The sequence below is a fragment of the Dasypus novemcinctus genome, chromosome 13, assembly GCF_030445035.2.
Source record: "Dasypus novemcinctus isolate mDasNov1 chromosome 13, mDasNov1.1.hap2, whole genome shotgun sequence".
Classification (NCBI taxonomy): Eukaryota; Metazoa; Chordata; class Mammalia; order Cingulata; family Dasypodidae; genus Dasypus; species Dasypus novemcinctus.
Genome location: NC_080685.1, coordinates 45,287,998 through 45,410,583, shown reverse-complemented (window position 1 = coordinate 45,410,583; position 122,586 = coordinate 45,287,998). Strand labels below are relative to the sequence as shown.

The 122,586-nt window shown below is 46.8% G+C and overlaps 2 protein-coding genes and 1 long non-coding RNA gene across 4 annotated transcripts; all 3 read left to right on the top strand.

Annotated features, from left to right (window-relative positions):
- Positions 1–5,502: 5,502 nt before the first annotated feature.
- On the top strand, positions 5,503–9,641 carry LOC139436287 (uncharacterized). Its single transcript, XR_011645481.1, has 2 exons — positions 5,503–5,775; positions 8,945–9,641. It is a non-coding gene; the product is annotated as an uncharacterized lncRNA (long non-coding RNA).
- Positions 9,642–16,978: 7,337 nt separating this feature from the next.
- On the top strand, positions 16,979–23,137 carry CREG1 (cellular repressor of E1A stimulated genes 1). The gene is made up of 3 exons (XM_023590585.3): positions 16,979–17,367; positions 21,751–21,870; positions 22,949–23,137. The coding sequence occupies exons 1-3, from the start codon at positions 17,014–17,016 to the stop codon at positions 23,135–23,137; spliced, it is 663 nt and encodes a 220-aa protein (XP_023446353.1). The 5' UTR covers positions 16,979–17,013.
- A 24,646-nt stretch (positions 23,138–47,783) lies between these two features.
- CD247 (CD247 molecule) lies at positions 47,784–121,792 on the top strand. 2 transcript variants are annotated; one of them, XM_004464712.4, is made up of 8 exons: positions 47,784–47,990; positions 114,429–114,532; positions 115,569–115,625; positions 116,272–116,352; positions 117,453–117,485; positions 118,318–118,374; positions 119,319–119,360; positions 120,603–121,792. In XM_004464712.4, exons 1-8 carry the CDS (start codon positions 47,924–47,926, stop codon positions 120,666–120,668), a joined length of 507 nt encoding a protein of 168 aa, XP_004464769.2. In that variant the 5' UTR covers positions 47,784–47,923; the 3' UTR covers positions 120,669–121,792. The 2 variants fall into 2 exon arrangements, with proteins under 2 accessions (XP_004464769.2, XP_004464768.2); XM_004464711.4 differs by having other exon boundaries at positions 117,450–117,485.
- The last annotated feature ends 794 nt before the right edge of the window (positions 121,793–122,586 follow it).

The window sequence follows — 122,586 nt, the reverse complement described above, 5'->3', positions numbered from 1 at the left end:
AAACACTACTGAGAGCATTGATAGATTCTGGGGCGGAGGCCACATTAGTTTATGGAAACCCCAAGATGGGAAAGGGGAGACCGGTGACTTTTACAGGATTAGATAGAAAAGAAATCAAGTTGGTACAAGCTAAATTGAATATGAAAATTGGCCAGTTACCTAAGAAAACATACACAGTGTTAATAGTGCCTATTCCAGAGTACATAATTGGGATAGACATATTAAAAGGAATGACCTTAAGTTTAGAAGATGGAAAATATCAATTTGGGGTTCATATGACCAAAATAGTAACCCCCATTGTTGTAAGCAAGTTGCTCATGCCCCCAGTACAAATTCCAGCCGGGACTTATGTAATAAGAGAAACATTATCGAATCCCCGGGGGCATGAGGAAATTACCTCTACCATACGACATTATGTTGATGCAGGAGTATTAATACAAACCACTTCAGATGAAATAACCCAATTTGGTCGGTAAAGAAGTCTGATGGAATTTGGTGGATGACAGTGGATTATAGGGAATTACATAAAGCTGCTCCATCATTAATGGCTGCAGTCCCTGGTACAATAACACTAATAGAGAGAATACAGCCGCATCCCGGAGAATGGTATGCTCTAATTGATTTGGCCAATGCATTCTTTACTTTTCCAATACCACCTGAAACGTGGGGACAGTTTGCCTTTATGTGGCAGGGCCGACGAGTCACCTTTACTCGATTACTGCAGGGATATTTCATAGTCCAGCTATTTGCCACACACTAGTTGCAGAGCACATTGAGCAATGGCCACTTCCCTGAGTACAGACTGTATATTACATAGATGACATTTTATATGAGGGGAAGAGGAAAGTCACATTCGGTGTGCCCTGACTAAATTGATTGGATATTTAAAAAGTAAAGGATGGAAAATTAACCCTTCCAAAATTCAGGGACCAGCCAAAATTGTAAAGTTTCTCGGGATAATATGGAATAGGGGACAGTCAGAGAGCCTCCCCAAAGCTAAACAGCACAATCAAGCACAAAAGTTTATTGGATTATTTGGGTATTTGTGGAGACATATTCCACATTAAGGACAAATATTGAGCACTTTGTACAGGATGACTAGAAAAAAATATGAATTGAACTGGTGAGAAGAACAGGAGAAAAGTTTTAGTTACACCAAAAGTGCTTTTCAAATGGCCATGAACTTGTGACCTCTCAGAGGTCCTGTAGAATTACAAGTCACTGTTAACTTAAATTATGCCAACTGGGTTTGTGGGAAAATCAGGATGGAAAAAGAGTCCCACTTCTATTTTTGGGGAGAAAACTACCTGAAGCTGGATAGTCATATACTCCATTCGAGAAACAATAATTGGCCTGTTATTGGTAGATAATGAGCTGCTTACTATAGGACACTCTGTCTTGCTGCGACCAGAAATTCCCATTATAAATTGGGTAAATAGTTCCCCCAAGGCTCATTACATTGGATATGCACAAAAGGCTAGCATTATTAAATGGAAATGGTACATTCACGACAGGGCTTAAGTAGGAAAAAAGGGGATTCATATGTTGCATGAACAAGTAATGAGTCTACCCAATATTGAATTAGAAATAGTGAAAGAATGAAAACCTAATACACAAGAATCTCCTGTTAAATGGGGAGTTCCATATGATGAATTAAAAGATGAGGAAAAAAATGCATGCCTGATTTACCGATGGTGCTGCTAAATATATAGGGGCAGTTGGGCCTTGGAAAGCTGTAGCATATAATCCCAAAAGAAATATTACATTGGCCACCTCAGGAGAAGGGAAAAGCCGCCAACATGCCTAGCTATGTGCTGTTTTCCATGCAATTGAACAAGAAGATTTCAAACAGTGTCATATATATACTGACTTGTATAGTCTGTGGCTAATGGTCTGGCCACGTGGATTGTGGATTCCAGAGTGGGCACATGAACAATGGTTAATTGCTGGATGAGAAATTTGGGGTAAATCTATGTGGCAAGATATTTGGGAACTCACTGAATGAAGAACTGTTACTGTTTTTCATATTGATGCTCACTGTTCACCTATTTCTGCAGACAAGAAATTCAACCAAGGAGGGGGAGGGGAGAGAAATAAATTTGAAAAAAAAAAAAAGAAAGAAATTCAACCAAATAGCTGACCAGTTAGCAAAAATCGCCACTGTCACCATAGAAGATAAAGAAGGACTGGTAGGATTGGCAGCATGAGCCCATCAAAAGGCAGGACATTTAGGTGAGCAAGCCACCTACAGGTGGGCACAAGATAGAGAAATTAATATTACCTTAGAACTTATTAAAGAAGCATTATTGAAATGCCATGTATGTCAACATCTGCAGCAGAGACCCATTCTTCAATGTTGGACTGGGCAATTGACTCGGGGAAAGCTTCCTGGGCAAATTTGGCAGACTGATTATGTAGGTCTGTTACCGAAATCTTGAAATTGTCTCTACCTGTGTATGGTGGTAGATACCTACCTGGGATATTTAGTGGCTTGCCCGTATGCCCATGCCACCCAACAGAACACTATAAAAACCTTAGGAATTCTTAGTTTGTATTATGGTGCCCCTTTGTAAATTCAAAGTGATAATGGAACTCACTTTAAAGGTAAATTGATAAAAGAATATGCTCAAGTAAAAAATATGGAAGGGCTATATCATATCCCTTATTATCCTCAAGCATCCATGTTAATTGAACGGATGGACTATTAAAACAACAGTAATGGAAATTAGGGCAATAGTCATAACTGGATGATTTATTCCCTGCTTTAAAGGTATTGAACAATCATCCACTAGGGGGGTCCAGCATGCCTCTAATGAGAATGTTGACCCCAAATTTACAGATAGTTATTGCCAAATTGGCAAGAATGATCCTCTGTTAACTTATTGGAAAATGTATCCCTATGCTATGGGACCATTTGTAGCTACTTCTGAATCTGTTGGATTAGATTTGTATTCTATAATTGAATGCATAATTGATTGTGGACAACAAGCCATAATTTCGACAGGACTTGGCGTTCAATTGCCTTCTGGATATTTTGGATTAATTGTAGGAAAATCTGGGTTGGCTAATAAAGGAATGCAAATGTTGGGGGGAGTTACTCACCATGATTATCAAGGGGAAATCAAAGTGATTCTAAAGAATAGTGGCACCCAAAATATCTTTATACAAAAGAAAGATCAGATTGCTCAAATGCTGGTATTGCCATATTTATTTTATTTTATTTTTTATTTTTAAAATTTATTTTATTTATTTTATTTTATTTTATTATTTCTCTCTCCTCTCCCCACCCCCCACCCCCAGTTGTCTGCTCTCTGTGTCCATTCATCTGTGTTTCTTTTTGTTGCATCATCTTGTTGTGTCAGCTCTCCATGTGTGCGGTGCCATTCTTGGGTAGGCTGCACTTTCTTTCGCACTGGGTGGCTCTCCTTACGGGGCGCACTCCTTGTGCGTGGGGCTCCCCTACGCGGGGACACCTCTGCGTGGCAGGGCACCCCTTGCACACATCAGCACTGTGCATGGGTCAGCTCCACATGGGTCAAGGAGGCCCGGAGTTTGAACTGCAGACCTCTCATGTGGTAGGTGGATGCCCTATCCACTGGGCCCAGTCCACTTCCCGCTGTATTTAAAATTGGACATATGAGTGGGTTAGGCACCTCAATTAATCACTCCAAAAGGTGGAGCTGATTTTGGCTCCTCCAATGACTTAATTCCAGGTGCTAAAATATGGGTTAAACGGCTACCTGCTAATATGCCTCAACCAGCTGAAATTGTGGCACAAGGACAAAACAGCATAATTTTAATTATGTACTCTGGTGATGAAAAAATGTATCATGTTCCTGGTAATGACTGTTACTTACGTGAATCTTAGAATCTGTTTTTAGCCTCCCATGGTCGGTTGGTAGTTTTCCTTTGATACTGTCGATGAACACTTCCTCCAATGGGCATCTGCCACTACCTATGCCCATAAAAGAATGCGATGCTAGGTGTGCACTGAGCTCCCTTCCTCTGGAGCCTGAGGATTGCCGTGGACGTTAGCCCCTGCAAACCGGATGACTTGGAATGTGAGGTTGCCCTGGTAGACCATTAGCTCGGGTGCAACAAAATGGACAGACTTATTCCCTAATAACTCCACTCAAATCTCTTTGTCCTTATATAGTGACACTAGACATTAGTGTATGAACAAATTAATAAAAGTAAACCTACTTTAGGGGTATCGTGTTCGATGGATTAGGGTGGTTTACAGCTGACTCCTTAGTCTTACCGCATCATGCCCCATTGTGTGTGGAAAGGACATTCAGAACCCAAGATATGGGATGAATCCCTCTAGAACTATGTAACCATACTTATCAGCTTACAAATAACAGCTTCTTTCAGCAGTAAAATGCTGCTTTAACAGCAGGAGCTTATCCATCCCCCAAAGAATAGATATAGTTCTGTGGCGTGAATGCATGGCCAGACCTCCCCGAGAATTGGACTGGGAGATGCACTTTGGGTCAACCATACATACTTGCTACTCTGTAGGATCATTTGCTTTATACCCCTCCAAGTGGAATATTATCAAAGCCAGATATCGAGTAAAACAAACTCCTTGGTGGTTTTATCCATTAGCTATCTTTTTACCAGGAGGAGCCATTATTATCACTGAAAATCATGTTGCAGCCTTTAGCTAATCACACTGCACAGTCCTTAAATGACACCAACTGGGCCATTTCTTTACTTAATGAAGAAACCTCTCAATTATGCAAAACGGTCCTACAAAATAGAATGGCCTTAACTTTTCTAACAGCTGCCCAAGGGGGAATCTGTCCCTTAATTAATGTCTAGTGTTGTGTGTATGTCCCAGGCCATTCCAAGAACGTTGCTCAAGCCCTATGTCACATGGCCCATCAGGTAGATCATAGTAGCAGCCTTGCTGCCGACCCATTATCGGATTCGTTCTCTTCACTGTCCTGGCCCTGGAAGCAAGCTCTCGTAGGAATTGCTGCCAGTAAGGTGTCTTTCAGTATTAGGATGTTGTCTGACTAATTGTTATTCATGCCCTATACAAGGCCTTTCTGAAGTTAAAGTGAGAATTGTTCAAAATGGATATTATGTCTCTTAATTTTGCTGTGTAGGACATTTGGAAAAACTGTTGAATTATGTCTCTTTATTTATTTATTTTCTCTTTTGTTTGTTCCCAATCCTTGGGACTGAATGATACATGTATATCATAATTACCCTCCAGAAGGATTGTGAACAAGAAATTAAACAGGTGGACATGCCTGGAGGTAATTGCTCCAGGCACAAAGGAATGACGTGAACATGTGAACGTGCTTGGAGACGGTGGCTCCGCGCACACAGGGTCTGTTAATGTGAAACGTGCTTGAGAGGTATTGACGTCAGGCACGTAGCCCCTTACCCATTATTCCTGTTACTAAGTAACCTAGTTCCTTATCTTGCCATATATAACTTCTTTATCCCTGTTTAACGTTCCATGAAGGATTTAGAAGAGGATGTCTTTGGGACCGAGGGCCTCTCCTGGGGGGAGCTGGCCACTTCCCCGGGCCGGGGCACTTCTGTTTTGGAATGCGCTCATCCTTCTCGAGCTGCTCCACTGGCATGAGATCTGAGGTTTCAGACCTCCTTCAAAGGGGCAGTCCCTCGGCGTCCGGTCGAAGTCTCACCCAGGAGAGGACGCTCTGCCTGGGACCACGATTCTGATCGGGACCCTGGGCAACTGCTGAATGGGACTTCCCAGCCTCTGAAAGCCCAGATGCTGAGTTTTCCCGCAGTTTGGTGAGTGTTTGTAAATGTAGTTTAACTTTTTTTCGTACTATCGAATTAGCCTATCAAATCAATAACTGTGATTATTTTACTGTTTATTAATGTTTGATCATTTACACGTCAATTATTAAATAAATTTCTAGTTGCTATTCATGTTTTGAGTCTCTGACTTTTCCTTAGCTAAACACTGCCCCAATTCCAACATCATGTAACTTTAAAAAGAATCTTAAGGGAAACAGATCTTTAAAAAAAAAAATTAATTGCCGGTTGGGCAAATGACATTTGGTCCACACCTCCAAGTGTCAGTTCCATTTAAGTCTGTGTTTGGACCCTGCTCTAGGCCAAGAACAAGTTCAGCCTCCCGGAGTGGATGCTGTGCTGTGTCTCCCAAATAATCCTGCCCCTTCGGGACTGAAGCACTCCTTTCAGTCAACAAAGAACTGATTTCTGTTCAAACACACCCCACTGGCAGCTGAGTCCCTGTCTAGAGATTGCCCAGAGCCAGTGTGCACCATTGGTCAAGGGGGGTCTAAAGGTGCACCCCTGGCCCCAAGGAGGGACGGCTGCAAGGCCATCCCAGCTCCAGAGCTCCTGTGGGATCAACTGAAGGCTGTAATGTGACCGCATCACACTCGACTTCTCTCGCTGCTCCGTCCTGCTTCCTTCACCCCTCAATAACCTTCTCGTACTGAGTCTCCACCTCAGAGTCTGATGTCCAGGGAACCTGACCCGTGGCAGTTAGTGCCAGGATTGGTCCAAGAAAGAAGACTTTTTGTCAATCAGGATTTGGGAGTGGGACCCCATCACCGGTGGGCAGTGGTGAATTTACTGTCCTAGGTCTGGTGTACTAGTGCAATTGTTAAAATTGTACAATTATTGTTATTATTGAAATAAAGAAAATGCTCTAATAATGACAAGTAATGAATGCACAACCATGCGATTATACTAAATACCATTGATTGCACACTTTGGATAAATAGTATGCTTTGTTAATATGTGTCAATAAAACTGATTTGTTTAGAAAAAGAAACTTTAGGGTGGTGGACTTGGATGGATTGCTGGTGGAACTGAATGTACTGGCAGGTGTAATGTATCAGGCATTTGGGAAATACCAGGACGATAGTAATTACAAAGACAATAGAACTAGATGGTTGTCTCTAAACCTCATGTGGAAAAGAGCTCCACTGAGGGCATGAAAAGGGGAAGCTTATATGGGGCAAGCACAGCAGCAAGCAAGGTAATGTTCTGATTGGCTGATGTTAAGTTTCGGTGTTACACAGGGGTGTCTTAGTAAGGAATGCTTGCCCATTCTGATCAACTGTCTCTCCTGGGCTGAAACTGGTTTATCACCAGATGTGGCTTATCTGCAATTCTGCAGGGCGCATTTCATTGTTCCATTTATTCAGAAAGTCCCTGCAGGTCACTTGATTTTGTCTTCTGGGAAAATCCTTTCTTGGAACAGGGTCCCTCCAAGCAATATCCAATGCAGACAGCCATTTCATTTTACTGAACAGCATTCTCCTTCTCCTTAGCAAATAACAGACCCTCCTCTCAGATTGGACTTGCCAGCAACGGACAGTTTGGTCTCTGGTGCAAGTACTTTGTTGATGAGAGAGCACATTCAGTTTTACTTCCCACTCCCTGGTGCTGGAGCAAAGGTCACCACTTACACAAAGCTCCCATCAGCAGTATGCTGGTAAATATTTAACAACCAGCTCTCTGTGGGAAAAGGCACCTGATTTTTCTCATTTGCTTGTTTTCATGGTGTAAATACTCTAAACATGGCTCATCATAAACTACTGTGAGGTCACTGAGCTCAGAAAAATAGGAAAGGATGCACAGAATCGGTTCTTAAGAGCTAATAGAGGGCATGGATGTGGCTCAAATGGCTGAGCACCTGCTTCCCACGTGGGAGGTCCCAGATTCAGTCCCCTGTTTCTCCTAAACAACAAAACAAACAACAAGCAAAACAAATGAGAAAACCGACTCGGGGAGCTGATGTAGCTCAGAGGTTGACTGCTTGCTTCCCATCTATGAGGTCATGGGTTCAATCCCTGGCTCCCAATACCTAAAAAAAAAAAAGAGCCAATGCAAGCTGGCTCCAGCATGCCTCTGTCCCCACTCCCTCTAAACTTCTTCAGGAAACCACTGCGAATGACTGTTGAATCAAGGACGCTAATGAGAATTTCCCTGCCAGATGCACAGGATTGCTATGAGCTCAAATGAAATAATAAATGGTAACAATTGATGGTACCATTTTATTGGCATCATTGTATACAGAATAAAAAATGGATAAATTCTATGAACCAGTTTATAATGACACATCAGAAAGCAAAGTTTAATAAATACAACTACAAACTCAAGTTTAGTGGGCATAGGCATTGTGTTAGACAGCAGTTTGCAGTCTCCACCACTTACTGGCTCTAAGTGAGTCACATCAGTAAAATGGAATGAATACTTCAAACGTCATAGGGTTGTTGTGAGAATAATAATTAATAGAATGTCATCAGAAATAGGTTAGGTTATGCTATAGTAACGAACGGCCCTCAAATTTCTGTGACCTCAAACAACAAAGTTATATTTCTCACTCATTAATACATGTTCATTTCAGACCAAATGGGGCTGGGGGCAGGGGAGAGCAGGGCAGCTCCGCTCTGTCTTGCTACAGCAACCAGGCAGACAGAGCAGCCATTATCTGGAATACTGGTAAAGGGAAAGAAAGAGCCCTCTGGAAATTCTTACACCAGTGTAAGTGATGTACAACATTTCCACTTATATCTTGTTGGCCATAATAAGTCATATGTCCCCACCAAGCCCAGGGGGCTAAAGTCCTCTTTTGTGCCAGGAAAACAGGCAGCCTGTAATACTGAGTGGACAGCACAATGCCCACATGATAACTCTGGGTGCAAATGAGCACACAAAGGTAACTTGCCACCCCCACCCCCTCACATAGATGTTGAAGAAGAAGATAAATTCAATGAATATGCTCGATATTTATGTGGTCAGTATATACTGAGTAACTGAATGTTCCTTTATAGATTTTGTGATGGTTTGAAGCTTTGTGCCCCAGAAAAGTATGTTTTTAAAGTTAGTCTATTTCTGGCGTGTGGACAGATTGGAAGTAGGATCTTTTGGATGTTAAGTTAAGATCATTCATGGTGGACCTTAATCCTTTTACTAGAGTCCTTTATAAGAGAATGAAATTCAGACAAATAAAGAAAAGCCACGGAAGCAAGAAGCTGGAAGCAAGGAAACCCGGAAGAGAAGGGAGAGACCAGCAGATGCCATGTGCCTTGCCATGTGACAGAGCAGTCCAGGATGGCCAACAGACGGTCTTCAGGAGGAAGCCAGTCTTCTTGATGGTGCCTTGATTTAACATTTCCACAGCTTCAGAACTTTAAGCTTGTAAGCTAACAAATTTATTTTTTTGTATTTTTTTTGAAGATTTATTTTTATTAATTTTTTTCCCCTTCCTCTCCCCTCCACCCCAAGTTGTCTGTTCTCTGTGTCCATTTGCTGTGTGTTCTTCTTTTTGTCCACTTCTGTTGTTGTCAGCAGCACAGGAATCTGTGTTTCTCTTTGTTGCATCATCTTGCTGCATCAACAATCTGTGTGTGCGGCGCCATTCCTGGGCAGGCTGCACTTTCTTTCGCGCTGGGCGGCTCTTCTTACAGGGCACACTCCTTGAGCATGGGGCTCCCCTATGCGGGGACACCCCTGCGTGGCAGGGCACTCCTTGCGCACATCAGCACTGTGCGTGGGCCAGCTCCACAGAGGTCAAGGAGGCCTGGGGTTTGAACCGCGGACCTCCCATGTAGTAGGTGGACGCACTATCCATTGGGCCAAGTCCACTTCCCTAATAAATTTCTATAATTAAAGCCAACTCATTTAATGGTATCTGCTTTCCGGCAGCTTAGTAAACTAAGACAGTATTATAAATATGAAGGAGGGAGAAAAACAAACTACTAGTTTAAAGTGGGCCCCAGAGTTTCTTTAGAAAAAGAAGTGGAGTTTTAACAAAACACCTAGAAAGCCAGAGGGCATGAGTGATTGGGTTAGGAAAGGACATTGGGCTAAATTACTGTACATATTAAAGAGAAAAGAATGTTTCTGGAAGCAGCTTGGTTGGGAGACTTTCTAGAGTGACGATTCTAATAACAATTTTATGTAATTTGCTCTGGTGCTCAGCAAAGTAACTCTACCCCAATTCTTCAATAAAAACCTGATACTCTGTGTAAGGGGGTAGAATAAAGAAAATACGTTTGTTGGGGGTAGAATTAAGAAAATGTCAGCACAAAGGGAAGAGAAAGCTCCAAGCAAGAACAAGAATTTAGCAGAAAACTATTACCAGTTATGCTGAGCTTCCCATATAAGCATGTGAGATATTTTTATTTAGATATTAAAGAGAAATGTGACCCAAAAAGCTGAAGGAATTAGGGCCCTCCAGGCTGCTGCTAATTGATTAAAAGAATAATAATAAGACCTCCTATATGTGGGTTTCTTTGAGAATGTAGTTAGTTAGCAGTTTAAAAATTATAATTGAAGCGGATTTCTTTGAGAAACATCAGCATCTTATTAAGGAAGATTCAGCACATGAAGTTTTGAAATGAGTTTCCTGAGTTCTCCCTATTGTATTGTACCACATTGTAGCAAGTTAGGCACATGTTTCTCTTGGCTGCTGTGCTGGGAGCCAGTTTGGTGTGTGTGCTTTGTTCTTGGGCATCCTTCTGCTCTCCCAGGGCAGTTATTCAATAACCCACAGCCTCTCCAGGGCAACTGAGCTAGCAAGATGAAAGGGTGTTAAATTTTACCTCTGTTTGCCATGTGTCTGTCTCCTGTCAAACAGAAAATTACATTTTTCTGAAACACAAGTGGAATTTAGAGTCGTAGTAAACTTAATGGGTGATGAGTGTGGGTGGGTTTCTTACAGATCAACACAAAGTTCTAGGAAGGGGTTGCAGTGGAATGAAAAATATTGATGGAGTGCTTCCTGAGACTTTTTTTGCAACATGTCTCCCTTTAAAACTGTTTTCTCTCATCTACCCACAAAGTATCAAGAGGTAGAGCAGGCTCATGGGAGGAGCTGGCGCCCTGGAGGTGCTAGAGCCAGAGCAGCTTTGCCCACAGCAGCTGCCCAGTCCTCCTTGCAAACCTCAAAGGCCTGGGCAGAGAAGGTAGGCCTCTGTAAGCATTTATTTTTCTTTGTTTAAAGCAATTTTATTGCGATATAGTCACCTACCATACAGTTCATCCAAAATGTGCCAGCTTTCGGTATAAATAGAGTTGCGTATTTATCACCACAATCAGTATTAGAGCATTTTCATTACTCCAAAAAGAAACATGCCCCCACCCCTTAGCAGTCACCTCTCATACAGATCTGCTAGAAGAATTCTGTCTCTAGAACATTATCTATATTTACCATTTATATAAATGGAGTCAAACAATGTGCAGTACTTTTGGTCTGGTTTGTCACTTAGGATAATTTTTAAAACAATTGATGAAATAATATTCATATATTACTATTCACCATAGTCCATAGTTTGCTTTAGGTATATTTTGGGTCAAATATCACCTTATTATTAATATCTTGTACATTTGTTCTGATTCATGGGAGAATATTCTTATATTTATACTGATAACCACACTCATCATCTGCAGCAGGGTTCACTATGCTATACAACCCCGTGTTTCAATCTTTAGCTTTTCTTCTAGTGATATACACAACCCTAAACTTTCCCTTTCAACACAATCATATCCCCATATTGGTGCTGCTAATTATATTTACTCTAATCTGCTATCATCACCTCTGTCCAATTCCAGATATTTACCATCAACCGTATTACAAATTCTGTACAAATTAAGCTTCTGTTCCCCGTTCTCTATCCTCATGCTATCTTCTGGTGACCAGTCTTCTAATTATTAACTCCATGACTTAACAGATCATATTTAGTTTATATTGGTGAGATCATACAACGTAAGTCCTTTTGTGTCTGGCTTATTTCATTCAATATATTGTCCTCAGAGTTCTTTCATGCTGTCATATGCAAAACTTCATTTCTTCTTACAGCTGAATAGTATCCCATTGTGTGAATATACCATCTTTTGAGATTGAGAAGTGAGGAACTCTCCCATTTGTTTGTCTGTTTTCTGATCATCATCACTGTTTTTTTTTTAAGATTTATTTTATTTATTTCTCCCCCCCCCACCCCGTTCCCTCCATTGTCTGCTCTCTGTGTCCATTCGCTGTGTGTTCTTCTGTGTCTGCTTATATTTTCATTAAGCGGCTCTGGGAACCGATTCCAGGGTCTTACGGAGTGGAGAGAGGTGATTACTCTCCTGCGCCACCTCAACTCCCTGTTCTGCTATGTCTTCTTATTTTCTCTTCTCTGTGTCTCTTGTGTCACCAGCTGCACCAGCTCTCTGTGTTGGCCAGCACGCCTGTGTGGGGCAGCTCTCCCGTGTGGGCCAGCACTCCACGTGGGCCAGCTTGCCCTCACCAGGAGGCCCTGGGCATCGAGCCCTGGACCTCCTATATGGTAGATGGGAGCCCAACTGGTTGCGCCATACCTGTTTCCCTCATTATCACTATTGAAACAATGAAAGTACTCCAATAATGATTGAAGTGATGAATGCACAATCATGCAACCACACCAAATGTCATTGATTGCACACCTCAGAAAAACTGCATCAACAAAATTGGTTTGGGAAGCAGATGTGGCTCAACTGATAGAGCATCTGCCAACCATATGGAGGGTCCAGAATTCTATACCCAGGTCCTCGAACCCATGTGGTGAGCTGCCCATGCACAGTGCTGCCATGTTCAAGGACTGTTGTGCCACACAGGGGTGTCCCCCATGCACAAGGAGTGTGCCCCACAAGGAGAACCACCCTGCATGAAAAAAAGTGCAGCCCGCCCAAGAGTGGCGCTGCACACATGGAGAGATGACGCAGCAAGATGACGCAACAAAAAAGAGACTCAGTTTCCCAGTGCCACCTGATAATACAAGCGGATGGAATACAGCCAATGGACACAGAGAGCAGACAATGGTGGGGAGGGGGAGAAAAATAAATAAAATAAATCTTTAAAAAAAAAACAACAAAAAAACCCAAACAACAAAAAACAAAATTGGTTTGCTTAAGAAAAAAGATGGAAACAACTCATGTGTCCATTAACAGATGAATGGATAAACAAACAATGTATTCTTTTTATTTTAAATAAATCTGTGCCATTGACGCATATCAACAAAGCATACAATTCATCCAAGGTGCACAATCAGTGGTACCTGGCACAATCACAGCGTGTTCATCACTCAGTCGCCACAAGAGCATCTTCACTATTTCAACAATAACAAACAAAAACCAGACACACATCTTTAAGCACCTTCATTTTATTTCATTCAGGCTTTTTATTTATACTACACAATCCTTTAAACACATACATACACACTTTATATTGTTGTTCATGGCCAAGAAAGTCTGTCAGAGAGGACAACAGTCATAGGCTTCCTCCTCAGCTCTGGGTGGTGGGGAGAGGGGCAACAAATGGAAAAGTCAGGATGGGTTTTCTCTTGCTCATCTGTGACCTTAGGATGGAAAGAGGCAGGGATTAGAGGTCCTGAGAGCCCTTCCCGATTCAGCTGGTAACTGGGGCTGCACATGCCTTCTGACCCAGCCGCTCCGGTATCTGCTCCGGTATCTGCTCCTCTACTCACTAAATCCTAAACCTTGAGCAAGGTCCTTAACCCCTGGGGACCTCGGTTGCCTCTGCTATAAGACGGGCTGATAACCAGAGCCCACCATCCCTAAGAGCATTGGAGCCAGATGTGTCTCAGAAGCTGGGGTTTTTCAGATCTGAGAAAGGTAACGTGGTGCCTATGCTCTGTGTTAAACAGTACTCCCACAGCAGGGCTTGGGCCAGTACCTGTCATCAGATATGCTGTGAGAGCCGTTTTCCACAGAATCCCTCGCGTGTCCTTGCCCTGGCGGCCTCTTCCTTCCCACTCCCTCTTGCTGGTGACCTTAGCCCCTAAGCTCCTCCCAGCCCTTCCTGATAAAATCCCAGTTGCCCAAACAATGGCTGCTGATGTGCAGGAGCAATTCCTCTCTCCTCCAAGATCCAACCCTGATCAACCACTCTTGAAAGTAAGTCAGGGCCAACCTCCCTGGTAAAACCCCTCCCCAAGGCAGAACACTCCTTTCGGGGACTTCTCGAGCTGCCTTTCTAGGGTCAAGGCTGGTGCTTCCATGCTCTGCCTGCTTTTCTTGCACATCGTTAATATTTCTGCAGGAAAAAATAGGAAGACTCACAGTAAGTAGGAGAGATAAAAACCATGAAAAGCCCTATAAAGGGGTGAGCCTTGCTGCCAAACAGCTTATAAAACTTTCCCATTTTCAGAGCTTTTTGGACTTTGGAAATGAGGATATGGTATTGAGGACATGTAGTACTAGCTTAGAAGATTAAATAAGATAGTATATGAAAGGTATTGAGAACAGTGCCTGGCACACAGAGCTGCACAAATATCCGATTACACTGAAAGGGTCGGGGATCTGAGGAAATGTCACACTGGCAGCTCAGATCCCCAGGGGATGGAGTGACCACAGCTTAGGGGAATGCTATGGAAGAGGGCATCCTCTCTTCTTTACATCCCGAGAAGCTACATCTGAAATCACACATCCGACAAGGGTCTAATTCCATGATAAAAAGACAAATGGCCCAATTAAAAAATGGGCAAAAGACCTGAATAGACCCATTTTTCTAAAGAAGAAATGCAAAGGGCAAAAAACCACGTGAAAAAATGTTCAACATCACTGACTATTAGGGAATGCAAATCAAAGCTTCTATGAGCTATCATTTCACACCTACCAGAATGGCCACTATTAACAAAACAGAAAACTACAAGCATTGGAGATGATGTGGAAAGATAGGGACGTTTATTCACTGTTGGTGGGAATGTAGAATGGAACAGCCACTGAGGAGGACGGTTTGATGGTTCCCAAGGAAGTTAGATATAGATTGACCATGTGACCCAGCAATACCACTGAGAGAAGTGACATGAACAGATACCTGTACACCAATGTTCATAGTGACATTATTCACAATTGCCAAAGATGGGAACAACCCAGGTGTCCATCTCTTGACATACAAAAGAAACAACATTCTTGCTCTCTTGGTGCTTACATTCTAGCAGGGAAGACAGTTAACAAGCAACTAAATAAATACAGATATTACAGAGTATATAATTGCAATGAAAGAAATAAACAGGGTAGTCTGATGGAAAGTAATTGGGGACAGACTCTTAGAGTGGTGGGGGGGGTCGGGCAGCTCTGAGGACAGACACCTGAGCGGAGATCCAGATGTGGAGGAGGCAGCCACGAGGTGGGCAGTGGCCGGGGAAAGAGCATTTAGGCAAAGGGAACAGTGAGTGCACAGGCAGACACTGGGGAGAGGGGCTGAAGGCTGGAGGGTCTGTGGGCCTAATTTTCATCTCTGATGTATGAGAACAGGTACTAGGCAAGTGCTTTGCAGTAACGCTGTCATAGGGCCTATCGATGTGTCTGCTGTCAACAATAAATGGTATAGCAATAAATAAAAAAAATTTTTTTCTTTCACTTACACAAAAATTTAATCACATCCTGAAACTTAGAAAAGGCCCTGTTTTGCGTGGAAAAATAGAACCTAGTGCGAAAGAGGCCTAGGAGATCATCTAATCCAACTCCTTGTTTTAGATGAGAGAACCGAACCTCAAAAAGGTGAGATGAATTGCCTCACATGGTCACATGACTCAATAGTGGCAGAGCTAAGAACTCCAAATTTGAAATTACATGTGCTCTTTCTATCACAGGTTAAGGATGAAATATTGGTAAATGGCACAATGTCAAACTATTTGTATTATATGTTTTGAAAATGATGAACTTGATTTTTCTCCTCTTAAACCCAAGAGGATTTTCCTCCTCTTAAATTTCTCCTGCCTATTTTTCCATCTAGCTTGAAACTCTTCCAAATTTAGTCTTTAGAAAGCAAACCAATTTTGACTAAGGGTTGTTGGCACTCCCCTTACTTGAAGTGGAAACCAGCATGTGCTCGCTTTGGCCACCAGAGGGAACTAAAGTTTCCTGTTCAGAGTGGATAGTCTTGTTCCTGAACAAGTTCTGCCTGAGAATCTTGGCTGCTGGTAGGGAGGCTGGGGTTGAGACAGAAAGTCGAGAGAGGACTTCTGCTCACACACCTGTTGCCCACATCTGCTCACATGACTGGCCCACAGCAGTTGAGTGAAATTACTTCACCTCTGTTAAGCCACACAGGCTCAGAGAGTCAGGGGAGAGCCCGAGCTTGCCGGGCCAGCTGACAGGTGCACCTGCACCAGCACCACCGCAGGGGGGATGTGAGGCCAGGCTAGAAAGGTTGAGACAAGGACGTAGGCCAGGTGGTACAAGCTTATTTACCGGTTCCTAGAAGATCAGGATCAAGAGGCACCCCCGAGAGAATGGAAGAAATCATTTTAGGGGGAGCAAAAGGAATCGCCACTTAAGGGGTAAGGAGGATCAGCTAGGCAATAAATTCATGAAAACCATCAGCCCCAAGCCTGATGACGTAACACGCATAAGAACGGTTTAGGTGAGTTCAAACTCATGCCTGAGATACTGGTAACAATACCTCAGTGACTCCATCAGACTCCTGGGCCAGGAGCGATTTGTAAGTTCTTCATCTTAAGACGCTTCTGCCCATTACTGCTGGGACACTTGTTTATCCATCTCTGCCTACCCACTGCTTTAAGGGAGAAGGGCAGCTGACGGTGAAGAGAAGAGGCACATAGGTAGAAAGTGCAGCATTAACTCCCAGAGGCCAGATATCCTAGCGCAGTAAAAGAAAGCGTATTTGTAAGGGGGCTCGTCTATAGAGTCGTAATCACGTAGGTTCTGCCATTTCCTAGCAGTATAATTTAGACAGGCTGTTTAATTTCTTTAAGCTTCCGTTTTCCCACCTATTACACAAACCACACCAAACATCCCAATTAGGACGACAACCTCGCAATCCTTAAGTGGGGCGAGATGGAGCGTTTGGAAAGTTGGTAAACAAATCGCGCCCCCAGCAGATTGCCAGGCGTACGGAGGGACCACGCCCCTCCATTTTTCTTGCCTCTGATTGGCCCTTGTCGGGAGGGGCGGGACCCGCTGTCCTGGCGGGCGGGGCCCGGGCGCCCCGTGAGCTTGCCAAGGCCGCGGCTCTGGAGTCCCGCCGGAGTCTCCGCCATGGCCGGCCGTGCCCGCGGCTCCGCGCGCGCCCTGCTCGCCCCGCTGCTGGCGCTGGCGTGGTCGGCGCTCCTGGCGCCGCCGGCGCGGGGCCGGGCCGGCCTGGAGGACAAGAATTGGGACACGGCCCCGCGGTTGCGGCCGCTGCCGCCCCGCGAGGACGCGGCGCGCATGGCCCGCTTCGTGACGCACGTCTGCGACTGGGGCGCGCTGGGCACCCTCTCCAGCCTGGAGGCGGTGCGCGGCCGGCCCTTCGCCAATGTCTTCTCGCTCAGCGACGGGCCGCCCGGCGCGGGCAGCGGCGTGCCCTACTTCTACCTGAGCCCCTTGCAGCTCTCCGTGGGCGACCTGCAGGTGAGCAGGAAGGGCCGTGCGCCCTCCCGGCCTCGGCAGGCGTCTGGGCACCGCGGAACTCACGGGGCCCGGGTGGCCGGAGAGCGAGCCTTTCGAGCCTCGTCTGAATTCTGCCCAGGAAGGAGAGCATGCCCGTGGCTCGTAGAGTTGAGCATTTAAGCCCGGTTTAAATTGCCTCTTCTATCGCGCACTGGCCCGGGTAGCAGGCGGGCTGGTGTTCATTTGCAGCATTCAAGTTGTTGGACAACTAATTAAGTATCAGGAATTTTACACACGCCCCTGCCACTGGGCGACGCACTTGTGAATTCTTTGAGAGCACCCGGAGGATTCCTCAACCGCGAGTGGTTTTGACTCCTGGCCATCTTGGGGCACGGCCGGCGTCTGGATTAACGGGTCTTTTCTTATTAAAGGTTTCGCAGGGTATAGAGATTGTTGGATATAGTTAAGCACTTTACATGCGTGGTTTCAGGCCTTTTTTTCTTACCCCTCCTGAATTAAGAGATTTTTCCTTCAACAGCAAGAAGCTAATATACAGCATCGAGGATTACTGAAGTCTTTAGGCCACTTTTTGCACAGTGGCTTCTTTAGCAGGGAGCAGAACTGACGGAGGTTTATCTTCTCTTCATGCTTTGCTCGCCTTCTAGGGCAGATGGAGCTTAACCAGGTCTAGGGGACCCCTCCTGACCCAAGGGTGGGGTCACTGACAGTTTGGGAGGCTAGAGTCATGGGGAATCTGGGAAATGGAGCCGGATTTGATGGAGGGTCTTCCTGACAAAAATCCCGGATTTAAGGTTAACTGGGAAAGTATAACGTTGATAAAATGAAAGAAACGATATTTGATTAAGCACGCACTATGTGCCAGGCTGACATACACTTGCAATTTGTCTCTTAATAACCCGCTGAAGTAGGTAATCTGCTGAGGGAGAGTTGAGGCTTAGATAGGTTAATTAACTTGCCCGAAGCCAGTGGCCAACTAGAGTTTCCTCTCAGGCCCATCCACCTTGAAACCACAGATCACGGAACAGGAGCCGAATATGCTCCACAGACCAGTTTTCCTTGGTCCACACGGAGTTCTTGTTTGTTTTAAATAAATTTTAAAATAGTTACCAACACTTAAAACTTGATTTCCATTAAAAATCCAACTTTCTAACTTCTCTTGAAAAATGAACGGATCTGATGGAAACTGAGAAGCAGATTCCCCCTTTAGCCAAGTCACATGCACTCCAGTCCACCATTTTCCTCTTCCCAGCCTATGCCCGGCCTTCAGGCAGTTGCTCAAAGCAAACTCATTCCTCCCACCACTGGTTCTCTACACTGACTGCACATCATTCACCTGGGAAGACTTTGAATATGTTGCCAAGGCATTTTATTAAAAACACATATTACTCAACAATTAACAACAATCCCTTCTTCCCCCCTGATCTCTCAGATGATTCTAATGGGGGAGGGAATTGAGAACCACTATACGTGATCATATTTAAACTTGTGAGGTGACAAAGGAGTGCTGGTATTATCCCTGTTAGAGGAATGAGGAAATTAGACTCAGGTGACCAGACTCACCTGTGACCAGCCAGCTAATGGCTGTCAGGTAGGGCTCGGACTTGGGTCTTTGACATCTCCAGAAAATGTTGAGGAACTGGTTCACAGAGAAGCCTGCGCAGGATTTCAGGCAGTGAGAAGGAGTGACTGCACCTGAATTAGTCTGGCTTTGATTCTATCTATTAACTGGTTGGTTTTTGCTACCTTTCCTCTTTCCTGCCTTTCTCTCGCTTTTCCAGGAGGCACCTCATATCCTTTCACCCTTGAGGGGTGAAATGGTTTGGAAGGATCCAGAAGATCTAGGTGTGGGGCCACTTCTCATGGGCAGATGCCGTCTGTGACTCAGAGGTGGATTGTGAGGTGCAAATGTAGTTGCTACCAGGATGTGTCTTTTGTATTGTTTGCTTTGTGATATTTCTGTGTAATAAATCTTCACAGTAGCTGCTGTAGGCTTCCAGGTGGGGCTGCAGTCAGTGAGACAGACTTGAAATTTAGAGTTGGAAGTTTTTGCACAAGACCTCTCTGGATGCTATCTAAACCCTTTCCCTGTTAGCTTCCCTCCTCTCCTCCTCTCTCTATATTAGATAGTTGTGAGCTTACAAAACAATCATGCATAATGTGCAGGATTCCCATACATCCTTTGCATCTGTCTTATGACATGACCTATTTGCTTTCCCCTTTTTTCTTGTCACATCTGCTCTCTTCTCTGATCCACCAGAAATGGGTGTTCCCCAAAGTCCATTTCTTATCCCACAGTTCTGTTGGCATGGTCCTGGGAAGATTGCATGTACCCTCATTGTTTCATTCCCAGTTATTAAGATTTACTCTCAAATTTGGGTGACCATTTCTGATCTCTTGGAAGTAATGTATTTCTAATTGCTCTTTGTTCTTTTTTCTTTTTTTAAAATTACAGCAGTTATAGGTTTATAGAAAAATCATGCAGAAAGTATAGAATTCCTTTATACCCTCCTCTTGCACACATTTCCCCCTGTTAATCTTTTGCATTAGCGTGATGCTTTTGTTATACTTGATGAAACAATATTATTATAATTATGCTGTTAACTATTAACTTTAGCCACTGTTTACATTGTTCACTCTTTGTGTTGTACAGTTCTATGATTTTCTTTTTTTCTTGCAGTTACTTATATGCAATCTAAAATTTCTCTTTTTATCCCTTTTCAAATATACAATTCAGTGGTGTTAATTACATTCACAAAGTTGTGCCTTCTTGCCAGTCATTTTTACTTCCTGTAATTCAACATGTTTAAAACCAAGCCTTCATCTTTTTTCTCAAATCAGCTCCTCTTGATCTTCTGCATTTCTGTTTGTAGAATTATTGTTCTCTCAAGTAAACAGTTGGAATTCTTGCTTTCTCACAAATCTCTGAGTCCCCAAGTCCTGCCAGTTTTTCTTTTGCTTTCTTTGCTTCTATCCCCATCCCCTTCCTTTTCATTCCTACTGCCCTCTGCTTAGTCCTTATCACCTCATGCCTGAAAGTACTAGCCGTCTTAAATATTGTCTCCCTGTCTGCTCTTGTCAACCACACCCACCTGATTTATTTAATAAAATACCACTCACAGCATTGCCCTCTGCTTGGAAACCTTTAACTCTACTGCCAATAGCTGCATAAGAGTCCCCTGAGGTGTTTCTTTACTGGAGGCCAGGAACCAGCATTTTCACTAGCTCTCCAGGCAAGTAGTCTTGGAAATCGCTGACAAATGCTAGCCTACAGAATACAATCTAGACGCCTTAGCTTGGAATGGACCCTCCCCATCCTCTTATCCCCTCTCCTTCTGAAAGCCTCTGTTTTGAGTTAACTTCGCTTCTCATTACTCTGAATCATGTCTTATGTTTTCTCAGTTCTGTATTTTTGCAGTTACTGTTCCCCTTTAATATGTCCTCTCTCTTCTAATTTTGATTATCTTACAAAGTTCCCTATAGCTTCTAGATCATCCCAACCTATGTTTTCCTCTACTTACACTGAATTTCGAATACACCTAACTATATTCATTTGGCAATTAACTATGTATTGCCTTTGACCCTTTCCTATAGTGCCTCTGTAATAGTTTATAGACAGCAGTTATTTGACTGTCTTTGCGACTCACTGTTTTGATGGGTCACTCTGAAATATCAAAGTTCTCCACACAAGAGGCTTAGCGATTAAGGAGTTCAATTGTCTGAAATACAACTTGTGAATTTTGCTATACTCTGTCAACAGTGCCTTGTATGAAGCTGATTACTGAATAAGAAGGACTTAGGAATTTTGCTTGAGTCCCATTTTGAATCTGAGAAAAGAATTCTTCTTCTGTCAAATCAAGAATGAGCAACTTGGACAGTTTTGAAATCACATGACAGTTTCTGCTGGCATAAGATAACTGAGCAGCATGACTCAGCTACTTTCTTGCATAATTGTATAATTAGCTGGTTGAGCAACTTTGGTAGTTTTATGCACTAGTTTCATACAAGAATTTAACCCTTTCAGTATATCAGTGAAGGCTATAGAAATTCAAGAAAACTTGAATTGGAGTGTTTATAGATCCTCTGATGAAAATGAAACAAATTCAGAGTTTAAGGGAAAAAAAAAAGTGTTCATTCTTATCAGAGTCAGGCATTTATAAATATGAAAACTCCTTTTTTGTGGGGGAGGGTGTCAGTATTCATTGAAAAAGATCAATCATTATCCAGGTAGTATTTTTCCCTTGAGTGGAAGGTGACTATTGTACAATTCATTATTTCATGGAAGAATGGTCAAGCTCTAGGGACATTATGTATGCAACTTGTGAAATTTATGACCTATCCACAGACTGTATTTCACATGAGAGGGTCTTCATTTTCTCTCTACAGGAGAATCCAAATGCTACACTGACAGTGTCTTTGGCACAGACTAACTTCTGCAGGAAACATGGATTTGATCCCCAGAGTCCCCTTTGTTCTCACATAATACTGTCAGGAACTGTTACCAAGGTAAATATTTATCCTACATGAAGAGAGATGGATTTGAAAAGAGCATCATCTTAGTGACGATGAAAGAAGGTATCTTTTGAGAATAAAATAAAGTTGATGAGTGATTGAGGTAAAAGGTTAGAATATGTTACGATATGTACAGTCATCCCATGAAAACTAAAAGTTTTAATCATTTGCTTCATGTATGTGTTCAATAAGATATTATGAAGAAAACGAACTATTTTCTGAAGCCAAACAGATGTGACAACTACAAATCTCTTATTTAAAATTCCTCTTGGTAAGGAACATCCGCTCAACCGAAGCTCCCCGCTCAGTCATTCCTTACATGGTACAGTGCTGCCCACACTGGGTTCCTTGTCTCCATATTTTAACAATGGCTTAGAGCAGAGAGGGAATTAAGTAGACCAAGAAGAGGAGTACCTGTGATTAAATAATGGTGCTGAATTCAGACAGTTCTGGGTGAGTGCTGGAGGAAAGAGGTTAAGCACTGATCTGATTGTTGAGCCAGCAGATTTGCTTTTTGAGCTTGCCAATCATGAACATCTCAGGCGAGTTTCATTAATGGTCTGGAAATTCTGTGTGGCCATCTCTCAGCAGTTGAATGTCCTTCACTGGCAGGAGAAAGGGCGAGGAGCTGGAAATGCTTGAGTTCCATTGTGCTTCTAAAGAGCTTTATCCTTTGCTGTACTCATCACATGCTCAAGAGCTACGTGTGTAACAGGTGCCTGTGATGGGCTAATAGTGCTCATTAGGCGACAGCACCAGTAGCATTTTACTATACTACCTTGAGTCGGTTACTCTCATAGCTCAGAATTCTTGTTTTTTTGCAATGAAAATCAGTACTCATGATGGTTTCCCACTTCCTCGTATCTGTTATCATCCACATTTGAAATCTTGTTTGTTTTCTGCTTTCCTCCAAGCTTCCTTTGTTTTCTTTCTTTGTTCCTTAAGTTTAAAATTACGAACTAAGTCTAAATAAACTCATTGGATTTGGAGAATGTGGAATCACACATTCTTAACAAATGAGAAAATAAAATGCCACTGCTACAAGAACGTTTGTTTCATATATGTCCCTTAGGTGAATGAAACAGAAATGGACTTTGCAAAGAAATCACTGTTCACGCGACATCCTGAGATGAAAACCTGGCCTTCCAGCCATAAGTGGTTCTTTGCTAAGTTGAATATAACCAACATCTGGGTCCTGGACTACTTTGGTGGGGCAAAATTAGTGACACCTGAAGAATATTTTAATGTTACATTTCAGTAAGTATTTACACATCTTCTACTTTTCTAATAATGTAGCCCTTCTCAGTGGTGCTCAACCTCACAGGCAGGGGTTCTTAACCTTTTCATTACCATGGACCCCCTTGACTGCTTCTCAGAATAATATTTTTCAATGCAGAAAATAAATAACATTACATAGGAAACCTACCACACTGAAATGTATTCATAAAAATATATTTTTAAATGTATGATTTGGTAATATGTTTGCTTCTTAACACATTAAATAATAAGATCCAGCAGTGATCTTATTTTCCTGTGATCAGACTTGACTGTGCTTTCAAAGTAGTGAGGACCATAAAAAATACTTTAAGACATCTGTAACAACTGTAATGTGATAAGAGTGTGTCCACAATTTCTGTATTTCTGTTGGTGGCAGTCACATATGCTAACACCACTGTGGTTTATTGCCTACATTCATCATTGAAAAAAATGATAAATTTCAGAAGAGCTTAATGAAAATGAAAACAAAATAAATTTCCCCCCATGTTCACATAACCCCTGAACTCTGCCTGCAGGCCTGGGCTCCAGCTGACTCCCCCTTCTGTCAGGCAACGCTCAACTCCCTGGATGTAGCCCGGTTATGACCCGTGATGCATTTTCTCATGAGACTCAGACTCAGACTCGGATGCTTCTGGACTGCAAATGGTCCACATCCACGTCTGAGCATGTGGCCCTGTCCCCATCAGCCCCAGCCTTGCGAGTGCCTGCGGGGAAGTACGGCTTATCCCACCGTGGAAATGGGTAGTGGGAGGAGGGGGTGAGCCAAAAGAGGCCAAGAGGGAGAGAGAAGGAGAAGAACATAATCTGAAGATTATGTGGAAAGGGCAGAAGAGAGGAGGTTTATGTTCATATTCTTTGAAATTAGGCCAGGGTCCAAATGAAGGTGTACAAGGGACTGGAGCTTTTCCTAGGCGACAATAGGGAGCTCTGGTATATCCACAAGGCCTAATGGAAGGTGGTAACAACAGTAGCAGCTTGTGCTTCTTGAGCATTTGCTAATGCCCAGGAACTGGTCTAGTTCCTTTACTGTAAGCCGCGGGCACTGTTGTCCTGCCTCGTCTGTAACGTGGAGAGCGGATGCTTTCCTCAGAGAAGTAAGAAGTGTGCCTGCAGTTGCACAGCGAGTTAGCTGGGGTGCTGCATTTCCAAGCCCAGCATCCTGGCTCCAGAGACGGGCTTTTAATCATGACATTAAACTGCCCCTCTGGTTACCTCAACCATAGCTGCCAGGTTCTTAATCCAGTTTAATTTCTAACACACTTTTACTTGTAATGACTGGCTGCTGCTGTCAGGGTTGCTGGGGGTAATGGTCCTAAGCTGTATTTGTGGGTTGTTGCTCATTTCTGGGCTTTAATTTTTAGCATTCATTTGTTCCGGGTCTTTCTCTGTGGTAAAATAGTTCCTTGTTGAACTATTGATTCTCCACCATGATTGTACATTTCTTGATGGCAAGCTTCAGGTTTAAATTTTCTTCTAAATCCAAGACAGGACCTAGGACAGCGTAGCTGAGAGCAGGCATGTTTAGTGAGTTCTGGATGACTTTCAGGCTCATTACTTAAATGAGACAAAGACTCCCAAACTCTTTGAATACAGAATCCAAAGTCATGGTGTCGATTTCACTGCCTTGCATGCAGGGGAAGACGGGCGGCCCGTGATCCCCTCCTGGGCCAGCAAAGCCGTTTGCCAGCTAGGACTAGAGAAGGAGCAATTACAGCCTTGTCCTCCAGGCAGCCAATCATTGAGGACCGTCAGGGCCAACTCTTTAGGAGTCACTGTCCAAAACATGACAATCTCTGAAGCGCAGTTCTCGCTGGATAAGGGGCAGTGTTTGCTTCAGTAAGAACGAAAATGATGTGTTTTCACACATGTCTAACACAGAGTGAGTGAGTAAAATACATATCCTCAGCTCTCTTTATGGTGCACAAGAATGAGCGCTTTTCCATAGCTCTGAGATAAGAGGGAACATTTTCTCCTTGTTCTGAGAGGCGGATCCCAGACTCAACCAGTGTATGACCCCTTCCAAGGTCATAGACCAGAAGCTCAGGAATGGGCAGTGCCTTAAAGTGGACCTGTGTGAGCAGGTGCCTCTGACTAATTCTCCATTTCAGAGCCTGGGCCCCTCTCCCCCCAGCCCACCTATCTATCTGGTTTGCCACCAGATGTTTGAGTAGTCAGGGATGAGTATAGTGGTATCTGTGAGGGGTGACGGTCCGCACTTGTTGGGGAACCACTCAGAGGGGCCTCAAGGGCATTCTGGAACCTGTCCCAATTGTCAGCCACCTTGCTTGGCTTGCCCAGATCTCTTTTGGAAGGTATCTTTTCTCCCCAGACCACAAAGCCATCTGCACCTGGATTCTGTTTCGCTCAGATGGAGTCTTTTCCGAAAGCGACAAGAGAAGTGTCACTTAGTAGGGCTAACAGAGTATGGTTTGCCTCTTTGGAATGTTGGGTCAGGACCCCACAGGCAGACTTGCACATTGAGTGGAAATTGTCCATGTTTGCGTGAAGGCTGTAGGAGTAAGCAGTTGTCCTAAGTATAAACCTTGGCCTTTTCTCCCTGTCAAGTCCAAGGAGAATGTTTTCTACTGGGCCTCATTTTATCTCCTCTGGTGTGTCCAAGTCTGGAGAGTCCCTAGCAAAGCCAGGGATAATGGGAGGTCGTGGAGCACAAATGTGCCTGGCGCCCACTCTCTGTGATCTGGAGATGGATTTCCTGATGTGCCACGGGGAAGGCTGCAGTGGGAAAGTGGGACAAGGTCACCTCCCCACTGACTACTATCACTGGCTGATTACCGCTCTTTTGTACTCACATTCAGGACCCCTTTTGTTCTCAACATTTTTGTCTTATCAACCCTGAGACACTGTTTTTGAATAAGGAGACCTCAGCAGCCGCAGCCTGGCTAAAAGCGTGAGGTCCTGAGCTGCCTGTGTCAGAGGGGAGCAGTGTTTGCAAAAGGGAAAGTTCCTGAGCTCTACCCTAAGCCTATTGCATCTAGGATTCTGGAAATCTGCATTTTAACAAGCTCAGATGATTCTTTGGTACATTGAAGTTGCTAAAATTAGCTCAAAATCATAAACTTTTAAATCAGAAATTTCTCTCTCTTCCATAGAATAAATTAGCTTTTAAGATTTGTCAACTCAATTGAATGAAGTAATTCTTATTTCTTTTTCTTCCCCTTTCTAGGTGAAGCAGAGTATGGTGAATTTAATCACGTGGAAAGTTTCTTAGGATGGCTCCTATAGACTTAAAGTGTTTAAAGTTTCTGTATGGAAAGTTTCCCAGATTAGCCAGTTTTGTTTGCTTGCTTGCTTGCTTGTTTACGGAGTAGAGTTGGACTGTTACTGGATTTCTTGGAAGATGTAGTTGCTATATATATTCTTAATCATTCATCATGATTAGAGAGTTTGGTTCCATCCATTCCAATGATTTTTCCAGCAATGCTCCCTGAAGAGGAGCAGGTGCTGTATTAATATTGCCCGCTGGCACTTGAAGGTACCCGAGCATGTGTTCTTCATTCCTGGAGGCCGCCCAGCCCTGGGAGAGTGCATCACTCACCCCCTGCTGCCTCGGAGAGGGTGCCTGAGCCTTGTGCATAGAGGTTGGTGCATATCACAGTGTGCCTGGGCATATCTTGCCATCGACAAACAACAGTGAAACACAAGTTTTTGATTTGTCTGACGATCCTGGTTATTGTAAAGTCAACTCAGGGCAAAATTACATTTTTGATAGAGAAATTTTTAAAAAACTTTAAATAATCTAACATGATAATTACCTGAACAAAGGAACTTTTCCTGAATTTGCTTATGTATTTCTTTTCCTGTATAGTCAGTCTCCTCCATTCAGAACACACACACATTCACACACATGATGTGGCTGTGGGTGGGAGGCTCTTTGTCTCTTCAGAGATAACCTAAACTGTCTGTGACTTGTGGGTGTGAGACAGTAAGAGGCTGCAGTCCTGCCCTTGGTGACCATGGCAACGACTCCAGTCCCAGGAAACAGTTTAACAATGCAAGGTCTATAAACTTTAAGTATTCAGGGAAAATGCAAACCAAATATGCTAAAAGCTTATCTGGAATGCCTGAAGTCTGGGATAAAAGCTTACCTAAGATGTGGAAGATATATACGCTAATTCAAGCCTATTGAGAACTGAAACAAAAGGACCATTTAACTTTTCCTCTCTGTGTAAAAGAAACTGGAAAGTCTTGTTCCAGGCTCGGGTTTGCAACAGGAAGCTCCCGAGTCTGGCGGGCCATCAATAAACCATTTTTCCTTCTCAAAATCATTCCTGAGTCCTGGCCTCTCTATATGCAAATAATTGAACCTCTCTCAAATTCTACAACACACGTACATATTTTTTCAGACCCAAAATGAGATTGTGAAAGAAAGGAAGGAAAGGAAAGGAATTTGGGGAATACATTGTATCTGGGCTTCTTTAATAGGTAGAGTTAACTCAAATATGGACCAGCCTCCATCATGACCTCCAGCGCCCTCCCCCAGACACTCTCCACAGCTTTCCTAATACTGCTACTTGAGACAAGACCTTTAGCTTCTTTGATTTTTGCTCTAAATCTCTAAATGGCCACTATGTTGCTACTATATAAATCATCAGAAAGAAGATAATATAGCTTTAAAAAACAACATTTCTTCAGAAAAGAAGATACTAGTTTTAATACCTATATATATAATTTCAGAAGATGATACAAGTTTCCTTCAAGAGGTGTATCAGGGATCAAGCCACTGATTCTTAGACAGCCAAAAGAAAGGACATTAAATATGAGTTACGTTTGTAAACTACAAAACTAACTTAACTGAAATCCAACAAGGTGCTTCTGTTTAAGAAAAATGATTTATATTAAATTTGGTAAGATTGGTTTCTTAGTCAAATCATCAGATTAAAAGCATTATTTTGATGAAATGTGTTGGGTTTATTTTCTTTAACATAGATCTTAATATTTACTAAACTTTTACTTTCAAAACCTTGTTATTATAATGACTTTTTTATTTTTTTAATTTTTGAAAAGATTTATTTATTTATTTCCCCTGCCGCTCCAGTTGTCTGTTCTTTTTATCTATTTGCTGGGTGTTCTTTGTCTGCTTCTGTTGTTGTCAGCGGCACGGGAATCTGTGTTTCTTTTTGTTGCATCATCTTGTGTCAGCTCTCTGTGTGTGCGGTGCCATTCTTGGGCAGGCTGAACTTTCCTTCACTCTGGGCGGCTCTCCTTACGGGGCGCACTCCTTGCGCGTGGGGCTCCCCTACACGGGGGACACCCCAGCGTGGCACGGCACTCCTTGCGCGCATCAGCACTGCATGTGGGCCAGCTCATCACGAGTCAAGGAGGCCTGGGATTTGAACTGCGGACCTCCCATGTGGTAGATGGACTCCCTACTCCCTATCCACTGGGCCAAGTCTGCTTCCCCCTAATTACTATTTTTTAATGTGCCCTTTTTTATTTTTTAGGAGGTACTGAGGTTTGAACCTGGACCTCATACATGGGAAGCAGGTGTTCAACCAATGCTCCCCTTAATGTGCCCTCTTCTTTCTTTAAAAAGATTTATTCCCCCCCCCCCCCCCCCCCCGTTGTCTGCTCTCTGTGTCCATTTGCTGTGTGTTCTGTGTCCACTTGCATTATCAACCTGCCCTGGGAAATAGGTGTCTCCTTTTTGTTATGTCATCTTGCTGCGTCAGCTCTGAATGCATGCAGCACCATTCCTGGGTGGGCTGCTTGCAGGGTGGCTCTCCTTGCGGGACACACACCTTGTGCATGGGGCACCCCTATGTGGGGACACCCCTTTGTGGCATGGCACTCCTTGCATGCGCAGCACTGTGCGTGGACCAGCTCACCACACGGTTCAGAAGGCCCTGGGGATCGAACCCTGGACGCTCCGTATGGTAGATGGATGCTCTATCAGTTGAGCCACATCTGCTTCCCTTAATGTGCCCTTAAGAAGACCGTCCCTGGCTGTATCAGAACTTGAAGTGAATGACTACCCTTCTTTCTCATTGTCAAAAAGGTCACGGTGCCCTAAAATTTGGGGGATGGTCAGAATCTTGTCTTCTCAGGGCCTTGGGAGCCAAAGTATCTAGTGATACAATTAGGTTATGGGAATCTGTCTGGCTTTTGCCCCTTTACCCACTTACCATGAGTTTTGTCTTCAGCACTTGGAACCTTTGTAATTGACCCTGTGCAATGTCACTTACATTCACTTGGCCACCAGAGGGCACTGTAGACTACTCTTTGGGCAGATGCTGCTGTCTTGTACAGCAGGGCTTTCGTGGACTTATCACTCTCCCCATCCACACCATGCGCTTCCCACCAGGCTTACAGAAGGGAGACCACCCTGGCCTTAACCAGATAGGGGTGAGTGTCATACTGGGGCTGGCTTCATTCCAGAGAGTGAGGTGGGCCCTGCCCAAGGAGAGAGAAAAGTAGAAGGGGGAGTGCCCAGGAGGCTGCCCCTACTGAGGCCCAGGCTGCAGGCGGCAGACGTGGGTCACGGCCATTCATCGTTATCAAACCAGGGCCAGTAATCGTAGGCTGTGTCATATACCTGCCAGGAATTTGCTCCTGGTGAAAAGACACAGCCTACTTCCCGGCAGGTATATAACAGAGTGGAGAAAAATCCTTCAGGAAATGCGGCAGGGTTCAGTCAACTAGATGGTAAATATTCTGTCTGCGGGTTATGCCACGTTCTCTTGGAACTATCCAGGCTGGAGATCCCGAAGTAATTAAGAACCATGTGCTTTCCTGTTGTAGCACATGTTTTTCAGTTCTAGTAATGGGAAGATAATGCTCTGTGTAAAGATAGTTGGCCACAATTTTTTAGGAGAATTCTAGGCTGGTTCTATAAATTCTCATCTGAGAAGACAATTATAACTTAGTATTTTTTAGAATTAAAGAGGGTGTGCATCAATGAAACTTTAATCTTTTTTTTAGTGTTTTTCCTTAATGTTTATTGTAAAACATATATATATATATATTTGTGTAGAAAATTTGGGAAATTTTATGAAAAATATTCATCAAATATGAATATTTTTATGAATTAAAAAATATTGGCATGGCTGCTAATATTTTGGTATATTTTCTTCTAATATTTTCTTCCATGAAAGTTTTAAGCATAATCGGAGAATCCTGTATATTGATTGTGTGTCATGCTGCTTTTACTTTATGATAAGCCTCTTATACTACTGGAAATCATTCACGAGAATGGCTTACAGTGGCTGCACAATATTGCATCAGACAGAGGTATCCACGCTATCAAATAATGTTCTGTCGCAGAACTCTTTGTTGCTGGTGACAGAAACTCAACTCCAGGAAGTTTAGGGGAAAAAAAGAGTTTATTGATCTCAGAATATTCCTTCAGAACATGGCCTTCGTTTCCTAGCGCCGCTTTCTGCTGTGTTGGTTTTAATCATCTTTGCAGCCAGCAACCTCAGCGCATCTTTTCCAGGCGCCTAGCAGAAGTCCCAAGGCCAACTGGCATGCGGCCAGCCCGTCCCCGCCCTTCCTGAATGGTCACGTGGCACGGGGCTGGGGAGCCCTTGTTGATGGGGCTTGTGCCCTTCCCTGGAGTGAGGGTTCAGCTCAGCAACATCAGAACCCCAGGGCCAGGGAGGATTTTGATGGGAGGGAGACTGCTGAAAATAAAAGAGAGGCTAAGGGCGTTACCACGTCTCCTGCTTGTTTTTTAAATAAACTGCTTTATTGAGATACAATTCATAGACCACACAAGTCACTCATTCAAGTTGTACAATCCAGTGGTTTTTAGGGTATTCACAATTATGAGCAACTACTACCACAGTCAATTTTAGAGCATTTCCATCACCTTAACAAAACCTTACCCTTTAGCTCTACTGCCTTCCTCTCCCCCTGTGTCCCTACCCCAGTCATTAGCAACCACTAAGCGACTCTTTGGTTCTCTAGTTTTTCCTACTCTGGAAAATGGAATCATACAGTAGATGGTCTCCTGTGACTGCCTGCCACTGAGCATGATGTTTTTGAGGTTCACCCATGTTGTAGCATGTATCAGGACTTCATTCCTTTTTATGGGGGGGTGATATTCCATCATACAGATGTTCCATATTGTGTTTATTCATTTGTCCACTGGTGGACATTTGGATTGTTTCCACCTTCTGGTATTATGAATAATGCTGCTATAACCACTCACATACAAGTTTCTATGTGAGCATATGTTTTCACCTCTCTTGAGACTATACCTCCACGTGGAATTGCTGGGCCAACAAAACCCTATGTTTAACTTTTTGAGGAACTGCCCAACTGCTTTCCACAGTAGTTGTAGCACTTTATGTTCCCATCTGCAATGTATGAGGGTTCCAATTTCTCCACATCTTCCTGGACACTTACCTGCTTTTTAATTCTAGCTAGCCTAGTGGGTGTAGAGTGGTATCTCATTGTGATTTAGATTTAGATTTAGATTTCTCTGATGACTAGTGGTGTTGAGCATTTTCTCTTGTGCTTATGGGCCATTTGTATACCTTCTTTGGAGAAATGTCTATTCAGATTATTTGCCCCTTCCTTTTTTAAAATTTTATTTTGTTATTGAACTATAAGAATTTTTAATATATTCTAGTTACAAGTCCCTTATCAGATAGATGTTTTGCAGATATTTCCTCTCATTCGGTGGGTTGTCTTTTTTCACTTTCTTGTTGGTGTCCTTTGAAGCACAAAATATTTTAATTTTGATGAGGTCCAAATTATCTGTTTCCTTTTGTTGCTCCTGCTTTTGTTGTTAAATCTAAGACACCTTTACCAAATCCAAGGTCATCAATATTTACCCCTATGTTTTCTTCTAAAACTTTTCCTGTTTTTTTAATCTTTAGGTTTGTTCCAGTTTTTCCCTATTATAAGATGAAAATCTCTGTGCATAAAGTATATTCTGCATTTCTGTGTTTTTCCTTAGATTCCTAGCAGTAGAATTTCTAAGCCAAAGGCATTTGGTACATGTCACAAATTGCTTTTAAGAAATTATTACAATGAATGGTCCTGTGAACAGTGTATAAAAGTTCTCATTACCTGAATTTGATGGGGTAGTATAGTATTGTTTTATTTTTGTTGGCAATTCTTAGATTACTGTTAACATTGAACATATAAAAATTTTATTAGCTGTTTGTTTTTCCTCTTTAGTGAAATGCCAGTTTATATCCTTTGTCAATTTATCTTTTGGGGATCATTGGATGTTTTATAATTTATCTTGGTGAGTTTTCTATATATTGTTTATTTATCTATTAAATTTGTGCTCATATCACCCAGTTTGTTGTTTTCTTTTAAATTTATTTTGTTGTTTTACAATGTCTAATATTTTCACATAGTCTAATATTTTCCTTTGACTTCTTTAATTTCCTTTAATTCTGATACATAGAAAGTTCTTCCTCTCTGGGAAATTTGATAAATTTCTTTTTTTTTTTTTAAAGATTTATTTATTTATTTAATTCCCTCCCCTCCCCCGGTTGTCTGTTCTCTGTGTCTATTTGCTGCGTCTTGTTTCTTTGTCCGCTTCTGTTGTCAAAAGCGGCACGGGAAGTGTGGGCAGCGCCATTCCTGGACAGGCTGCACTTTCTTTCGTGCTGGGCGGCTCTCCTTACGGGTGCACTCCTTGCGCATGGGGCTCCCCTACGCGGGGGACACCCCTGCGTGGCAGGGCACTCCTTGCGCGCATCAGCACTGCGCGTGGGCCAGCTGCACACGGGTCAAGGAGGCCCGGGGTTTGAACCGCGGACCTCCCATGTGGTAGATGGACGCCCTAACCGCTGGGCCAAGTCCGTTTCCCGATAAATTTCAATTTATATTTTCTTCTATTTTTGTGGCTTAATTTTTTTCTTTAATTAGAGAAGTTGTGGGTTTGCAGAACATGCATAAAATACAGGGTTCCCATATGTTACCCTGTTATTAATACCTTGTATTTGTGTGGAACATTTGTTTGTTAATGTGCTGAAAGCACATTTTAATAATTGTACTATTAACTTGTCCTTGTTTTACTTAGTGTTCACTGTCTGTGTAATGTAGTTACATGAAATCCCCCCCACCCCGAGATGGCTCCTTAGTCTATCAGCTAGTTGTCTCTGCTTGTCTGCTGTGTCTGCTAGTTGTCTCTGCGCGTTGTGTTTGCTTTTTGTGGTGTCCGCTTGTTGTCTACTCATCTTCTTTAGGAGGCACTGGGAACCAAACCCCAGACCTCCCATGTGGGAGGGTGAGTGCCCAGCCGTTTGAGCCATATCTGCTCCCTGCTTACTGTGTCAGCTTGTTGCATCTGCTCATCTTCTTTAGGAGGCCTGGAAATCAAACCTGTGACCTTCCATGTGGGAGGCAGCTCCCGACTGCTTGAGCCACATCCACTCTCCTCCATGGATTAAAAATTTTTTTAAATTTTGTTACCATATCTACAACCTAACATTTCCCCTTTTAACCACACTCATATAAATATTACAGTACTGTTAATTATGTTCATTATGTTTTGCTACCATCACCACCATCCATTACCAAAACATTTCCTTCATTTCAAAAAGGAGCCCTGTATATTTTAAGCCTTAACATCTCATCCCCATGGGAAGTGGACTTGGCCCAGTGGTTAGGGCATCCGTCTACCACATGGGAGGTCCACGGTTCAAACCCCGGGCCTCCTTGACCCGTGTGGAGCTGGCCCACACGCAGTGCTGATGCGTACAAGGAGTGCCCTGCCACGCAGGGGTGTCCTCTGCATAGGGGAGTCCCATGCACAAGGAGTGTGCCCCGTAAGGAGAGCTGCCCAGTGTGAAAGACAGTGCAGCCTGCCCAAGAATGGCACCACACGCATGGAGAGCTGACACAACAAGATGATGCAACAAAAAGAAACACAGATTCCTGTGCCACTGACAACAACAGAAGCAGACAAAGAAGAACACACAGCAAATAGACACAGAGAACAGACAACCAGGGTGGAGAGGGGAGGGGAGAGAAATAAATAAAATAAAAAAAAACAAAACAAAAAAACCCCATCCCATTCCTGGGTTTAATTTTTTTGACTCTTGACTCTTTAATCCTCTTAGAATACCTTTTAGTGTGCAATGTTCATCTCCCTATTACAGACAAGCCCAAATTATACTTAACTCTTTTAACCTAGTCATGAACCCAAATCTAAGTATAGCTCTCTCACCAGTGGGGAGAAAAGTTGAATAAGCTGCAGCTGCTTAGCCCTAGACACACACTGTGTCTCTTAGCTTGGGCTCAAGGCAAAGAATCTTGGCAAGGAATCATGGCTCCGAGACTGTGCTCATAAGCTGTGGAGGTTGTCTAAGGACTCCCGACTTGCACACACGCTCCCTGGCTGGGCTCTCAAGGCCTGGCTCAGCTAAACCTCTGCCAGCCTCCTCGGCGTTATCTGACATTCCTCAGCGGGTGTCCTCATCTGGGCTGGTTATTGCCCCTCCCGCCCCGAACCATTCCCTGTGCCCTTCTGCCTTTGCATATGCTCTTCTCTCGGCCAGGAATCTGCCCCTCCCTCCAGCCCCCTCGCCAGTCACTTAACAGGAGCCTGGAGTCCTCCAAGGCAGGGTCGGGGTCTGCTTGTCTGATTTAGCTCTGTAGCCCCATAACCCCAAGTATCATGACTCCATTACATGGATTAGCTCCTCAGTAAAAATTTAATAAGTGTTTTCCTTGCAGACTTTCTATTAAAACGTTTTATGAATACAGTGGAAAATGGAGGCTGAACCTCTAACTTGCTATATGACCTAGAATAAAGTAATTTACTTTGGCAAGGGTATACTTAAACCCAAGCCTGGCAAATTTCAGTGAGGCTTTCCTTGGCACCCCAGATATCAGACTCGAGGAACAAATGACCGTGTTACAGGCATGGATGGAAGTGTGTTTGTTCAGTGTACTCAACAGCTCTGCTACAGATAGCCCCTAAAGGAGCAAAGGATTTTGAAGCCAATTAATTAGCATTTCTTTGCTTTTCAGATTTGGGGAACTATGTTTGTGTCTTTCTATTCTCAGAATCTGGTGCATGGATGGTGCTCAGAAAAGTTAGTTTAATGGGAAGTGGATGTAGCTCAAGCGGTTGAGCATCTGCTTCCCCTGTTCAAGGTCCTGCGTTCAGTCCCCCGTATCTCCTAAAAAACAGTTTGTTGAGTGAGGGGAAGAGCAGCTTCACTAAGGCACCATGTCCTTCCTGACAGAGATGCTGAAGATGGGAATTTAACACATCACACAGATGAATGGAATCAGTTTATGTACTGGCTTTAGGCTGCCAGGAATTGTGTTAGTGGTCTTGAGTTCATCTTGTTTGGAAGAAAATAAATCAGGGCTGACCCTCTCGGCTTATCCCCAACCTTTCCTCCTCTGGCAACTTCCAGGCCCACCCGTGCAAGGCGATCCAACCTCAGTGAGGAATTCTTACCCTAGACCGTTGTCTTCCTGGCAGGACTGTTCAGGTTGTGTCCTGCCCTGGCTCACAGCTGGGCTGCCTTGGCCTGGTGGAGGCATTCTCTACCAAATCTCACAAAGGCGCCTTAAGGGCCGGGGGTGGCCTTCTTTGGGGTTTCACTTCCTACTCTTAAGTGCTTTTTCCTGCAGTGCACAGAATCCTAGAGAGGGCAGAGAGAGAGTGAACTGAGCCCCAGAGAACCCCAGGCTGTGTGTTGGGGCAGTGGGAGCAGGAAGCAGCAGAGAGGTGAGGAGCTGGAACGGGCTGCGGGATGCCTGGCTCCAGCAGAGGCACTTACTGAGCACGGCTTGGGGCAAATTCTCCCCTTCTCGGAGCCTTAGTCCCTGTCTGTCTAGGGAGGATAAGAACCTCAGAGGATGGAGTGAAGATGAGCATAAATGTTCACAAATCACTTAGCACGGTGCCCTCCCGACTTGGCTCAGATCATGGCCATCGGGGCCAGGAAAAGAGGACTCCAGGATTCCCGGCGGTCCTGAGAGCTTCCTCTTAGTGAGACGTTGGAACACACCTTGATGAACCACACAGTGGCTGCTGAAATGATGCACGCTGGCTCTGCCATCAGGCTGCGTAGGTTCAATCAGGTGGCACTAGCTGTTTCACCTCGGACAAGTGGCTTACCTTCTGGGGGCCACAGAATTCCACCAGTAGGATGGAGAATGGCTCACCGACTTGTAGAAATAACCCAGTTAAATAAATTAATATGCAAGAAGCTCCTAGAATAGCATCTGCTATCTCAGGCACCCAATAAATAGTAGCAGCTTGTCTTTCCTTTGTTTCAAGTTTAGTTGGTAACCTATAGGTTGAGTTTTCTTGAAAATAAAAACGACCATGACTGTCATAAAATATGTTCATACATCACATTTTATCTAATCCTTGTAACAAGCCCAAGAGGTTGGTTAGGGCAGCATTAGTCCCCAAAGGCATGGTTTGGGAGAGTTTGCACCATTATGTTTCCACCCAGTCCTTAAATCTAGTTCTGTCTCCAAGAGTCTGGTGACCCCTCAGCTGCCGGAGACTTCTTGGTCCTTTGAGAAAAGGACTTCCCACATGTTTTAAAGATGTGCAGCATAGAAGTAGCAGGTGTCTCGTGTCAGAAAACTCCAGTCTTCGTGGCCAGCACACCGACTTCTTTGCGTTCTGATCCCAGCTCAACCCCTCAGCCGTGCGGGCTTGGGCAAGTTCAACCCCTCAGCTGTGCGGCCTTGGCAAGTGCTCCTAGAGGACAGTCTGGGGTGGGGCCCAGGAGAGATGGTGGTTATTAGTATTCCTTAGTAGCCATCCAGGTGTAGAATGCCCTGAGCCCATTACTCGGATGTGCTGGGGAGACTGGAGAGGAGCAAAGGGTGCGGGTCGTTTCTTGGGTAGTTACGCGGTGGGAAAGTCACGTCGGCCCCGTGTCACTGGTTTCCTCGGTGCGCGGGGGACACCCTGCCTCACCATGTGCCTGGTGTGTGCTGTGTAGGAGCAGAGCAGAATGGGGAAGCTCTTGGCAACTCTGAAGTTAAAACTGACAGAGGTAAAACTCAGCAAGCCAAGAGCAGGGAAAGCCTGGGAGAGCCCAGCTGCTGCCCTGGGTCCTTCTGGAGCCACATGGAACGGCCACCTGGAAGGCTATGCCCAGACTAGGAGAATCCTGCCTAATCCTCCCACCTTGCAGCCAGACCTGCTGCACCACTGCAACGTGGGGACCCCTTTTTGTCCTTGTAGTTTATAAACTGATGACCATCCTATGGGACTGTGGGTCCAATGCTGGGACTCACCTGTCCCTGTCTGACAATGCCTCCTAGGGGACCCCCTTCAGACTTGTTTCTGGGGCAAGAGGAGGCCAGCCTGTTGGGGAGGGTCTCCAGGGGCCAGGCTGGGCTCAGAGGGGACTTCAGAGCCCCACCCACTGCCCACACGGCAGGCATGCTCACGTTTCCCTTTGGAAATGACAAAAATACACCAGCACTGTCAGGCTAGGCAGAGCCCTGTGAACGAGAGCCTGGACGTGGGCTTTCCCTGCACCCTGCTTCCTCCATGAGTGTGGATGGCCAGCCGAGGACAGAGGCAGCTACAGCAGGACCCCAGCTTCACCTGGGGGAGAGGAAGGGGGCGTTGGGGAGGCAGGAATAACCATACTTAAATATAATGTGGGGAGAGAAGACACCTATGGAGACCATCTACTTCAACTCTGACATCTCATAGCTGAGGACACCGTTTCAGTTTGTTCAAAGCTGCTGGGAGCAATGTACCAAAAAGGTGTTGATGATTACAATGGGAATTTATTAGGTTAAGAGCTACACTTCTGAAACTGTGGAAATGTCCAAATCAAAACATCAGAGATGCTGTCTCACCAAAGTTTGACGGCAGACGATCCTGGGCTCCTGCCACGTGGCAAGGCACGACGGCGGCTCTGTCAGTCTCTGCCTTCTGCTCCAGGCTTGTTTTCTCCCTGAGCTCAGCTGTGGGCGATCAGGCACATGGCAGAGCATGATGGTGGCACCGGCTCATCTCTCCTGGCTTCTATCTCTGCAGCTTCTTTCTTGTGTGTCTGTGGCTTTTTATTCCTCTGTTTATAAAGGACTCCAGTAAGAGGATTAAGCCCCACCCCGCATCTGACAATCTAACCAATGTCCCTTAACTGATCCAATCAAAGTGATCTAATTCAAAGGTCCCTCAACTGAATCTGATCAAAAAAGTCCCGTCTACAACGGGTTTACAGTCACAGGAATGGAACCACTTTAGGAACACGATTTTCTGGGGTCCACAAAAAAAGACTCGATACGGAGATGCAGAGAGGGAAAGTGATTGGGTCAAGGTCACCCTGCAAGTTAAGTACAAAGCCTTGACTCAAACCCAGGTCTGTTGGTTCCCATTGCAGCAGCTTGCTCATTTTAGGGGGTGATTTAACATTTGCTCCGATACCTAAGAGCTGACTTTATAAAGCTTCTGACCTCCACCAGCATCTCCTCCAACAGCCCCAGGGCCTGAAACTGTCTGTTCATATTGAATATGTGGCAGATGCATTAAGTTCTGACCCAGGGCTCAAGAACTGGGGGTGGGTGATAGATTAAAAAGAAGCACACAGGATTTCTAGTGTGAGGGACTTGTGGCCTCACTTCCCTGCTGGAGAACTTGTCCACACAGTCCCATCATCAGCTCCTCTCCACCTCCCATCCTCTCCACAGAAACTGTGATACTCTGTTGTCCACCACGACCCCCATTTCAGGCTCCCATCATTCTTAGAGAAAGATTCTACCCAGAGTATCTGCTCCCACATATTTATCCAACCTCTGGGGTCCTTTCCCCAGGCAGCAATGGGAAGCAGGCGCTCAACCACCGAGCTATATCCATTCCTCAATGAGTTGGTTTTTTCATTCGTTTATTTTTAGGATGTACCAGGGATCAAACCCAAGACCTCATACATGGGAAGCAGGTGCTCATCCACTTGAGCTACATCTACTCCCTCGTAATTTTTTTTTAAAGATTTATTTTTTAAATTTTATTTCTCCTTCCCCCCATTCCTCCTGTTTTCTGCTCACTTCTGTGTTATTCTCTGTCAACTTGTATTCTCATTAGGCGGCTCCAGGAATCGATTCTGGGACCTTCCAGAGTGGGAGAGAGGCAATTACTCTCTTGTGCCACCTCAACTCCCTGTTCTGCTATGTCTTCTTACTTTCTTTCCTCTGTGTCTCTTGTTGTATCACCTTGCTGCACCAGCTCTCCGTGTTGGCCGGCACTCCTGCACAGGGTGGTTTTCCCGTGCTGGGCGGCATTCCCACATGGACCGGCACTCTGCATGGGCCAGCTCACCACATGGGCCAGCTTGCCCTCACCAGGAGGCCCTGGGCATTGAATCCTGGACTTCCTATACAGTAGACGGGAACCCAATTGGTTGAGCCACATCCTTTCTCCTCTCATTGTAATTTTGATTTGCACTTTCCTAATAGCTAGTAATTGTGAACATTTATTCATGTGCTTTTTTGGCATTTGTATTTCCTCTTCAGGGAAATGTCTATTTAAATTTTTAATCCATTTAAAAAATTGGTTTGCTTGCTCTTTTATTGTTGAGTTGATCTCTTTATATAGCATAAAAATCAAACCCTTATTGAATATGTGGTTTCCAAATATTTTCTCCCATTGGGTGAGCTGCCATTTCATCTTGACAAAATCCTTTGAAGCATAAAAAGTGTTTAAATTTGAGGAGGTCCCATTTTTCTCTTTTGTTGCTTGTGCTTTCAATGTAATGTTTAGGAAACCATTACCTAACACCAGGCCTTGACAATGTTTCCCTACATTTTCTTCTAGGAGTTTTATGGTTCTAGATTTTATATTTAGGTCTTTGATCCATTTTGAGTTAATTTTTGTATAAGGTGTTCTAGCAGTTTGATATGGTTATGAATTCCAAAAATAGGTATTGGATTATGCTTGTAATCTGATCTGTACCTGGGCACGATTGAGTTATGATTAGGGTGTTGAGTCCCCACCCACTGGTGGGTGGGGACTCACAGATAAAAGCCACGGCAAAGAATAGAGTTGAGGGTTTCTGATGTTGGAGGTTTGATGTTGAAGTTTTAAGCTGGAGCCCCGGGGAAAGAGACAGAACCGTTTGCCTAATAGTCTATACCTGACCTTGTCGAGAGAGGCAAAGCCTAGAGAGCCTCATAGTCTACAGCTGAACTTGTGGAGGAAACAGAGTAGCTGAGCCCAGAGGAACCCAGGAAGCCTGAACCCTCACAGACGTCAGCAGCCATCTTGCTCCAACATGTGGAAATAGACTTTGGTGAGGAAAGTAGTTTATGCTTTATGGCCTGGTAACTGTAAGCTCCTACCCCGAATAAATACCCTTTATAACACCCAGCAGATTTCTGGTATTTTGTATCAGCCCCCTTTTGGCTGACTAATACAGGTATGAAATTGGGGTCCTCTTTCTTTTGGATATGGATATCCAGTTATCCCAGCACTATTTGTTGAATAGACTGTTCTGGCCCACCTGGTTGGGTTTGACAGGCTTGTCAGAAATCACTTGACCATAGATGTGAGGGTCTGTTTCTGAACCATCAATTCACTTCCATTGGTCTATATATCCATTTTTATGCCAGTAGCATGTCATTTTTACATTGTATCTTGAGCTTGGTAATATGATTTATTTATTTAATTTAAGGATTTATTTTATTTTTTATTTATTTCTCTCCCCTTCCGCCTGCCCCGGTTGTCTGTTCTCTGTGTCCATTTGCTGCATGTTCTTTTGTCTGCTTCTGTTGTTGTCATTGGCACGGGAATCTGTGTCTCTTTTTGTTGCATCATCTTGCTGCATCAGCTCTCTGTGTGTGCGTCGCCATTCCTGGGCAGGCTGAAATTTCTTTCTCGCTGGGTGGCTCTCTTTAAGGGGCACACTCCTTGTGCGTGGTGCTCCCCTATGAGGGGGACACCCCTGCATCACGTGGCATTCCTTGCATGCATCAGCACTGCACATGGGCCAGCTCCACACTGGTCAAGGAGGCCCAGCGTTTGAACCGTGGACCTCCCATGTGGTAGACAGATGCCCTATCCACTGGGCCAAGTCCGCTTCCCTGGTAATATGATTTAAAGTCTGAAAGTGAGAGTTCTCCAAATGTGTTCCTCCTTTTTAAGATGTTTTTGGCTATTCAGGCCCTTTACCCTTCCAAATAAGTTTGATAATTGGCTTTTCCATTTCTGCAAAAAAAAAAAAGGTGTTGGAATTTTTATTGGGATTGCATTGAATCTGTATATCAATTTGGGTAGAATTGGCATCTTAATGATATTTAATCCTCCAATCCATGAACATGGAATGTTCTTCTGTGTATTTAGGTCTTCTTTTATTTCTTTTAGCAATGCATTTTAGTTTTCTGAATAAAAGTGCTTTATATCCTTGGTTAAATTTATTCCTAAATATTTGATTCTTTTAGCTGCTATTGTAAATGGAATTTTTTTCTGACTTCCTCCTCAGATTGTTCATTACTACTGTATAGAAACACTATTGATTTTTGCATATTAATATTTCCTGCTGCTCTGATGAACTCGTTTATTAGCTCTAGTAACTTTATTGTAGTTTTTTTTGGGCTTTCTAGGTATTGGATCATATCATCTGTGAATAGTGAAAGTTTTACCTCATCCTTTCTAATTTGGATAATTTTTATTTCTTTTTCTTGCCTGATTGCTCTAGTTAGAACTTTTAGCACTATATTGAACAACAGTGGTGACAGTGGGCATCCTTGACTTGTTCCCAATCTCAATCGGAAAGCTTTCAGTCTTTCACCGTTGAGTACAATGCTAACTGTGGGTTTTTCATATATGCCCTTTATCATACTGAGAAAGTTTCCTTCAATTCCTATCTTTTGGAATATTTTTTCAAGAAAGGATGCTGTATTTTGTCAAATGCCTTTTATGTGTCATTTGAAATGATTATATAGCTTTTTTTCTTTGACTTATTTATGTGATTGACTTATTACGCTGATTTTCTTTGACTTATTACGCTGATTGACTTTCTCGTGTTGAACCACCCTTGCATGCCTGGTATAAAACCTACACGATCATGATGAAGAATTCTTTTAATGTGTTGTTGGATGATTAGCAAGTATTTTGTTGAAGATTTTTGCATCCATATTCATTAGTGATATGGGCCTGTAATTTTCTTTATTATTATTATTATTATTATTATTATTTGTGATATCTTTTTCTGGCTTTGGTATTAGGTGATAATGGCTTCATAGAATGAGTTTGGTAGTATTCCTTCCTGTTCAATTTTGTGGAAGAGTTTGAGTAAGATTTGTATTAAATCATCTTTGAATATTTGGTAGAATTCACCTGTGAAGCCATCTGGTCCTGGGCTTTTCAATTTGGGGAATTGTTTCAGTCTCTTTACTTGTGATTTATTTGTTGAGGTTTTCTATTTCTGTTAAGTGTATGTTGTTATATGAATTTAAGAATTTTTCCATTATATCTACACTGTCTAGTTTGTCAGTGTACAATTGTTCATAGTATCATTTTATGGTCTCTTTTATTTCTGTGGGGTCAGTAGTAATATCCCTGTTTTCATTTCTGATTTTATTTATTTGCATCTTCTTTTTTTCTTGTCAATCTAGTTAAGGTTTTGTCAGTTTTCTTAATCTTCTTGAAGAACTAACTTTTGGTTTTGTTAATTCTCTTTACTGTTTTTTGTTGTGGTTGTTCTCAATTTATTTCTGCTCTGATCTTTGTTTATTTCATTCCTTATGCTTGCTTTGGGAATATTTTGCTGTTTTTTTTTTCTAGTTCCTCCAAATGTGTAGTTCGGTCATTGATTTTATCTCTTTTTTTCTTTTTTAATGTAAGCAATGAGGGCTATAAATTTCCTGCTCACCACTGTCTTCACTGCATCCCATAGTTTCACATACATTTTGTTCTTGTTCTTATTCATCTTGAGGTATTTATTGATTCCTCTTGCAATTTCTTCTTTGACCTGCTGATTAAGAAGGTGTTGTTTAATCTCCATGTATTTGTGAATTTTCCTTTTTCCTGCTTATTGTTGATTTCCAACTTTATTCCATTATGGTAATAGAAAGTGCTTTGTATAATTTTGATCTTGTTAAATTTATTGAGATCTGTTTTGTGACCCAGTGTATGGTCTATCCTGGAGAAAGCTCCATGAACACTTGAGAAGAATGTATATCCTGCTGGTGCATTGCTGGTGCAATGTTCTGTATATGTCTATTTATCATATTATTAATATGGTCTAATATAGCTAGGTCTAGTTAACTTATATTATTCAAGCTTTCTGTTTCTTTATTAATCCTCTGCCCAGATGTTCTAGCTAATGATGAGAATGGTATATTGAAGTCTCCAACTATTATTGTATTAACATCTCTTTCTCCCTTCAGTTTTGCCAGGGTTTGTCTCATGTATCTTGGGGCATTCTGGTTAGGTGCATATGCATTCACGATTATTATTTCTTCCTGATGAATTGTCACTTATTAATATATAATATACTTCCTTGTTTCTAATAACAACTTTGCTTTTAAAGTCTATTTCATCCAATATAAGTATAGCTACTCTAGCTTTTTTTTTTTCTTTCTGGTTACTGAATGCATGCATAAAATATTTTTTTCCAGACTTTCAGTTTCAATCTATTTGTATCCTTGGGTCTAAGGTGAGTCTCTTGTAGACAGCAAATGGTTGGCTCATATTTTCTTATCAATTCTGCCAGTGTGTGCCTTTTCATTTGGGAGTTTAGTCCATTAATATTCAATGTTATTACTGTAAAGGCAGTTATTATTTCACCCATTTTGACCTTTGGATTTTATCTGTAATTTCTTATTTTCACCACTCTTCTTTTAACTTTCAGTTACTTTTACTGATATAATCTTGACTTCTAGAGTTCCGTCCAAGCCTCTCTCTCCTGCCTTTTCTTTTCAGATTGTAGCACTTCTTTTTAGTATTTCCTGCAAAGCTTGTCTCCTGGTTACACACTCTCAGTTTCTGTTTATCTGTGAATATCCTAAACTTGCTCTCATTTTTGGAAGACAATCTTGCCAGATATAAGATTCTTGGCTGGCACCTTTTCTCTTTCATTATCTTAAATATATCACACTACTGACTTACTGCATCCATGGTTTCTGATGAAAAATCAGCATTCAATCTTATTTGGCATCTCTTGTATGTGATGAATCACCTTTCTTCCACTCAGGCTTCTTTATCTTTGGCATTTGATGTTCTGATTAGTATTTGTCTCAGAGTAGGTCTGTTCAGGTTTATTTGGATGGGAGTACATGGTGCTTCTTGGACATAGATATCTATGTCCTTCACTAGAGTTGGGAATTTTCTACCATTATTTCCTCAGATATTCCTTTTGCCTCTTTTCCTTTCTATTCTTCTTTTGGGACACCCATGACATGTATGTTTGCATGTCTTTTGCCATTATTTAGTTCCCTGAGACCCTGTTTAATTTTTTCCATTCTTTTCTGTATCTGTTCTTTTGTATGTTTGATTTTGGAGGACCTGTCTTCAAGCTCACTGATCCTTTCTTCTGCCTCTCCAAATCTGCTGTTATATGCCTCCAGTGTACTTTAAAATTTCTTTATTGTGCCTTTCATTTCCATAAGATCTGATATTTTTCTATCTGTGCTTTCAAATTCTTCTCTGTGCTCATCCAGTCCCTTCTTAATATCCTTAATCTCTTTAACCATCTCATTGAATTTATTAAGGAGTTGTGTTTGAATATCTATGATTAGTTGTCTCAACTCCTTTACTTCATCTGGAGGCTTCATTTGTTCCTACATTTGGTCCATATTTTCCTGTTTATTGGTATGGATTATAATTTTTTGTTGTTTTCTCTGTGTTGGATTTACTAAATGCTTTTAATCTGGGCTCCATTTTAGTCTAGAGTTTTCTATTTGATTGATTTTATGCTACAGCCTCTCTGTGATGCTTGTTTCAACTTATCTTAGAACTTTATAGTGGCTTGTGTTTAGCCAATCTGAAAATTTTCAGCTCATTTTCATCTGTTTCTTGCCTTTTCTCCACTGCTGATTACAGAGTAGGAGCTGAGGATGTGGTTAGTACTGTAAACCATGGGGGCTGAAGTTGCCCACATTTCTCCAGGAACTGATGAAACTTCTCCCACCTTTTTCCACTGACAAGGGTAGGGATAAAGTCACAGCCATGTGCAGTAATCCAAGACATGCAGGCCAGTACTGTTTGTAGTTGCCCAGAGAGACTGATGAAGCTCCATGCCCCTTCCTCCCCTGCCTGGGGCAGGGATGGAGCCACAGATGTGGGCAGTAAACTAAGCCTTGCAGGTCAAAACTGACCACAGTTGCTGAATAGACCGATGAAGCACTGCTCCCGCTCTCCTCTGCCAAGGGTGGGGATAAAGCCACAAGTGTGTGCAATAATCTATTAATGCAGGCTGAAAGCAATGGCAGTTGCCCAGCGAGGCTATAGGAACACTATCCCTCTTCTTCCCTGTCAGGGGTGAGGATGGAGCCACAATTGTGCTCAACAATCCATGCAGGCCAAAAGCTACTGCACCTGCCTGTAGAGGGTACAAGAGCATTATCCCTCCTCCTGCTCTGTCAGGGATGGGGATGGAGTCAGAGACATGTCCAACAGTTTCGTCCATGTGGACTGAAAGTGGCTGCAGTTGCCTGGAGAAACTGAAGGAGCACGAGCCCTCTTTTCCTGTTAGGGGTGGGGATGGAGCCACAGGAGTGCCCGGCACTCTAGTCCGTGTAGGCTGAAAGTGCCCGCAGTTGCCCCAAGAGGCTGAAGAAACACCACCCCTTTCCCGTCCTATTGGGTGAAGGGATGTAGCCACATAGGTGTCCAACAATCTAGTCTGTGTGGATAAAAGCCACTATAGTTGCCTGGAGAGGCTGGTGCAGGTCCCCCTAACTTCTTCCACCAGAGGCAGGGCTGGAGCTCAGGCTGGGGCAGCAACCCAACCTGGACAGAAAGAAGCCAGTTCCTACCATCACTGATTTTCAATAAGTCCCACTTCCCCTCATGCCAGAGATGGAGTAAAAATGGAGGCCATGGGCATTCTTCTGACTTAGGTTCAAACTTCAACTGTTCTTATGAGTAGACTCCAGCCAGCCGAATTTACTAATCAGTAGCTGAAATTAGTGCCTGACTGTCTCTTCCTTCCATGTTTTTGGGAAATGGAGCTTCCAACTCCAGCCAGGGACTAGCTCCCAAGGTGCCTTGCACTGCCAGCAGGAGGTGGGTACCAGCCTCCTAAATGTGGAGTGCTCTGCTCATGAATCTCCACTGTAGATGGGCAGTCTCCTCCTTCCTTTCTTCCAAGGATGTTGCAGGATGCTCCCCAGAAAGACTGATGATTTAGGTAGCTCTAAGTGATTACTAACTGCCCTGTAGGATGAGCTGATTTTTGGAGCTCCTTACTCCACTGACATCTTGCCCCTCCTCTCAATATTTTTTTTTAAGATTTATTTTTTATTTATTTCTCTCCCCTTCCCCACCCTTCCCCCTCCAAATTGTCTGCTCTCTGTCCATTCACTCTCTGTGTTCTTCTGTGTCCGCTTGTCTTGTCAGCGGCACCAGGAATCTTTGTCTCTTTTCGTTGTATAATCTTGCCGCATCAGCTCTCCGTGTGTGCGGCGCCATTCCTGGGCAGGCTGCACTTTTTTCATGCTGGACAGCTCTCCTTATGGGGTACACTCCTTGCACGTGGGGTTCCCCTACATGGAGGACACCCCTGCATGGCATGGCACTCCTTGTGCACATCAGCACTACATGTGGGCCAGTTCATCACACGGGTCAGGAGGCCCTGGGTTTGAACCTTGGGCCTCCCATGTGGTAGGTGGATGCCCTATCCATTGGGCCAAATCTGCTTCTCCCTTCTCTCAATATTTATTTTTCTCCCTCAGTATTTATTTTTCTCCATGCAGATATCCAGTTGATCCAGCATCATTTGTTGAACAGACTACCATTTTCCCATTGAATTGCCCTTGCACCTTTGTAAAAGGTGACCAGTTCTGTTTGAGTGTATAGGACTATAAGTACTGTATGGTCATTATAAACCTTTGTAATGTAAGTCCTTTTGGGTGCTTCAGTAATGTCTTAAAGTTTTTTTCTTATAGTTTTTATGCTTTCTTATTGTTTTTTTCTAAGTATTTATATTTTTAATTATAATTGTAGATTTTTCCAACGTTTAAATGCTGACAACTACCAAAAATGTTTGAAATACTATGTAAGTCATAGAATTTCCAACTATTCTATGATCCAGGTTTGGGCCAAGTTCAGATCTGCAGCCTCAGATCTATTCCAGCTCTTTGTTCTATAGAAAAGGAAGCTGAAGTCCAGAGATGTTGCATGACTTACTCAAGGCCATACAGCAAAACTGGTGGCAGAACTGGCACTAAAGCTCAAGTAGCCTGTCTCTACATTTAGCCTGTGTCTGAATCCAGAGTTCTGCCATTTTACCATCCTCTAAAATATTTTAGGGTCTAGGAAAGTAGCTAATGTTCTTACATACAAGAGAACTTGTATTTGCTTAGGGACTGAGTTCACCAATCCAGTTAGGAATTAGATAAAAGTTAAACAGGAATTAGAAAAAAGAAAAGAAACAATAGGTAAACAAGAGAAAAAGTAAAATATCACACACACACCCCAACCCTCAAGCCTCCAGAGCTTCCTGTCTGTGAACCGAGAGGAGGAGTGTGAGTTTCTTGGCCCTGTTGGCAGGTGCTTTCTCAAAGGCCCCACAGTCCTCCAACTTCCTGAGGACGCAGCAGCAGAACAAAGCCAGCAGAGACTCCTTTTCTTTTCATTGTCGCAGCCACTGCTGCCACAGCCTCTGCCTCCCAGCACCATCCTGGGAGAATGGACAAGATGAAGTGGAAGCTGCTTGTTATGGCGTCTGTCCTGCAGACACAGTTTCCAATTACCGGTAAGGCTGGCCATACTGATGGCGGGGAACTTTCAGAAACTCTTTGTGTGTGTGTGTGTGTGTGTGTGTGTGTGTGTATGGGGGGAGGTGAAAGGGCTGGTGAGGACCTGGTGTCTCCATCGAATCCTATATACTCCCCGAACCAATGGGCAGTGGAGCACAGAGGGGTCCAGAGCAGTGCTGGCTTCTGCTTCGTTACAGCCAAGTTGGGCATCAGTTCAGAGCCAGCTGCTTGAAAACACACCTACCTAAAGTAAAGATTTTTTCCAGTGATAAAAGAAGAGACAAAAGTCAGTGGAGGGGAGGGATGAGGAGGAAGGAAGCAGAAAAACAGCTGAGGCAGGTCCAGCGTGGTGAAAAGGAGGGAAGTATTTACCAGCAGCTGGATGGGATCAGAACATGTCAGCCGGGCTGGCTTCCCCGTGATGTTTCTCTAGCCTTGGTGCTTTGTTCTTTCACCCCCTCACTGGCTCCGTCACTCTGCCCTTTCCCTCTCCCTTTGCCAATAAAGAGCAGTTCACTGGTCAGTCAGACGGGTCATGGCCGGTGGCCCTGGGTGGGTTGAGGACAACATGGCATCAAGGAGGCAGGCGGCAAGTGTAGGAGGCACTGAGTTTGTGGCCTGCTGTGGAGCACTTTGCCATCTCAGGGCTCTAAGGTCCATGCCGGGGCTCGGCCGTGTCATGGTGGCCTTGCACCCTGCGGATGAGGGCCGCCCGCTGTACGCCCACCCTGGGTTCAGTGACTCACCACCACCCTTCAAGCAGTCTTCTACCTGGACCCGTAAGGTCAGAGGTGCTGACCGACACAGGGGACAGATGAGGACATGACGTGGTAAGTCACCACCATGAGTAACAACCACCTCATTCCAGTTCAGGGGATCATGACTTTTCTACAGGCCTTTCAACAGCTTCTGCCATATTTCCTATCCCAGATCTTGAGGGGGGAAACAGGTGAAAAGAAGACAAAAGGGACAGTTTCAGAGGATTGGTGGTGAAGCGCTTTTACAAGAAACAGGAGGCAGGCCGTGTTTGAATCTAAAGAAAGTAGGAAGGCGGTCACAAACAAGCTTCCTTCTTTCTCCTCCATTTTCTAGCTCACCTCGGAGGGGGAGAGTACTGGGTGACAATGTTGGGGGAGCAGGAGGAGCCATAAACACTTCCGTGCCTACCAGGGAACAGGCACCTTCCTGGCCTAACACGTCAGGGTTCCAGAGACTGGGCCATGGCAGGGTTTTCTGCAAGACCACAGCTCTCTTCTAAGAAAGGCTTCTTGAGTATGAGTCACAGTGTGTCACAGGTTAAAGGCACCAGAGCAAGCTTAGAGCAGCCCATGGTCGTGTGCAAATGACAGAGGACCCAGAGCACAATAGCAGCCTGTGAAGACAGTGATTTCAGGAAAAACAGCTGAGGGTAGCAGCTTCGGGCCCTGGGCTTTAGGCTTGGGTAAGCTGAAGACCTCAGACTGGACCTGCGGGATAATCAACTCCAGGTTCCTCACTGGGGGGCACCCGAATTCTCCCTTTTGTGTGGGGCTCTGGGGCCGAGGTAGGGGCAAAGTGGAGTTAGAAGAGAAAATGAAAGGTTGCTTGGGTGGTGCTGCCAAGAGGGGTAAATGTAACTCCACCCAGCAGACAAGATGGGGGCCATGCCTCATCTCCACAAGTAGCCTGCGGGAGAAAGACAGCTTTCGATGGATGGGATTTTCCATCTTTCAGTCCCACTTGCTTTGCCTTTGCGGAGATTGAAATTTCAGCTATTTTCCGATGAGGCTCCTTTCAAATGGTGCTGGCCCAGAAAAAAGTTGAGATGAAGGCAGGAAGAGCCTAGGAGAGGCCTCTGTCCAAGGCCACAAATGGCACCCATGCTGCTTGAGAGGAGACCCTTTACAATTTCCCCTGGAGGAAAGGCTGCAAACAGAACTGAGCTGAGGTCTTCTTTCTTTCCTTATCCAATTAAGAAACCTGTGCCCCAAATGCTTTTAAAACATCTTGTTACTAAGAGTTTTCCACGTGCATTTATGTGGAAGAGAAAAACCAGGAGGATTAGGATCAAAACAAACAACCCAATTTCCACATAAGGGTGTCTCCCTTGTTGAGAAACTGCCAGAAGAAACCAAGATGATGTGCTGAATGACATGGGCACAATTTGCCTACAGAGCCCTCTGCCCCTCAATGCCTCCAACTCCTCACCCTACTGTGTCCAAGAACATGTCCAGTGGTCAATGCGGCCTTTGTCCTTTCTCAGGTGAGGAGATGCAGCTCTGATACAAAGCCTCAGGAAGTGCAGGTTCCAAGGGTTGTGAACCCACTCTGCTTTTAAGGAGGTGGCTGGACGTGGCCGGACGTGGCAATCAGGCCAGCCACGGATGGAATCCCAGCAGTGCCATCTCCTAGAAATGTGATCTTGGGCAAGTTACTTCACCTCTCTGGGCCTCAGTTTTCTCATCTTTAAAGTAAGGATAATAATTCCTCTCTTGCAGAGCTGTGAAGATGAAAAATGAATGTAAAGTGCCTGATACATAGTAGACAGCCCAGAAATGGGAGCTGTACTAAATATTACTATTATTACATTTTGGCCTGCTTTCTTGTACTCAGTGCCCAGGAAGGGGAGACCCATGGTTGCGATGCTTAATTTGCTCTCGATTGTGTTGGAAAGCAACAGCGGGCATTTTCTCCATCTGTTGAAATTCAGCTCATCTCTTTTGATTTATGAAGACACCCATAATAGCACAAGAACACAGCGGTGGTTCCCAGGGTAAGCCCCATCCCTAGCGACCACCCCTGCCTGGCTGGGCACAGGATGAGCGCTGCAGCTACTATGTTTTTTTTTTTTTAAAGAAATTTACTCAGTCAGGGAGTATTCCCCCCAGTGTGAAAATATGACTGAAATATATATAATATAAAGAGCTAAGGGGAAGGAAATTAGAAACTAAATCCACCTGCTTGGTATTGGTCAGGGTGGCCGCCCAGATTTCAAAGCCAAACTGTTGCCATGAGCGCACGGTAACTGGGTATTTCAATGCCAACTTTTGGAACACCAAATCTTTGCTAAAATTGCTCAGAGCTGGATTTGAGGGGAGCTTCCAAGTGATGCCACTATGAGTTTTTTCATCAACGGCGTTTTCACCAGTGGTTTGTTTTGACCTCCAATCACTTGTCCCGGCTCATCTCAGTGAGCTACTTAATTTTTCTCTCTTGGTGTTTCTCAGAACTCCTGGCCTAGAGACCATGTCTGCTGCTGCTAATTATCCTCCAGAAACAGTGCTGGGGAGCTCTGGCTTGGGTGAATAACCAATGTGTCTTTATTTAAAAATTCTTTTTAATTTTTTGCTTTGGTTCTTTAAAAGATTGGGTGTAATTTTTATGTGATACACACTTTTATTTTAAGTAGTCACCCAGTATTGTGACTTGTTTTATTTATAAGCTCCCTAGTACCATTAGGGAGCTGTCTTGGATTAGAGTTGTCCAAACACACACGTGGGCTATCCTTTTTCTACTGATCCTTATTTATCTATGGGTCACCCATTGATGACATGAATTCTAGGAATAGTTCAAAATGATTTCCTTGGTTCTTTGAACACTAAAAGGATGGTAGATTTAATTCATTTGAGCAAACATTTAGTCAATTGGGTTAAAAAAGAAGTTAGAGCAGTCATTTAACTTGTTAGCTGTGATGAAATGATTAATATAGTCACTGCATGTATGTAACTATGTCTTCTAATTTAAAAAAAAAAGAACTCTGTGTTCCATGAGGGAAAAGAAGCTTCCGTCTCATTCCCTTCTGCATCGCCAGCACTTAGCACAGAGCCGGGAGCGGCCAACATTCAATAAGTATTTGTTGACTGAAGTAAGACGTGGATGAATGAAGGAAATCTAGACAATTTTATATGATTAAAGCAACATTAATAGTTTATTTTGAGACTATATTGGGTTGCTATTATTTTGGACCTTTCCTCTAGGCGACTTAATTTTAGACCATGTACTATAAAGAGAGAACAAAAAACAGAAATTAAACTGGCGGAACGGACAGCCAATTTGCATGAAAGGGAAAATTTGAAATGTGTTGCAAGGACTGTTCTAGATAAAGCCCTGCCATTAATAAAATGTCCTCGTTGTGCCACATGCAATTTCTGATATTTGATCATTTTGGACATACAAAAAGGATACTTTCATATGATTTAACTAATACAATATCTGAAAAATAAACAAAGAAAGCACCTCATTTTCTGACTTGGTTTTGTCACTAGAGGAAAACAAAAAATAAACGAGGCTATCCTAGTTCGAGATTGTTAACTAGTGACCTAATAAACTAATGAAAGGCCTCAAGGAGAAAAAGAGAAGTTTTTTGGTTATAGCATAGATCCAATTATCCAATTGCCTCATAATATGGAAAGAAGAAAAAAAGCAGGATATCTAACCATTGTTGTCTATTTTACTAGAAAGATGCTCCAGGTATTATCACTTTTCCCTCCTCCTTTAATTTTTGAAGTATTATAAAGTATCATAAAATCATTGAAGAAAATTTAAAATATGAAAAACAATCCATAATATTACCATTCCAGCCCAATAACTTTTTCAATTTTACTTCTTATAGTCCATTTAAATATTTTTACAAGTGCAGCTATATTTTATATAGTTGTGATTATTGTAAAAATGTTTCATAAGCTTTCTTTCTCCTTGATATTTTATTGCAAGCATTTTTTTCATGGTTAAGTTTTATAAATGTTTTAATTGCTATGTAAACTCCCATAGAGCACCTGCATCATATTTTCTTCATTATTACAATCATTTGGACTGTTTCTAGTTGTTGTTAGGATAGCTAACCCTATAAGAAAATCTTTGGAAATGTGACTTTTAAAAATTCCTTTGAGTTACTTTCTTTGGCTAATTTCCTCAGGATTGACAATTAGAAGAGGTTAAAGGAGAAGGGCATTTCACTTCAGATACTCTAGACTTCTGTTGGAAACAATCCCCTCCAGGAAAGGAGTCACTTTTGGTGATGTTCTGTGACCATCGGCAAGTGTCTCTGTGTTTTCGGAAGCAGGCAATATGGCGGCGGGGGAGAGGAGGCTGTGGAGCCAGAAAGGTGTGGCTCTCAGTTCTGGTTCCTCCAGCGGCCTTTCCCGGCCAGTGAGGCTGACTTTTAGAGCCTCTTTCTTCCTCTCCAAGATGGCGGCGATTATGTCTACCTCACACAGGGCGCTGTGGGTTGGAGAGACTACTCGGAAGTGCCGACATAGAGTACAAAAGGTGTTTGATAAATAGTAGCCATTATCATGGGGGCCTCAGTTTCCGCAAACTAGAATGAATATCATTTTCCCAGTATGATAAAGTAGACACACTGCTACTACAATCCTTTCTCCTCCTCCTCCTCCTCCTCCTTTTTCTCTGCCACTAAACTTGGGTAAGAAATTTCTCTCCAAGCTTTAGTTTCCTCATTTGTAAAATGAGAGAGTTGAACACCTCTTTCAGGTACAAAATGGATTATATATTGCCTTGCAGTCACAAAGTTTTTAAGAACATTTGGTTACCCAGCACCCTTCTCCAGTCCCTCAGTGGTATTTGCTCAGAGGATTAGAAACCTAAACTTCATTCTGTCCTGCAGTTCTGAGTACTTTTAAAAATCTGGACTCCTCATTTATCACAATATTTTAAACTTTCTAGTGGGAATGTCTGTTGGAAAGTTCCAAGGATGAAGTCCGACATTTTCTGACTTGTCTTTTATGATTGTGTATGGGCTTCTGATTTATTGGGGCCATGGAAGGGCTTTGTTTGGGAGAACTGACTGGAAAAGAAAGCAAATTGCTGCTCGAAGAAGCCAAATTGCAGTGGTAGAAATGTTAGGAGTGTCTACTCTCCACTTTGCTTGCCTGCTGTGATTTGTGCAGCTCAGCAACCAATTTTCAGGCTCAAGGAGAAAAAATAAATAGAAAGCATTACAGCAAGGACAGGTAGGATGCTTGCCCAGTTCAGATTGCCATTCTCTTCATCAGGACACTCTTCCCTTCAGATTTACAAAGCGCTTTCCAATGTCTTCACTTAGCTGGTCCTCATAATAACCCTGTGGCAAGTAGCAGAAAAGGTAATAGGAGTCTCCTTTTATAAATGGTGACTTGCCCAAGAGTAGAGCCAAGCCCCAAACAAAGTTTCTTTGATGCCTGTTTGGATGCACTCTAGAATGTTCTATCCAGCCTCTCTGCCTTGCTCAACAATTTGCAATATCATATACCCAAAGACTGGATTTTGAAGCTGGCTTTTAAAGGTATTCCCCTTAGTAAAAACTTATTACTATTTCCTCTCAGTTCGGAAGGTAAGAAATAATTATTTGGACGCTGATATCTTCATATATATATATATATTTATTTATTTATTTTTGCTGAGCATGAAATACTGGTTGTTAATATAGTTCTGAACTCACATTCCCCCAAATCTGCTAAATCCATTTTACCCTGAATAAATATATCTATTCTGGAGCTTTTTTTAGGGGGATGATTTGCAGTTCAACTGTTTGCCACTTATGCAGGTATCCCTCACCTTCCACATAGTTACAAATTAAACTGGATTTGAGAAGCTTTGACTCTGAATAATCATCTGTAATTGATCTGTTTGGTGAGAATGTAACTTCATATGGTATGTAAGATTTTGTGAGTAAGATCTTCTAAAAAAATCGCATATTGTTACTTACAGACCCTGAGTTGAGATTTGGCCTTTTACTAAATCCTTGAAGGATGGGAGAATTGTTTTTGAATGACAAATATCGACAATAAATTTTCACTTATTCATGTCATATTTTAGTCTTGGGGTCTATTTGCAACTTGTGGAGCTGGTCTTGGGGAATGTAAACTGCTTTGCAAAGCAAACCATGATAAGAAATCTGAGGCTCACAGCAAAATACGTGGAGCATTAAAGAGGCAAATAACCATGGTTTTTAGGTGTGGAAATGCTCAAAGCTGACCCTGGGGGGAGAGGTGGGGAAAGAAGAAGTGTTTGGAAGTTTCAACAGGACATTTGTAGAGGCAGTAGGCTGCAGATACATCGCCTTTGCCGAACTGTACTGGGGGAGAAGGTCAAAATGTAAATTAATGCCACTTCTTTATTGCACAGACACTAGAAATGTGACTGCATATTTCCTTTATTTTACCGGTTCCCCACTGCTGTACTAGCTTTGGACCATAACGTGAGTAACAGCCTTGAGCTAGCATTGCCGTTGCATCATCTGGGCTGGGAGTGATGGTGGAGAATTGGAGAGGAGAGATGATATTAGAGAAAGAATGGAAAGAACCACCCGGGAAGGGGGCATAGAGCCTGTTGCCCCGGGAGACAGAATGGCCGGACCAGCCTGCTCCTGGGAGAGGGCGTGGAGCCATGTGAAACCACTGCGGGAATAGCATGAGCCCCGAGCCCCAGCAAATGGGGTGCAGCTCCAGTGTGGCTCCTGGCAAGTATATGGGCCAGTGTGGGTCCCTGTGCTCAGGCAAGGGTATGTGTCTATGCCCCCTGTATATGTGCTGCGGTGTGCTGACAGATGTGTGCTAGTGTCTGCAGGTACGTGTTTTGTGTGCACCAATGGGTGGCTTTATGTGTATCAAGTGTGTATCTGAGAGGAGTTTGGTGGCAGCAGGGCAGCTCCGTAGAAGGAAGGGCAAATTGCTTGGGCTCTGAGCTGGCCATCTGGGTAGGTGAACAGCAGGGCTGAAATGTCTCTGAGCACATCCCAGGGATTCTATGGAGAAGGGAGACAAGGAAACATCTGTCCAGACAGGATCTCTAGGACCGCAGAGAGGGGGAGCAGCTTGTTCATAGAGACAATGACTTCCTGGATTGGGGAGGCCCAGCTCCCCTCAGAACTCTCCCATTTCCCAAGTAAGCCAGGTGCTCTTTCTTCTTTGCCGCTCCCTTCCTCCCAGTTGCCTCTACTTCGAATGCTGACTCTTTCCCTATCCCCACACAAGGAACACTGTCTGCCCCTAAATTCAAGCCCAGGTGCACAGAGATCTCCAGGGACCTACCGTTGGCCCTGTTGACATTGTCACCAGTTAAGATGACAGCAGAGGGTGGAAAATTGCTGTTCTTAGAACCCGGGGTTGAAGACCCAACTAGCAGGTCCCTATGGTGAGTGGTTCTCATTGCGGAGGCCCAGCACACAGATAGTTTCAAGAACAGTGTCAGCAGAAAACATTACCAACTCCCCAAATTCTCACCAGTTCTTTCCACAGTGGCCATGCCACATGGTTTGGCAAAAACTGTGAAATGCATTTAGCATTTTTCTGTCTTTCTGCCTTCAGAGTAGATCGGCAAATGATCAAGTAAAGTAGCCGCTGGTGACCTAATGTGGCCATCAAGATAGCTGATATAACCAGACTGTTAGTTGGTATAGTTATCTTCATTTTTATAAAGGAGAAGACAGCTTCAGGTAGGACAAGTAACCCAAAGTTACAAAGTTAGGTAGAGATAAAAAGAATTTAAATTTTATATCCAGTTATTCAGACCAGGAAATTAATGGATGTGTTTTCCAAATCAGCGAAATCAAGAAATTGCTCCCTAAATCTGGTCAGTCACTCAAGTATCACTGAGTAAATATTTACCAAGCCTTCTCATGTGCCACAAGGCAAAAACAATCCTGCAAATGGTTGGCCCAACTAGCCCACTGATTGGCCTACTGGGTACTGGGAGATTGAGAACCCAGTAAGTAAAAGAAAGTTTCCTACTCCTGTAAGTCATATTCTCAGCTTTTACAAAAAGTCTTAATTTGCCTACAGGCTGGTTTCTTTATAACCTGGTCTAATTTTCATCATTTGGTGGTCTGTTTTAATGTCCACGCTGAGTTTGGTAGCAAAGAAGGCACGTATCAGGGGGATATCACCCAGGACTGCTTTGGGTTAGGCTAGAAGCTTCAGAAATCCCTCCTTTGATTTCCTCAGAGTAGAGAAAATTCTTTCTTTCATCCCATTTAACCATCAACACTTCAAAACACAGACCTTTATAAATTACACAAATGTTATGAATCTCACCCATTTTCTTTGGGTTTCAGTGGGAACAATAAAGAGTGAGCTACAAAAGATTGGTAAAGAGGATTGTTATTTTTTTCTTCCTATTAAGCGTATGGTGGCTTCAAAGAACAACTAAAAAAGTCAAACAATTGTATCCGCTGCAGCTCACTCATCCATCTCCCTGCTGACCTAGCCTGTGAAAATCCCTTTTAAAATTTTAGCCCATGTCCACCTGTCCAGGCAAGTGCTGTATTTTTAAATGTTCCCATCCATAATTCCAAGAGGAAGGCTGCTATAAAGCAAACTCCTACCATTTCAATAGAGCACCTCATCAGGGTATAGCTGTTCAGAAGCTGGGCAGTATGCTTCTAATTTTCAAAGCTTTGTAATCTCATCTTGGAGAAGGAGCTACTTGAAACCAGAAAAGGATTCTGAATAAAGTCATATTCACAAACTCTTGCAATTCAAAGGGCATGGGATGGGGAGAGGAAGATTTAGGGAGCAATTTCTTAATTTTGCTAATTTGGAAAACACATCCATTAATTTCTAGCTATGGCTCTAAACACAAAGTCTCAGACTTGAAGTTCATCTAATTTCCTGGTTTGATTTCAGACCACGGCTTCTCTGCAAATTCCTGTCAGCCATTTTGAAATGCACAAAATGGCTTCCATAGGCCAAGGGATAACGAGAGGGTTTGTATTTAGGGATTTTTAAATTTGGGTTTAACATTTTTTAACATTATCAAAGCCTGGAATAATTTCAGTGATGAAAATAAAAAAGAAATCTAACCCCTAAATTGCCAATCATCTAAAATCAAATGCAGAATGATTACCAAAGGAAAATGGTATTGAGCTGCTGGATCTTCTCTATGGAGTTAGAAAAGAGGTCTATTTTGCCTGGTTCTGGATACTCTCCCTGCAGCACCCCTGCAAACACAGACTTTATTTCTGCCATGGTCTTTCTCCATCAAGTTTTATCCTGTGTCATCACCTCTCTCTCCCCTTACCTCCATTCTTTCTCCCTGAAGGATTTAAAAAATATTTATTAGTCCTTTCAGAGGCAATATTCAAGTCACACACATTTAATGGGATTTTGAATTATACAAATTTGAAATAGTACACTCAAAAAGTTAATAAATCTCACTTTGTGGGCAATATTCAAAATAATATGACTTGTACATTTTTTCTTGTAAGAAATTAATCTGAATTTTTGTGATGTCTTCAGGAATACTCTTCTAACCCACTAATTATCTACCCACTAATCAGCAGTAGCTTGTGATTTGGCTGGGGGGGGGGCACTAATGATGAATTTTTACCTTAGGTGATAAGAATAGTAGAAGGTACCTTTCTGGAAAGATATGCTATGATCAGAGTGTGTATGTTAGGAATCATGGGATATTCGAGCTGGAAAGGATTGTAGATACAGTCAATTCCATTTCTGGAATTTACCAGAGAAGAAAGAGTGAGTCAAGAGATCAAGAATCCAACCAAATGTCCAGTGAGCAAGCGGCAGAGTCAGCCCTCGACCCAGGACCTTGGGCTCTCGTTCGAGCCCTCTGTCCTCTGGCCACCAGGCTGCCATGTTGTAAGTAAATGGAGCTCCCCAAGCTGGCCGCTGGGGTCTCAGGTGCTCGTGCTCGCGGTCTCACATTGAAATCGCCACCACGAGAGATTAGCTCAGCCTGGCGCCCTCCAGGCCCTCACGGTGTCAGCCTCACCACCTCCCCGAGCAGGAGGAAGCCTTCAGCTGTTTGCGGGGGTGCAAACAGGGATGGGGTCAACCCTGTAGGTTGCGGCAGCAACGCTGCTGGGGAGCCTCACCTGGTCTCTCTCCACTCCAGCCTCTCCAGACCACTCGCCACAGTCCTTCGATGGCCCCTTAGTGGCAGGGCCGCAGGCTGCCTGGGCGCAGGGAGCAGCCCAGTGCCTTGCTTCACGGGGTCTGCTCTGCAGCCTGCCTGAGAGTGTTCCCCTGGAATCTTTCAGGAGCAAGGCAGGCAGGTGGCTAGGAGGAAAGCGGGATGTAAACGCAGGCGGCAGTAAACACAGGGCGCTGGGGGTTCCACAGATGGCCACTAAACATTTGACGAAGGAGCAAGACCCGAGCACCTTATACTTATTTAGATAAGTGCATTTAGAAAATGGCTTATGGTATGGAACTTGTAATGCAATAAAGCTGTTTTTTAAAAAAGCAAATATCGGCCATGCAAAGGGGTCCTTCATCCCCCTATATATGGCCCTTGGGGAATTTGATGCAAAAGAAAACTGTAACGATGTTTAGAATACACCCGGGAGACTGTTATTTAAAGAAACGCTGTTTATTTAACAATGTGAAGGTTCTTTTTCTCATTTATTTTTTTGCCTGTGAATTCTGACTTGTTGAATTTTTGTAGAAGGGACACATTACACTTCCCTAAAGAAAGATGTGCTCAGGTGTCGTCGTCAGTTGTTCCCCAGTGGATGAGCTCCCAAGGGGGCTGGGATTGACGCCTAGATCTTGGAAGGATTTCTGAGGGGTTGACCCTACTCGAGAGCCCTACCTCTCACAGCTGGCGACAAGGGGCGCCGGATGAGGACCGCGCGGTGCTGACACGACAGTGGCTTTTCTGACTTTGCTGACACTCTAGGACTGTGGGGATCTGAATGACCCTGACCTGCGGATGACAGGCCCGGGGCGCCAAACTCCTCTTGAGTGGCGATAAGGTCTCCCGGGAGGTTAATCTAGTTGGGGGTGAGAAGACGAAAACCAAGTAGAGAAAACAGGTCATTTTCCTATTAGTGAAGAGGATGGGTTTTATTAATACTCTTTCTTGTCAGAAATATGATCAGACATGGAGATGAAATAGAAAGCAGAGCCATGCATTCGTTATTCCTAAATGTGTTTTTCTGAGCAATCCCTATGACATGTTGGGCACTGCGCTGTGAGAGGTCCCAAGAATGCACACATGTTGAGGGGAAGCTGGGTACGCCTGACGCGTCCGGGTAAAGCGTGATGTGAGCTGCCATACACGTAACGTTTGTTGAGAGGGGCTTGTTTTGTGTATTCAGTTGTATTAGTTCATCTAATCCTCTTTCTTGGCGTCTCCATTTTATTAGCGTCTCCATTTTACAGGTAGGGAACTGAGGCCCAGGGAGCACGACCAGCAGGAATCAGAGCTGGGCTTGGGCGCAGGCGGCCTGGCACCCTCCACCAGCGACACTGCCGCTTGATGGGGGTGTACACAGCCCTCTCGGTGCCCAGAGCAGAGAGCTGCTGACCGGCGTGCCTAATATTGGCCATGGTCTTTGAGGGACGGGTTGGGGTTTGGATGCCACGAAAAGAAAGGGGTTAAAATAGAGGGAAAGTGGTGGGGCGAACAGGATGTTCAACTTCAGGAAATCAGGAAACACCAGGTATGGCAGGTGGCAGCCAGCGGGCCGGGGATGAACAGGCTGTGGGCACCCCACAAACCATGTACCTCCCGCTCAGGGGCTTCGCCCTTCCTTGTTCAAGGGGCTTGCGCCCAAAGGACTTGCTCACCGACGTTGATGAGAAGGCCCTGGTTCCCTTCCCGTTCTGCCAGATGTTACTCCTGGACTGCAAACAGTGGCACACACCTGAAAACACCAGTTTAAGCCACTCAAGCAGGGACCTGCTGGCTGGTTAACTGCAGCTCTTCCTGGAGCCTTCTCTCAGCAGATGTGTGTTCTGTGTCTCCAGGAAGAAGAGAGGGAGGTACAGTGTGTGGGGTATGCTGTGCAGATTGATTTGGCTCCCTTTGGCGTTTGTTTTTTCCTGGAGCACCTATTAAATGCCCCACAGAATGCAATTTGAGAAAGGCTCGTTTGAGGACTGTATTGAGTGGCTCTAACTGGGAGGGCTCGAAGAGCGGGTTCTGCGAGGGCTGGGCTGGAGGAGTAAAGGGACATAACTCGGGAGGTAGGATTTGGACAGGTAGGATTTAGACACAGAGAGGAGAGGAAGACACCCCAGGGAGGGAATGGGGACTCTGAGCAAAGACGGGGCTTTCTAAGCCCCATTCCTTTTGAGCACCTCTTACCCCGCTTCCCCTGTGGCGATCAGAACAGGCAAGTAGCTGGGGAAACCTTTAGCTACACTGACCAACAGGATTGTCCCCAATATAAAAAGGATCCAACAACACTTTATCTTAGTATCTTAAGTATCTGTGTCCCCAAATCATGGAGAACGTTAAGCTCTGCAACCTGAGGACTTTTGCACATGGCCTTTATAGCAGATGCCGTCAGTGCCCATCCAGCCCCCTCTGTGCCCTCCCCTCAGGGTCAGGTGCCTGCTTTACGCTGCCAGCACCTGCACCTCTCGGTGCTTCCTCTGGCTGCTGGAGCCTGCTCTGACCCTGCATAGCTGGCTGCTGGAAGTGCCCTTTAGGAGCAGCCTTGGCCAGTGCCTGAGGGACCTGGTAGGTAACCCTCCAAGCAGCCTTGCCCGTCAGGTGTAGTAACTCTGAGGCACCTGTTCCAGACTGCTTCCCGGAACACGCCAGCATGATTAAGCTCTGGTTGTAGACAGAGTTAGCCAGCTTGATAATGCACCCTTTATGGATTTCCGTCCCTTTCCTACCTCACTTCAGCAAATACCTACCGACATTTCCTGGGATCTTCTCCCAAATAAACGTCTGCACTCAAATCTCTGTCTCAGGGTCTGCTTCTGGAAGAACCCATTTTAAAACACCCCATTAAAGATGTACAGAGGTGCAGAGAGATATACTCAAGGGTACAGAGAGATGGTGAAATTTTCCTAGCACCATGTGACAAGTCCCTTGTGGAAAGAGTGATCTGAGTCAACATTTTGATATCTTATCTAAACACAGAAATGTTCCCAACTTCCGCTAAGAGGATCCAGTGGAGTTGCTTCTATGCTGGCACAATTGATTTGTTGTGCATGGCAAATGCCGTTCACCATGTTGTAGCTCAATGGGTGAAGGAAGAGACAGGCTAACATGCGATAAATGTACAGGGGCCTTCACGATTGGGCAACGTCGAGGGAAGGGCCCTTCCAACTTAAGGCATAGATGTTCTTTTCCAGCCTGGGTGACTCTCCAGTCCACGCTGAAATGACTGGCAGAGATGCAGATCGTCGGGTTGCTGAGCTAGCTCTGTCTCCTCCCCAACCCCAGAAGATGGAATAAATGAATCTCAAAAACACCGGGGTTGCCCTTCAGAAATACATTGCCAGCACATTCTGCAATCTCGAAATGAATCTGACAATTCGAGCAGCCGCGCTTGTTCTGGATTTTAGACTGTTCTTCTACCTGCTTCCAACACTAGATTTCCCTGCTCCAGCTCTGATACCTCTGGCCCAAAGAGCAGTGGCCTGAGTTGGCAGAGGCCCTACCAGGCAGACGGGCAAAGAGGGTGGCACGGCAACCCCTTTGTGCCTTCTGGGGGCTCCCGTAGGGGGAGGGAAGAACAAAAGGAGTTGTTTCCAGGTCACAGTTGCCGGGGCACCCTCTCTGAGGCTGAGGTGGTTCCACTTCAGTTCTGAGTCAAGCTCAGAAGGCTTCTCATATCTTCTCCTTGGGAAGAGCCTCTAGGAATTAGTCGTGTCTCTACGTGACTTTCTGTAGTCAGTCAGCATTTGAGATACTGGGTTAGGGTCCGGCCCTGGCTTGCCAGGAAAGGCCGTGTGAGTGTGTTGGAGTTCGGAGTAAATTTTAATGGCAAATGGGACCTGCATTTGCACAAAACTGGACTGTAGGTCAGGACTAGGGACAACCTTGATTTTCTTTGCCATTACAGAAAAATGGTGTGTGTTTATGTGTGGTGTGTGCATGTGCGTGTTGTGTGTGTGTCTGTGGTGGGAGGCAGAGGATGGACGGAAAGATGTATTAAAAGGATCTTCCACAGAGAGCAGACAGTGAGCACAAACAACAAATAAATAAAATAAATGTTAAAAAAAAAGATCTTCATGGGAAAAGATACACATTTTTATAATTCCTTTCACCATTTTGTTAGCAGCCAGCATTTCAGGTGCGCTCTGGACCCAGGGTGTGTGGGAGGTTGTGAGAGAGAGGAGTGTGTTCCGCGGAAGCAGCGCTGTTTTTATTCTACTAATAGGAAATGGCCATCTCTTGTCGTGGGAAACAGCCACTCTGTGAGGTTCACGTCTTTGGCAAGAGCCCCCATTTGCTCAGCTGATTTGGGAGAAAGGAACGGCGTCCTGCCGTGGAATGGTCTTCAGTTATTTCAGATTGCTTCCCCTGTTGTCACCTTTAACGTCCATCTCTAATGGCTTATATTACCTGCCTGCAGCACACCTGGTATTTTCATATATTTTCCCAACCCGTAGCTCATTTAATCATAAAATCCAGTGAGGGCAGCATTCGTATTCCACTTCAAGGGTGAGGAAACCAAAGCGCTAAGACTAAGGGATTTGTCTCAAGACTTGGCGCTGGGAAGGGCTGCAGCCAGGTCTGGACCCGGGTCTCTGACGCCTGCTCCTTCCAGCGCACCCCCTGCGCTGAGTCCCACCACCTGGCACGTGGTGGTGTGTGTGTGGGGGGGAGCGCTCCAGGGGGCGACTAGAATGTTCCTGATGTGTCTCTGCCGAAGTGTTGTGATGGACCTGCCTCAGGCCCTCGACCCGCCAAGCAGCCTGCCCCAGCACCTCCAGCCATAGCACTTGCGAGTGCTCAGGGCCCACCTGTGTGCAGTGACTGGGGGTCGGGCGCAGGTGCACACTCTGCGGCCGTCCTGGCCCAGTCCCCTTCCCCAGGGCTGGCTGATCAGGGTTAACGTGCAGTGTGGTCTCCCCTCACACGGCAAGGATTCTCAGATTCTTCTCCATCATTCTTGGCATTGCTCAGACCCCTGCCCCGCTTTCAATCCTTTGTAGCCCACCCCAACCCACAAGAATCTTCCCTTCACTGATCTCCTGAAGGGCTCGCCATTCGCCCCACTCCGCTGGGGGTGAAGAGCTTGGGTTTTTGAGTCACCTTCACGGCCTTCGCGTCCTACCTGCGGTACTTTGGGGCTGTGTGTTCTTGGGGCAAATAAAAGCTCTCTAGACCTGGGGTGCTTTGTCTGTGTAATGTGGGTAATAATACCTTCCTTAAAGAGGTTTTTGGAGGGAAAAACTTTAGAATGCACGAAAAGTGTCAGGCTTGAACTCTGCACGCAAGAGCTCAATATATGCTGGCTAGAGATCACTACCGTGCAATGTCGTTGAAGGCTGACTCATTCCATCATCTACCTCCTGTACCGGTAATTAACTATTTTCACGGAGTGACACTGAACGATTCTGGAAGCGGCAGCCTGACATTTATATTTTTTTGTGCCCCTTTTATGCCAAAAGCGTTTACCACCAACCTCCCTCAAATGCGAGCCCAGTGGTTCAAGGGGGGTCCATTAGTTTTTTCTATAAAGGACCAGATGGTTAAGGTCAGGCTTTGTGGGCCTTGTGGTCTCTATCACAACTTCTCAACTCTGCTGTGGTAGTGCAAAGGCAGCCATGGACAATAGTAAATAAATGAGCATGGCCGTGTTCCAGTAAACCCTGATTCACAAAGGCAGGGGCGGGCTGGATTTGGCCAGCAGGACATCCTTTGCTCACCGCTGGTTAAGAGAAGTGGGACCAGAAGTCAGACACCTGGGTGCAGAGCTACCTCCACCACTTCTTGCACCCCAGCTTTCTTTTCATCTCTGTGTTTGAGAAGAGGCCCCCTCAGCAAGCATCTGCCCATAGTACCAGAGAGACGCTTTGAAATGCCCTCCTTAAGCAGCTGTCTAAGGCTGAATGGATGGCTGGCCTCACTGAATGCTGAGATAGAGCAGGGACCCAGCTTAAAACACAAATGACATATATTTGCTGGGGAAGCATCCTCAAGGCCGATAACCCTCTCACTAAAGTGAAATGGAAAACCAAATGTGATTCGGCTGACCTGAATGATACAATCATTTATTTTTATTCTCTGATTTGCTCTGTTCATGGAGAGTTTAGTCATAGCAGTTTCAATTCTCGGGAACTCCCAGTACATCACAATACATCGCTCACTCGTCCTCAAAATAATTCTGCTGCTATGCATAACAAGCCTTTACAGGCAAGGAGGTGAGGGTGCGATTATGAGAAATCATATGTGTCAGAATTGCTAAGAGCACTTTGAGATCATCAGATAAAAGCTAATAAACAAGATCTATACGCTCACAGGTCACCTATTTCATACCAGAAGCAAAGGACGGCATATTCTATTTTAAGTCTTTTTGAACCCTTGCGATTACTTTGATTCTGAAAATAAAAATTCAGCCTCTTGTTAAGTTAAAGACAAGCACAGACTAGAGTTCAATGGCAATATTAGTCTGGAGCACTGAGATAAGAATTATTGCAGGACAGAAAGCACTGGATGATGTCAAGATTTTTATCATTTGGAAAATGAAAAGCTGCATCATAATTCTGTCTGCCTAATCATCCTAAGCTTTCTCATTGCAATGGGATATGTTGTCCTCTTTGGGTGATGAATAAAGTGAGTTGGGTTCAATGTTTCAGTTTCATCATAGAGAGACTATCCCTCTGGTGCAGCATAAGAAATAGGCCATCACCCAGGAGCATCTTTACACTGGCATTGATATGAGGAAAGAATCTAATAAGAACCCACATGCCCTGCGGTGGAGAACCCCTCTGTGCATGTAGCCATGGCCAGGTGCAATTAGGGTGCGCTTTGTAGTTTTGCCAAGTCCTTTTATATAACTTACTTTGTGACAACCCCACAGCCCTGTGGGACATAAGCATAGCCCCCCTTTACTGATGGAGTAACTAAAGCTTTGAGAAGTTAATTGCTTTGCTCAGGTCTCTACACCTAGTTAGTTGGTAGAGGTGGAATTTGAATTCCATCCTTCTGACGCCAAATCCCCGCTTTGCCCTTACCCGGTTACCTGTGGGCTACCGTGTATATACCCATGGCCTGGAGGAGAGGGGTGTGGGAAGGGAGTAACCTTATAGAAAAGAGTATGCTCCACTAAAATTTGCACATAAACTTCCATTATTACACATACTTTTCATTTTCTGTTTGTTTTCCTTTTAGAGGTTAAATTTTCCATTCCTGATTTTAACCCAAAGTAAATTCCCTGGGCCGCTCTCGAATAATGTAATCTGAAAAAGATGCACAATGCCCACCGACTAGCCTAACAGGATGTGGATACTCTTGGTCATGGCTAAATTGTTGACCCTAGCAACAATTTCCCAGGAATAAAGTAATTGCTCTTTCTGATATTTGGTTCATCTTCAGTTGGGTGAAGTCCCTCTTGATTGAGTGCTTGGAGCAGGGTTTCTCAGCCTCTGCAATATTGGCATTTTGGGCTAGATAATTATTTGTTGTGGGGGCTGTTTGATGCATTGTAGGATGTTTAGTAACATCCCTGACCCTATGCACTAGATGTTAGTGATACCCTCTTCCTGGCTAAGACAACCGAAAATGGCTCCAGACATTGCCAAATGGCCTATGGGGTGTGGGTGGGTAGGGGGCAAAACTGTCCCCTCTTGAGAACACTGGCTTGAAGTCATCATTTTCATTGATCAACCGCTGAGTGATGGATTAGACCATGATGGGCGATCGTTCCAGGAGGCTAGCAATTGATCCATTGCTAAGTACTTTCCCCCAACAGTTAAACTCATGGCTTTAGGGCACTTGTGAGCTTTGGAATGGCTCTTCCCGAAGAGAGCAGCCTTAAACCATGGAAAACAGTCACTTGAGCACTGGGGGTCCTGGTTGGCAAGTGCCTCCTTCTGTCCTCCCTGTCCATGGGCATGACGGCGGTTAGTTTCAGTAGGAAGTGGAAAGAACATAGATTTACGAGGCCATCAACCCTAAATTTAAATTCTGGCTTTGTCTCTACCTAGCTTTGTGACCTGGGGCAAGTTGTACTCTCTGAAGTTGTCTTTTCCTTTAGAAAGTGAAGATAATGATACCTACCTAGAAAGGTTGTTGGGAAATTAAAGATGATGCATGGTAAAGGCTTAGATGGAGTCAGTCACACAGTAGCGCTTTTAGATAAATGCTTTCTATTACTAAAAATGAATAGATGAAAAAAATGAATGAATGGCTGAATGGATAAGGAGAAAGGCCAAAGGGAAACCCTGAAGTGTCTCCACCGGCAATGCCAGTGACCGCGTCTATCGGTGGCCAGTCTTGGGGTCTTCTGGAGATGCCTGCAGCATGTGCTGGTTTCCAGCTCCCGGAGGTGTTCTCCCTCTGGCCTCATCCCAATGTCCCTGCTCCCCTGACTCTTGAAAGACCCAAGCATTCCAGGGCAGGAGGTCAGGAAGAAGTGGATTCCTGCAGAAATGTGCCAAGGCATTGTTGGTTCTTTGACTTGGGGTGTGGAGAACAACCACAGTTGCTGAGCCACAGAGAGAAATGTGAACAGATGGGCTGATCCAAAGGCAGCTCTCCATCCGGGCAGCATGGCAGAAGACACTGACTTTGGGAAGGGCTGGAGAAGAGGTTACAGGGCAGGAGGGCTGGCAGAAGGGAGCCCCAGCTCAGGATAACCAAGACTCACCTACTTTTTGTGTGATCTATTTATCTTAAAAAAAAAAAAAAAAAAAAAAAAAGACTCAGCTACAGGCACCCATCACTGGTCAGCAACAGCGTCTGTCTTAGGCATTAGGAAGCCAGACCCTCAGCAAAATGTTTGGCCAGGTCAGTCCTGACTAAAACTGTGAGGAAGCCTTTTGGGCACCACCTCCTTTACCCTTTCTGCATCCTGGAATCTGTGCTTGGTAAAGGACGTAAAGATACCCCTCATCCAGCCCTTTATTTCACTGGCCTTGAGAAGTGGAGTGCAGAATCACGACACTGGTGGCTGAACCAGAAAGATGCTGTGGGTGGGATTTAGGTCACCAATGGGATGGGGTGTCTCTTAAATAGGAAGTTCTGAGTTCTTTCCAATTGAGAGTGTAATTCTAGATCTGCAACCCAGGACTGACTCTCAGCTCAGTGCTCTTTCTGCTATCCAGGCTACCTCTCATTTTTATATCTTATTTTCACTCTAATTTCTGGGTCAACAGATATTCAAAGAGACCAGTACTATTTCAAAGCAAATATCAGCAACATTTAGAATGTTTATGTCTTTATTTATTTGCTGTCTCTTAAAAGCATTATTTGTTTACCACCAAGAAAGGATTCCCCTGGCCTAGAATACTAAAGTAAATAATAAAAAAGTCAATGATGACCTGGAAGTCAGCGATTCAACTGCAACCTATTTAAAACTGAATAGACTTTCCTTTCTGCTTTTAGAATCTAAAAACACATGCTTACAAAGATCATAGTTATAATTTTAATGATTATAAGATCAAAGATTGTTGTGGAAAACTTGGAAACTATAGAAAAGAACAAAGAGAAAACAAAAATCGTGTTTAAAAATTATTACCAAGATTCATTAGTATTTTGGTGACTCTCCTAGGCTTGAATATGTGCATTTAGTTTTGTCATTCTTTTCCTTAATAGATCACGGACATATTTCCATGTCATTATGTGTTCCTCTGCATCACTTGTAGAGCCTGTAGAGGACCATCATTAATTTTACTACCATCTATTGTTGGACATTTAGATGGCCTTGCATTTTGAGGCACAATGCATACGGCTGCTGTGGCTATTCCTGTCCATACATCTTTGGCTGCATTTGTGTCACTTCCTTAGGCTAAACTCCTGGCAGTAGAGTTCCTGGGTCTCCCCTCACCATCACTGACCCTGCTCCTTAGGGCCTGCCCCTAGAGCCATTGGAGGTCTAAGCTGGGCATCAACCACCCAGTCAGAGTGATGCCCAGACTCATCCCTTCAGGACTGGGTGGCAAGTCATTGCCTGAGTACTGACCGTGAAAGAGGGATGGGAGCAAGGGGACGCCACTTCTGCACCACCACTCCTGGGATTTCTGGGCTTCGGCGGTCCTAGTACAGTCCAAGCAGACCCCACACGTGGGGGCAGAGTCAGAAAGTTAGAGGCACCTTCCAGGGGGTCCTCTAATCCAAACTCGCTTCCAGTGTAGCTATCACTCAGCAGCACCTCTGATGTGTGGAATGCTAGAACTTCTGGAACATGTCCGTGACGTGCAACTCAGTACCTCCCGAATCACCCTGTGCTTTATTCCTCAATTTTTACCATGCGAGAAACTCCACGGCTGCTATTTATTTATTTATTTATTTATTTAACAGTTATTTACTGAGCACCTACCACGTGCCAGGAACCACTAGAGGTGCCTTGGAAACAACAGGGAACCAAACAGACCAAATAATAATAATAATAATAATAATAATACCCCAGCTCATAGAGCTAATATTCTAAAGATGGAGGCCAACAAATAAACAAGGTAAGTAGTTATAAATAAAATATATAGTATGAGCGTGACAAGCATTAGGAAGAAAAGCAACGTAGGGAAATTGCGGCATAGGGATACAGATTCATGTGCGGTGTGTAGGGTGGTCTGTGCTTAGAAGGTGACGTTGGAGTCCAGGCTGGGAAAACGTGAGTGAGGAAGCTAAGTGGAAATTGGGGTGAAGGCTGAGGAACAGCAGTGCAAAGGCTGGTGCATTCCTGGAACTGCAAAGGGGACCGCGGTGCCAGGAGTGTAGTGAGCGGAAGTTGATAGAACTGGAGGAGAAAGAAGAAGAAACCGCCATGTGCACTGCCATGTGATGGAAAAGCCAAGGACTGCTGGCCAGCTGGAAGTTACCTCCCCAGGAGGAAGTGTGCCTTCCAATCAGCCAATAAATTCCTGTTGTTAAGCCAACCCATTGTATGGCATTCATTTTCGCAGCTGAGGCACTAAAACAGAAGCTTGTATCTTAGAGCAGAAAAGAGATATGCGCCTACCTTTTAGCTGGATCACTCTGGCTGCTGGGTTGAGAAATTACAGAGGGGGAGTAAGGGCAGAAGTTAATACTATTTATATAGTTATTTGTTCAACAAATATTTATTGAGCTCCTATGTGCCAAGCACAGTGCTGGGAACTAAGATGAAAAGGGGAGCAAAATCTCTTCCCTCTGGTAGGTCAGGGTGACAATAGCCACCCCACCACTACCATTTAATGAGCACGTATCCAATGCCAAGCTCAGCACCAAGACACCCTGCGTCTGTATTGCATTTATTCCTCTCAATAATCCCATGATAGCCCCTTTTTAAAGATGAAGAAACTTGGCCCCAGAGAAGTTAGGCAACCTATCCCAGGTCACACAGCTAGTAAGCAGCCAGCCAGGATTCAATTCTAGGTCTGTCTCACTCTAAAACCTGCGATCCCAAGCCACCATGTCATAGCTGGAGCCTTTTCCTTAGCACTGGACTTGGAAAGTTCCTCTAATACAGCATGAGAAGTCCTCTGGAGTCTCTCAGGCTGCACCAGCCCTGTCCTCAGGACCCCCACTCGTGCTGCACCTGAAGGGTAGACCCCGGCTCTGCTGCAGGGATGCCAGGCCCAAGTCAGGAAACAACTGAGTTCCAGTCTGGGCCTGGGTGAGTCACTGGAGCTCTCTGCACCCCAGATTTCTTTGCTAAGAATAAAGGCCTGGAAGATATCTCTAATTCTCCATCCAGCTCTAAAATCCCGTGATCTGATCACAGCCATTGCCTTGCCCTTTACAATTGATTTTTGATAAGACCTTCACATTCAACATCCATTCTTTAATACATATATCTTGAGCATCTTCTCTGTATCTGGAAATTGTGGGAGATGCAAAGTGTAAGCAAAGCTCCTGAATTCTGATGAGCACTCGATTTGCAATCTTATTTGGTCCTTAGAATAACCCAGTGATGTGGTTGGTATAAAACCCCTGTGCAAAATGAAACTAAGAGCTTGCGACAGCAAGACCACCATAGCTTTTATGTGGAATTTTTTTACTAATCACTATCTCCCCATCTGTTTTCTCTTCTGACCCTCACAGCAGCTCCATGAGGCCAACAAGGTCTTAGATCATTTAGGGGAAACTGCGGCCCAGGGAGCTGTGTGACATCTCCCAAGATCCTGCCCACACGGTTGGCCCCAAATCCTCAACCAGCTCAATGTAGTCCCTAGAGCAGTCCAAATACCTGGCCGTGTCCTGTGTAGAAGAACAGCCAACTCTTTCAGAAAGGATGAAATAAATCCCTAACCCATTGGCAGAGGCTTCGCTGAACTGGCCCCAGGATTCTGACTTGATTGTGGCTATCAACACAGCAAATACTCTTCAGAGAGCACATTTTATTTATCAGCCACCCCCACCCCACCACTGCCCCCTGCGTCCTCCACAGGTTGCTCCTGACCCATGTATGTCCCTCTCGTCTACTTCTCCTAATAACTCTGAGGAGACTTAGCCCAGACCACACTATTATGGCCCCAAGACTTGTCCTCGCTTTAGGGGCCCTAAGGCTCCCACAGCTCAGCCCTGGGAGTAAAGGCCTGGGCACTTTTCTTGCAGACACAATAGACAGATTCAGCAAAAGAAAGCGTAACTGGGCAATACGGGTTTCTGGTGGGGCTTTGGCGGAGTCCTGGAGTTGTTGATGACCCTGGATAAGTAAATCCAGCAACGAGAAGGCCTAGAGGGGGGAGAACGTCAGAATTAGGGAGCCGCCTGCGGGCTCTGGCCTCTGCCACTAGCTGTGCGACTTCAGGCACACCACGTGATGCCTCCGGACCTGTTTTCTTCTGTACGTTACAAAGGGTTTGATCACTGAGGTCCTTCCTGGCACAGTAACCCAGTCGTTTTGGAAGAGGCTGACAAGAAATAAACACAACGGTCTCCACGAATGCCGTGACCGGGGCTTGGGGCTGGCTTCCGTCTTTCTCCCCCAGTCAGTACAGCTTCTCCCCCTTTCCCTGGTAGCACCGTCATCACCAGACCTACTGCCTTAGAAAAGGAAGGGAGAGAGGAAGCCTTGGAGGAGGAATGAGGGAAGAAGGGGGGAGGAATTAGCAAAAAATACAGCAACTCGGTGAGCAGCCTGGACTCAGGAGCCGGGCCCTGCGGTTCAGATCCAGGTGTCGCTGCTGCCCGGCTGTGTGACCTGGAGCACGTCGCGGAGCCCCTCGGAGGCTCAGCATGCCCATCTGTAGCTTGGGCACAAACACACATGGTCGATGTGAGGACCCAAAGAGCTAATGCATGTTAGCCCTTAGCACACCATCCGGCACAGAGAGAGTGGTCAACTAATGACACTCTTTCTCATACGGGTGGCGGAAGGAGGAAAGGTGGAGCAGGAAAGGGGGAAATGGAAAGAAAGGGAGAAGACAATGAAGGGAAATGGGCGAAATGAGCGGGGGAGGAAGGTGGGAAAGGTTTGAGGGTGACGTCTGGAATCATTTCATCTTGCCAGAAGTGGAATGATACCAACGGACTTCAAAAAATATTGGCCCCGCCGCCTCCCTCGTCTTCCTCTCTGCACCGTCCCCTGCTCCGTGGTACTTCCTGAAGGGTGCCTTTCATAGCCGGGGCCTGATGCTCCAGGCAAACCCCATCCTGGCCTCCCTGGACACGGACCCCCGCTCAGCCTGCCCTGGGCCCCGCTCACCAGAGGAAGCCCCCGAGATGATCTGAGCGGGTCCCACCTCCCGCTAAGGGGACTGTGAGCCTCAGGAGGAGGTTTTGGTGGGCAGGGGGTTTTGGGGCACGGGGTGTCCCGGGGCTAACCCTGCCTGGGGAGGCTGTTTGTGATTCACAGCTGAAGACAACTGCCTACACCATTTGACCTGAGAGGAAAATTCCCCTCCCTGCTAGGCAGTGGGTTTCACAGAAACTCACCGGCTTGTTGTTTTCTTGGTTGTTTTTTTTCTTCGTGTGCACACAGCATCTGAATTTTACAAGCTACTGCCCACCTTTATTCCCCCAAAGCAGTGGAAAATGTTGGACGCACCAAAGTAAGTTATGGCCAGTGAGAGAACAATAGCGAGGCAAGATCTACTGCTTCCCTCATTTCTGTTGGCAAATGTTTTCACCGCTTGCGGCCTAATACCAGCTCCTCACCTTGCTTTCCTCTTCCACCTCTCCTGGCCCCTCACAAATGCAAAATGCAAACATTATAATACCTACAGGACCATAATAACGCCCGAGACCATGTTAATAGAGCATATGTTTTGACAATTTTTAAAAAAGAAATGCCAAAACCAGAGTTTCAAAATGTACAGTGGATTTGAAACGTTTACATTGAACAAATTAAGGTTTTTAACACACGTATAAATATGACTGCTTGTATCCACTCCTTCTGAGGTGCTGTCAAAAGGAGGAAAGGTGGAGATGGCGAGGGGGAAGTAGGAAGAAAGGGAGAAGGAAACGAAGGAAAATGGGGCATGGGGAGGGAACATGTGGGGAAGTTTGAGGGCAGCATCGGAAATAATTCTTTTGGAAATGCGAGGCCAGGACTGTTGGCCCTGCTGACAGCCCCACCCCTCCCACCCCAGGCCAAACCCTGTGCTGCACTTGGGCGACATCATGTGCTTTCTAAAGTGGTCTCTGTGCTGGGAGAGACAGGAGCAGGCCACAGCTCCTCATTTGTGCCAGGAGGTAAAAACAAACAACAGCTAAAAGAGTGGAGGTGGGGGCAGCTGGCAGCTGGACTGACCCTACCTCCGAGGCTGAAGGGGGGCCTCGCTGGCCATCCTGACGCCCCAGCTCGGGCGCGGCGCAGGGCAGGCCTGGGTGGCATGCCTTCTTGTATTTCCCGCATTTTAAAAACCACCTTTGAAGGAACAAATGTATCGCAGTTTTTTTTCCCTTCAGGAAAACTGCCCGTGAGAAAGAGGGAGGTGGGGAAATGCGGAGGCCGGTGCTAGCCCTTGGCTTTTGTCGAAATAAAGCCGGGGCTCCTTTGGCAGCAGGCTTTCACCCTTTGAAAGCAAATCCGTGCGGAGCCCGCAGGCTCTTTTATGCAGGCCAGTCTCAGCACATTTAACAGATCTCAGGAAAGGAGTCCTCTGGGTTTGTGTCCCCCTACCTCTGACACCCTGTTTTTCTGGGCAAACGTGGCCTCTGGGTGAACAGCGTTTTGCATCTCCCTTCCTTGAATGGGGTCAAGCTGCCATGGAATCCCACTACCAAACCAGATGAACAAGATGAAAACTGAGCGGACGGGAATGAGGAGACAGGGCGTTGCTGTATCTGAATGGAAGTGCCACCGACTCACAAAGCAGGCAGGAAACCTTTAATTAACCCTGCTTCCAGACACAAAAGCCTGCGAGAGCATATTATCCTAGTTGAATAAATAATTTCCAAGCAGGCGATGTGGGAGCGCTGTTATTTTTTGTTATTGGAGAGCTAATTTTCGTACCACACGTATTTTAAAGTGGCGCACAAGAACACAAACTCTACCTATAAACACTGAGCACGGGAGGAAATTCCTCCTCCGTCTCTTTCATTTTTATTCCACAGGGGCGCCTCCCTCTTGGGAGAATCCTGCCCTGGATTTTTATTAGTCTTTTGTCGGCTGTCCTGTCAGGTGTTAAAACCTCACAAATCCATGATGTGCTTCGCAGCTCTGCCTTTCAAGCCGCCTCGCCACGGCGCGTGGACCGAGGAGGCTGGGGGAGCAGCTGCCCTTGCCCTTGGCTCTCAGAGGGGCCCCTCCCCCAAGACAGCCTTCCCTCGGAGAAACCTCCCCGTGCTCGCCGTTCTCCTACTCCCTGAGAGAGGGGAATATTTGCTTTGTTCCCTCAGAGTGAATATTTTTCTATTCTTTTTCCAAAAAATTTCAATATTACCATGATGTCATCTTAGCAATTAACTTATTTTTTGTAGGAGGTACCAGGGATTGAACCTAAGACCTCGCACATGGGAAGAAGGCTCTTAACCACTGAGCTACGCCTGTTCCCAATGGGAGTTGGTCTTTCTGTTTGTTTTTTTTTAGGAGATACCAGAGATCAAACCTGGGACCTGCATGTGGAAGCAGGCACTCAACCACTTGAGCTACATCTGCTCCCCATTTACTTATTTTCAAAATGTTAGAACGTATAATAATGATAATGATACCAATCCTTTACAGCTGTATCTGTTTTCCACTTTACAAAACTCTCCATACTATTACCTCATTTGCACCCTCAAGATAGTGATTGTTACTCTCTTTGACAGATGGGGAAACTGAGATTCTGGGAGGCTGAGTTATTTTCTCAAGGGAACCCAGCTCAAAAACAGTATTGTGAGACTAGATCCCCCATCTTCTAACTCCTAGTCCAGGACTGGTACTGTTATCACAAAAAAAATGAGCATTGTTGGAAGAATGATGTGTTGGTGAGATTGGTCAGTACCTCCAAGTATGGTTATCCAGGTTGAGCACTGCTCAATGGCACCGGGCCTGGACTCTGCCCACACTCCTTCACAGAGTGGGCCCAGGAGCACAGCCTGGAGGGAAGGGCTTTCCCTTGCCAGGACCTGCTGTCCACAGAGTTCCCTTTTCCTGATCACACAAAGGCATCAGAGCAGCTTGCGGAGGCCCAGCCATTCGAGGTCAGAGCTCTTTGACAAAGGTGGGGGGAGGGCTTCTGTGCTGACCCTCTCAGCAGACAGCAGGACCCACAAGCCAGAGAGAGAAAGGATGTGGTAGCAGAGACCGTCCTCTGTAGCGTGGGAAACAAACCTGCATGCCATCGGGGACATGCCTGCCAAATCGTGTGATCTGCCGGCGGAATGCATGTGTGGGACTGGCTGCATGTGGGGGCGTGGGGGCTAGTCCCTGCTTTAATTTTATTCCTCAGTCTACAAAGTATTTTCACATAAGCAATCTCAGCTGAGGCTCACAAGAGCCCCCTGGCACTGAGCTCCCATTCCCAGTTTTGCTCTGATCCTCGGAGGTTGGGGGACTAGCCTGGGCCCCACAGCATTTCCTCTGTCTCCAGGGCCATGGCCCTTCCCATGCCCCAGAGTTGTCCCTCCCTAGCTATGGTGTTGAGGGCAGGTCTGTGTCCCCTCTGAACATGATTTCTCATTTGAAAAATGAGAGGGTTGGTGCAAGGACCAAACCCATTTCTTGATCTTGCTGTGATGAAAACATGCTTTCTTTCCACTGACTTTTCCACGTTGCTTAATTCTTTAGCCTGACAATGCCTCTCGTCTTGTGACCTCTTGGGAGCAGCAGAGCTGAGGCCACCTGTCAGGGCACAGTGGAATGTCCCTGCAGCGGTCAGAGGGGCAGTGTGGGCAGGGAAGGAAGAGCAAGGAGGCTTCCAGAAGGTGGCTGACAAGAGCCCTCCAGTCTTTTCCTTTTTTTGTTAAGGATGCCTGGTTGGTCAACCTTCTTGTCAGCACCATGACGGAGTCTTTCTCCCCATCCTCCCTCCCCATGCTATGAAGTTCTGCTGGCCTCCTCAGGCTCAGCCAGAAGGAAGTAGAAATAAAAATTCGTAACGTTCTTAGCGGGAAATAGTTAAGATGAGCCATGTCCAACAAAAGGGTCTGTTGGTATTTGGAGCTGGAGAAAAGAGAGGCGGGATTTTCATCTTACTTCACCCCTGCCCCAGTTTTTGTTTGTTTTTTAGGAGGTACCGGGGATTGAACTCAGGACCTTGTACATGGGAAGCAGGCGCTCAACCACTGAACTACATTCGCTCCCCAATGAGAGTTGATTTTTTCATTTGTTTTGTTTTTAGGAGGTATTAAGGATTGAACCTGGGACCTTGTACATGGGAAGCGGGTGCTCAACCACTTGAGCTACATCTGCTCTCCTCTGCCCTAGTTTTTACTGCACACTAAGCCATGCCAGGTAGTGGCTGTATTGAAGCAGGGGTCCCCCACCCCCCAGAGCCCTTCAATGTGCCAGCACTGCACAGACAAAAGGAGCTGGGCCCTGGTCTCGGGGTGTTAGCGGGGTTTTGGAAAAGACAGATGCATACACGCATAATTTCCTTGGGTCTTTGGCAATCCATGCTCCAGGCTGCTTTTCTGCTGCTGTCGCTGCTGCTGTCACCCGCAGAGCCAAGGGGAGAGCTTTCGCCAAAACCAAACCTCCGACCTTGTAGCCTTCTTTGTCCTTCTTCACTGATCCCCAATTGTAGAGCAGCCCCATTCCTTCCTTCATTCCACAAATATTTCCACACATCCCGGCACAGTCCTAGGTAATGGTGCAGCAGATTCAGCAGTGGACCGGACGGCAGGGTCTCTCTGCCCCGGGATGGGCTGGGTTTGCCACCCTTCATAAAGCCTCCTTTCACTTTCAAAATGCCCCCAACCATCAGCTCGACCCACAGAGGAGAAAAGATCATCAGCGCGTCCGAGCTGTGATCGATCGAAGGGCCCGGCTCCTGAGAGCACCCAGGGGGACTGCGACACGCCTGGTTGCCGCTCGCATGGGTGCATTTGGGGACTTCAGGAGGGGCCTGGGGTTTGGCCTGCTATTTCTGGGTTCCCTAAATCCCAGTCCTGGGTGTTCTGCCTCCTCAAGGTTTCCCCCCAGCACAAGTGTGGCAGGACAGCCACAGGGAAGCAGCCTCTCCTGACCAGCTGAGGGGCTGTTCTAGAAGAAGAGAGAACTATAATCCCACAGTCTTACCTCAGAGGGTCTGAAGGATTTTCTTTTTTTTTTTTTTTAATTTTTTTATTTTTTATTGACTTTGTAATAATATTACATTAAAAATATATATGTGAGGTCCCATTCAACCCCATCCCCCCACCCCCCCTCTCCCCCCCCAACAACACTCGTTCCCATCATCATGACACATCCATTGGATTTTGTAAGTACATCTTTGGGCACCTCTGCACCTCATATACATTGGTTCACATCATAGCCCATACTCTCCTCCATTCCATCCAGTGGGCCCTGTGAGGATTTACAATGTCCGGTGATTGCCTCTGAAGTACCATCCAGGGCAGCTCCATGTCCCAAAGACGCCTCCACCTCTCATCTCTTCCTGCCTTTCCCCATACCCTTCGTCCACTATGTCCACTTTTCCCATTCCAATGCCACCTCTTCTATGTGGACATTGGATTGGTTGTGTCCATTGCACCTCTATGTCAAGAGGAGGGTCAGATTCCACCTGGATGCTGGATGCAATCCTCCCATTTTCAGTTGTAATGAAGGATTTTCTTAAAGTGAAGGATGTTCTACGAGGTGCAGGGCTTCCCCTGTAATGTTGGATGGGGGGACAGCAGGAAGATGCCCGGCTCTACCCACTGGGCACGTCTGAGGCCTTCCCCACAGCACCCAGACCCTTGCTTGCTTCTTTTTTTTGCAGCGTGGCAAAGGTCGTGGCCTAAATGTAGGGTGTGGCTCTTAGATGCTCTGGCCAGAGGGCTCCAGATGCCACTTCCTCATCCAAATAAGGGGACGGAGGCCGGCGTGGCACGGCCAGTCTGTGGGGCAGGACCTCGGCCCTGGTCCGCGCTCCCTGAGGGGCGGGGGCCTGGAGGGCTGCTGGGAGCCGGGAGAAGCCCGGCAGCGGCTGAGAGGAGCCTTCACAAGCCTCTGCAACTACAGGCAGCCTGTGGGTCCGGGGAAAGAGCAGAGGGGGAAGCCAGCAGGGTGGGCAGGTGGAATCTGCTGGGTGGAGATAAAGAAATTAACCTCCAGAAAACCACGTTGGTCCTATAGAAACAAGAAGAAAACAAAGTGGGGGTAACTGACCGCTGTCCACTAACCACCGCCCCCCCCCCCTTCAAGCCAGGTATGGCCTCCACATCCGCAGCTCTGGCTCCAAAGCTCACAGCCCCCAGCCTGGCCTTGCATTCAGGCCAAAGCAGGACCGAACGCCCTTCTTCCCAGCCGACCCCTTCTGCTGCCAGCCCCAGCCTGACGCAGGCCCGAGGCCGGGCACACAGGGCCACTGCGCAGCCTCTGTGCGGGCGGCCTCTCCATCCCTGCGGGCCAGCCGTGGTGACTCTGGGCTGGGGGAGGGAGGGGGGAGGCGTCTCCTTTGGACTCAGCTCACGTCCCCGATTCTGAGCTGAGGGGCATTGCTGCAGAGCGCCGAGCTAACGTAAAATGCTTTCACCACTGGGCATGCCGTGCCACCTCCCAGAGCGGACCTCCTGAGGCGTGGGTGGCTGCAGGCCGAGGGGTCTCCCACCTGACAGATGGGCCTCTCCTTGGACAAGAACGCAGTCTCCCTGAGCTCCGCATCCTCGTTGTAAAATGGGGATGATGTACACTGTTGGGCTCAGATGAGGGGGACAACGATAACCAGTGCCAGGTACACAGGAGATAGTCATAAATGCTGGCTCCCTTTTGGGAAAAATGAGCACGTGATATGAGACGGTATAAGGACAGTCACAGTTGGTGGAAAAGCAGGGTCGAAGGGGGCAGGTGACTATTTTTAGGGTCTCGGCATAAAATCCCTGAGAGGGCCCTGATTTTCTCCAACTGTCCACTGTAATTTATCTGCTAAAGGCATTAGAAGGTTGCTCAGCACCTCTGTGGCTCAGCGTGTGGGGTTACCGGGTCAAACCAGGCATCATAGAAATGGCCTAAAGCAGGAGCCGAACGTGGGCTTACCCCCGCTTTTCCTCCCCCTGCACCCCCATTTTTAGTTTCACACCCATCCTTGAGGCAAACTTGGGGTCTGTCCTAATGGACTGTCCAGGATAAGCTAACCCCCCCCCCACACACACACATAAACCTTCCCTTCCCAGGGTGGGGCCAGCTCAAGGCTGTCTGCCAAGAAAAGAGACACAGGCCTTGGGACGGGGGTCCAGGAAGATTCCTTGAAACCACTGAGTATCCCTGGTGCCGGGCTCCCTGAGGCTGCCGCTTGGTTCCCTGCGGTCAGGCTAGGGCCTCGCACTTTTAGAGGGCAGCACCAGCTCTACCTGACAGAGGTTTGGCCTCTGGAGAGGACAAGAGATGGGAGAAGGACGCACACAGAGGGCAAAGGAAGGATGCGCCAGCCCCTGGCTGGGAGATGTGTTTGGCAGGACACGACTTAGAGAGGAGGGAAGCTCACTCCACGCCACCCCGCAGAGGCCAGACGAGATTCAAAACAAGCCCTGGGCAGTGTAAGTGGCCTCCTGGCTGTCAGCAGGAAGACACAGCGGGCAGGTCCCGCATTCTTTCTTTATCCTCAGCACCTGCGGGAGCTCAACATTTTGGGCGCACCAAGGAGGATTTATGGGCCCGGTGGCTTCAGGTTCTGAAAGGTCCCTGAGAGAGAGAGGGAACGTGATGTCACCTTGACCTCTTCCATGCGGAGTGTGGGGGGAGGTGCTGTCCCCAGTGGGGCCAGGAGGGAGGCTGAAGCCACTGGTAGGTTCGCAAGCATCATCAGGTCTGAGGGACTTTTCCTGGGATCCAGCGAAACCCTCTGTTACAACTCACACAGTTCAGAGGGTTGAGCCTCTTTCTAAGAGTTGTCCAGAGTCTCTCGGGTCCCAGATAGTGATAGCTGAGAGGCAGGGAAGGACCGGGGGACGCTAGGGCAGTGATCACATGCAGTGCTCATGCTGCTGCAGAAGACCCCAGACCAACTTCAATGGAGGCTTGGGGTCCTTCTCAGCACCCACACTGGGTCCCACCCCTGTCTGCCGGTGCCCCACGTGATCCCTGTAAAATGGGCTAATCAGAAATTCCCGGCCTGTCTCACAGATCCAAGTGGAGTGATGTGTATAATCCTCAAGACTCCCACTGCTTTTTCTGGGGAAAGTTGGGACAGGAGTGCCATTTGCCACATGGCTCCCCCTGGAGTATTTTGTAACCATCAAGACAGTACTGTACTGCACCATGAGCTTACTGCATCTCTCCTCAAGAAACTTATGATTAGAAAGGAAATAAGACATTTCACACAAAATGATCAGAGCAGTAATTCTGAACTTCTCTTTCAACCTCAACTCACATTATGGACGGTATCAAATGTGTGTTCCCCATGTGCTTACCAAAATCCCACCCTCATGCTTCGTCAGAAAGATATTGGAAAGCAAATAAGTGTAAATTATTTTAATATAGGTATAGTTTGGCTCCAATTAAAATTAATTTTCTTGTAACACCTGCTAATGGATAATGGCTGAGAACAATCAGACTAAGAACTGAATCTAAGGCAATACTATGATTGTGCTCTACATCAGCCTTATTGTTGACTTAAACATTCACATAAATCCCATGACACTTAAATACAAGCTATAGGCCAATTTTTTCACATCACAAGAATTCCCAAGAGTGCACAGTAAAAGGCAAGAAACTGTAGCCAATCATAAATTAAATGAACTACCCATAACCAAATAATTTCAACAGCAAAATAATTTAAAAATCTTTTCTGTAGCAAAACAACCATATTTGATGTGTAACATGCATGCATCCTAGTATATTTGATTTGATGCAGGGTGGGCCCAAGAGTTAAAAGTTTTAAAAGAAAAGTTCCTGCTTAAACTACCCCTCAAAATATTTCTCCCACTCCATTTTCTTTAAAATCACCTGAGAAGGCTATTCCACAGATGCCCATGTGTACATGCTCTAGAGCCTATAACCTTAGGTTTACAAAGTTCCTCTGGTTTTCTTCTGGAAGCAATTCATAAAGCTATGCGATTTTGGAGTTGGAAGGGACCTTGTGTTGGCTCATTGGCTGGTTGAGCAAGAAGGAGCCCCTAGGGCATCCACTCCCAACCCTCCTTCTCTGGGAGCAGAAGGGAAGCTCTGGAAGGTAAAGTGGCATGGCTGCCAAAAGCTTTTTCTTTTATATTAAAAACTCTAGTGTGGGCACATATCAACTCTTTTTCCAGCTAACTTAACACCTATTCTCTTTCTTTTGTATCTCCCATTTTCACGAAAACGCTCTTGTTCTCTATTTGGCACTTGCCGAGGAGCTCTGAACCAAACACCAAATGCTCAGAGAAGAGAGTGAAAACTGTTTCTTTCACTCTAAGGCAGGATTGTGCTTTAATTGTAGGGCTATGTTGACAGATCACCCTTAACTTGTAGGTCTACTGTCTTTCAAGCTCTGTATAATTTCTGCCTAATTGATTCCTTAGTCTATTCATTTACTTCTCTGTTGGGACTGGGGACATCAGACCACATGCAGTGGCCAGTGGGCAAGTAAAGTGATCCGTCAGGGCATGTTTTGGGGTTCTGAGTACACTCTCAGCCTTGAGCTATGTGTTTTGGCTTGGGGCATAGGAAACAAATGAGAAGTAGACAACGTGGCTCCACAGTCAGGAAGCGCACAACCAAATGTGACAGGCAATGTGACAGGCAAGACTCGGTGGCAGAAGGCAAAGATGAAAGTGGGTGGTGCTAAATTGTTTGGTGCCAGTGATGAACTGGCATTCAGAGTTCAGTGCACCTGGAGGAGTCAGGGAGGACTTTTGTAGAGGGATGGCCTTGACTGATGCGTAGAATGTAGCATTCTACATTTGGGGTGGTGGTGATGGTGGGGAGGGGTTCCAGGTGAGGGACCAGTGGCATTCCAGGTATGGAAAGGGCAGGTGTTAGTGAGGCCTCTAGAGGCAGTCCTGGCTGGATGGGGGAGACACACTGGGGACAAGGGGACATAGGTGGAAAATGGATGGCTAGAGTATGAGGCCCTGAGAGCCACAGTGGTGGGGGTGGGGGGAGGGTGTGATGTGATGCATAAACGAACCTGAACTCCTGGGCAGGTCTGAGCTCCGGTGGGCTGCAGTGTGCTTCTGATCAAGGTAGACATGTCATGTCATGTACTCACCAGCATCTTGTGGTCATGGAATCGTGGTCATGGAAACTCGACAGGGCCTGGGGGCTGGTGGTTTTGAGCTAATCTAGACTGACCTCCCTTTCTTTCTATTTCAGTTTAATTCAGTTTTTTATTTCCATTTAACCCCCGCACCCCCATTAAAATTCTGAAAGTACAGAAAAGGAGGGAGAAATAAACCCTGACCCCCATCCATCCTCTCCAGATGACTCACCTACTTCCTCCCAATCATTTTTATGCACTAATTTCCTTACATGGTTGGGATTAAACAATGTGAGTGACCCAACTGTCCATTAGCCAAATGGGTTTAAATACTTTTAGTGAGCCAGTGGTTTAAGCCCTTTTAGTTATCGGGCTTTCACTACATTTTTGGGCAGACTATGCCCCCTTAAAAGAGAGCATTAAAAAAATAATTTTCTATTTATGAAGTAATATATACTCACCTGGGAAATATGCAATATTAAAAAATGTAAAAGGTTAAATCACCCATAATCCTATTGTCCAGAAATAGCCATTGTTGATATTTTTAGGGTGTTTCCTTCTTGTCTTCTTCCAAAATAATGTATATTTTATTAATAGAAACAAAACTGGAATTACACCATATGCAGTTTGGATCTTTCTTTCTTCATTTTACCATGTTACTGAAGTTTCCACTTGACAGTCATGAATATTAAAATTACCCTAACATTTATTGAGTACTTACCATAAACCAGGCCATTCAAAGCATTTTATGCATATGAACTCACTTAATCTTTTGAAATAGGTTCTATTATACTCCCATTTCACAGATGAGGTAACAGGTAGAGAAAGGGGTTTGAAGCAGACGTTGAGGCCCCAGAGCCTGCGGCCTCTCCCCCGGGTCTTAGAGAAGCTTCCCTCTACTGGTCTCAACTCTGCGCTGTTGGTCCTGGTTCCTCGCTGGGAACTGCTCCCCTCCCCCAGCACATACCTACGCACAGGCAAGTCTAATCTCTTTTCCATGAGATAGACTTTCAAATATTGAAAGCATCTTTGAGGTCCCCAAACCTTGCCTTTCCTTATCTCTTTGGCTGTCTTTGGTGGCTTGTAGGTCCTTCACTACACTGGCCCCTCAGGGAACTCTGGTTTCTCTCTGCCCCTTGAAACGGAAGAGGGCTAGAAACAAATGCATGGCCTTGGGGGATCCTGCCCAGAGAAGGCTGGAACCAGCCTCTCAACCTGTGTACGAGGTACCAGACACAGGTCAGAGCAGCAGGAAGTGCATTGGCTTTGACGTAGCGCACCTGAGCTGCAATGAGGCACTTGTGCTTTCTCGAAACCCCTCAGAACCTCATCCCAAAGCAGAACCCCGAAGAAGAGGAGTTAGGAATTAGCAGGGGCTTCCACTAGCTGAGCTGAGAACTTCTGTGACATCTTGGTAGGGACCAAAATGGCAGGCCCTGGCCTGCCTGAGTTGTTGGGGCGTGAGGAAGGCTCAGGGCCAGCAGCCAGGCGGCTGCTGCACCAGCAACACAGGAGGCTCGCAGCTGGCTTCCAGGTGTTTCTCCAAGATGTCCCAAGAAGTCATCAGAGGGAAGTGGATTTGGCTCAACTGATAGAGCATCCATTGACCACATGGGAGGTCCAAGGTTAAACCCAGGGCCTCCTGACCCATTTGGTGAGCTGGCACATGCACAGTGCTGATGTGCACAAGGAGTGCCATGTCACTCAGGGGTGTTCCCCATGTAGGGGAGCCCCATGCACAAGGAGTGCACCCCTCAAGGAGAGCCGCCCCGCACAAAAAAAAGCGCAGCCAGCCCAGGAGTGGCGCTGCACACACGGAGAGCTGACACAGCAAGATGATGCAACAAAAAGAGACAGATTCCTGGTGGCGCTGACAAGAATACAAACAGACACAGAAGAACACACAGAGCAAATGGACACAGAGAGCAGACAGCGGTGGGGGAGGGGGTGAGAAATAAATAAAAATCTAAAAAAAAAAAATCATCAGAAGTCTCAAGAGTCAGTGTCAGCAAGGGTCTGAGCAGGGAGGGAGGGGCCAGGGAGAAGAACTCTTCAGGGGGTCCGGAACCTTGGCAGGTGTTTGAATCGCACAGAGGCACCTCCAGGAAGGGTCCTCGCCCATCTCTGGACTGGTCTGAGAAGAGAAGGGGCAGCTTTGTTTGCCTTTCATCTGGCATCGACCGCTTGAAGTTGGGGTCAGACAGGCTTCACATAAAATTGCCAAGTTCGGGACTTTGTCCATGGCACCATCCTCCCTTTTGAGGTCCCTGGCCCAACTGCTCCTATTTGTTCTCAGGCTCGAGAGGGAGAATGGTCTGATAAATGATTTCACGTGAGCACTAGCAGTGGACGGAAGCTTAAAGTGGTACCCCTCTCGGTGGAATTTCAGTTCTAGCAGAGAACTGTTGGAGACTGAAATACCTCAATCTAAAGATATTTGCAGCAGGAGGAACTTACAGCAACATGGCCAACAGTCTCCTCGCTTAATGTGTGATAAGAACAACTCTTTCAAACCTGATGCTGTATTCTTTACCTCTTTGTGCCTTAATTTCCTCATTAGTGAGATGAGGATCATAAGAGGACACACTGCATAGGGTTTTGCGAGAATTAAATAAGATGATACATGTAAAGCTCTTAGAATTATATCTGGAACAACAGCCTTCAGTATGTGTTGGCTATTGTGATTACTATGAGGTATTATTTTGGTTATAAAACAGATTCATATGTATCATCATTATATCCTCACATCAGTGCTGTGAATTAAGTATTATTATACCTATTTGATAAATAATGAAAGAGAGTTGAGAGATTAAGTATGTGGCTCAGTCAGAGATGAACTGAGAGTTCTCTGCCTGGGAAGGCAGGGGGAAAGGATCATTCCATTTGCTCGACAGAGGTTTAGGGACAGCTCACAATGGACCAGACCAGGGCCAGGTGCCCTGGAGGGCTCAAGAGAAGCCTAGGAAGAAAAGTCTAACGCTGTTATAGTAAAGCACATCACATGTAACTAACCCGTGTCTTCTGGAGGAGAAATTGGGTTTCTTTCTAGGGCTACTGTTTCTGTTTTAGGCATATATAAAAGCAGAGCAAATAGTCTAATGAGCCCCCATGTGTATATTTCACTATGCATCTCTAAAAGATAAGGGCTTCTTTAAAACACACACACATAAGCACAACACCATTAACCCACCAAAAAAATTGAGCATAATTCCTTAATATCATCAAATATATCGTCAGTGTTTACATTTCTTGCCTTTTTTTTTTTTTACTACTTATTTGTTTGAATTAGGATCCAACGGGTCTATAGGTTTAAGTTTCTTTTATACCTAAACTTCCTTCTCCCACCCCCACACCATACATACACCTCTCTTTATTTCTTTGAAACGTGTTTGTTGAGGAAACCAAGTTGTTTGTCTTGTAGAATTTCCCAGAGTCTAGATTTTGCTGATTGCATCCCTGTGGTGTCATTTAACAAGTTCCTCTGCCTCCTATATTTTTAGTAAACTGGTAGTCAGACCTAGAGGCTTGATCAGATTCAGGTTTAAGGTTCTAGCAAGAGTATTTCAAGGAGGTTTGGTGTACTCTCATCAGGAGGCTTGTCATACCAGGTGTCTTTTTTTTAAATGACATTAGAAGCCATTGAAGCTCATTGCCTAGAATCACTATTTCATTAGGGATGATAACTTTTGTCTTCGGAGAGAAACTTCCCCTCATCAACTATTTGGTTACCCTAAAAAATACATAAATGCTTGATTCTTTCCCTTTATTTACAATGGTATGTTTTTTATAGATGAAATAATGCTTGTGATTTGCTGCAAAATAATCCAGAGGAGAGGGGAGTGGGTTGCGGTATATATGAACAAGAGTCACAAGCTGATTGCCGTTGACATTGAGTGACAGGTACACAGGGTTTCATTAGACTATTCTACTTGTAAATCTGATATATTTTATAAGAAAAGGTTTTTTGAGTAAATGATTTGGTCCCTTAACATCCTCCAAAGGTGACCAATAAGTTGATTTGTTGGTTAGTTTTAGTGTCATGATGAATGGATGGACATAAACATATTTAAGTGTTTTCATCCACTACAAAGAATTTTCTTATTGATGCTTAAGTTGTTCAATCTTTGGCCAACAGGTGTCTCTTCAAGTTGGCTTCCAAGGGCTTTTTGACACAAATCCAGTAGTCTTGGACAGTGTCCTTGTTTTCAGTATGACAAGACATCTCATTTGTGTTGTACATTTCCTACCCAGAACTTGGCTCCGCCAGTTTTTCAGCGTGAGGCTGCTGCCTCATCATTCCTGCCTGGCCACTGTTACCCAGATCTCTCTGAGGCCAGTTAGACTCTGGCTGGGAGCAGAATTTTCCTCCCCACACCACCAAGCAAGTGTGCCTCTACCCACTGTCGCTACATTCCCACCCCCACCCAAACAGGTGTCTCATTCGTTGACTGTGCTGGTGGGTGGGTGGAGGGGAAAGGAGATTACAATCTGACTTTAAAGGCTCAGGCAGTAACTTGCTTGGGGCTGTCTCCCCCTCCCCAGCCCCACCTCCAGGCTCAGAGTCAAGGAGAAGGAAAGCAGAGGACAGTGAGAGCAGTTCAGGATCTCTATCTATCTATGTTTAGGTAGATTTATCTTGCAAACGAAATCAGAGAGAAACATTTGAAGAGTGAGGCAGTGGGGTACCTCCGGTTTACATATTAGCTTTATCTAATCTGCCAGGGTGGGGTTGCTGGGACATGACCCTCCAGACACAAGTGTAAGAGAAAACTAACGGGGTAGAGGCCAAGAGGGGCCTTCAGATACGTGAGGCACAACCAAGTGGGAGACACTGGTTAGAGGGCTAGAATCCGTGGGTCAGTGTATCAGGGAGGCAGGTGACAGGGAGGCAGGTGACAGCCCCAGCAATTGAGTGAGGGGCTGCCATGTGAAGAGGGAGTTCTCTTTCACAGCGAGAGCTCCAGAAAAGTCTGGAAGCTCTCCTGTTAGGAATGTTTAGAAGGGAGTTCCCATATGATGCCTGGGCACACACTTTCATCTTGAAGGACAGAGTGATGCCTCAGCTCAGTGAGAGAACATGGGATTTGCATATGGCAGAGTGGAAAAGCCAGGCACTCACAGTTGGACATACCAGCCTAGTGACCTTGGCCGGGTGGGTGGGGAACTCAAGGAGCTGGTGAGCCGAGAACCCTCTGACTCACTGGGTATGGGTATGGTTGCATGTTCTCTTTCTCCTCTGTGAGCCGGGGGGTCTGCAGACAGGCAAGAGGCAACCACACTGTTTCCAAAAACCTGTCAGGCTGCAGCTGCTTCCAGGGGGGGGATGGCAAGCAGAGGGAGGGAAAAGCTAAGCCTGCCCTTTCTCGAGTCCACCTCTCCCCTCTGAGAGAGTGCCTTCCCAGAGGAGAAGCTGTGGCTGGGGGCCCTGAGGGCCGTCGATCATTTCGGGGGATAGAACCCTTCCAGAGGGCCTGACAGCAAGACTGAATTTGGAATTACTGCTTTTCAAGACTCCTGAGGAGTTGACATCCAGGCCCAAGCTATAAAATATTTCTGAAGGCTGAAGGACGGAAGTCTTCAGACCATTGGAGCTGGTGGAGACAGAGCCAAAGGTTTCAGAGCACCAGCTCGTGCTCTCCAGCTCTTGGTGGCAGCTGCACAGGGATGGACAAAACACAAAGAAACCTCTCTAGAAAATGGGGGTCCCTAGACCCTAGGGGCTACCAAGCCAGATAGGCTTTCATGACCTCTGAGAAGGGCATGACCGGGTATTAGAGAGTAGCCATCTTGCTAAAAAATGCACACGCATTTAAAACGTTTTCCTGCAGATGCCTTCTGTCCCCTTTGATTTTTTTTCCTTTTTTAAAGGAAACTAGTAAATTAAATATACAAGCTGTAGTTTTTTGCATCCTGGTAAGAATATAATAATGCCCTCCCTAGCCTGGTTGTAAAACAGTGTTGTTACTGTCCCCTTGGAAAAAACCATAATTTTGCCTTTTTAATTTTGCTACATTTAAATAGGGAAAGTCAGTTTTGCTCGACATGCTTTCCTCTGTGTGCATGCACTGTGTGTGCAAGTATGTACAAACACATTTAGCTATAGGTATAATTCTAAAAACCTGGTCTGCTGCCTAAAAAATATTTTCACAATTTTATTATTTTTTTTAATCTTGATTTTTGATTGTGCATTTTTTCCATGACATCATGGAACATGGTACCTTGAAGAAAATATAGGTGAATATATACGCAATCTCATTATGAGGAAAAATTTTTCAAGCATATAAGCAAAATAAAAACTTAATTTCAATTTTTAAGTCAGAGGCAGCAATGTAAAAAAAGTGGGAAAATATTCATATATCCCTAATTTATAATTTTCTCTTAGAAGTCAATATTTTTAAAAAGTCGCATCAAAAGGAAAAATAAGCAAAGGTCATTACCACACAATTCATAAAACAAAAAATATATACGGCTGGGAAAACACATGATAAAAGTGCTTACCATCACTAATAATCAAAGAAATGCACATTTAAGAATTAGATTCTCTTTTTTACCTACCAGGTAGATTAAGTTTTTGGAGGGTTTTAAAAAAATGATAATATCTAATGTTCTTGAGAATGTAATGAATTAGAGTCTCTCAAAAATTAGTAAATGTAAATTGCCATCATCCTTCTGGAAAGTTAATTTGGCTCTAAGTTTAAAGAGTCTCCAAAAATATTTATTCTCTTTGTCTAAACATTTCTACAACTTTTAATTTAATCTCAAGAAATAGAGGGATAAAAGTATTTATGTTCAAGGATATTTATTGCAGCAATGTTTGTATTACTATAAAATCAACAACAACCTATATTTCTAACAATAAAGGAGTGGCTCCATAAGTTATTATATATACTAATATCTCAAAATAGTGAAAGAATAGGTAGTAGTAAGTAAAAAGTAAGCAATAAATTCTAGAGATATGATCCCAATTTAAAAAAAAAAACACAGTAGAATAAACACTGGAAGAAAATACAGCAAAATATTAGCCATTATGTCTGAGTGGTGGGGTTGTGGGTAATTTTTATTTTCTTTTTCACACTTTTCCGTATTTTCAATAATTCTATGATGAATATTTTTACTTCTGTAATCAGAAAAGAAGTTACATAGAAAATTTAAAAAAATATCTCCCTGGTTTTCAATTGAGAAATCAAATTCATTCTGTTACTCAATATTCCAAAATCTTAAAAGATAAAATATATAAATATTTAAAATTTTTCTTTATTTTTGCCCTTCTTATTTCTTGTCTCTTCCCAGAACACTTAAATGGATTTGGTGATATTGTTATAGATATATGCTCATTAAGACAGTCAGAAACACTGAATCAGCTTTTAAAAATCTGGTATTTTTCTGAAAAATTTCTTATTTACTGTCTGTCATGAGACAGTAAACTCCATGAGGGCAGGGACATGGCAGCTTTATTCACCACTTAGATCCTCATACATTCGTTCTCTCAGGAGATATTTATTGAGTGTCTAGTCTATTCCAGATCCAGCAGTTGGCAAGATGGTAAAAGTCCCTGCTTTCACGGAGTTTATAATCTAGTGAAGAGGGACAGACAATAAAGAAATACATGACAATATGTATCAGGCAGTAATAAGAGCTATGGAGAAAAATAAAGCAGAGTAAGTGGAATAAGTTGTAGTGAAGAGGTGGGGGTGCTATAATTTTAAATGAGCAGGGGGAGTGAAAGAAACGATAGGAAGATATCTAAGCAGAGATTGAAGGAAGTGCTATCTGGGGGAAGGCTCTTCCCAGCAGACGAAAAACCAAGTAACAAACCCGGCAATTGGGAGCAAGCCTGGGTTGTCTGAGGGTGAGTGAGGACGCTGCCGGCTGCGCACAGCCAGCAAGGGGACTGGAGGGCACTTCCCAACGGTCTCCGGTTGCTGTCCCTGTCGCTGAGGCACCACTAGGGGAACGGCAGAGTCAAGGCGAGAGCCGAGAGGCTATTATAGTAATCCAGGGGAGGGAGGAGTGACTTGGTCAGCGAGGTAGCTAGAGATGGTGGCTTCAAGGTGGAGCCTCAGGATTTTCTGACAGAGGGGATCGGAGGTATGAGGAAAGAGGAGGGGACCGAGGGCACCACGTTTGCTGGATTTGGTATTTGAAGGGTAGAGTTGCCGTTTGCTGAAGAGCAGGGACCTAGAAAGAGCAGGTGTGGTGTGGGGAAGCAGTGCTGAGCACGGGCTGAAGGTGGTGGGCTCTCAGCCGCCCTCGTGGAGGTCCTGCCTGAATTTCAGGGGCGAGCTGGGCTGGAGACCGGAGTGGTGCCGACAGCTTGTGGAGGGTGTTTTAAAGCCCTGAGAATGGATGAGGTCACAAAAGGAGCGAGTTTAAGAAGAAAAGAGGTCCAGGGCCTTGGTGTTGAGTCTCTCCAAGTCATGTGGGAAAGTGTTGGAATCAGCAAAGGAGACCATATCTTGGTAACTAGCTCAGGGCCCACAAGAGGCACTCAGTTAACATTTCTTCAATGACCAAAGGAACAGGCAAATACGCGCCAGGGATTCGTTTGTTCTAAAACCTCAGATCTTTTGCCTCAACACTTTCCTTTATCTCTCCTCCTCCTTGCAGTCCTAATACTTGAAAAAGAAAAAAAAAGAAAAAGAAAAACTGACATGCATTGTTTTTGAAAATAAAATGTTTGGATAACAAAAAATATTGGATTAAAAAAAGGAGATTCAATGTTTCTATCTTGATAAGCATGTAACTATAACAATATCACCAAATCCATTTGGGTGACTGGGAAGTGATCCAGTGCTGGAGGACTGGCAGAGACCTAATTTCCTTCTCCACTGAATCCCCTTGATTAAATGTTTGACCAGATCTCACAACTGCAAGTCAAATGGGTCTCCATCTTCCACTTCAGTTGATTAGGCCTGTGGACCCTTAGCTTGGATCTGGCACATTCAGACTATTTAAATGAACACAGTCCCACAAAGGTATAACCATAGCTTGCCAAACTTTTAAAAAAAACTGTATTTCTTATTTTGAACTAGAACACATCTTGTTGGTTTTTGGAACTGGTTTCCAAGCTTGGGAATATAGCATCCTTCCACTGCCTGCCAGGAAAGAGAACCCTTTATTTTATTTTATTTTATTTTTAAAAGATCTATCTATCTATCTATCTATCTATCTATCTATCTATCTATCTATCTATCTATCTATCTATTTCTCTCCTCTTCCCCCCGGCCCCAGTTGTCTGTTCTCTGTGTCTATTTGCTGCGTGTTCTTCTTTATCCGCTTCTGTTGTTGTCAGTGGCACGGGAATCTGTGTTTCTTTTTTTGTTGCATCATCTTGTTGTGTCATCTCTGTGTGTGTGTGGCACCATTCCTGTGCAGGCTGCACTTTCTTCCGCTCTGGGCAGCTCTCCTTATGGGGCGCACTCCTTGTGTGTGGGGCACCCCTGCATGGCACGGCATTCCTTGTGCGCAATAGCACTGCGCATGGGCCAGCTCCACATGGGTCAAGGAGACCCGGGGTTTGAACTGTGGACCTCCCATGTGGTAGACAGATGCCCTATCCACTGGGCCAAGTCCGCTTCCCAGAGAACCCTTTATTTTTGCATTCTGTTCCTAACCGTCTGGTCAGTGCAGGACCTCTGTCTCCCAGTGAGTGGTTGACTAAGGATAGACATTCTTTTTAGCCCCGAGGAATTCTTGTTTACAGTTTAGAAGGAGGCAGTGGAGGTGGGGAGACAAGCCTGAGCTTTCTTTAGCCTCAGTTTCCCTTTTTTGTTAGTGAGGTAGCTAGGGCAGCCATGTTAGCAAAGCCAGCTCCAGGTGGGAGGTGAGTTGTCCAGATCGGCCTGGTGATCTGGACTCATTGTATAAGTCACTGAACTTAATTGAAGGAAGGAGACTCTAAAACAATTCCTGCTTGGTTACGAGGAGGCTGACTTTTAGGAGTCTTTGCATTAAACTGATTGATGGTCTCTCTGTGTTTGGGAGACGTGTTTTGGCTGCCTGTCAAAGCTCCCATCAGAGAGGCTGCACTAGGAGAGGTTTGAAAAATGGTTCGGATGAAAAAATTGACTTTGTTCAATAATAAATTATAATGATGCTTGGTATTTATAGAGCATCCTTCAACTGAGGGAGCTCTAAGTTCTTTATGGATATTAACTCGCCTTTCTCACAATAGAGAAAAGATAATTTTGTCAGTGCAATATTTTTGTGTCCTTTTTTTATTCTTGTGGTGGAGGAGGATAGCTGCTACATCGAAGTTTTCTTCTATTAATCTGTAGGCAATAAATCTTGCTTGCATTTTTTTCCACTGGAAATCTTTTCTTATTGGACATCTCATAAGAAATTAAAAATGAGTAGTGATGCCTAAAATGTGTATGTGTATGCATGTATATATCTGTGTGGGTGTAGTATCTACATAAATATTTAATTTTTATGGCGTAAGCCTTCTCCGTCAGTTTTCATGAGCTAGAATTTATTAGCTCCTGAACGGCAGGGCTATTATTATTTGCTTTTGTACCTAAATGATTTAAAAGTCAATTATGAATTGGCTATGGGGATTGGAGAACTCTAGCATGGAATATGGCTCATGCAATTTCAATTTGTTGCCAAATGTCTGGTGTGGGGTGGGAAACCGTCCACAGACGGACCATGCCGATATTAAAGCCAGCAGATGGAGGCCCCAGGTCACGGGGGTATGAGCCAGTCTGTGAGCCTGGGGTCATCTGGGTGGGCTGGGGGGCTGGGGAGAGTGAGTGATGGAACTATATGGGCAGACACGTAAGTCTGAAAATAAGGCAGAACCCCAGAACTGTCTAAAATGAAGCCTTAAAATGAGGCCAGCCCAGGGAAAGGCTGGTCATAGCAACAGCCCTCGACACTAGCTCGGTGCTCTGCACCCCTTCCAACAATTAGAGCAAGCCAGCCTGCTCCAGGGTCCCCCGGGGCGGATATAAACATTTACTGCATTTCCTATTTATCTACAAAGTGCCTGTCTTCTGAGTCACAAAGGCAGAGAAACAGGCTGGAAGGAGGTAATAACCCACTACAAGAGAATTATTTGTGGAGAAGAAAATTTCCCACCGCCTACCCCCCATGGAATTTGTGTGCCTTGGACATTCCAAATGGGAGATAGGAGTTTTTGGGTGGAAAAGGAAGGGAGAAACAGCAAGGCACAGTTGGTGCGGTGGTCCTGCTGGGTCTTTTTGACTTTGCCTTTGCAGTGAAGGGCCGATGTATGGATTGTGTTCAACTCTAAATTAGCTGGGAGCGAATGGTGAATTGCTGCTGACAAGCTTGGAGCCTACAATAAGTTTTTAAAAGTGAGAATGCCCCACAATGAGCATTTGTAATAAATCCTCGATTGCCTCTGCAGTTCTGGCCTGGAAGCTGCAGAGGATAAAGTCCTTTTGGAACAGGAGCCAGGCCTTCTGATGCCTTTGCACTTTAACTAGCTAAGCACGGGGCTCCAGCCCCTGGGGGCTCGCACGCTCGGATATCACTAACTTGACTCCTTGCCACTGCCCTCCGAAACAGGTGCACGGCACACGTTTCATGTGTGTGGGTGTAAAATATGTCTGTGTGTGTATAGGCATTCATATGAGTGTATATGTGTAGGATGTACATATATATGCATGCATCTAGATATATATGTACGAATACACACACATATGCTTTTCCTCATAAAGGAAATGGAGTTGAACTTTATTTTCAACATTGGGGTGACTCTAAAAACTGAGAAAAAGAATCACGGCTGAAAAGGCAGTGTAACCCCTATGCTCTAAATGAAATGAGGTTATCGCTAAATGAAAATGTCCCCAACAAGATTAGTTCCAAATTCTAATATTGAAAAAGAATAATCTGGCGTAGTGCAATGTAAAGATAGACTTAAAGTGAATAGCCAAAACAGTCTTTCACCTCTGGTGGATCCAAAGACAAACTCATTTACTTTTTCTAAAGGAGGTCAGAGTTATCTCTGATAAAGGGTCAGAAAAGTGTGCAAAGGATGGGGTGGAGACCGGTCATTGGTTCATCTGTTTGATTCTAGGCACCGCTAAGGACCATGACTGGTGCCAGTCATAATCAGATCCGTGCTGAGCTGCAAGCACCGAGGCTGAAGCCCGGCCCCGATGAAGTTAATTAAGTCTGAGTCTCAGGCTCCATAGCTAGTTGATGCCAGAATAAATCTCATGTGTTGTCAGCCGGCTGAACCAGGAGAGCAGAGCTCCAACGAGGAATTTCTATACAGTAAATATCACTTAAATTCCTCTCAAAGTTGGAGCTAGTGTCAAAGTCCAAAAAAGCAATATTCCCTGGCAACTGCTGTCAGGGGGGTGCGTATGTGCATGGCCATGTATCATCTGAACACTGAAATTAGCAGAGAAGAAGGATCGGGAGTTAATATCACCCAGCTGACTGCTCCAAGAACTGCTTTAACTGTAGCCTGAGAAATATGGAGCGGGCACAGCCAGTCATCACTGACCTCCAAATGACTAGATGCTCAGAATTTCCTGGCAGTCTGGCCAGCTAAATAATTCCTGTTGTGAAACAAATAAATTGCACCCCCTCCCCTCATATTTTAGGGAAACCTGTGCTTTCACTTCCCTATTGCTCAGCTACAAAGAAGCTGGAGAGACACCCCCGGCGACTCTGCGGCGCTTCCTTAGCTCACTGCTGTGCGGTTTATGAGGATGGGCTACCCCATGAAGCTAGTGTGGCGGGGGGAGGGGGAACGGGCATTTTCCCACATTTCCCAGGAATTCTGTGAGAGGTCTGTTAACACACGATTCTGTGTCTGGACATGTCTTTGGAAAAGAAGGAAAGAGGGGAGAAAGGAAGGAAGAAAAGGAAATATACAGACAGCGAGAGAAAGGGAGAGTGGGGCGAGGGGAAGAGAGAGGAGAGAGTGGAGAGACAGAGAAATGAATAAAAAAATAAAAGAAAGACAGAGAGAGAGAGATGGAATAATACCACACAGCTCTTTTTTTTCTGGATGCCTTGTCTGCAGAACACACACAGTGGGCACATCGCAGTCTTGGAAACTTTTCAGCAACTGTCCTTCTGAAATATTGTCCTTTCCCTTTGCTTCTTTCATTTTAATTTTTTAAAATTGCCTTTAAGACAGAGGCAATGAAAGTTTTGGGTTAGTGCTGTCACCCTCAGTGTTAGAAGTACAGATGTCTTCCTTTTTCTCCCGTCTTCCTTTGCCGCACCTGCTTGCCCAGCTTTCTGCCTTCAGGAAAGAGGTAGGGGCTAGACTATAAAATAGCTTTGGGAAGATGAAGGTATTTGGGTTCCCTACTGCTTTAGGAGCCAGTTCTCTCGCCCAGAGCTGCAGGCAGCCAGTCCTGCGCCTGAGAGAGGCTTCTTCCCAGAGAAGTTCCTAAGGGGACTATTTCTGAACCATTTATGGAGGAACCGTCCCTAGAGATGTTCAGAATTGGAACTAATTCCTCCTCCCTGAGGAAAAACAGGAGTTTTAGGAACTTACAGCTCAGCAGGGAGGCAGCCTTTGTATTTGGAGCTATGTGTTCATAAAAAAGCCCATCAGAACCGCAGGCTGGGAAAGTAAATAAATTGCCTAGCACTCCACTCAGCACCCACTGGGAATGCAAAAAAAACTGCAGCTTCATGCTGGGCTCCATTGCGATCCAGGGGTGGTTTTGATTCAAGGAGAGTGGCATCTGTTTTGGGGGAAATTATAAATGTAATATTTCCGTTTATAAATTTGGCTTCTCAAAGGAAAGGAAGGGAACCTAAAAACGGTTTTATTATTATTGCCCAGTGAAAATACAATTGCTACAGGCCACAGTTGGCATGTTCTGGAGAAAAACCATGCACAGCCGAACAAACCACACATTCAATTAAAGTTATTAAAGGCACATGTCTGGTTAGCCAGCATCAGGATTTCTGCAGATGCTTTGCCGTCTCATGTAATGAGAAGGGCATCTCCAGGGCTGTGTGCTTCCCCAGTCAGCAAACAAAAACATTACAAACAACCCGTCTTTCTTCTCCACTATTTTCCCTGACCATCCCCCCATACATTTTTAGAGCACAGTACTCACAGAAAAAGGAAAATTCTTTAGCCAACTGAAATATTTGTTTTAATTCAGACAATAGGTTGACAATCTCCTTAATGTAATAGTTCTAGGGAATAAGTTTATATAGATTCGGATCAAATTCAAACCAATCATTTCAATTTTTTTATGCTTTATAATTTAATATTGTTCCACAAAAGAATGACTCTCTGTGTTTGGGGTCCAACTAATAAATTAGCTCAAACTAGTTCAAGTTCCCACTAAACTGAAGACAGAAATTCAGGATCAGGTGAAAGGAAAGGCAAGTGATGACCAACCTAGATTCTAAATATTCAGGCAAATGAACTCCATGAACTGACTTCTTTTTTGTGATTAAGTATATATGTGTTACTCTCTCCCTCCCCTCCTCCTTTCAAAAAAAAAGGAAATGCTGACTTTTTCGGGTCTCTGCTTCCAGATACGACGGACCGTGGGCATTTGAGGTCAGATGGGGGGCAGGAGTCGGGCTGCTCATTGGGTGTGTCCTGGTGCGCTAGCACACAGGGTGGCCTTGGTCCCTGTGTGTGCCCTCTGTTCCTGGGCGGCCTGGGGCCTGGGAACTGCTCCTGGGCCCCAGGTCAGAGGGCTTGCTGCAGGAACTCCCCCAACCGCGCCCAGACCAGACAGACAGTGTGACCTTCTATATTAAATGGCGAGCGACGCCCGTGCTCAGAAAGGCCGTCCCAGACTCCGGAGGGTGTTTCCACGAGGGCCGTGACTGCATGTCCTCCAGGGAGAGCCGGGCCGGGCAGAAGGAGCAGGCTTCAAGTCCTTTAGTCAGGGCAGCCGGGCAGAGGTCACTCTCAGGCTCTCCAAGCAACGGTGCTACCCAGGGAGTGGCCGTTGGGTTAAAGAGGAGCAAGGTAGAGAAGCAGGAGAGGATAAGAGAAAAAGAAATAAGGCTGGTGGGAGGCAATGAAGGAGAGAAGTGTAAGGAGGTGACACCTGAGGGCAAACCCAGAGGGGAAGGGTGCGTCTGCCTGAAGACCAGAGGAGGGGAGGGGGCCATGCCAGAGCTCAGCTTTCCAAGCGGGGAGGGCAGACCTTTCCAGGGGGTGTGGAGTTGGTCTGCCCCCTTTGCTGACTGACATTACAGAGAGAATCTAGGCTGAGGAATGGCCTGGGTGCCTGTCATTGAAAATGGGTCAGGAGCGGAGGGGCCTATCTGAAGGTCCTTGGCCGCCTTCTCCCAGCGGGGGCTCGGCCTCAAACCGTCCTTCCTGGTTTAGACACTGAGGGCTAGGGCGTGCCGTGTGCAGCCCCTCTCCCCTGGCACTCTCTGGGGTGCAGCCACCTCATGTGCGCACAGCCTGGGCTGTAGCACCTGTGCATTCAGGACATTCGCAGAATGCACACCTACTGCTAAGGCTTTGTGCCCTAAATCACACTCGTCCACCTGCATCTCCAGACTCACCCACGGGCCTCTTCTGCGGTCACGGGGCCCTATGAGCCCCCAGGCACCGTACCGCATTTTGGAAGGGATTCATAGACGCTGGCCGGTGACTCCAGAGCAGCCCCAACCCCGAGTCTGATTCTTGTCTTGTGCTCCCATCAACCTCGTCAGGGGCTCAAGGAGAGCCAGTGGGGAGGGGTCTGGGCGTATGCAGCAGGCTCGGCACTCACTGCCCGGGACGGCAGCAAGTCCTGTGGGATTTTTGCCATGAGAAACCTTCAGGTTTCCTCTCTAGAGCTTCTAACACTCTGTGGTTTGGAAAGAGTCAACCTTTACCTCCGGCCTCCCATCAGCTACCCCTGCCTCCTGCTAGGGTGTGTGTGGTGAATGTGGAGTAATTTAGATATTCATTGAAGTAAAGGTTTATCTAAGGAGATAAATCTCAGAAGGGAGGGAGGGTCATGCAGGGCATTAAAAAATATATCCATTTACTATTTTCTCTTATTTCAAAATGTATATTATTGATCATAGACTTTGGGAAATGGAGGAATGCAAAAAGAAAATTAAAATCATCCATAATCTCCCCAACCAGAGATGAAGCCACTGTTAACATCTCATAGTATTTTCTTCCGCTGTTTTCTACATTGATATCCACCGTATCTTTATCTCTACATCTGTAACTAGTTTTAGAATCAATTAGCAAAGGCTGTAGGGTGCTGCCATCAATGCCCGGTTCTCCTTGATCTCCCGGTGTCTTGACCACCCAAATTATGCGGTAACTAGAGAGCAAGGGGGATGGAACATGCCCGAGGCTCACCTCCGGGCCCCCCACCTGGAGAAGGGGGAGCATTCTGGCTGAGTTTGGAAGAAGCGGTGAACCGCCCAGCTCCATCCTGAGGAAAGAGCTGGCGATGGAGGTGGCAGCCCAGTAGGCTGGCACTCGGCCCACGGTCGCCCACGGTCCGCTGCCAGGCAGCTGCAGCAGCGGCAGGCTTTGCGGGGCCTTTGATCTATGCAAAGTACGTCACATGCGAGCGCTGGCAGGGCGTGGGCTTGGCTCACTGAGGGTTGCCAAACTGACAAACACACCTCCAGGGATACCTTTCGGCTCTGCCCTGGGCTTCAGCCCAGCTGCCTGAACCCCACTCTGTCTCTCACTGCCTGAGGTGCACTCGACCCTGTAACCCTAGTACCTCCGGGCCCAAACTCACAGATGCTTCGAAATAACTCAGACAAAGCCGCAGGACCAGTAGCAGCCACGTGAGGTTAGAAACTGGCACTTCTGTCCTCACGACCACTTTCTTTCTGTACACACCTTGCTGTACGTGTAGGCGGGGTTTTTGTGGGTTTTTTTTCCATAAGCTCACTTGGATTTTCTCTTCAACCCCTGAGACATAAAGCTCCTAGCCATAATTTTATTTCTTCTTGTCAAACTTTTGCAGAGACTTGGAAGGAAGGGCCGAAAACACAAGGATAAAGGGGAACAGTCAATGCGGGCTCAGCCCCAGAGAGGATATGTAGGTGAAACCCCTGCTGAGTTTATCACTTAATCATTCATCAAACGCGTTTGTTTGTTTGCTGGCACTAGCTAGGGATTGGGGAGTCAGAGAAGAATACAATATGTTCTGGACCTTGTGGAGCTCAATTTCTAATGATGAGGACAGATCTGTCATTAAATAATGACGGAAAAAATGTGCAAAGAACTCCAGAGGGTCTGAAAAGTAAAAAAAAAATTCCTCTAAACTTACTTTTGCATGGAATTTTGGTTGTGTTTTCAAATAATGTGTTCAATATGATTTTCTCCAATTTCCAGTCACCTTTTCAGGAAATACTTCTAAATGTAAAGCACTGAGTCCACTTCATATGCAAATGGTATAAGAGATATACTGTAGAATTTCCAAAAAAGCCTGGAAACACAAAGTTGTATATTTCTTATAATTTCCTTTTAAAGATTTAGACCCATTTCTTTAAATTTAAAGGTATATCACCTGAAAAGATATCTGCAGATTGAAGAAAAACAGTGAATAAATTACTTGAAAATGTGACCAACATTCTGTTTAACAATGAATTCAGTCCAATTCTGGCTTTCAGGCCACCCTGCAGAAAAGAAACAGGTGCCCATTGAAGGGCAAGCAGCACGGAAGTTTTCCCGGAGGAGGAAACATTTGTGCTGAGCCTTGAACTACAGGAAGAGATTTATCAAGACAAAAAATATAATGGAAGGATACGTTGAACACAGCCTTACTCTAATGGTTGGCTGGGCATCCAGAAGGCTGGCAGCCCCTGTCTGGGTGAATCTCAGCCCGTTTAGCGTAGACAGGGCACTTCCCGGGTGACAGCCCTGCCCTGGCAGGGTCTCGAGTCAAACGCAAGCAGGGGACCTATTCACAGCCTGGCAGACTGTAAAGACACTGCCAGCCTCCCTCCCTCACCGGCTCAGGGGCTGCTACACCCCATCCCATTCACACATGTCCACGCCAAGGGCTGAGGGACAATGGGGAAGGCCGAGGGCACATCCGGGAATCTGTCACCTTGTGGAGGCTGCTCCTTAAGAAAATCCTAAGTAGAAGTCCTGATGACTGGCTTGACCACAGGGTCACGGAGCAGGCACAGGTGGAAGAAACCTTGGAGAATTGGACATTCACATCCTTGAGGGGAAGAAACCAGAGTGGGGAAGGAACTTTCCTAAGGCCATGCACTTTGGGTGAAAGCATTGTCCTGAGGCTCCCATAAAAAATGGTCTTTCGTGCCTCTTGCAACTGGTAGGTTCTTTGAAGTGTAAGGGGGCAAATTTCATTCATTCTACCTTCATTGAGGGCATTCAATCAATCAGTCTCTCAGCCATCCAAGTAACTAATGCCTAAATCTGCTTCCCGCAGTGGGAGAAACCAAAGAATTAGAAAACGTTGTCTATGCCCTTGAGCAACCTGCAGTGTAGTTGGGATGGAAAGAATCTATAATGGACAAAGAGAGTAACTAATAAGAGGAACTCATAAAGTGCTCTTTGTGCTTGATTGGTGTGTGCTGGAGCTCTGGGGGAAGGAAGCCTTGAGTGAAGATGAGAGCTAGAAAGGCTTGGAAAAGGACAGGGTCTGGATGACAATTTAGGAAAATTCAGAGTGGCCATTTACCTACAAGCCTGAGCTCACATCTAGGCTTTCAGGCTCATTCACTTCAAAGCACAACACAACAGTTCTCAGTTTCCAGGAATGGTGGGTGATTTTGCTCCTCTATCCAGGATAAATCAGGGAAGAACAAATGGGGGGCAAATTCCAGCTCCATTGCAACATTTCTTTGTTCTTTTCTCCTTTGCTAGAACTTCTGGTCTTTTTGGAAAGTCACCTTGTTTTCTTCAGGGAGCTTCAGCTAAAGCATTCTCTGTGGAGAGCCCAGGCTCTCATTCTCTTTCCACATGGCCCTGAGCAAACCACTCAATCTTTAAATCCTCCGAAGCAGCCCCACAGCTCTGTAGCAGGAGCAAAGGCCCTGCTCTGATAGTGCTGGCTGCAGCCTGAGATACCCACCTGGCCCCTGCCCCACATTGGCTGGCATCTCACACCTGGGTGGGAGGCCCCTAGGGCAGGCTCCATCCAGCACCTGCAAACTGGTACCCAGCAAATGTTAAATGAGTGAATGCGTGGCTGGGTAGTAGGGCAAAGAGGAAAATGAACTCCAGAACTCTCCTCATTAGTATATTATAAATAAAGTCTATCTTCAGGCACCCAAGTGAAATGACACCTCGAAATGGTGAAAGTAGGGGGTGAACAAAAAATGGCCCTGCAATGTCAAACAGCTCGCCCGGCTGTTTTTCTGACAAAAGGAGTGAGTGCATGGGCACTAGCCTAGTCTGTCTGCAGCAGGGAGTTTGGGGCTCCCTACCTCTGCTGACGCTCAGGATGTGTTGAGACCCTTCCAGACCCTCGCAACCCAGAAGACGCGGTCCTGTCGTGCAGAGCGCATGAGAATCCAGGGGGCTATGTTAAAGAGTAGACCCTTGGGCCACGGTCAGGGACTACTTCTGTTGCCCTAGGGTGATTTTTTATTTTTTAACATTTAAAAAAAAAATTCACATTTTTAAATTTTTATTTTGTATTTTCTGGGGTGATCTTGATACAAACTCCAGAATAAACTGTTAAGCACTGCTAAGGATGTTAACTCTACTACTAGCCAAGAGGAATAAAAAAACCTTCTTTGACCAGGAACTAGCTCAACCACCTTTTCTTCCTTTCTAAGTCTAAATACTCTGTTTTTATTTTTCATAACTACCTTGGCATATGACCTGATTAGCTCCAGTTGGAGGAAACCAGAAAAGGCGAGAGTCGCTGTCTCCTCGGTCAGTCCCCTCCCACCACAGGTGCCCACTGCTACAGCCAGGTCGGAGAGGACACGGGCCTGGCTTTCCGCTGAGAAACCCCCTCTCAGAGAGGAAAAACGAAATGTGGCGCCCTCCAGGTGCCGGGCATGTGCCCCAGGAAAGTCCTGAAACAGAATGCTTGCAGGGTTCTGAAAAGAAAGCAACTGCCGATTCTGAGAGTGCAGTTTTGACGACATTTGGAGTCCCCCTGTGCAGAACAGAGAGACCCCTGTGCTTCCTCCCTGCTCTCTGACGCAGGGGAGGCACGCTTGAGGAGGGGAGACCTGGGCTCGGCAGCTCTGCTGAGGGTTTGTGTCTCCTGGGCCTTCAGATCAGGGAGGCAGCAGCCCGTTGGCACGGCTGGACGATCCCGGTCATGTGTGCCCTGGACGTGTGTGGACGTGTGCTGGTGTGTGTGTGTGCTAGACACGCGTGCATGCTGGAATACCTGTGCGTGTGCTAGACATGCGTGCATGCTGGCATGCATGTGCGTGTGCTCGTGTGTGTGTGCTGGAATGTGCGTGTGCTCGTGTGTGTGCTAGACATGCGTGCATGCTGGAATGCACGTGCGTGTGCTTGCTGTGCCGGGGCAGCTAGAGCCAGGAGGTATCCCGGTCACCTTCTCTAGCCTAGGCCACGCCAGGAGACTAGCCCCCTTCCCTGCTCCCTGGCACCGGGGCAGCAGCTCCTCAGACCCCAGCACCCAGGGTCCGTGCCAGCCCTTGGGAGCTCACACCCCAGAGCCCGATTTCTCAGGTCGGTAGCGCAGAGGCCCGGGGGTGGGTGCGGTTCTGGGGAAAGGGACCGCAAGTGGGGGCGAGTGCCTGTGTGTGTGTGAGCAGTTCAGATGGGAGATCACGGGGCGATAACCCGGGCCCTGGATGGCAGCTCGACAGGAAACCTCGAGCTAGAGCGACAGCTGTCGGCCAGAGGGCGGGGCTGCCGCCGGCGGTAACCGCACTGAGGGCGCAGGGCGGCGCGGGGCGGGACTGGCTGCCCCCCCTCGGCTGCTGGGCCACTTCCCCCGGCCCCAGGCTTCCTCCCTGCTGGGGAGGGCCGTCCTTCCCCAAGCTGGGCTCGTGACTCCAGGGCTGGGGTCCCGCACACCTCGGCTTCTGGTGTGGTCGAGACCCCAGCCTGGAACCTGCGTCCACCGCGCGGGCTTTGCCAGCCGGGCCGCGGGGGGCTGCGCCGCAGGGGACCTTGCGTCAGCCGGCGGGTGGGGGCGAGCGTTAAGCGTGGGGACCCTGGCCTCTGGAGAAGCCCCGGCGTTGGGCAGGCACCTGCAGTGAGCCGGCCGCTGCTGCTCCCTCTTCCGTGAGGACCAGAGGCTTAATTAAACAAGTGGATTGTTCACTCTAGATCACACGGTCCGGGCATCTGTTTTAATATCAAAGTTGCTTCCTTCTGGCAACTCCCAAGGAAGCGCGGTGCAGTGGAGGCTGCGCCACAGCCCTGTCCCATGCCTGGTGGCCCCAGCCTGGCACCTGTCTCCTGCCGTGTGATAAGCCCACATCTAGGGGCTACCAGGATGGGGAAGGCGTGGCCCCTGCCTGGAACGGGCACCAGACAAGCAGAGAGTATGCAGGCTTCAGGTACCTAAGCCGCCTGGAGCCGCTGGGAGGATCCCGGTGCAGGCGTGAGGCTGCAGGCCACAGTCCCTGGCCCCCTTGGCCTCATGGTCTCTCTTGGGGGCAGCCCCACTCCTGATGCCCAGAAGGCCCCTTGGCCTCTTGGGCACCCAAATCCCAGTGTGCGGAGGGACTGGCTGGGGTGACTGGGTGGGTCTGAACTATTTTCATCTCACTTCACCAGCCTGGCCTGGCAGGTGCTCGTGTTGGGGACGGGGCAGAGGTCAGGGATGGGGGACATTGCATCTCGCTCCTCCAGCTTTGGGGAATAATAATGACAACGATATTGGTCATGCTGTTTACCAGAAGTTATTGTTCTTGTGTGCACATGAACTTTTTTTTAATTACAGAAGTTGTGCCTGAAGCACAGGTTTCCCACATACCACCCTAATATGAATACTTTGCATTAGTGTGGTACATTCGTTGCAGTTTATGGAAGATCATTTTTATAAATTATTAATTATAATTAATAATAATTATATTAGTTGTTATAGTCCATGGTTTACATTAGGGTTCACTGTGAACATATATAAACTTAATCCTGTTTTCAAAATACCATTAGAGTGAGAATTTCTATATATCTGAGGTCTTGCCAAACCTGGTAAGTTAACACCAGAAATTTATTTTACTGAGTCACAACCAAGCTCGAGCTTTGCTAAATTCATGAGTCCTGGTCGCTCTACTTTCTACCCTCTTGAGAACTTCTCTGTGCACATCTGTCATTCAAGGATTTAGTTAATTTTTGTTGTTCTGTTTAGTATTATAAAAATGATACGCTTTCATAATCAGAGTTTCAAATAACACGAAAGGTGCAAAGTGGAACGTAAGTAAAATACTCCCAATCTCTCCAACCCCTGGCTTTTCCTCAGAAGTAAACATGGAGGTTTTTGGATATGGTTTGTTTTTATGTACATATAAACATATATGCAGCCTATGTAATTTTTTTTGTTGTCGTTTTATCTGCAAGTATGTTACATATCACTCTCAAGCTTGCTTTTTTCACCTTGGATGCTCATTCTATAGAGCACAAACAGAAATACCTGTTGCGTTTTTGTCTTCTGAGTTGCTCCATATAGATATACCAAAATTTATTTTTCAGGTTCTCAGTTAGTAGATGTTTATGTTGTTTTCTGCTTTTTTTTTGGCTCCTGCAGATAGTAATGCAACAAACCTGGTACATACGTCTCTGCATACTCTGCAGAATCAATTAAACTGTGAGAGAGATGGCAAAACCGGACTGGAATTTTGACCTAAGGGGCTTTGATTTAGAGTGGGTTTCATTTAAACGGTGCCTTATGTTCCAGAGCATAACATGAGGGTGGTGTGCTGTGTTGGAGAGAACAAAGGTCCTCGCAAGACCTGACTTCTCACCCAGGCTCCATCACATTTGCTCCTCGTGACCCTAGGAGGGTCACTTCACCTCTCAGACCTTCAGTCTCTTCATCTGCAAAGTGAAGCAAGTAAGATCTACTCAGCTTACCTCACTCGAGTGTTAGGATCCCACGAAATCAAGAATATAGAAGGGTTTTGTAAACTGGACATGTGAACAAATGTTAGTTAGGTGTGACCGTTTTTGTTTTAGCGTCAGTCCCTGGGGGCAGCTGGGGAAAGCCATGCGTCTTGGTGGGCATCAAGGAGGTAAGAGCCTCTTGTTCTTACACTCAGCCATAGCAGGTGCTTGTCAGCTGAAAAGGGAGACCTGTCATTGGCCTTGTGGGGCTGCCGGGCAGGTAGAATGAGTGGAGGGATCTGAAACACAGTGGACATCATCTCCCTTCTCTCCACCCTTGCCCGCCCGGTCTCCTTAGCACCCTGTGCATCTCTCTTGTTGGGCTCTAATGTTTACTTGCCCTCCTCTCTGCTCCACTGTGAGGCTAACTCCATGTCTTTGCTACTTTCTGGCACTTTCTGACCACCGCCGTATTTTGAGCACCCACTATGTGTCTGGCAGTCTGCTAGGTACTTACGAGGGATATGTCCCCTCGGCGCAATGACCTGAAGTGAGGAATGAGTGTGTTGCTCTTGGAGAAAGAAACTGAGACTTCGTGATCAATATGTGTTGATGACTGTTGAAAGAGCAAAAGAATGAATGCATTTGCATCTCTTCCTTAGAAATAGAATCACTTTCCAGGTGGAAACCATAGCTTGTTTTATGGGGCACAGACAGGAAGAGCTAAAGTTGACTATATTCAGTGAAGGCAGACAGGTAAGGAGGGCCCCTGTGGAGCAGTGCGGCATCCTCACTTGTAGCTGGGATTTTAGGTTTGTCTTGTGGCTCCCAGGTGCATATCCAGCCAGCCCAGGGGCCCAAAGCAACTGTGAACCAAACTGACTACATTGGCTTTAGTTTTATTTTCTATGAAAATGTTTGAAATTGCAAAAATAATGTGGATTTATTGTAAAAAGAGAAAACCCTGAAATGGCTCCCTTCTCAGAGTAAAAGAGAAAGTCCTTCCCCTGGGCCAGGAGATTCTACCTGATGTCCTCACTCAAAGGAGTGCCTCATTCTGACATTGTCTCCTAGCACCCTCTCTCCCTGTCGCTCCAGCCATGTGCACCTCCTTGTTGCTCAGATACACATTTTCCTAACCAGTAGTGAGACTGAGTGTCTTTTTATATGTTTATAAGCAATTTGTTTATCCTCCTCTGAAAATTGACTATAACTTTTGCTGATTTTTCTCTTGGCTATTTGTCTTGGCTTTCATTTTAAAAAGTACTATTTATTGAATTCTATTTGGAGAAAAACTTGAGGTATGAAACTGTTCACCAGAGAATTATTATTTACCATGGTGAAAAATTGGAAACAATTTAAATGGCCATTAATGGGGGATGGTTAAATAAATAGAGGATTATTATACAACCATTAAAAAGATTATCCAGTAAAACTATGAAATAGCATGAAAATTACATTATAATGTTAAATTATAATATTAACTGACAAAAATAGGCTGCAAAATTTTTGATATAGAAAGATTATAATTTATAAATAACACATTGGAGGGCAATCTGCTGTCATGTTAACAGGGGCTGTGTTTGAATGTGGTATTTTGAGTGATTTTGATTTTTCCTACTTTTTAATTTTTTAAGTTATCTCCTTTTTTAAAAGATACAGAGATCACACAAAATTTTTCTGCATTTTTTGAGCTTTATTCCTTCAAATTAGAAAGAAAAAAGAGTGCGGGGAAATTTTAAGATCATTACTCAAACAATAACAACTCCGATGGAAATAAAAATACAAGGAGGCAAACGTTTGTCCATCATTCTGCTACTCCTAAGAAATCAAACAGCTCCCTTTCCCTTGAAATACCTGTCTCTGGGAATATATAATTTATAGGTAATTGTGACCACAGGATTAGCTTCACAATGAAACATGAAGATGTGAAATCCAAGACCGAGGAGAGGCTGAGGTAAATGGAAGTGGGTACAAGAAGTTGCAGGGCACCAATAAAATGTGCAGACTCCTGTGTGTCCAGGGGGCCAGCCTGCGAGGGCACTGGCCATCTGCACCTGTCGGCCCCTGGCCTCTCAGCCCCTTCCCGCTCAAGAAGAGGAGGCCAAAGATAGTGTCGGAATATAACCTGCTTTTCCAGGGAGGGATGGACTCCACAGTCCAGTGGGGATCCCTTTCCCCAACCCCAAGGACCACCCAGTTGTCCAAGGGCAGTACTGGGCGGTGATTAAGAACCTGGACTGTGAACCCAGACAGGCCAGTGTGCAACCCTGGCTCTAGACACTTTCCTAACCTTTCTGAGTTTGAGTTTCCCTGGCAGTACAGTCAGATGGTGAAACTACCTCCTAGGGAAACCATGAGGATTGAATGAGAAAAGTCATATGTGGTTCCTGGCACAGAATAAACCTTTACCTCGTGGTTATCATCATGATTCTTTGTGTCTAGCCTGCATCTTTCCTGCTGCAGTGAGAGTGCTGTCGTTGATAGTTGGCGTCACAACTAGGACCCTGTCTGGCACAGGCACCCCCAGCTGCCGCGACTGCCTTCCTGAGAACACGTGACTTCCTGTTTTGTAAATGTTTCTCCTGCAGTATCACCCCCTGTTGTTTCTGGGCCTGGGGGAGGGACTGAGCCCAAGGTTGGGGGTGCAGAGAGAGGAGGGCCAGGGGCTCGGGAGCTGGCCTTGCCAACCTGGATCATGGCTATTGCGGTGAACCTGATGCCATTGGCATCTGCGCACTGGGTGCTTCCCAGGTGCCACAGCCTCCCGTGGCGCCGGCACACTCCCCGGGAGGGAGGTATGCTTTCCCGCGGTCACGAGCCAGTGCCGTAGCAGAGCCAGGTCTTGGACTCAAGTCTGCTTACCTGTCAAGCATCCGTTCTCACCTGTGATGCAGAGTGTGTCCCACCGAGGAGGACGAGGGTGGAGTTTGAAAGGAAGGAGAATCCACGTTCTTGGTGCTTCTCAAGGCAAGACTAGGATCAAAGCTATTTTCGAAAACTCTGAAAATTGGAGCCAGCGATGGGTGGGTGGCCAGCTCCCTGTTACCCCAGTAGTAAGGCAGTGTTCTCGTGCTGGAGGTGCCAGAGAAGCAATTCCTCAGCGTTGGGAAGCTCGTTGGGTGAGAGGAAACCCAGTGGCACGGGGATAAAGTAGACAGAGCAGGGACTTGGCGGTCAGGTGCACTCAGGAACGTCGGGTGACACTGGGCAGTTCACCTCTCCTTTCTGAGCCTCAGTTTCCTTATCAGCAAAATAGAATCGATGATAATTCTGCCCACATCGGGCAGGGCTGTTAGGAGTAAATCAGGTAATGCTAGGGCAAAGAATCCTCTAAACTGCACAGTGAGTGCATATAAAAGTGCCATCATCATTTTGTGAGCCAGGAGTTGTCAGAATGTCCACACACTGTTGAGCCCTGCGGTGGGCCACGTCCTCTATACATACTCATGACCTGATTTGACCCTCGGAGTCCCCACTTTGAGCCAGGAAACTTGACCGCGTTCTTTCTTACCACCTTGGCTTGGAGAGTGAGAGGCGGGAGGGCCCGGCTCGCACCTGCTGCTGCCTGCACCAGCGGAGCCTGCATCGTGGCAAAGGGGCCACACAAGACCCATGGCCTGGGCACGTGCCGCTGCGCAGGGCATCTCCCCACACAGTGTCCTCTCAGTGGATCTGTACAACTACCCTGTGAGGCTGGGATTTTCAAATCCGTTTTGAGGAGGGAGGGACTGAAGCTCAAAGAGGTTAAGAAGCTGCCCCCAAATGCAAAGAGGCAGAGTTCTTCTGACTCTAAGGCCTACATTCTTTCCTCTCTAAGGACCTGGGACTGGTACTTACAGTCCCAGGCCACTCATCTCTAACCTGCAGCTGTCAGTGAAGTCATTTTATTCCTCTGGTCTCAGTTCATCACTCTGCGAATTGGGCCCAATCACCTGTCTACCTCCCAGGCGCTGATGAGTCTCAAACCTGAGAATCATTTAACAAGCACGGATCAGGGTTGGAATGAGAGGTATCCTTACTAGTTGGATGTGAAGTAGGTCAGCAGATGCCCTGCTCCAAAAGAGAATTCGCTGGAGGTGGAGGCTCCGGGGGAGGCAGGGGGGAGCAGTGTGTTTGCAGCTTCGGGCTGAGGCAGGGCCGGGTTGCTCTGTGCCCCCATTCTTAGCGATTCTCAGCAGCTCCTCTTTGGTCCCCCTACCCACAGCGTTAATGGGGAGCCCCCCCCACCCTCCCCGATGGGGCCTGGGAGTAGCAGCAGATGGGAAGCCCTTGTGTTGGACCTCAAACTGATTACACCCTAAGCCCTGTTCTCAGAAGCTCACAGTCTGGCCGGGAGACAGACGACACAAGTCAAACGAGCTGTTGTCACATGAAGCTCGCCAAGAGGAAACACTGGGGACTGTCAGACCAGGTGTCTCCCCAGGGCTGCCCTATGGGGGCCCCAAATCTTCCCACTTTTGGTCAGTCCCAGAAAACTTCCTGAATTCAGGGCTTTTGTGAAGACGACAGAAGGGTATGTGGAGACAGCTGGGCTGGCTCAGGCTAATAAGACTGACGGCGTTTCCAGAGCCCCTTCAGGGTGTGCACCGCAGCGCCCAGACGCTCCTGCTCTGCGCCGGCTGCCCCTGGCGCCTCCCTGGGCCTCCCGTGGCCCGCGCTGCCGTCCTGCCCCAAGGGACCAAGCTCCAGCTGACGCGTGTGCCTCAAGTCAAAATCGTGGCAACGACAACTGCTGATCTGAGGGAGCTCTTGATGTGTGTAGGGTCCTGCACCCCAAAAGAATTACCTTGTTCAACCCTCACCACCGCCCAGGGAGACAGGTACTATTGTCCCCATTTTACAGATGAAGAAAGGAAGCGTAGAGGAGTTTAGTAATATACACAAAAATGACAGTGTATAGGAAGAGCCGAGGCCTTGTTCATTTTTTTCTTCCTCTATTTTTCACTGTGCGATTTACATTTGTTGTGGGGTGTGGCTGTGTCTGTGGAAGGCTGAGCTCCCCTCTGCCCAGCGGCAGCCGTGCCATGTGATGCTGTCGCTCTGAATCTCAGTACTGGCCACGCACTGGAATCCCCCATACCCGGGGCCTCGGGGGTGGGGCTGGGCTGATTCTAATGTGCGACCAGGATTGAGGGTCTGTGTGAGAACCTCACTCAGATGTCCTGGGTGTTGTGATCTGGGCTGGGGTGAGAAGCACGAGAAAAAGACAGCCTCTCTGAGGAATGGGTAAACAACATGTGGAATAACCCTAAAATGGAGTATTTTTCAGTCATGAAAAGGGATGACGCTCTGATGCATGCTACAGCATGGATGAACCTGGATAAACTTATGCTGAGGGAAATAAGCCGGGCACAAAGGGACAAACATTGTATGATCCTACTTAAATGAAATACCCAGAAGAGGCAAATTTGTAGAGACAGAAAGTAGATTAGAGGCTGCCAGGGGTTGAGGACGGGGGAACGGGGAGTTATTGCTTAGTGGGTACAGAGTTTCTGTTTGGGGAAATGGAAAAGCTTTGGTAATGGATGGTAGCACAATACTGTGAAGGTAATTAATACTGCTGAAGTGTACACTTACAAATGTATAAAGGCATATTAAATGCTAAAGTGGCAAATGGTATGTTAGACATGTGTTACCACAATAAAACTCTTAAAAAGTTTTTTAAAAACCAGTGTCAGGGGAGGGAATGTAGCTCAAGGGGTTGAGCCCCTGCTTCCTGCGTACGAGGTCCCAGGCTCGATCCCCTGTACCTTCTAAAAAAACAAAAAAACAAAAACAAACCAGCCGCTTCTCCAATTGTGCAGGAAAGCAGCCACCACGTGGTGCCGTTAGATACCTCCCAGCTAGCGGCTGCTGCTCCCTTTGGGACAGGATGGGGTCGAGCTACGAACAAGGGCACAAGCGGCTCAGGGAGGAAGGTGCCCAGGCCTCTGCCCTGGGGAGGGGGTGGGGGACAGGGACCAGGAAGGCAGTGGGGGTGGCGGCGCCTGCTCTGAGTTGTTATCCCGGGAACTGACTGCTCACGGGAAGCGCTGCCACCCCGAGAGGCCTCAGGTGCTAAGAAGGTGAGCCCCCTAAGGGCAGGGCTCAGAAGCCCCTACCCAGGTGTTAGCTATCATCGTCCTTGCAGAGAAAATAGAAGCCTGTCATTTACAAACACACCCGCCCGGACTTTACCTCTTCTGATCCTCACTCAGCCCTGGTGGTAGGTATAACAGATTGCACTCTGTTTTACAGAGTGGGAAACTTGAGACCCAGAGAGGTGAGGTGACTTGTCCAAGATCACACAGCTAGTAGTGGCGAGGAAGGACTAAAGCCTACCTGAATCCCGACCCAGGGCTCCCTCTACTGCCTCAGTGGCTGGCACGGAGTGGATGCCCCATGAATGCTGAATCAATTACATAACTGAATTAGGGTTCCTGCATGAACTTTCTGGGCTATAACAGCCTTGCCCAGGCCTGGGCCCCCTGGCACAAGCACAGCTGGGCTGAGCGGAGGGAGGGTCTCCACCCAGGGAAGTGTGCTGGGGTTAAGAGCCCGTCCTCTGCCAACCCACACGCAGAGCACTTATCATGAAATCGCCCTGCTCTTTAACAAGCAAGCAAGCCAGCCAGCCCGTCCCTACTGCTTATCTCTCTGGAGTCACCCAATTCCGCCCCCCTTCCCCCACTGTGCTGATTGTGCACAACACAAAGAAATATTTCTTCTTATTTGCTCGAAATTTATTGTCCAGTAATTTTTCTGCTCTCATTTTATGGGACAGGCAGCTGAGCGATTTTCTCCTGGCCCTTTTTCTGAATCTCAAACACCCCCATAAATTTTGCTGCTGACGCCCCTCCAGTCCTAAAAGGAAAACTCATCTTGGCTTTGGCGGCCTTCGCCGGTGGCTGGGTAGTCTCTCCGCGCCTTTGGTGTCCCCCCACCGCTGGGGGGTAGGGGCTTCTAGTGGCTGCCTTAGGGTGAGGGTAGGTGGACCCAGGGCTGGGCCCTGCGTCTTCCTCACTGCTGAAGTTCAGTTATTAAAATTCCATGAGTTCTGCAGCATGCCTGCCCTGTCCCTGCGCTCTGACGTAGGGGCGCAGCCGCTGGCCTTAGGCGCGTACGGTGGTACAGCCCCGACGGGGAATCTCCTCGTCCTCCTGACACTTTGTGCTGGGAGAGGGCTTCCTGGGGTGCAGGCTCTCGCACCTGCCTCACTGCCTTGAGTTCTCGCTGGGGGCTGAGGTGGGTGGGACGAGGCCGGTTTCCCCAGGTGCCGGGGGTGCGAGCAACGGCAGGCGCGGCGGAGGCGCCAGCCCGGGCAGTGGCAGGGAGGGCGCCCGCGGCGTGAGCGCGGGGCAGCCGGAGCGCGGCGGCCCGGGCGGCGCTCAGGGCGGAGCGCGGTCGCGAGTCTGGACCCTCCTGGGAGGGGCTGGGGCCTGGGTGGTTTCTGAGCAGGGGCTGTGGGGCGTTGTCTGGGGCCTGGTCCTGAATTGGGTTGGAGTCAAAGGCCCGAGGTCCGAGGGCTGCAGGGGCCTGAGGACGAGACTGGTCCTCGGTTTGTGGGAGGAGCCCCCAGGCTGGCCCCCGAGGGAAGGTCGGGCGGGCAGGGCAAGGACAGGAGGGGGAGGGAGGGGACACAGCCAGGGCTTGGCTCTGGGGAAAGCGGACGTCCTCTGTGCCTCAGTTTCCCTATGGTGCTATTGGGAGGATCCGGTACATCATTACAGTTAAAGAGTGTCTGGCCCCGAGTCAACACTATTAGAGTTTTCACCCTGTTTGACAGAAGAGGCAGCTGAATGAAGGTAAAACGTCACCCAGCTAGCAAGCAGTTCAAAGTCAAGCTCTGCACTCCCTTTGCTCCAACCTAGGCCTGCAGGCGCCACCAGAGGGCGCCCCGGTCGCGGGAGACACGGGCAGGAGGGGAAACTGCTCCTCACTGCAGGGCTAAGGTGGTGAGCTAAATTCTGCACCCCCTTTTGCAGGTTGCGTCGCTGACCTCTAACCAAGTAGGAAGCACAGTCAAGACTATAATGGGCATCTTCTCACTCACAGTGCAGTGATCAAATAAAAATGCTAACTGCTATTTAACCACAATAGTTAACTTGCTGCTTTTCCCAACCCCCCATTGTACCCCAACACCAGTGCGATTCAGATGACAGAGCAGGAATAAGGGGACCCTTGGAAATTTTGGGTGGGCGAGGCTAAACAGAGGGGACGTCTGAGCTGCATTTTGAAGGATGTGTCAGATTTACCAGATGATGGGACTGTGAAGAAGGAACAGCACGTGCAAAGGCACAGAGGCAATCAGCCTGGGAGAGAAAGGGGTGTCCTGGGAGGGGTGGCTGTGGGGGTGGGGCAGGGGTGGCAGGGAGGGTGGATGAGGCTGAGGCCAGGGGGCTGGGACAGCCGGGCAGGGAGGGGCCTGGACCAGGTGGGGAGGGGGTCACTGAAGATCCTCTGTTCCCCATGAGACCCTTTGGTCCAGGGGAGGGTGGCCCAGCACAAGGCCCTGCGGCCCCGGGTGGGAGACCCTACTGAAGCCCGGCCCTGAGGGAGCAGGGAGTCAGGGAAGGAGAATTAACCCCAGTTCTGCTCATTCGGCCATCACGCCTGTTAGCCCTGCCCTTCAACCCCGAGCCCGGCCTCGTGCTCTTCACTCTCTCCGTGCGGGTCAGCCTTGCAGAACCAGACCCATAACCCAGGCTGTAAGGTCATCCAGACGCAGGCCTCGGACATGGGCTCCGCTCCCTCTACCCCTCCCCCGCAGAAGCCCTGCACCCAGTGAGGGTCGCCTTCCCACCTGGTTTCCCAACCTCCCAGGCTCTGCGGTCCCTCCGGTTGCCAGGTCTGCTGTTGGGGCAGGAGCTGGTGGAAGGGCCGGGGAGGGAGGCTGTGGTCAGAAGGGGCCTGGGGGTTGGAGCCAGCCCCCTTGCCGTCATTTCCTTGGCCGCAGTTGGTCTTGGGGCCACCTGGGCCGGGGCCGTGTTCTTGTCATCCCGGGCCTGGCTGACCAGTCTCCTGTCTTGGTGCAGACGCACAGAGCTACGGCCTGCTGGACCCCAAGCTCTGCTACCTGCTGGATGGGATCCTCTTCCTCTACGGCGTCATTATCACTGCCCTGTTTCTGAGAGCGAAGGTGGGTACCACTGGGGCTCTGGGGAGAGGGTGTGGGCTCCCCTGCTAGGTGGGAGGTCAGAGGGGCTTGGAAATCTCAAGCTCGAGTGGTGCCGGGGGCTCTGTGTCCTCAGCAGAGCAGGGGTCAGCCTAACGGGTACAGAGGGTTTGCTGAGGACATGTGTGGGTGGGGCTGTGGGGCTGTGGCTGAGCAAGAGAGGGTGCAGGGGAGCGCCTTAGTGGGGAGCAGTGCATAGGGGTGACATGAGAGTGACCCGCAGGAGGCCACCGCCATCTCTGCCCCAGCCCTGCCGTCTGGCGGTTGATCAAGGCCACATCAGCCTTTCTCTCGAAACTTGTTTCCCATATCTGTAGACAGGAGGCCTGGTCCAGAGCATGGATTTTCAGCGGGTGGCCTTGCAGACCCTGGGTTGCTTAGAGGGGGTGGTGTGTGGGCCTGTCCTCACTTCAGGGCCCTTGACTGAATTTTGGACTCTGGCATTCGATTTTATCTGAACAACAGTTCTACTCATTTTAGTTTGAAAAGCTCTGCTCTAGGTGATCTCTGAGGTGGTTTCCGGTGCTCTGAATGGGGAGTTCCTGGGGTGTTTCTCGGCTGAGGCGGCATGAGCTAAGGGGCAGTCTGGGGCAGATCTTTAAGACCCTAAGCTGGCGGCGAGGCTGCCCCACCAGCGACTGGGAGGCGGCCCCTTCGGGGAAGAGGCTGGGACGTAGCACGGAAAGACTCTGGCCCTAGGGTCAAAATAGGACCCAGCATCCTGTGCAGCTGCCGTCCGTCTTGGGATGGTCTTCAGAATCCTTGGGAGGAAGGGGCTCTGGGGATACCCCTGTTCCGCGAGGGGCGCAGAGCGTGCCCTCAGCCCTCAGCACGGCCTGGCGGTGGGTGCACGTGCCGGGCGGGAGGGGGAGGGGGCTGGAGCCTACGGGCAGGGCGCCAGGGGTTGTCACGGACGGGAGCCAAGCTCTCTCTGCAGCCACCTCGGCCCCCTGCCCCCGCGCGCCCTTGCAGTAACGCACTTCGCTCTCCTCTCTTGCAGTTCGGCAGGAGCGCCGACGCCCCCGCCTACCAGCCGGGCCAGGGCCCGCTCTACAGCGTAAGTGAGCCACACGCGCAGGAAGCGCAGGTGCAAAACGCAGGCGAGGGTCTAGGTTTGGGGCGCACAGCGCCCCAGCTCTGTGACCCAGGTTTTTAACTTCCTGGAGGCTTCCTCTTCCAACCCATAAAATGGGGATGGTAACGGTACCTGCCTCAGGAGGTTGCTGTGAGGATGAAATGATTTAATGATTTGATACATTAATATGGTGCCTGGCGCTGGTGAACCCCAAGTCAGCCACTCACAAAGGCTAGAGATGAGTGGAGAATGAAAGGATTAGAATCTTCCCGGTGGTGGGCAAAGCTATGTCACACTTCCCGAGCCAATGGGACTTGGGTGGATTGATCACCCTCTCTGAGCCTCAGCTTCATTTATTACTGGGGATGTTGTTACTTGTCGGGTGATCAGCATCCAGTCTGTGAGAAAAGCCCTTGGTGACCTTTGGGGCTCCCGCCCACTGCCACAGTCAAGCATGTTCTCTGAGATGACGAGTCCAGGGGACACCAGTTCACACACCCCTCCCATCCATTCATTTCTTCACTGGGCTCTGCTGAGGGAAGTCAAACTCTCTAGTCCAGCTGGCCCCATCCTCCTGAGGTCCCTCTTGCTTGCCAGAGCCTACTGACTTTTTCTCTGTTTGTTTTAGGAGCTTAATCTGGGACGAAGAGAGGAGTACGACATTTTGGATAAGAGACAGGGCCGGGACCCTGAGATGGGAGGGAAACAGGTAGGGAATTCCTCTCCCAGTTTGTGTGTGTGAGAGAGAACACGAGAGAGGGTGCTCAGTAAAGCAGGGGGAGGCCAGCACTGCACCCGACCCATGTCCTGCCACCAGATTGGACGGTAAAGTGTGTGGGGCCTGGGGCAAGGGGACAAATGGAGGACCCATTTTGGCCACCCCTTTGTCTTTATCCTCCTCGGTTCCATCTCATACCTAGTGTGACACCCTGGACCACATGCAGGTCCAAGCTCTGCTCACCTCCCCCTCCCCCAGGGAGTTGCTTCTCAGCCACCCTAAGGTGCACACACGATGGCACTGTCTGTCCCCAGGAGGACAGACCTAACGAAGAGGTCCTTGCAGGAAAGAGCCCAAGGCCACTGGACAAGGAATTCTGGGTCCTGGCAATGCAGAGCAGGGTCAGGGTGCAGGCTTCAGGTGGCTCTGTCCTCTGTGGACCCCTCACCCTGTGCAGAGGGGAGCAGCTGCATGAGGCTGGAGTAGGGACTTTGTAAAGAGCAGAGCAGGGGGCGGAGGTTTGAGGGTGGTCCTGCCTGTCACTGCCCGGGGGCCCTGGTTTCTGGTTCTCACCTGCCCATCCAGGTCCCCTCCAGGAGTTCTGAGCCCTGTGCAGCGTGAATTGTCCCACCTCCACCCCCACCCCCATCCTCCATCCTCAGCTCTTCCCCTCTCCTCTCCTTTCCTGGACCAGGAGGGGCTGGAAGGGGGGGGGCAGTGGGCCGTTTTCTGCATGACACCCCACAGGAGGAACTGCTAAGCTACTAGGGCTACTAGTCTTCAGCCAAAACTCCAGGACAACAGAGAAAAAACCCCATTTGTCATCTGTGACACATGTGGGCAGGCAAGGCTCCCAGCAGCACCCCAAGGCCTGCACTGCGCAAGGACCAGGCCGGGCAGGCCCTGCAGAGATGTGAAGTGTGGGTGCTGGTAACCGGAAGTGCAGCGTGGTGGAGCCAGGCGGCCAGAGGGAGGCCTGGGAAGGCTGAGGGCTGCGGGGAGGCGGGGAGGAGAGGCTGGTGGAGGAGCCCACGCTAGCTAGACTCCTATTTCTCCACTTCTAACTTTGTCGCCTTTTTCTTTCCTAGCAGAGAAGGAGGAATCCTCAGGAAGGCTTGTACAATGTGAGTAGAGAAATCTCACATTTCACCTTAGGAAGCTGGAGAGAAAGGCTCAAGGAGGGCTGTGGCTTTTCCTCACCCTCCTTGGTCTTTGTCCATCTTGATGCTCCCTGCCCTGGGCCAAATAATGTCTCACCTGCTTGTTGCCTGTGGCAGCAGCTGCTTACAGGGAGCCCCTTAGCTGAAATTTGAGCTATCTCTTGCCCGTCCTTCAGCCCTTGCGTCTGCTGCTGGCGTTCCCAGGGCCCACCAGCTCAGCACACAGCAAGGCCAGGCTAGTGTCCGTGGTGGCAGGCTGCCCTGAGGGGCTCCCTTTCTTGGGGTCTGGACTGTCTCCTGAGGAGCTCCTCTTGTTGAAAGGTCAACCTCACCGTCCCGCGTGTGGACCCAATTGTTTTCAGACCAATGATCTGGCAGTCCCCTCCTGCCACCTCTCCTCTTGCAGTTGGTTGATCCACATTGTGTGTGCTCAAATAAACGAGTCTGGGGCCGGGGTGAACCTTGCACTGTCCAACATCCCTGTCCTTTGGCTAGATCTCCACGTCCTATCTTTTTGAGCCTACTTGGAGCTTCTCAGCTCTCAGCAGAGGACTGGGCAATTTAAAAAGACTCCGGAAGGGCTGAGGAGGGGGCGGGGCTGGAGCTGTGGGCAGAGGTGGAGGGGGTGGGGCTGGAGCTGTGGGCAGAGGTGGAGGGGGTGGGGCTGGAGCTGTGGGCAGAGGTGTTCACGTAAATCAAGGCTGGAGCCTTGATTGTGGGAGGAGCCTCCGCCCCCACCCCAGAGGCTTCCTCTGGCTCTCCGCCTTAGTGAAATTACTGCCTCATTCTTCTCCAGGCACTGCAGAAAGACAAGATGGCTGAGGCCTACAGTGAGATTGGGATGAAAGGCGAGGTAGGTGCTGCTGTTTATTAACTCCCAAGGATTGGAGGTGGGAGGGGAATTCCCTGGACTCCCATTGTGCCCGCCACTGGCATCCATTCCATCCACTCCTCATGCCACACGCCGAAAAGGCACATTCAGTGGCTGTCAGAGGCAAAGGCTAATCCAGGTCTCCCAAGCTTGACAGGACACATGATACTTGGGAAGGGCTCAATTCTAAAGCAGCCTAAGCTTGGCAAAAGTAGGTCAAATGTCTCACCATTAGGAGCAAATGTTGTTGAGTGCTTAGTGTGTGTCAGGCATGTGCTCAGTGCTCAGGACTGTGGCTTGCGGCAAAGTGAAAATGCTAGCCCCTGCTCTCAATGACCGAGAATTTCACAATGGTGACTACAGGGCCTTAAGCCCTGGGCACAATGGTGACTACAGGGCCTTAAGCCCTTCTAAGCCCAGGCCTCGGGCCCTCGAAGCCAGCCCCATCGGAGCTTTACAGAGGCAGCCTCGTTTAATTCCCACAGTAATCCTGTGAGGCACAAGGAAGCTAAACCCTTCCTCCGTGTCAAAGAGCTAGTAAATAGACGAGCCACAGCTGGACCGACTGGGCAGCTTGAGAGCATAGCCACCGTGCGGTCACCGTTCTCGGAGAGCATAGATGAGTAACCTAGAAGTTCCAGAGCTGCAGGGAGGCCCGTTTATCGCAAGTCGTGGCCAACATGGCCGGACCCTGGCGTGGCCCAGACCCTAGGAATCTGATGTCCATGAGAGGATCTGAGGGAGCAGAGCAAACCCTGCCCCGGCCAGAGCAGGCCCTGCTCTACTCTTCAAATGGCCCGAGGCCCCTTCTCCCCCGGGGCAGGGGTGCCCACTGGGAGAAGCCCCTCTGGTTGTGCGGACGGTGAGGAGGAGCCCTTGAACAATGCCTGCCTGAATTCTCACGTCTTCTTGTTTTACTCCCAAAGAACCAGAGACGGAGAGGCAAAGGGAACGATGGCCTTTACCAGGTAAGAGCCGGTGGTGGTCGCTCTGGCGTCTGCTGCTGCCCCTCCTTTCTGGGGTGGTGCATCTGACAAGGGGTGAGATCAGGGCTCCCGCGTTTTGCTTGTTGGTTACACAGCTCTTGCCAGCGGCTGGGCGGAGCAAGCCTTGGCCCATCCATTCAGGCTGGCAGTGACACCGGCCAGGAGGTCCCTAGGACAGGGTGAGGTCACATCCCTGCAACTTCTTGGCCACACCTGGGAGGCGGTGGGAGCGCCCAGGCATTGCTCTGCTCGGCCACTGCGGACAGAAGTGGCAGCTGCCCTGAGGGTGTGTGGTCTCCTAGGGACAGATGGAGACAAAGGAAACCACCCAAGTGATTTCATGCCCCTTTGGCCACTGCTCTGGGCCCCTGCAGAAGCCTTCCTCTGCCTTGGATCCTCAGATCTAAGCAGAATGGGAGGAGGGACAGGAAGATTGGAGAAAATAAAATGAAGACAATGACAACTTTAAAAAGAAACCCTGTTGTAATCAGGTAGCTGGTTGGTGCAAATCAGTGCGAATAATTATGCAAACGAAGCACAACTGACCTACTTTTCTAAAATACAATCCCCAGCAAGTTCTCATTTCTGTCCTTTTGGCTCCCATGGACTGTTCAGAGCTCATTTAAGTGATTCCGGAAGTGTCAAGAATGCCACCAGAATTCTACCTGTGTGGCTGCTGTTGATCCTTCTCCTTCCGGGCCCTTGGGACGGGGAGGAGAGTCCCAGTGAGACGCGGCCCAGCCTTGCTTGGCCTTCCCTGATGGAGCCTAACTCCTCGCGGCGCCTGGGCGGGAGGCACCACATTCCCCTGGCAGCAAGTCCCTACTTCCTGGAGACCAGGGCGGAGGGGACAGCAGCTTCTCTGAGCAGGCCTGGGCCCTTCCACCTGATTCCAGCTCAGGATGCCAAGTCGAGGACTCTCCTTCCTCCTTGGTTGGGCAGGAGGTGGGCTGCCCGGCAGCATGGCTCTTGGGGAGCTGGGAAGAAGGGTGAGAATGTAGGGGAGAGGAGTTGCTCCAGGGCCGAAGCCGGCAGGCATAGACTCGTCTCCCCGGCAGCCCTCTCGGCCAAGGCCACCCCACTGTGAGCTGAGGGGCTGTTCCCGGCCTCTGGGAGCTGGGAGGTCACGGCCGAGCGGTGGTAGACACCTGCTGGCCTCCCGCGGGCTCTTGTCTGCACAGGGACTCCGGGCTCACTCTTCCTTCTCTGATTTGCTCCCATCAGGGGCTCAGCACGGCCACCAAGGACACCTACGATGCCCTCCACATGCAGACTCTGCCCCCTCGCTAACGGCACTGGGACTTCACCACCCACGGGCCAGAGCAGCGGACACTCGGATAGTTACAGACGCAGGATAAAGCATTTACAGCCCGGTTCACTCACGTTTCTCAGCCACCAACGGGTCTCTCTTTATGAATAGGATGTGACCATTTGGTCACATCCAATTCCAAACTGTCACTCAGAGAACCTTGTCCCTGGCGCCTGAGGGAGCGGTCCCCCAGGGGCGCAGCCCTGCCTAGGAGCCAGCTGTGAAGGCAGCACCTTTGGGCTCTGCTGGAGTGCTGGTGGCTGCAGGGAGGCGCCCGTCCCAGCGGCTCAGTGCTCTTGCCCAGGAAACGGGCCCACGCCATCTCAAGGCTGACTTGTTGTCTGTTTGCAAAGTCCCAGAGCACCCCAAACATCAGCACATGTCCTGTCTCGGTGGGGCTCTGCCAGTGTTTGAGTGGCTCGGCCCCTGCTGTAAATTTGCCTTCTGTTGTCAGCCCCCCCCCACTTCAAGGTAACTTGTCATTGGGCCGAGGGGCTGTTGTGTCTACTTGTGAAAGGTCCCGGCGGCGGGGGGAAGGTGGGAGGAGAGGGGGCAAGTCTGCAGAGCCGGAGGTGGCTGGGGGAGGGGTGGGCAGTCAGTTAGGGTGGGGGAGGGAGCTGGACAGAGCCCCGCGGGGTCAGGAAAGGGGCCTTTCTCCGATCAAGGGCACGTTCCACACGTAGAGGAGTCACGTGTGGGCACTGCGGGCATCGAGAGGCGGAGGAGACCGTCCTGCCCTCCCGCAGCTCCTCTCCTCACAGGGGAAGCGCCTTGTAAACAGCTTGTTAGTAGTGAAAACACCCCCACTGTCAGGTCCTTAGGAGGACGAGCCAAGGGTGGGGGAGCGAGGCCTCGTTCTCTTCCCAGCCCTTGCTTCCCGCGCGGTGAGTGAAAAGGCAAGCCCCTAAGGCGAAGGCCTGGGGGACAACCCAGCCCTGCTCGGACCTCGGGAGACCTCAGCCAGCCGACAGCAGCACCCAGGATGTGGGCGCACTGCTCCGTATCTGCGGGGCCACGGGTGGAAACCCTAATCTGCTTGGGTTTAACTTATACCGGTTTGCTAAGGCGATAGGATTGTGCATAATAAATGCTTTGGTGAAAATGCTGCTTTAGTATAAGCCTCATTTCGCGGTCAGGCCTGCGATGGCCGCTGAGCCGTCAGGTTCGGCGTGCTGCCGTTGCGGGGCCCGGGGCTCGGCGGAACTGCTGCCTGGAGAGAGCAGGGTGGTTCCTGGAACACGGAGGTGCCCACCGCTGCGCGCAGCGGCCCAGAAGGTTATGTACGTAGGGTGGGGGGCGGCGGCGCACGTGCAGGTGGCCGGGGCTACGGGCTGGGTGGCCGCGCCTGGGGCCCTAGCACCTGGGAGGGCCTGAACCCAGGGTTGCGAGTGAGCGGTTAAGGAACACTGGAAGGGCAGCCTCCCAGCATCGTGCCTGGCTTGTGGGGCGCGGGAGGACAAGAGCAGGATTGGGGTCAGCCTAGCACTCAGGAGTCAGGAGTAGGCACCACCGGGTGCCCAGGGTTTACAAACGGCGGCGAGTGCCCACAGCGTGTGTGTCACATCCGTGTGGTTTGGGGCAGGGCTCGAGGACAGAAGTCTTTTAGAGCCGTTTCCTGTACAAAGGCTGGCCCTGCCCCCAGTGGTACTTCCTCCAGCTGCAATGGCTCTACCTTAGGCCCCAAAGTGTCAAGCCAGTTAAAATTGGGTAGACTTTGAAATTAATAACTTTTCTTGTTCCCAAAAGAAGTCCAAGGCCATCGCTCTTAAAAGCCCCTGAGGATTTGGGATTCCAACAGGAGTGATGCCCATCACTGCCAGCTGTATACAACTCATGCAACTCATGAAAAGGCCTTCGATTGGCAACCTGGCCTCCTAGGGGCATTCAATTCCATTCAAA

Coding starts and splice junctions, on each gene's coding strand:
- CREG1 (XM_023590585.3), top strand. CDS start 17,014: ATGGCCGGCCGTGCCCGCGGCTCCGCGCGCGCCCTGCTCGCCCCGCTG. Junction 17,368..21,750: donor TCTCCGTGGGCGACCTGCAG/GTGAGCAGGAAG, acceptor TTCTCTCTACAG/GAGAATCCAAATGCTACACT. Junction 21,871..22,948: donor TGTCAGGAACTGTTACCAAG/GTAAATATTTAT, acceptor TATGTCCCTTAG/GTGAATGAAACAGAAATGGA.
- CD247 (XM_004464711.4), top strand. CDS start 47,924: ATGGACAAGATGAAGTGGAAGCTGCTTGTTATGGCGTCTGTCCTGCAG. Junction 115,626..116,271: donor GCCAGGGCCCGCTCTACAGC/GTAAGTGAGCCA, acceptor TGTTTGTTTTAG/GAGCTTAATCTGGGACGAAG. Junction 118,375..119,318: donor AGATTGGGATGAAAGGCGAG/GTAGGTGCTGCT, acceptor TTACTCCCAAAG/AACCAGAGACGGAGAGGCAA.